At 36.5% G+C, this 121896-nt stretch overlaps 2 protein-coding genes and 1 pseudogene across 4 annotated transcripts; 2 read left to right on the top strand and 1 right to left on the bottom strand.

The window, feature by feature from the left end:
• Positions 1–2927: 2927 nt before the first annotated feature.
• Positions 2928–3882, top strand: LOC148650313 (uncharacterized; annotated as a pseudogene).
• A 34615-nt stretch (positions 3883–38497) lies between these two features.
• kctd16b (potassium channel tetramerization domain containing 16b) lies at positions 38498–99525 on the bottom strand. Of its 2 annotated transcripts, XM_088603991.1 has the most exons (3): positions 97674–99525; positions 95515–95582; positions 38661–38989 (listed from the first exon to the last, which is right to left on the bottom strand). In XM_088603991.1, exons 1-3 carry the CDS (start codon positions 98515–98517, stop codon positions 38822–38824), a joined length of 1080 nt encoding a protein of 359 aa, XP_088460117.1. In that variant the 5' UTR covers positions 98518–99525; the 3' UTR covers positions 38661–38821. The 2 variants fall into 2 exon arrangements, with proteins under 2 accessions (XP_088460116.1, XP_088460117.1); XM_088603990.1 differs by lacking the exon at positions 95515–95582 and having other exon boundaries at positions 38498–38989; positions 97674–99523.
• Positions 99526–114145: 14620 nt separating this feature from the next.
• On the top strand, positions 114146–121430 carry yipf5 (Yip1 domain family, member 5). 2 transcript variants are annotated; one of them, XM_088603992.1, is made up of 7 exons: positions 114146–114274; positions 114901–114988; positions 115367–115489; positions 115900–116072; positions 117537–117682; positions 118868–119049; positions 119546–121430. In XM_088603992.1, the coding sequence occupies exons 3-7, from the start codon at positions 115377–115379 to the stop codon at positions 119706–119708; spliced, it is 777 nt and encodes a 258-aa protein (XP_088460118.1). In that variant the 5' UTR covers positions 114146–114274; positions 114901–114988; positions 115367–115376; the 3' UTR covers positions 119709–121430. The 2 variants fall into 2 exon arrangements, with proteins under 2 accessions (XP_088460118.1, XP_088460119.1); XM_088603993.1 differs by lacking the exon at positions 114146–114274 and having other exon boundaries at positions 114887–114988.
• Positions 121431–121896: the final 466 nt, after the last annotated feature.

Here is a 121896-nt window from a genome sequence, read left to right on the forward strand (position 1 = left end):
CAAATCAGCAGTGCAGAAAAATAAAAAACATCCCAGTTTAGAAGTAAAAGAGTGAAAGAAAGAAATAATGCTTGCCAAAGATGAAAGTCAACATTCATATTTTTCATTCAGCTGTTTCAGTATCGGCTGCTCTCGTTATTATACTGATTCTCCAATGAAAAGCATCACTCGGGTTTGCTGGATTTGATCAAATCATTAAAAAAATGGGTATTTAACAAAATAACAGACCATGTGAACAGAAATATTATTCTAAGGATTATAATATATTTTCAGTGTTTGTAAATGAAACTTTACCAAATTAGTAGTGGGTACAATCTCTGTGAGCATTATGAATGAATTTGCTAGTTTTGACACATAGACTTGATCAGCCTTTGGATGCATTGCTCTGGGCTGTTCCGCCACTGTTTGCCTGCAGTTGCAAACAGCTGGCAGTTTTGGTTGCTCTCAGTTGTCAACTAGTTATTGGTATTGGTGAGTTGGTCCCACAGATGTTTTGCCAGACGCGGATCAGAAGAAATAGCTGGCCACTAGATCTTAACTTTTGTGTAATTGATGCTATTGTAATCAGACACTGTGTGGTATTGCATTGTCCTGCTAGAAAACTGACATTTCCAGACATGAGCATAAGGAAGGTTACAACTGAGAGAAATCCATTTGTCCCTTTTAATTATTTTGGTTGCTAGTAGCTAGTTGATCCAAGGAGCTCATCCAGCCATTTCTTGAAAGAAGCTAGGGTATAAGCTTTGACAACTTGGCTTGGTAGCGTTTTCCAGACTCCCACAGCCATCTGTCTAAAATAGTGCCTCCTGTTCTCAGTTTTAAATTCACGTCCCTGTTGTTACCATTTCTGTCCCTGGTTCATGTTTCACTGTTGATTCTGAAGAAGTCTTTTGGGTTGGCTTTGTCAGTGCATTTGGGGATTTTGAAAGCATGATTCAGGTTCTGTCATAATCTTCTCTGTTGAAAACTATAAAGATTCCCTTTTCCTAGCCTGTCATATTTGCAGCCCTGCAATGTGCATTATATAATTTAACATACAATTATTTGCTTAGAAATAACAGTTTTAACTATATATAGCATAACATTATCTTTGGCTTTCTTATCGCTACTCCACATTGACTAGAAGACAAAATTGACTTGTCAATATAAAGATCTAAGTCTTTTTCATAGATAGTTTTTCTGGTCTCCATGTTACCCATCCTATAACCATAGCTTTCTGCTACCTGCATGTTGCACTATTCACCAGTTTTCAATTCAAATGTATGTATTACTCTGAATACGTACTGCTACACTTTAACCTTGTTGACTGTTTAACTACCCCCTAAAATCTGCAATGCAGATGATTCTTCAGTTCTAAGGACCATTTTCATAACCTACTGTACATGTGACATAAGGAACACACATTGGTCGCTAATAACATGGTTTTGTCTTCCTTTTTACAGATAGATTTACATTACATTAGTACATTTTGTAAATAGGTATTACCCCTCTATAGAGTAACCATTGGAAGAATGTTGTTAATCGTCTATGAACGATGTGACATCATGTCTTGTTTTTTTAAGTATGATTGGTAGAATGCAATCAGGCCTTTGAGATTTGGTTAGCTTCAGCACTTCAAATAACTGGAACACTTCCTCCTCTTCTAAGCTAATGCTACTGTATATAATGTGGAACTTTGTGCTCAGCCTGAGGCTTATTGTCAATTACTTCCTTTGTAAACATCTGAGTGAAATATTCATTTGAAGCATTATCCATTTCCTTTTCATCATCTAGATGTTTCCCATTATCCCAGATACATTTAACTTCATTCTTTCCTGTTTGTTTTTGCTAATGTAAAACTGAAACCAACTCTTGTTATTCATTTTGGTGGTTCTGGGTTGGTGTAGTGATTTTCTGCCTTCCAGGATGTGGTCTCTCCCTCACCGAGCTGGTTTTCTGGACTGGTCTGCTGATTGTTGAAGCAGAACATTTCAATTTCAATCAAGTTCTCTCACAGACATGCTGCCTTCAATGAACGCTGATAGCAGCCAGGATATCTTCATTAGTTAGGTGGTGTACACTATGGTCAGTCTTCTGTTTCTAAAGTTAACATCATTTCATTTTGATTAGCTATTAACAGTATACTGTACACAGTAAGTTTTGACTATCCTAAACAACTACTGTATACCAACCAAGAAATCAACAAATCTATCTGCTACTTATTTAAAATGTGAATAAATCTGTGATTATTTACTGTGGTGGCTTTAATTACTGATTTAAATGTATTTTTAAGTGCCCATATAATATTGTATATATATAATATTATAATATTTCAAAGCTTTTATTAACATTTATACATGCCAAAGACAGTGCTTGAAACTATCACTTTATTAGTATGTTTATACTGCATGTTTTAAAACTGATACTTTGGATACTGAATAAATATTTTTGGCATCATTTTGATTAATTCATCTTCAGGACTGACTGATACACACAAGTGAATTTGTTACAATAACCCTTAGACAGGTGATTGGACACAGGTGATAAGATTGTTTAGCCTGTTGATTGTCAAGCCTTGAGGAAATAAAGAAAAGCACAGAAAAGGACCATTATTAAATACTGTATAATGCTGACGCAGCTACCCACCTGAACTACTTCAGCCTACATCTGCTGTGACCCACTATGCCTTCCTCCAATTTCTTTCTAGAACTCTTCGTCATTCCTTTTCTTCCTCCCTGGGTCACTTGCCCTCCTCTCTTACTAAACCAGCATTCCGTTTCTTCACAGCGATCTGTTCCAAGACCAGGCTTTCTAACCACCTTCTATTCCTTTACCGATGTCATTGACATAATATCATTCCTAAAGGATTTTGCCTGAAATTTAACACTGACTCTGATATCACCCAGAGTAACACTCAGAGCGGTCTACAACAATTTTCTAGGAAACTAATGCTTTCTACTATTTTCACCCTCAAAAAACAGATTTTCCTTTCCAACAACAACATCAAAGAAGCTAAGGAATTTCTATGGCTGACAGCTCCATATCATCTTCTCTTTATAACTAACCTCATTAGATCTCTCAACTCCAAACTCTACCAGTTTCTCACTACAGAGAAGGTAAAAACTCAGTCATCTTCTACAGAAGAAAACCATCAACACCCCTACCACCTCCACCAATCCTAACCTTGTTGTCACTATACCTTCTGACCTTTTACAGGATGAGCGATCCCTCTTCAGCAAAGGCCTCAGTTTTGTACCAGTTCTCAGGAAGCTGGACATCCCACAAACCCATGTCGACCTCAACCGCTTTTACCGCAGGATCCGTCTCAGAGCACATTTTGCTGACAATTCCTCTTCACAGGCAGCTGACAACAATCCTAGTATTGATGTCTTTAACAATATTAATCTTAAACAGAGCTGTGGGACTCCCACTTCTGGCCATTTTCCACCAGTCGATTATTTTATTAACCAACGCACTAATCAAGCTCCCAAGACACTCTCTATACCCAGTAAACACAGGTCTAACCTCACCCAAGGAGAAATTCAGGTGCTCCAGTCTCTCCGAAACAGAGATGATATCGTCATCAAACCAGCGGACTAAGGAGCCTCAGTTGTGGTGTGGCGTAAGAACCTATATATTTTTGAAGCTTCTAGATGACTAACTGACACTTCTGCCCACCTTCCTCTCCAATGGGACCCTACCACTGACTACCAAAAGGAAGTGGTATCCAGCATCTCCCTTCTTATCAGCAGTAAGGAGCTTCCCCAGGAGGCGAACCGGCTCATCATTGAACATTTTACCTCCTCCCCAAAATCCACAAACCGAACACCCCTGGATGCCCCACTGTATCAGCATGCAACTGTCCAATTACTTACATCTCGGCATTTCTCGACAGCCTTATGAGACTGCTGGTGAAGTTCTTCCCTCATTCATCTGGGACACCAACCATGCTCTCCTTTTTAATGATTTCCAATTTCAGGGCCCCGAATACTACATTTTTACCATGGACATCACATCTCTTAACACCATGATTCCCCATAATGACGGTCTTACAGCCCTCAAGCACATGTTGGACAAACGCACAGTGCTTAATCCACCCACCCACACCCTGGTACGCCTTGCAGAATTGGTTCTCCCACTGAATGTATTCTCATTCAATAACCATTTTTATCAACAGGTTAGTGGAGTTGCCATGGGCACCAGAATGGGACCCAGCTATGCCAATATTTATGTTGACTGGGTAGAAGAACGCTTCTTTGCTTCCTACACCGGCTTTGTCCCTGACCTCTGCAAGCAATACATTGATGACTGCATCGGTGCCACCACATGCTCTAATGACCAGCTTGAGTACTTTCTGCATCACTTCACCAACTTCCACCCATCCCTCAAATATACAGTTAACATAAAGTATCTTCCACTACTCTTCTGTTTCTAGACATCAACTTCTCCATTAACTACCCCCGACTCTCTACTTCAGTCTAATACAAACACACCAATTCACACAACTATCTCACAACTATAACAACTATAGCTCATTTCACCCCAAATACACTAAAAACTCTCTCCCTTTTTAATAGTTCTTTCGGCTACGATGACTCTGCAGCGACGACATCAATTTCCAGAACCAAGCCCTCAAAATGCATTATTTTTTCATCAACAGAGGATGCCCTAGCAGTGTTATTGACAGGGCCCGTCCCCAAGCCAAAAACCCCCATTGGAACATCAACTCAGTCAGGAACTCCTGCTATAACAACTGCATTCCTTTGGTGCTTCCCTACCACCCCAACACACTTCCTATCCCCAGGACTATTAATGACAACTTTCCCATCCTACAAGATGGTCCCTCCATTGGGGCCCTATTTTCTTACCACCCCATCATCTCATATCGCCAACCACCTAATCTGCTTAACCTTCTTGTTCACAGCTCCCTTGACCGTCCTCAGCAACCATCCACCCCAGGCACTTTCCCTTGTAACAGAGCTCGCGGTATCACCTGCAAGTACTCTCACACCACACTCATTCGAGGCCCTTCAGGACAATTCCGGATCACTCAGATGACATCTTGTACCTCCAGCAACCTTATTTACTGTATCTCTTGCAGTAAATGCCCAGCCATCTGCATTGGGAAAACAGTAAGGAGACTCAGAGACCGCTTCAGAGAACATGTAAGGGCTGTGAAGATTAAAGATTTCTCCAAGCCTATTGTTTCTCATTTCACCTCTGACGACCATGATCACACTAATCTCTCTGTCTGTCTTCTTCTTGATTTTCCTAATCCTACATCAGAAATACTACTTAAACTAAAATTATCCTGCAGCTAGGATCACACCTTCCCCGTTCTCTCATCAACAGACTAATTTTCTTCTAAATTCTCTCTGTTCATTGTACAGTAGGTTTCGTTTCACACCTCTCTACACCTATCCTGACTTCACACTACCTGATTGGCCACTCTTTCTGTCTCCTGCTCCCGCCACCCGCTCCTCCTCTCTCCCAGCTTTTGTTCTCCTATGCTACATTACCTTTGCTTACTGCCCTATCTTTCTCACACCTGAAGAAGACTCCATGGCCGAAACATTGCGTTTTCTTTCTTCTCTTTTCAGCATGTAATAAACCTACAGTATTGTTCCTTTGCAGCCTACGCATGCTGACACACCTACCCACCATTATTAAATATGACTTATAATAAATATGAGTAACATCAGGTAAATATTACTTATGCACCATGGCATGTTGGAGGGAGACCATCTCTTCCTCTCTGGGTAGTTCACACCCATGAAATTGAACTAGAGTTCAATTAGAGAGTTTAACCTACAGTGATTCGATGCTGTTGTCTTCTACTTCACTGACATTATTCCACTGTCAAGTAAATGTGCCATTGAGTAGATTATTGCCATTTAAAAGATGTTTTGTTCTGTTTTGTCAGCAAGCCATCAACTGCCAAGTAAATGTCCACATTGATGTTTCTTCTTTTATTTCCCTTTCTTCAGAAAACAGACTTTAGGCCTCAGAGGAGGTCCGATAACAAGAGAAGCTAAGTTTCTCCTGCAGAAAATATACAAAAAAGTATGCAAAAAAATCATTTTATTCATGAGACTGCTGACTTCTTGTCAGCCGATAGCTGGTCACTTGGGAAAATGGGGATAAATGACTTGTTCTGACATTTGCTTTGTGATATGTTACAGGCTTGACCTTCTAACAAAGGCTTAGACTGAATGCTCCAGGGACTTTTCGAAAATGTAAACATGCCTTATTTATGTTCCTTTAATATCTGTCCTAAAGTATTACTCCATTAAATGTCAAAATGGAAGAATTTTTGTATTTTTCTGCCTGCTTTATAGCATCACTAGCCAATGAGAAACAGCCATGTTGAGAGGTCATCGCAGCTTAAAACATAAACAGCTATTTCGTGTTGCAGTCAGACCCCATCGATCAAAATAATATCAAAACTCAAAAAATGGAAGAAGAAAAGTTGCTGTTAACAAAGGGAAAAAGCAATTAAGACCTTTTTGAAGATTTTCACGTGAGGGAAAAATTAGGAACCACATTTATGTACAGACAATAAATCATGTCATTACCAGTCATCCTGCTTTGACTAAATATAGCCATGCAGGCCTTCTGCAGTGTTATCAGCAGTAAAGCAGTGAGCTTTATCTTGTTAGGCAGCCTGTATTCACTTTTCATCTGTGACAGGAACATAAAAGGGTGGATATTCCATGTTCTATTTGCATGCTAAACAACACCTGCTTACTTCATTAGGCCTCGCAAGTGATCCTATAACCCAACCACATTAAATGAAGGTGGTAACCTCGAGATTATCTGCAGGCTCTGTGAAATAATCGTGTCATCTCACAATGATTACAAACTGCCCCTTGGCCCATTATTATATTGCATGATTTTAGTAAAACTCATGATGAATGCTTAAATCAGGGTCCTTTAACAGGCAACGAGGACGTCTCATCACTGGGTAAGAATCTGCTTTCAATGTGATCCAGACTGATGAGGACAGACTTGTCTTTCTGTCACTGAACAAACCTCCTCTTAGTAATGTACAGTACTAGGCCTCTGGGAGCTACAAGAACTGTTTGAACAGTACATGTTCAAGGTTTGACATGTTGCTGCCCCTTTTTATTTCATTCTTCTGGCCATTCTTCTCATTTTTGGGATTGTCCTGCACTTTCAGCCCATTTGTAAGCAAGACTGTATTATAATGATTGTCCTGACCAGGGAAGGTGATATCTGTCTGTCTCTCTTGGGCTCCTTAGAACAAACAGACATTATATGACTCTGAGAGAGTCCATTCATTTGATGGTACAAGCAGGCAAATATCCATAAAATAATCCAATATTTGTGAAACTATTGATGGACCCTATTTCATAAGTTTCTATTTCACTCTAGCTCATTATTTGTTCATTTGAATATTTTTCAGCATTCTGCATAAGTAATTAGTGGACCGAGATTAAGTCTAGATATTGCAAACCTGAGATACCCATGATTATCCTCTTGCAGTGAATGTATACAGAACATTCATGAGTTATTTATAGCAAATCATAGTCTTCAATCTGTTTGTTTAAGAGCTAACTTTTCAGTGATGCCTTATTTTTAGTTTCTCTGACTGGTGTTTAGATAACAGTTTAGAGTTAAATGTGGGAAAACAAGACAAAAGTTATATATACACATATAAGATAAAAAAAGATAAAAGAAAAACACAAGTAGTTATCATATACTGTACAAAAGGAAAAAGAAGACCTTTATAAAACTTTTATTCAGTATTGAGAGTTTTTCAAGTGTCTTGATACAATCATACTGTATCTGGCATTCAGTTTGAAGGTAATAAACTCATGTTATCTGAAGAAGGGCAAAACATAAAGTTGGATGTAATTCAGGATAAACTCCTTTTAGCTTCTCCTTTGTGCAAGACACAAAACACCTAATTTCATGTTGTAGTCAGAATTAAGACACCTTGTGTGGTTAATAGATATAACCTGTGGGTCTCCTTAATTGTATCCAATGAGTCTGGTGTCATAGCGATTTCCAACTAACCAGGTGCATATCATATAAGCAGCTGTGGGATGTGCTTCAGTATGCAGGAATTTTAAAGTAATCCTGGAGATTAACATGGCTCTAACCCAGCACCTGCTCACCTTATAATCACAATCCAGGGAAAAAAGAATCATAGCCAACTACTACAAAAGCAAGCAGAATGCAAATGCAAATGAATATGGAAACTCAATCCTTAACATTTAATAACATTTATCCCACAGTAATTTTATTTAACTAAATTAATGCATTTATCATGCATATACTGCACTGTACAAGTATAGATTATTAACTATGTGGAATACAGGTTTAAAATAATCAGTACAAAAATTCTTGAAAAGTGAAAAAAGAACCATTGTTATATATTACCATTGTGGGATTGGATCCATCCCACATCATGGAGACTGTACAGAAACTTGATGCATATACTGTTTTCATCACCAGATTGTGGAGATCCGGAAAAAATCGGTTTTGTCCTGAGCAACCAGTTATTATTTTTCTGATAGATTGCTCACCAGCCTACAATATGTTATCCCCTTCAGTAATACCATTTCTAACTACCCTTTAAATTATACGTTTTACCTCTGTGTTTAGTAGATGCTACTGCACTACAGCCATGTTGATTAGCAGCTCCAAGCTGTGATTTATTGTTTGTGGGCTCCTGTTGAGAATGACTTAATTGGCATTCTATACTTTTAGCTGCAGTCCTTGAGATGGAGTGTGTAATGGGGGGAAAAATGATGAGACACAGGAGGTTTGGTGGTAAATCTTTTGTCCCTTGAACTACAGGATCAGTTAAAATTCTTGATGTCAGAAGAAATACAAGGCTTCACCAAATGAAACAGGGTAAAAGGAGTTTAAAAGCTGCTGGCTACAGAGCTACTGTGTGTGTTGCTTCTACATCTGTTGAGTAATAATCACATTGCTCAATTACTATGCAACAGAACTTATTAACGACATCTTAGAAACTTTAAATCCTCAATGATCCACTACAACTTGGCGTGCTACTGATATCTGCATGGTTATATGTGACACCCAGTCAAGGCAATACAGTAAATATAAATATGCACAGTAGGAATATGTGTGGAATATCTTTATGATTGAAACTAGTTTATCCAGATATCCAAATATCTGTGCTGATGTTAACATTTTAAAAATATTAATGTGATACTGTATGTCCCATAAATTCTAAATGCATGTCAGGCAACATGGATCAGCATGCAAATTCTTGGACAAAATCTTAATTCCAGGTATATTACATAAACAAATCCAGATAGGTTTTCTCTCCTGAGGGCACTCAACATACTGATATGATCCTTCACTGATACTTATATTCAGAAGTGCAAAGATAAGAGCTGCCATTAAAAAGTGATATATATGGTGCTCTATTACTTCAAAAAGACCAGCACACCTGTTTTATATCCTGCAGTCTCAGAGAAAATTATTTGCTTCCTTAACCAAGAAAATATACTGTACCAGAATAGCCTGAATAGCCGAGAAAAAGTTAGAAATTGAAAAAAAGAGCCTCTAACAAGAAAATCGAAGAAAAAAAAACAGTACATTATCTTCCAAAGCTTTGTTTACAGTATGTTTAGCTCAAAACAGTGTCTTGTATGCCTCTGAAATGTTAGGGAAAACTATTAGTCTAAAATAGTGTACTTACAGAAATTAATTTGCTTGCATCTGGTTTCAGTATCATGAATTCAGTATTATGTTAATTGGAAAAAAACTAGTTTACACTGTATTATGTTAAGAAAACGTGTACTGTATTTAAGATTTTCTGGAAGTACATATTTTTGAATAAAACAAATCATAACAAGGCCACATTAGTGCTCACATGGGTGGAAACACTCTATAATTGAGTCTGCTCTAGTTACCCAAGCCAGTCTTGTGGAATCTTTCTTCTTTTAATCCTGTACCTCAGAATAAAGGCTCTGAGATTTTCCTACATACTGTAGCTCAGGTGATTGCAGTACCTTTAATCCCTCATACATGGAACAATTTGGAAAGTTAAGACAGCTAAATTCCACTTGTATACACTTAAAATAATTAAAAATAACTTATTGATAACAAAAAATATAATCTCTAGTGCCTTGTTTTTTCTTGGCTCAGTGTTTAACTTCATTGGGTTTTGGCACATTGCTTAGCTTTTCACTGATTGCGTTATCTTGCTTCTCAGGTCCTCAATAATTGTATGCTGCTGCTAGCATAACATTTTAGGAAGCTGATAGCGATGATGATGATGAGTCGGGTGTGTAGAGTATGTTGCATGCTGGCAAATTAAATGCTTCCTTAACAAACTACAATTTTTATCAGAACTACAAAAAACATTGCTAACACTGTACTACTGTACATTTCTGTAAGAACAGCAAGATACATTTACCTGAACAGTGGTAGTGTGGGTTGTAATATGCTATTTTCTTCCACTAGAATAAAAAAAACATATTGTTTTGTGATTTATGGTGAATACATTATGGTGGCTAAGCATGAAAAGAATTCCATGTTTCAGGACCAGATTGAAAGACAGATTGAAAGGAGAAGCACTGCTCTCTGTTCCCATGCACAAAATACATCTCTGACCTTTTTAACTTAACGTAACTCATAGTGTCAGAAATGAGCTTGCTCATTTGGTGAGGCGTAACACTTGCTTATTGACCCCAGGATTTAGATCATCTGGCTGTGGCTACATGCGGAAGACCAATGCAAGAACAGTCAATTTACTTACTGCTTGGGAACACAATAGCCTGCCAATACGCCCAGGATATGTCTCCACACATGAAAAAATGAGCTTCAAATAATCGAAATGCAAAATGACATCTCAAACACTGAAGGAAAGAAAACTGCAGTGTTTCACAACAATGAAATCATTTTTACTATTTTTTTGCTTAATTCTTCTGCCTGTAGTGGATGCTGAGCCTTCCATTATGCACTAAAGTGAATGCTGCTGTGCTTTCCATTATACTTTAGGAAATAATTACTAAAAGAACATATCGTATCCCTGGCAAAATAAAAGCCCTTTTACCCAAGATGTCAACAAAGGGGGTGGTACGTTTAATTCACTGCAGGGCTAAGAGGGATAATTGCCATGAATAAGCAGGGGTATAATGAGGAAACAAGCCAATTTTTCCCTTTTCTGTGTGAGCTCAAGGCGTTTTTCTTATTAAAAATTGCATACATGGAGATTCGCAGCTATTTTCAACTACACTGGCAATCTTCTTAATGATCTCAGAGAGGCAAAGCTGGGATTCTCAAAGATAGCAAGCTATTTGCAAACAATTTAGGGCATACAATGTAAAAGGCCATAGGCTGGGTTACTTAGCCAGTAGAAATTGGGTTGTTACAGCAGCGCAATCCTCTAACGAAAACAAAGGGCTTTGCTGAATAATTGTCTTTCAGTACCTTCTTGCAAGTGTCACACACTGAATGCTTTGGTGATAGAGGTTTTTGAAAAATGAACCATTTCTGGACAGAGAGTTTATTCTGCAAAGTACTTCATGAGGGACAGGAGCAGGTAATTTTTTTCACTGTTGTGGTTATTTTGTAATTTTATTTTTTTATTGTGTTTAGCTGTCTGCCTGCTGTCTTTAGGTTAAAATGCATGCAACCCCACGAAAAAGCCATTTCCATTTCAGATATGGAACAAAAATGGGTGTCACATCTAATATTTCTACTCTTCTTCAGAATGCCAATAAAGAGCATTTGAGATACAATGTTTACTTCCATAGCTCCCTTCACCATCATTAAAAATAACCCATTGCCCTAGGCTTTACATCTCAAATCAAACAAACAAAAAAAAACATTACAGCATGACTCAGTAAAATGAGAGATATTATCTTTAAACTAATAAATTCTTGATAGAAGTAAAACTGATCTCTACTGAGGCTGGTCAATCAAGGTAAAGTAGGTGTGGCTTTTTTCTCTTAAAATATTACAATTATCAAGATCTTAGCATTTTTTTTCACTCCTTTCAAAGGTTTGTGAACAGCCTTCCATCTGACGTTTTATGTGCTTGTTGAAGCGTTTATTTAGTAAGGAGTGATGTAAGTTAAATGTCATTCACCATTTTATAAAAGAAATAGTAACAAAAATATTCTGCACTGCTTAGCGAGGCACGCTGGAGGGCCTGACCTTTTTCATTCAAATTCATGTCATGTTTTGTGGATGGAATTAATATTCTTATGCAATATGCTTTTTTAATTCATTTGTGGCACTTAGCTTGCAGCATAGATGTCCCTCACTAAAAAGGTCTATGGTAAATAGTATACTGTAATGGAGCAGATGGATCTGGAGTGTAGCTATGGGAGGAGAATGCTTGAAAGTGGCGCGGGACTACTCGAGAGACCAAGAGAGAGGAATGGGTCACCATTCCCAATCCTCATGAGAGTAGAAGAGTTTTTAATGATTTGTCCTATAGAATCAGGAGTCATTGAACATGAAGCTGGATTAACGAAAACCAGCCAGTGCTTTATCTTACTCTTAGTCACATACAACCGCATAATGACACAATAGTGCTGCCAATCCCTTAATACTAACTCCACTCTACGGTATGCCAATGAACCCAAAACACAACAAAGACTATAATATTACTTAGTTCAAAGAGAAGTGGGTCTAATCTGACAGTCATGCTAGATCAGTAAAGTTGCTTAGTGGTAACTTGAGTGGTATTTTGTACTAAGGTAAAAATGTCTGTGAAAGACAAAAATGAAACAGTCTATAGATTCTGAAGCTATTAAAGAACATATTTTTGCTTCTGACTGCAGCTGTGTCAGGGGCACAAGTATTGCATGTATAATACCTGTCCCTGGCCAAACAGGACCAGCCAATTAAATCAGGGTTATAGGGAAAAAGCGAGGGTTGAGGACCAAACCAAGAAGGGAAGGTCTGACAATCTGGGTTGGTGTGACATCAGCTGATGATCTACTTTCTCAAGTTCAGGGAAAAGTCGGTTTTCTGTACATTTGTCCTCCTGTCCACACTGTTCTAGTAGGAAGATCTGCTACATGTAATGAAGTTCAGACCTTTTCTGTAAAAAAAATCCTTCTCCTTTTTGTGAGTTGAAGGTGCTCCAGGAGACTGCCTGTTTCTGTTCCTTCTGTGACTGTTGCTCTTATCTAACAAATGGTCTTTATGCCTGCTAGAGGGGATGTGATTTTGTCCTTTGTCGGTCAGTCTCAATGTTCTCTTTATATTGAGGTTGTGATGCTGGCAAGGTTCCTTGAAAACAGTTCTTGGTACCCTAAAGCAAGTTGAAAATTGCAGTTGCTAATTGGATAATAATAACCTCTGTTAGGTTTACACATTATTTTATCATGAGCCCATAAAAGATTCAAATTACATTGGAAGTCTTTACTGGAGAGTGAAGTTAGTTACCATTGGTTTACTGGAGGCGACACATTAGATAAAAAGTGCAGCAAATCTTAACAGTACTTTGGAAGCATCTTAACAAAAGTGACATGAAATCACAGGACATTCAGTAAATTCAGTAATGCTGGGTTTTGCAGGCAGTGCATACACTTTACACCTTTAGAATATCCCTTTGTTCTTTCGGTTGTTCTTCCTACTTGGGACTTTATCGACTGAGCTCTTTAAGGATGAACATCCTTTAGTACAGAATCATAGCAAATGCCATGTCTTACAGCCTACTAAAAGTTATATTTTCTAAAATCCGTTCTGGATATTTTAACTAAAGTACAATTGGAAGCTTTGGTTTAAAAAATGTACTGTATCTGGCAAAGTATTTGCTAATGTTATACTCAATCTAGGTGATCTAATGCATGTTTCTTCTTTACATTAAGCTTCTTGATGCCCATCAGTTGCTCGGAGTCATTACTGCACTTAAAATTGAATGGACCCTGGTCAGCTAAGTCCTGCCATGGCAACACTCAGCCAATTGTAATTCACTGCTTGGGGAATTCTGGTCTCCGGCAGCTAATGGTGTGGGCAGGCAACACCAGGACCTTTAGGATCAGCCTGTATTCTGACTGAAAACGTTTACTGTGAAAGCTACTCAGAAGATCCCATTACAAGTTTTTAATCATACTAGTTACCATACTGTATGTTACAATTAGTCTCTATGCATATTAAATCACTAACATTTTAAAATACTGTGGACGATCAGCTGATATTTCTGTCTGAAAAAACAACTAATGTTAATAATGAATCTGACAGGGGTTGTTAAGAACAAAACAGGTGTTAAAAATGTTTGAGTGGGTAGCTTCATCTGGGTGCATTGGCTGCAAAGGAACAAGTAAAGGTTATGTCCACAGGTTTTAATGTTTTGGGTGTTTTAAGGATTTTAAGATTTTGAAAATGCCTACTCTGAACATCACAATTAAGACAAATGTGCTGTGTAGACTGTGTTTCATCTAACCAGTATAAAATAACTTCTGATCTCTGAAACCAGATCTCTGTCATTTTCGTGTGACCCTCACCCAAGTTAATGTGTACTTAAACATGCATAAATATTATCAGTAGCTCTAAAAACAGTCATTTATGATTCAGTCACAGGGGTACAGTGGGTCAACTATGCCAAACTGTCATTCCATAAATAAGTACAGCATTTGTTTTCCAGCTGACTATGTGTAAGGAACTTAAGCTGTTGCCTTTGGCATAGCTTCTGAAAATTTGTGTCCTTTTTCCTTTTATTTATTTATTGTTGATGACTTCAGAAATGGATTCATTTATATGTTTTTTAAATACAGTAAGTCATCACTGTTCTGCTATTCTGCTGTGCAATATGAAACAAATGTGTGGCCTGTATAAAGGACAATGATGACTCAATCTAGCCGATAGCCTTCAGTCAGAAATGCCCCTATCAAAGAGGTTTTAAGGTGTCTTTAAACAGTGTCTAAAGAACAGGATAATCTTCTTAAATAGTTGAGACAGTAATTAGTTAAATTACATTATTGAGTCTGATTGCAGTGAAACCTAGAAAACCCAGCAGCTCAGGAGACTGTGTCTGAAAGGCAGCACTAAAGCTAGGGAAGAGGGATACTGTGGAATGTTTATAGTGAAGCCCTATGGGAACAGTGTGCTGACCTGAAGCCCAACTATTGATTCTGTTTATGAATCAATGTAAGAGTGAGAGTGGTATAGTCCTTACCCCCAGTCTGCACAGACTAGATTCAACAAAGCTGGTTCAATATCTTGTCCATACTGTACAAACCTAAATGATAGCAACCTATCATTTTCTTTCAAAACGTCTTGTCCTAAATTCAGCATTGCTTCTCCTATGCACCCATGTTGAGCAAAACAGCTTTTCCAAGTACAAAGAAATCAAATTAACTGCACCAAACTAATTTTACCTCTTTTAATGAGAAAGAAAATAAGCAAACCACAAAAAAAAAACAGGAGCATAATGTTTGTACAAGTAACATCTTCACACTGGATGTTTCTCTTATAGGATTTGCTGTAAAATTAGGATGCTTATAATTAGAATGCAAATAAAATGTAAAATAGTATAATATATGTACTGTACAACAAAGTTATATGTTGTTGAATTTAAAGCATATTATAATGTATTCTATGATAGATCTAGATGATAGCTTATTTGCAGCTAACAATTCCTTATCCAAAGGTCTTAGCCTTCTGCACTGAGAATGTGACTGTTTTCACAAACAGTTGCTTGTAAAGGGAGCCGTTTATACATGTAAGGCACAACACCCAAACTTCAGAATCCACTTGAGAAGAATCTTGATGTGAATACCTTGAACTGAACCTGAACTCTAGAAATCCCACAAGCTGTAAACTCTTATTTAGTTATTGCCTCTGGCCTTGAGCAACATGAATCTGGTTCTGGAAACAGAACAAAGCAAGTGCAAACACAAAGTTTTTTTGTGATCTTGGTGGGTTCTTCATAAAGAAGACAATTGATTGAAACAAGAAAATAGAACCTATTACGATTGAATAAAATGAGCGTCTGTTGTCAATTCTGACTTAATTGTCATGAAACAACACATCCTTAACCAAGAATAAGCCTTTTTAATGTATGCAAAAATTTGAAGATGTTATTACAATCAAAAAACTCACAGGATTTGCCGAGAGGTAGAAGAAAAGTCTTTAAAATCATTAGTTTGCTAATTCTGCCTGGAAATGTTTTATCACTTTAAAAGATTAAATTCCTGATTTTACAGCAGCTTGTAGATCAAGTGTTACAGTTTGATTATGCAGTGTTAGCCAAATGGTGATAATGTTTAGCATTTTGTTTTGTTGACAAAATGTTAACATTGTTTCATTTGGCAGAGACTGTAAATAAAAATATGCAATTTCCTTGTCTCCTTTTAGCACATTAGCGAACTGAATGGGATTACTTTTAGAACAAGTAAATCAGCTATTTCCAGATGTCTCATGCAAGCAACAGCTGCATTATTCAAGATAACAAAAAAATACATGTGATTCCCATGATTAACCAACAGGAACATTAAGTGAACAGCATTTTTTATGCAACAGCCCTGCTGGGTCTTTCTAAGATGCTCCAAGCTATTGATTATACTAATGCGGTAAGCCTACTCCCTTCATGAATGAATTATCCCGAACAAAGTAAGAAACTTTATCTGTGCTTCTAAAACAATTGCAAAGACAAATTGCACATCACATGAGCACATAAGAATTTGCCCGTAAGTACTAGATCGATCAACCCTGAGTACGATGAAGAGAGAGAAATACTGTAGGTTTATCTAGGTTGAGGATCAATTTTCATAACACAAGCTTTGTCCAACTAATTTCTGGTTACATACAGAAATACTGCAGAGACTCATCATGTGAAATATGGAAAGCAGTGCAAACAATTCCAGTTAAAACCTAATTATTAGAAAATACCATGCATTTCTTAATGCTGACATTTCAGTTACAGGCTAATTAATTACAGGAACTGTACTTTGTTTTTAGGAGAGCACAAAGGAATTGAATATAGATATTCTGTATGCAGTATGTTTGTTTCCGTGTACAGTAACCACTTAATAACTGTCATCACACTCTTATTAAAAGCACAGGATTTAAAATATTGGCGATGGTAGTTGTCCAATTCCTCTTAAATAAAGCTATCTTGTTCCGTTCACATAATGTAGATTGTCATGGACAGTGCATTCTTCTTTATTGGAAGGGTTAACAAGAAAAAGATTGTGAGAGGCAAGCTGTGTGACCTCATTAGGGGAGGACATCAAGGCACTGCTTGTCAGGAGAGAGTGATTAGCAACAGACAGCCCCTTGGTGCTCAGGACACTTTTGTCTATTCTGTATTTATCACAAAACGCTGTGGGAAAAATGTGTCACCAGCACAGCACAAGGTTTACGAAAGGAAGATAAAAGTCATAGCTCAGCTTCTTTAGAAGCTTTTTGAGTCTAAACATCTTTCTCTGATTTTTGTCTCTCTGAGTGCAAATTTATAGCCAAAGCTTATCAAATGTTGGTTGTGAACAAAGTCTTCACTGGTGATCGAAGCAGTGTTTAAAATAATAATGTTGGTGAGTACACAACCCTATGAAACCTGTTCAGTGAGGCAGTGGAGGCTGGTATGAAAAACTATTTGATGTATGATTGCACTACATGAATGGCACCAGGGGCACAGGTTCAGTCATCTAAAGAACGAAAGATTGATGCAGAGCTTTCAAATGGCCTGCCTACTGGAAAAATAGAATTTTTTTTGATAGACAGAATCATAAATGAATTCTTATAAAAAAGTTAAACAATCCATTTGGGTGAAAAAATGTAATCCTCTCAATACAGAGTATGTGAAATGGGATTTTGTAATACTTTGCTTTAAATGAAAGCTTTACTCCTAGATGATTCTTAAATGCATAATTATGTGCTTTATTTGCACTTTGTATAAAGAGATATTGCAATTCAATGGTAGCATTGGCACTGGTATACTGTAGCACACTATCATTATTCCATAAAGCATTGTGCTTAAATAAATAAATGTTAAAACTTGTAATCCTAAATAGAGATGCTGGCTAATAATAAAAAGTAGGCATCACCACCTTGTAAGCTGTTCTAATCAGAGCTTTGAAACTAGCTGAGAATGGGCCTGGTTTGTACAAGAGGACCTCTAAAGGAAAATTAGATTGCTACTATACTGTAAGTGCTACTATTAGTGGCCCAGTAGGTGGTACTCTTCCCTTTGAATCAGAATGTCCAAATTAGTGACACAATTTGGAAACGTAATATATCATGTGTGCTTAGGAGATGACATTCTTAATATGTGGCAATAGCCTGTGGTCCTGATTACTTGGTCACGTTTTGATGCCTCAATTACCACGGTACTCATCAGAAGAGTTAGTGAGAGTAAGTGAAAGACTAAGAGAAGGTAAAGAATAGTAATATACTGTACATGTAACAGTTCTGTATTATGTAGTACAATAAACATAACTATATTACATAACTGTAAGTCCAATGAATATTATTGTTAGATGTGATAGATCTACTGCAACAACATAAGAATTCATATTACTAATATTATTATATTATTTACTGTTCATTATACAGTATGCATTAAGATGCTGCGATCAAGTTTTTAAAAATTCTGATCAATCTAAGTTTGTTTGGTTTCATCTGTAAGGTGACTTAATTCCAGCTAAATTGTTTTAAAAATAGGCTTTTCAAAACACGGTATTAAGAATAAGAATAATTCATTTAAACTCTATTGAACTTTATACATACAGTATATAGATGGGGAGACACTTTGTCTACCTACAGTATGAATTGCAGCACCCACCTAGGTGATATAAAGTCATCATACTGTATATAGTCACCCCTTTACAAAGTCGATCTATTGTAGGAAGTACCAATAGAAAGCCATTTCAGAACTCTATGTAGTCCATAGTGAAGTGTAGCCAGGACACTGAGGTGTTAAAAAATGTCCAAAATCTCAGCAGAAAATCATAAATGATGTACAGTGAATGAGAAGAGCAGAAAACTGAAGCCTAAGCCTGCTGCACAGCAGTGTATATCCTTATAGTCGTGTGCATTTGCATAAATCTCTTGAGGAACAAATGCTAATATGCCACAAGATTCACATTGCTGTCATTTGGATTTTCTTACCATTAAAACAGCAACCTAAGGAAGCATAACAAAAAATGAAAAGGAAATTAAATCTGTTATATTAATACCCCTAGAATGGTAATACTTCTTATCTGTTGAACTCTTATTCAGGGCTATTTTCTTAATATTGTAGAAGACATGTCTGGGGACTGTACTTTTACCAATTTAATCAACCTGCAGACAGGAACGCCCTGTAATTTCGTTGAAGCACTTCACTAAGAACTGTAATGCTCTGCCACTGATTGGCACCGCGATTCTAAGTTTATGACAGAAAGTAAGACCTTGCTACAGTTTCCATCAACAAAGATCACAGTCACAGTGTACATTACAGTGCAGACCATAATATCAGTGTCCATCAATCAATTTTTAATCAATCTTTTCAAGGTGACATCACCAAAAAACATTTAGATGTATGTTATTTAGCTAAAATTTTTGTAAACGGTGATTTACAGCAATAAACGGCAAATTCTGAATTCAATAGCATGTACCTATAAGGAAGTTACATAATCCATACATATTCAATCGTAGGACAATTTTCACAATATACTGTACATGTACCATCTGGATTCTTCATTGCTTCCTTAAGTATACATAATGTTGTATTTGTGATTAGATAATTATTCTGTTGAATGTGAGGTTGTAGGACTATCAATAGTAGCTGTGCGTTTTTTCTCAGCATGATATCCTATAAGATCTTGTCATCATCTGTCTTAAATTTGCATTTCTGTACTATTGGAAGCCCACATCTAATTTTAAATTCTAGCTGACAGTTCTGGAAATATGGGTTAACAGTAGGTGCATCTTAAGAACTGGTACTCACAAATGACAGTCTTGCCTGGAAGCACAGAGAATGCTAGTGTCTACTTCTTAAAAACGAAAAATTGCATTTTCGTCAATTTACTAGAAAATCAGTAATCAAATTTTGTTTATTTTATTGCATGGTCTAGTTATGGTTATGGTGTCCAGTTTCCTTATCTTGGTAATCTGTTGTACATAATTTGTGTAACTTAAACTAAATGACGTAATGTTGTTACCCTTTTTTTGGAACTTAATGTAAAACACAAAATAATCTTTCAGCAGGATGAGTGAATCTTCATGCAGTGACACATCAAAGCTACTGTATGATGAGGTTGAGAGAGTACATCAGACAGTTCTACTTGCTGTCCAGCAAAAAATCTTCTTGTAATCATCTGCATCTTTAACAAATGTGGTAGTTACTGTACCTTTAGATCTATATATACTGTATAAAGGCCTTTTTCTCTTCTTTCTCACAGTTTGACAGTTACCTCGGTTGTAACAAAGTTGATTTGAATAAGCAGGATAAAACCAGTTATATTTCAACCAGGATACAGGGTGTCTTTCTCCAAATGCCTGTTCTCAAGTGAATGCATTTTTCATTTGCGTTTCGATGTATAATAGATTTGAAGAAAGACTGCACATCCTCACCCTCATGGCCCTGCCCTATTAAATCCTTATAAATCAATAGATCTGTGAAGGTATTCCTTTAAAAACTGTGATTTAAATGCAATATTCTCTGCTGGGCAAAGCAGAAGAATCATAGTCCATTTAAATCCACTCATACCACAACCACACTTTTAACAACCACACTTTGTTGTTTACCCAGCTCAAAAGCATTGTGGATGAAATGTTGCATTTTGGTGATGAACAACTGTCAAATGAGCTATTGGGCCAATGGTGAAATTCCTGAAAAGGTCATCCTCATTATGCAAGCTTGCCAGGAGTATGGAATCAAATAAAAAAAAAATGTGTGGGAGCCACACCATCACTTTTTCACTGGATTTAAATAGGAATGTGAACAAAATGTTAATAAAACAGAACAGTTTATATGATTGCTCAGTGTTACATTGAACTGTTTGCTCTAGAAGTAGAAAAACAAATGGCAGACTGTGAAGCAAAAGGCATGTATTGTTATTTTTTTGTTTTTAATAGCGAGATACAGAAAAATGATTATAGTTTTCTGTTCAGAAATACATTGATCATGCATTTATTCCTTTCTGAAATGCATTTCTTGTAAGAATGTTTTTATTTAGTTTTTATTTTAATAGTTTTAAAACTTCAAGGGTGTTTTATTTTATTTCAGCTCTGCCCTATAAGAATTATGAAATTGTTTGTATTTCTGCATTTCAGTCAGATTTCATTGGCTGTATCCCTAGAGGGAAATATAAAGGGTGATTTAGTGATGTCAGTGGTACAGGGTTGGATTTAGTGTTTAATGGTTTTAGGGTTGGCAGTGAAAACATAAATTAGTTTTCGGATTACACAGCATGCTAATTAGCAACAGAGACCATATGGTGCAAAAATGGTATCTGGGATACAATGGGGTTTACCAGTAATACTACAGAATCGTATTTCTTAAAACAATACAAAAAATTAAAATTTTGCGTATAAGCCCATGGAGTTCTGCCAACACATTACAGTATGTCTGCCCCCAAAGAGCTACAGTATTTAAAGAGCAATTCCAAGAAACCTTCTTTCCAAGTTCCAAAACATCTTCTTTACTTTACCGTACTAGACAGAGCTTTTGTGAACTGATTTAGCCTGAACTACTCTTTTCACCCCACTAGACATATAAGGTTAACTGCTTCTTGGCAGAACGTTTGTCTTGTCTTAGCTGGTCTTGATTGTAGAATTGCTCTCAAAGAAATTAGACACCTGGGCTGTACACTTCAGATCTCTGTTTCTTTTTCATATGTCTCCATCGCCGAGGTGGAATGTCTATTTGAAAATCCCACAACCCTTAAAAGCAGTTGCTCCCTGTAGTCATACTATTTTAGAGATGAAGTTTTAATTTGTTAAATAAATGCATTTTTTTGTCATCTGAGGCAGACATCCCCCTGTTAAAAAACACAGATGCAGTGGGCTTTCCTCTATTTTAAGACTATCTCTGCATACATGGTTGATCCCTTAAAATGTTTTATTGTCTCTTATTCAATAGAGTCCAGACATATTAGGCAATTATGTTCAAAGAACGCTATCATTTGCTAAGTGATGCGCTATGATGGCTATGAAGGTGTCAGAAAAAAAAATGGGTAAAAAATCTGATGCCCTTAAAGCCTATTAAATTATTATGAGAAAATGGTTCAGAAAAACGTCCAAGCATACAATATGTAAGAGGAGCTTAAGATATTGTAAATTTATCAAATGTATTAAAGGCATGTAAATTACTTAAAGGTCAAGGATGTGCCAAGCACTTAATATATCTATAAAATACAAAAAAATGTCAGGTGCATTCATTCAGATTAAAAGAAAGGTAGAGCCTCTTGAGCCTAGTTAGCAACCTTGCACTTGAAGGTTGTAGATTTAATTTTCGGTAATTCAACAGCCTGTGTACTGTAAATCTTTTAGAATGAAAAAATTGAGTCACTAGAATTAAGATATCAGAGTTTAAAAATAAAGCCACAGTAAAAAATAAAAAATGCCTGGCAAATTAACAAAGGTAAACTTTTTTAATGGGTGTTTTGGATAGGTTCCTGGTGGCATTAATAATTTAACTTTTTTCAGCTTGGCATCTGACCATGTTTTACTGAACATGTGCCTTCCACCTGCCGCTAAAAGGAAATTATTAAGAAACTCTTGACTCGGCTGGCTGTTTTCAAACTGCACCTGTCTGCCACCTTCTTCCTCTCCCTTTTGTGGAGCTATACAGCTAGGCAATGTCAGGGTGCTAACCCTGATCAATTTGTGAGCTGCTTTAACATCTTTTCTTCTGAACCCACAACACTAGTGTCAGAGTAAGGAAAACACATTGACTCAGCCTCATCTCAATATCATCAAAAGGTTAAAAATATCTTGCGACATCTGTGGAGTCCCTTTTGGCTCTGCTGTGACTGATGGCAGCCGGGTGGTAACAAAAAGCTTTATCTAAATACTCACCTGGGTGAGAAAGTGTGGATGCCAATTTTACTGAATTGGCTGCCTGAAATGTGGTGCCTGAGGGAGGCTAAGGAAAAGCAATGTGGTTGATCAATAATGTTCTTATGGGACCTTGGTAATGAAGCACAAAGTGATGCACAAATTTATTAAAGGTACATCTAATACAACCTACAGTGATGCTAGAAGTTATTTTGAAAATGTTCACAAAGGAGTTGGTATAATTCCAAAATTCCAAAACTGCTATTGCTACTGCTGCTGCTACGGAAAATAATTAGGAACGATACATACCTGTAATACAGAAGAAAGGAAACACAACGTCACAGCCGAAGAAGGCTCCACAGCCAAAACGTGTTTCCTTTCCTCTCTTTTCAGGATTGAACAAACCTTTACTTAATTAATTGCAGCCTACGCATGCTGACGGAGCTACCTACTTGAACTCCTTCATACCTGTGACCATATTGGGACCATGTTCAGGTGGGTAGCTGCGTCAGCATGCGTAGGCTGCAAAAGAACAAGTAATAGGTTTATTCCATGCTGACAAGAGAAGAAAGGAAACACAACATTTCGGCGGCGAAGCCTTCTTCAGGTGTGACATTGTGTTTCCTTTCTTCTCTTTTCAGCATGGAATAAACCTATTACTTATTCATACTGTGACCATGTCTGTCTGTCTGAAGATGTAAATTAAAGTAAATGTAAAAACACATAGTAAAGTTCTGTAATCTGCAGTCTTTGTTCTTTTTTGTGGTCTCATTGATACATTTTATATTTTGTACATCACACAAACATTTTGGAGTTTTTTACTTTAAATATCTCTGCACCAGAGGTTTTGTGTCAGCTGCACCACTCCAATTCTCCACCAGCCCCCGTCCCTGGCTCCATGGTTCTGAATAGTAGGATGATGTGTGTCTATAATGACAAGACAGGAGAGGATCCAGAGAAGCCAGGTGAAAGAACAGGGATGCTCCCAACACAGCACCAATATCTCTTTAGCTTTAATTAAACCAGCCGAGCAGATCTGTTTCTGCTGCTGGAAGAAACCCAGATCAGATTCATGTGTGAGGCAGACTCTTTATTATCACATTCACCCACTGTGCCTGTGCAAGGATCTTCTGCAAAATCGTCTCGCAAACATATAATGCATAACAGGCATTTTCTTCTAAGAAAATGCAAGGACAAAAAGATATCCAGGCTGGCAAAACATAGGCACAGAACAGGACCTTACTTTGTGGTTGAAAATGTATTGTCTCTTGTGATGTTGTGAATTGGTCAAGACAGTGCTCTCTATTGATCCTCTGCAAAGAGTCAAAGAAGGTTCACAGGCCAGGTCTGGTGCACTTCAGATATATTTTATATTGATCTTCATGGAAATTTGAACTCAAAATGTAAAGTATCACTGATATGTCGGGGTTTGTGTGTAGTGTGGGATAGGGCTACTTTAATGTCAGTAGTGCATCAAAAACAAATGCCAAGGACACTTTCCTTGAGGTGCATAAACATTCATTAATATGCCGAATCAGTTTTACAGCTTTGGTGTCTTGAACACTAGTGCTCTGACTCCTTTTTATTTTTATTGCATTTTAGTGGGCATCTTGAAGAAGAAAACGCTTATGGTTCTTTGTGTGCAGTAGATTTTTGTAAAGAAAGATGCATGTTCTGACTTGCAGTAGAGTTTACGTGCTGTATCTCTTCTAGAAATCTATAAGCTGTCACATTTATTTTTTGTCTAACTTTCACTACTTTCAGTTTAGAATCCCTGCTTAGACATGACTGTTACAAACATAAGAAAGGTAAAAAAATGAGTGAAGGCCATTAAGCCCACCTATCCTCTATGGTAATTAGAAACTAATTGAACCAAGGATCTCATCCAGATTTTATATTAATAAAAGTCCAGGCTATCAGCTTAAACAACATGGCTGGGTAGCATCTTCTACACTCCTGAATTTCCAGTTGGTTATTTTTTTTAATGTAACATTCAGAGTTCGAGCGCTGGGGTTTAATTTAACAACTGTACAATATGTCATGCATTTAAACTGCCAACAGGCATTAGCATATTAAGAATTTGTGCTGCAGAATAATTGTTCTTGAACAAATATATATTTTTGCAAACAAATAGAGCAAAAGACAATAAGTTGAAGTTTTTGTGGGGGATTAATGGAATGCAATTAAATTGAACTGACCTTGTGCTGTGAGTCCCACACTACAGGGATCCCCAAGAACCACTGTTTGGATCCAACAGCTGGTCTATAATCATGCACTGGTACTTCCCCTCCCAGTTCAGGTACAACTGAAAGCCTTATTCACTTCTGCAATTACACTTTGGACGGCCATATCTATTTTCTTTTCAGATACTGTCAGAGGTATTAGAGGAACAATTCCTGTATCGGTAATGATGGCCCAAAATCACTGGGTTGCCAGGTCTTTCACTAAAGAAAAAGGGGTAGTGACCTTTCTTTTTAGGTGCCCATTTGCAGTCCTGTATTCATTCCTGCTGTTCCAATCTTTAGAAAGACCTTATATTGCCAACTCAGCTCTTACATTTCCACAGCATATGAAGAGCGCATGTCATAATGCAACATGCAGCTCTTCCAGATCATCAAAGATTAGAGGTTTAATCTGAGCAGATTCCTGTGGTTATGAATTGATGATAAAAGCTGGAAGGAAAGAATGCATTTCACTCACTGGTGATGCATTCTTCTCCATCAGCGGGGGAGTGAAATAAGTGTGGAAGAATAGGTCCTTTGGGGACTCATATAATAAACGCTGAGGCACCATTGTTTATAGTGGAAGTCTAGTTGTCTGGGACTTTGGTCTCTTGACAAGAACCATTGGTATGTCAGGTCCATTATGAGCAGCCTGCAGTAAATATTACTGATGCCAATATAAATAATATATCAAGGTAGAAGCAGACTGTCTACCAGAGAAAGCTGGATTGGAGAAATGCAGATTGAAATCTTCGGGGACAACTGACTTCATCGGGCTAAGTAATACAGTAAGACGTGACACTGTTTCGAAACACCTACCAGTGAAAAGCAGAAATTCTCAAAGAAGCATGATAAGATTACTGAATTGTTTCTAAAGGATCAACAAAAATTTGTATGTGATTTAATCAGATTTTTGAATGCAGCACAGACACAACATATTAATTATTATTGTACATATAGATACAACATCCAATACCCACAGCAATTATTGTACCCACAACTGAGATGATTATGATGATGATAATAATAATAATAACAACAACGACAATGGTGTTTTTAGAGAGGCACTCATATTCATGAACAATATGGGACATCTGAGCTATACTGTAGAGTTATTACTTTTCTAACAGAAAATGGCAGGGTATTCCATATCTTTGGACCTAAATGTGACAGAAAAGAACTTTTCTAGCTTAGTGTTATTTTTCTTCACAGGGGTCTGCCAGGCAGAAATACAAAACTGGTCCTAATGGTCATTGTTAAAGAACCCACAAAGTTAAACTGATGCACGCTTACCAATCACATTTCATAGCTTGCTATGTTTTTGAACTTTTATTATTATTGGAATTGTATTATTTTGTTGGAATTATTCTTAAGACTTTTAACAACATTGTATTCTGAATGAAAGAGAGAAGGGGGACCTACAGGGAATAGGAGTGAGAGAAATGGAAAGGATATCCAAAAGCAAATTTAATAAATCAGTCTTATTAGAGCCAGCTGCATGAGGAACACACACACTTTATATGAGGCAGATTTGAAAACATTTTGTTGACCCACCAGTCATACTGTATTTAAGAATCATAACTGAAATCTCAGCATACAAAATGCCTCTGGGGTGTTCACACTGCAGATAAAAGCATGACTTCTCAAAGTTATTTTGCAAACAGAAGACAATAGACAAGAGAAGCATTTTTATTGAATTTTACTACAACTATTGGAAGCTTCCATAAAGCACTTTTGCATGGCATACTGTGGCCTAAGCTTAAATAAAAAAAAACTCCAATCAACTCAGAAACCACAAATTACAAATTCAGTATGACATAATTCACACATAACATTCTCACCCTTTCAAATATCTCTGTCTTTATCAATGACTGGAGATGCCAGTTTAAGTGGAAGACAAAATATCAAGGTTATGCTGCACAGATGAGCCTCAGAGTAGAAACTCAGTTTAAGTTTGAGTTGAATGTTATGACTTCTTTTTATTTTTGGTATGCTGAAAAACATGATGGGACCACCTCACTGGGATTTTAATTTTCTTTAATTTAACGCTCTACACCAGCAGAAACTCCATGATTGCCTTTGTAACTCATAATTGATTGATAGCATCTCCTGGTTCTATTTATAGGCAACTGTGATAAAGTACAAAGTGCAGAAGAATCTTTTGTGAATGTGCCCTTTATTATTGCTTGATGCAGTTTTGAAGCCCTTGGCATATCTTCTGATAGATGTATCCATGTATACTGATGCTGTTATGACATAGCTTGCTGTAACTGACAGGCGTGTCTCACCATCAGGCTGGAAATCCAATAGCAGGAGCTCTGTGTTTTCCGCAGGCTGGTGGAGATTAGCCGAAGAGGAACAGAGAACACTCTGTTTAATGGCGGATGGGAGTAAGTCTGAAGGGAAAAAAAGATAATGCAGGCAGGCAGGCAGATGCAGGGAAGATGCCACTGGATCTCTGCTGGTTGTCCAGGGATGCAGTCGGATTTTGGGTCTCGAATCTCAGGTTTCAGGGGTTCTAGGGGTTTCAGGTTTGTTCTGTTCTCCCAGCTCTACCTCAAGCAGCTCAATAACAGAGCACCTTCCCTGTGGCGTTTCAGTGATTACATAGGGGAAAACCAGGATGATCATTTGGAAGATTGGGTTCCTGATTGAAAGGGGGATGGAAGCACATACAGACACAGTGAGCATGGCCCTGGGACAAATGTGATCACTTATGACTGTTGAGGTCTCCTGGGTCAATCATGTACTGTAAGCCACCACTGGCCTGTGTGTAATAGTAGCACAACAAAAAATGTGAAGTTTAACTTTTAGATCAATAGCTTATTAGGTGCATACAAAATATTACTTACATTTTAAATAATGGACATTTATGTTTGTTGATGCTTTGAGTAGTATACTTTGGAGTTTCCAGCTGTAGCCATGTCTGGGAAGCATGTTCCATATCCTCACAACCTTGTGGGAGGATCTGGTGAAGGATTAGTTTGCCACTGCCATTGACAGGAGGCAACCTCGGTTTACCAGTCTTTTCCAGCTGCCTGTGCCTGCACAAGAAGAGTGGCGGAACATCCTGCAGTAGGTTATTTAATGCTGATGAGGTCTATTGGTTAATACTGACCAGGACTGTGTCAATGCTCAGGATGGTCACACTTAAACACTAGCTTTGTAATGCTTTAATTTTGACAGTCCCCCCCTGTTTTCTACTGAAAACAGAACATAAATCAAACATGAGCTAATTTTGGTGGCATTTTCAGATTTTTTTTTTCATTTTCAAAGTATTTCATTATGTCCCTTACATGTGAGACCTTGTTTCCTCAATATGCATAATGACTGGATGAGACTGAACCTCTTCAGTTTTTCCATATTCGGTGAGAGCATTTTCCAGTATGTTTATGCTTTAAAATATTAGGAATAAATACCTTATGATGTAAATATTTTCAAGCAATTGAGAATATTTTCTGTGGATGTTTTATTTATGAATGCCACCTTTGGGTACCATGGTGTCAAACTGACTCAGTGTGTTACCATTATGTCCATACTTACAAACTGTCACAGCAGCACCAAGATGCTGATTTATTCCAAGCTGTTCTAAACTTTCAGCTCCAGTGGATACCTTGGTGCTTTGCTATTCTACAAAGAGGCTGTTAAGCTGTTTACTCTTTAATCTGTGTCGACTGCAGCTTTGGCTTTTCTCTCGTTGTGAAGCAGAGGTAAAATGGCTTTTTTCCCAGCCCTGTTCTGTCCTGACAGGCAGCAGTTTAGAAAACCTTACTCGTCTCTTTTCTCCTCCTCAAGCTCTTTAAGCCCTTGTCATCAGCTTTTGCATTTTCTAGCCCATTAATGATGTTTGAAGAAATAGGGCCTGAAGACTCACAATCTCTGCTTGCATGTAAGGTGTGTTGTGCTCTTTTCTTTTTTATGTTTCCCATATTAAGTTTCTGAGCCTTAAGGACAAATCTTTTTCCAGTCTTAAAAGGAAGACTACTTGAGTAGTAGTTTAACCAGTATTCTAGATGTCATTATGATTGTTTAAAACAACTTACAGTACTTTATTCATTATGTTATTTGGAAATGACACCTATTGATAAATACAGTATATCTTTAGATGAATTATTCAATAACTGGGCATTTAGATAAGACTACTCTTACTTTAAAACTCTAGATTCTCAAAAACTGACCAAGTGTCTTCTTTCTCATTTGTTTTGGCAGAAATGTAGGTAAACTTCTGAATTATCTAAGAAGAAACTGTCCAAGAAAGGTCCTGGAATACAAAGTCTTGTAATGTTTGAAATAAACTTAATGTGCAATGTTCAAACTCCAACTAGGATGTTCATAAAATGATTGTCGCAAAAACGTATTTTTTAGTAAACTTACAGAATAGATAAAAACAACTGATGAACTTTAATAATTTCTTAAAAGTGGTGTATTTTGCAGTGTCAAGATTCCTACATGTTTGAGTTAAGTTGTCTAACAAAGTGCAAAAAATAATTAATTGAGCTTGATAGTTTTACTTTTTACTTTTTAAAATAGTTCATCAGTACAGCATTGCTCAGTTGGCTCAATTACAATGATCACTTTGTTTTCACAAGTGAATTACATTAGACTGCATTAAAATGTTGTTGTTCTGTAAGGTCCGTCCTCTAGAGAACAGAGGTTTGCAGAACGTCTCATGATAGAATTCTTGGAGGAAATACAAGGTCTTTCATGAGGCTCAATATGCAGGAAATATACAATATAAAAATAATTTGACACTAATTTAAATCAGATAAAATATGCCCGCGCAACAATCTGTATCTGCAATTTACTATAACTCCAGTGCAACTTGTGAAACCTTTATGTGGTGAACAGCAATGGTATTACAGCATTCTATCAATATGTAAAATCATTACCCTAAAAGGAGTTCTGTAAACATTATTCTGATCAATTGGTGAATCAACCATCCTTCCAAATAGCATCAGGTCATTACACAGAGCTGTAAAGGCAAAAGCTTTGTCATCTACATTGGCATTCAGACCAAAGCTGCATCCTTGTGGGGATGTGAGGCATGTGTGGATATGGGATTCAGAAAGCTGTTAATAAGGATAGACCTTAATCAGATTTGGCCCTGACTAGCTCTGTTGGTAGAGCATGAGACTCATAATCTCAGGGTAGTGGGTTTGTGTCCCACGTCGGGTGCCATGTCCTCCACGTTGGAGGTTGGGCACAAGGCTAACAACCTGATCCTGTAAAAAACAAAATGTTACGGTAACAGCAACAGGATGTTGCTGCCCCTAGATACCGGAAGGCATAATGAGCAACATCAACCCATTAGTCAGATTAATGAAGATAATACTAATAAGTCCATCCACTTACAGTATATAGCTCTTTTCTGGACACTCCACTCAAAGCGCTTTACAGGTAATGGGGACTCCCCTCCATCACCACCAATGTGCAGCATCCCCCTGGATGATGCGACTGCAGCCATAGTGCACCAGAACACTCACCACACATCAGCTATCAGTGGGGAGGTGAACAGAGTGATGAAGCCAATTCATAGATGGGGATTATTAGGAGGTCATGATTGGTAAATGCCATTGGGAAATTTGATCAGTACGCCAGGTAATTCTAGATTTTTAATGACTACAGGACCTTGGTTTTATGTTTCATCTGAAGTCCAGTGCCTTTGTACAGTATAGTGTCCCCATTTTTATACTGAGGCATTAGAACCTACACAGACCGAAGAGTGAGCATCCCCTACTGTCCCCACGAACACCTCTTCCAGCAGCAAACTTAGTTTTTCACAGGAGATCTCCCATCCAGGTATTGACCGAGCTCACACCTGCTTAGCTTCAGTGGGCTGCCAATTGTGACTTTCAGGATTATATGGCTGCCGTTTTTAACAGTGCAGGGTCTATTTGTATGACCCTTGCTGTCATACTATGCAATATGTGCTAAACTTCCACTGACAAATTTCATTATCTAACCCCGACTTCAAACCTAACTCTAATTCTAGTACCATAAAGAAATCACATACAAATTATTAATTAAATATTTTTTATGGAAAGAAAGAGCTATCCTTCACAAGAGTTACCTACTATAGGATAGCTCTGTTTTCTCTCAAAAATAATACAAAAACTATGTCTTTCCACAAAGCAAATCAAACTGTAACATTCTAGCATTTAACTGTCTAACCACTGGGTTGTCCCTGTGGTGTGCAGTATCTATTAAAGGGGAATAGAGTCTCATTAGTTCTGGTCATTCTTCAAAATCCATCTGCTGCTCAACAAGTCTTTTTCAGCTTGGAATGAGAGACCCATGTAGTCCACAATGAGTGAATGTATGAGCATTGCAAGCTGCCTCATCTAATTAATCAGTTGTCATTGTTTTGAAGTTCTGGTAAATTCATCCATTTTTTTAAGGCTGAAATGTCATTTCCACATTTCTTTCACCACATTTAGTTTTTCAATGTGAATGTATCTTATTAGCTTGTTCACATACTGGCACAAGGAAATAACAATTCCCAGAGTAGTGTGTGTTGCAGCAAAGAAAAATAGAAAGAACTGGAACGATATTTCCCCTCGAGGACATATACTTATTACCACGTGCAAATGCATGCATTGTTTTGAACTTGGTAAACTGTAAGAAATGTTAGCTTTGATGTATGTTTGAAAACTCATTCACACTTCTCAACAAGATGTGTATTTTACTAGGCATTCTGAGACATGCAGGATGGCAGGGATTAATTTTGGCTGTTTAAACATAATAATATTTTTTCTGCACTGAACCTGTTTTAAACAATCTGTCTGTTCCAGTAAAAGACTTTTATCTCTGCTGGCAAAAAAGTTGCAATATGCTAGCATTTCTAATTATAATATTGCACAAAATCTTCAGGGATTCTCAAAGATAGCCTATTACCAGATGTGAAGGTCATTTTATTCCATGTTATTGCTGCTTTGAGCCTAGTGCTGTATATTACCCAAAAAGCCCAATTGATTGTATTTCTAATTTAATTCCAAATTCAGAGCTTTAAAGATAAATTCTTTAGTGAACGGAAAATCCATAACCAAATTAAGGATTTTCTTCAATGCAAGTTACTGGTTGCATATTAATTTATGCAAATCTTCAGCTTTGTGTTCTGGTTTGCTGCTCTATTCAAAATCATATGCTTTCATTTTATTTATTTTTGAAGAAAGATAAAGCACTAGGAAAAAAAGGGTTAATTGTGTTTCTAATGTGCAGAAAAGTAATGTGAAGTAGATGTCTGAAGATATTCAGGGGAGTAGCAGTCGTCTGCTTCCCATTTTCAGAACAAATTTGCTGTCATATTCTCTCGCATTTAACTGTATGGTAGTATTCTACTGGCTCAGACTTCATCTTCATTAACTGATGTATTCCAGGCTTTCAATAAGAAAAGGGGAATGGAAGTGTCAAGAATATCTGATACTTAGATTAATTTCATTTCAACATAGTGAAGAAGCTCATCCTGCTCTCCCACTGTTGTTTGCACCAGTTGTTTTGGCCAAAATGCATTATATCAATCTAGCTATTTGTCTGTCAGTCTGGGTGAGGTTAATTCCATGCTATTCATTTTCAGGGTGAAATTAACCTGTTTATTTTTTCCCGCTGAAGCTCAAATGCTAATAAGACCCTTGCTCTAACCTCTCCTCTATCTATTCATCCATCTTTCTGTCTGTTGTATATAAAATTTGATAGCACACTAGATAAAATACAAAATGAAAATTTTCATCCTTTTTGCGATAACCAGTTAATTTAGATACCACACTGGAATAACAGATATATGATCTTGCAAAAAAAAAAAGTAATCTTGTGAGAAATGCTTTTACACTCAGAACAGAAGAGAAAGCTTCTTTCTTTCCAGTATTAATGTTCGGGGAGCCTCATTCGCATGGGTGCATAAATATGGTACTGCAGCATCAACTGCATTTTTGCATTTCCCCAGACATTTCAGCACTATCATCAGCACGTTATTGTGTCACCTAACTGTGGTCTCTACCAATGCAAAAAACAGACAGGCTACATTGTCTAAAAATAGCCACATCTGAAAGTAATGTTTGTTTTATTATGTATGTATTTTCTAGTCAGTCTTTTCTCCTTCATGTTCATAAAGAATTAATATGCGCAACAAAGAGAAATGTGGTCCGAAGAATCACTCCCTCCTATGCCTGTCTGTCTTTAAAATCAACCTGTTATTTCCTGTGGTGCAGCTTAAAAGGAAATAACTCTTTTGAAATGGAGGCTGTGTTCTCAGCTCCTTTGGACTAATGCACTGCTTTTGAAAACGTTAGTGGTAAAATAAAATTACCCCTCCCCTCCTACATTGCTGCTTCCAACATTTTTTATTATATATTTTGATCCTCAAACCTTTTAAGGGTAGCAATTGACCGGAGTACAGTATAAGCAAAAATAGATTTCTTTCCTCTAATCAGTAACCCATATGGCAGCATTTCCCAATTAAAGGACTAATCACATTGCAATCATCGCTTCTAATGATTTTCCAAATGCAGCCAGCGTCTGCTATTTCGGCTTCCACTTTCTGTTTTGAGACTCAGCACAAACGCTCTTTCAGATGAAAATATGATTTTGGTGAAGAGGTGGAGAAAAACTTCTAGATCAAATGGAAAATAAATCCCAAGATCTGTGTGATTCCATTATGTGTGAATACTGTGTAACTATGATAATTGAGCAGCACTGAACATAAATGATTGATCTTAGGCATACATTGCAATTTCTTTGATAATTATTTCTGTTACCATAAACATTTTTTTTTGCATTTTTTAAAAATCTTTATCCATAAGTCAACTGTATCCATGAATTACCTACAGGCAGATGAATTTAGTTGATTGGAAGTCCTGTCATTGAAATATCACTCAAAAACTTTTTTTATTACGATAAAAACTTTATTTTTTAATATTGTCAGGACATTTTCAAAATTTCTATGATTGTATCTAAAGACATTTCTACTGAGTAGTACTGTCTTTACCCAAAACAGTTTACACCTGTACAGAAACTTTAGCAGACACAATCCACATTTTGTGCTTTTCATTTTTTAAGTTTTTTTTTTTACATTGTCACAGAAACAGACTAAGAATCTGTAGCATTTCTGATACCAACACTAGACATGCGCACAACAATGTTTTGGGCCTTGTTAAATTAATAAAATGGAACAATTTTATTTCCGTTTCAGTGAGTGCTGGTCAAAGTTTAATACAATTTGTTGTTTTTTTTCTTATTCTACTGCAGTTACCCTTGTGGTTTCCAGTTCTATCAGAGAAAGAAGGCAAATGAAAGCACAATACAAACAGCCACTTATAAATAGTGTCCCAGTCTGGCGGAAGAACCTGTTGTTAAGAACTAGAATAATCATTTAAACAGGCATTTAATAATTTGTCCAGCTAAATTTATAAAAATATAAAAAACACACACAAATGTTGAATATATGAGATTAAATAATTGTACCTTCCCCTATATTAAGCAGATGATTAAATTAAAGTGTCTTTCAAGAAACAGTGATCACATAACAGTTTCTAAAGCTGTAACTATTAAATGCACAGTGAGCCAAATACAGATTTACAGATGCAACAGAGGCTTTTTTCACCTTTGCCAATACTGTTGTGAGAGCACTCTTGTGTTTAGCTGAATTTCTGAATAAAGAATACATTTAAATTACAAAAGTACAATTATTTTTTACTTTCTCCATACAGTGTATACAGTATATACAGGGTGATTAGAATGAAAGTTTATCACATCTATGTCACATATGAATTAAAAGTAACTTCATATTCAATTTTCTAATCACCCTTTATATATGTATTCAGATACTTATACTATATGCATTTACTGCTGTTCTAGTTATCTGTGAGGAAATGAAATGAGCTATTAATTATTCAGCTCTGATGTAGACCTGGTATTTTCTATGTGTGTAACTTTGGTAAGCAAAAAAATGTTTTTGGATCACACACACACAGACACATATTCAACAATCTATAACATAAACTTATCTGTCAACTTTTTAACTTGTTATTTAAGTTAAATTTAAGTCTACATTTCTGAATGTGCTTTAAAGTCAAAATTAAATAGATATTATAAACTTTAAAAATAATGTCTTTAATTAACTGTATTATTAAAATAATATACTTGAAAATTTAATTATTTCAGTCAAATTTACAAAGAAGATTCGTATATAAATAATATATATGCTCTGTATTACAGGGGGCACATGTGTATTTTCTTATGCTTCTGTCCATGTAAAATTCCTCAAACTAAGTGAGGTTCCAGATTTACTTGGGCTGCTCTTTGAAGTCAGAATAAATCAGAAAGATGATCTGATATCAGACGCTTACTGGGGCGTAACAGCACAGACTGTTTCATTAGGGCCTTCACCTACGCACCTAATCCAAGAGCAAAACAAACATTACATCAAGGCTAATGAAAGGATGAACAATTATCCATTAGACTTTTTGGAAAGGTTGCATTATTTCAGCTTGCACTTTCAAATCGTAAACTACATGGTGACCACAGCACAGAAATTAACATAAACCTGACTTTGCAGAGTAAATTGGGTATACTTTAATGGCACACATCGTCGATAATTGCTGTAATGAAAACATTAAGACCTTAACAGCTTTCATCTGCTTCTTCCCTGCATTGACTGCAGCCAGTAACTTAAAACAGGCAGATGCAAAGACATTTAAATGGAACTGAGGTTGTATGACTATTCTGGATATAATTATTCTATAATTATGCCCTATTATTGTGCTTGTAAATGTTTCACTACAACATGAAGAATAGCAAGATATAGCAAGATATAGCAAGGCTAGCCATCAAATATGAGTGAATGAGCAAAATCTACCACTACCACTGCACCACCAGTGTTACCCTGTATTTTAACTTGGCTCTTCAAAACCGGGTTTTCTGATATACAGTAAAAGAATCATAAGCTGGAATACCTGTATATTCTATGGAGTATACTCTCTGGCAAACAAAAATCTATAATTTCTTTGTCCCTTGGTGGCTTCAATATCTGGAAGCCATATTGGTTCAAGTGAAAAAACAACCTGGAAAAAGCAGGCCTACAAAAACTGAAGGCAGATCCGTTTTTTAATGAAAAAACAGTGATGAAAGCTAAGGCTGCAGACAAAACATGGTACTGTGTAGGGGACAGAAAAAAACATATTTCTGCGTTTGTTGATCATGACTGTGGTTAATTGTCTGGCATAACCAAATCTTGTTTGCATTGGTATATGCTTGTAGCACTTGATGTAAACTTATAGATTTTTGTGCCTGTTAATTTAACAGGAATTATGTTACTTTGCATTCACATTACAACATGTTGCTATACCCCCCTGCCTGTGCAATTCTTGAACAGCACTTAAAGAGCTGCTATAATAAAACAGAGCAGCAAGTACACCCTATTCTGTGTACTGATAATAAATATCTCTTGAAATTTTTAATAACAACCACTAGCTTTTTGCTCTTGTGGTTTATAAAGTTATAGAAAACTCCATTGAATATATCATATTAATGCACTTCAACCCATGTTCATTTTTATGACAGCCATCTAGATTCATTTAAATATCCTTAAGTCTTTGGAAAGTGTATAACAAGATCAACATCACTCAATCAATAAATGCTTAGATCTTCTTTGTGGTCTTCTCCTAGCTTTCTTCTTACCGATTAGATTAACTCTAAAACATCTTTGATTTTCCATGCGAACAATGTCTAATTCTTTCAGCTTTAACAAAAACTTTAGTCTACTGTTCCAGACACAAGCAGTTTTTCAACATTATTCCCACCTTCTGCACTTCCTTTCTATTCGAACTGGATGAGCCAGAAAAAAATTGACATTATAACGTGGAATGACAAGGATTTAAAAAACCCATTTTATGATATCGCTTTCTGGGAGATTTTTAGATAATACACTATATAGTATGTATGTGTGTCTTGTATACTGTATATTTCAATGAGTTTCAGACTCATAAGATCCAGTTAGCTGATCAGCTATTGTAGTAACTTGTAGTGATGCCACTTAATTCTGCACACCTTGAGGGAATTTGAATTCCAACCTAATAAGAAACACTAAGCAATAATCACATTAACAATAATCACACTGACAGGGTTCCTGTAATGTACGTACTCTTGGTACATTTAAGGTACGTAATGCAGCTGAGCTGTCCATAGAAATTCGACTCTAACTCTTACGATCTCACTCTGTTTGCACCATCACCTTTAGACAATTGCTGAAATGTAATTTATTGTACAACGTTTAAAATACGGTAAAAGCAGCACAATAGGCTTTAGCAGTGTCTGAAAATTACCTTTGTGGGTTTGGATATTTCCATTTCTTTTTTCCAGTCTTGCCTGAGTCCCAGCCAGTTCCCTGAAAGTCTACATTTGTAAATAAGCTTTGTCCGTCCTGCACCTTTTATACACGAGAGACAGAAATAATCCTAGTCATCTAATCTGTAGCATGACACATGTTCAATCTCTGCCCTTCGCTCACTGCAGCCCCACTACCCACTCAAACCAAATCCTTTGGGATATTTTCATTTGATTCAGTTACATGATCAAGACGACACTTGTACGTTAACATGCTCTTCTGGGTTGTGCAGGACATTGAGCACATCAGTGCCTGTCTTTGATACCTTTGCTAGTGTGACTGAGTGTAAGTGCTATACTGTAAATGTCACAGTAAGATTTTAAGGGAAAATGTTTGCCTTGCAGGCTTTTGAACGACTTGAAATGAGGGCTTGTCCCAGCTCTCATGGAAATACACAAATTGCACACACCAGGCTGTGATAACGAACATTTTTCATTTTTTACAATTCACTCTTCATCATTCTACAAAAATAGTGAGCATGAAGCAGCCATCAATTTCACATAAGCAGCTTATATTTTTAGAAAGTGCATGGTCGGGACAAGATGAATTATTTATAGAGGATGTACATTTATCATAGACCATGGTGGTATTGAAATAGTCACATATTTCTTGTTGCCACTGACATGCAATTAAAGGATAGGTTGACCAACAGAATAGGAATAAATGAACCCACAATTGGTTAGAAGTTAGCAGTAGAAGGGGATATGGAGAAGCCTCATGTAAACTTGCACACATACATTGTGCCCTTTAGTGCTACACATACTGTAGATTGTATTAAAGAAAGCTGATAAATGAAAGCCATAAATTGTGCTTTCATGTGGAACAATATACCCTGTGAGTGTAATTTCAAGGTGAGAAAAAATGCAGTTGCTATTCAGGCATTCTGTATCCACAGAGAAGTATTACTAAGAATGTAAGCTTGACACGGTGTCTGAGGCAGTAGCATACATATATACATTTAAATGTATATGTGTATATGCTTTTTTTTGTTTTGTTTTGTTTCTTTGCTGTATTTAGAGGTGGTACTTTCTTAGGAGTTCAGACTGCCACATGTATTTCCTCTCGGGGAACCTGTCAGGAATTTTGATTTTGCGGAAATCCTCGATGCACTTCTCCAGCTCTTCCTCAATGGTCAGTTTTTCCTTTGCAGGTTTCTTTTTGCAGGCGTTGGACTCCCGGGAGCCGCTGGTCAGCGTCCTCAGCAGGTCGCTCTTCCGGCGCAGCTCGGACTGCTGGAGAAGCTGCACTGGGCCCTTTTTCAGCGGCCGGTCGAGAGTCTGGATGTTGGGCTGCCGAGTCACGGGTCCGCAGATGACCGTCTCCTGGGGCGAACTGGCCTCTGACTGGCTCTCGGAGCTGGACGTTGAGAGGTCATTGAAGGAGGTGCCACTCTCCCCTTCCCGGTCTCCTTTGTTATTTTTACAACAACAGTCGCAGTGAGGTGATGCCCATCGAGATGGACCACCTGGAATTAGAACATAGGTCATATAATTACAAAGGAGGCCCATCTTTCAGTTCACTGACAGTGGTTTTTTACAGCATTGAGGGTCTAAAAGAACCTGCACACAAACTAGAGGTAAGAGAGATGAAAATAAACTGTGCTTGAGTTTTGTGGGCTGCAGTATTTCAAAAATCACCAAGAGAAGTTGGCCTAATTTTCCACTGGTATGTGTCAGTCTCATGTTAAGCGGGCAAGCTTTTTTACTTTGGTGTGGCTAGGGAGGTGGGCTGATATGAAACTCAGATATTAAATCTAGATTATTTGCTTTGTGGTACTGCTGCTAACATTGTATATTTAAGGATTTCAATTTGTGTTCTTTGGTTAAAATGTCAGGAAAATCTGTTCCTCAGAAAATAACTCATGCAAGGAAATAATTTATTCTGTATAGCAAGGTCAACAATAGAAAAAGTAAGAGAATTGGAAGATAAATTGATTATAAAAAAGGTCCACTTTGTCACATCTCTTCTGATACCCACTGTTAAAAATAATTGAATTAATTCTATGAAGAGGCTATAAACAAGCTTCAGAGGAGTTGTTGATTGTCTGTTAGATCACTCATAAAGACTCAGCTCCACTCCTTCACTTATGAAGCTAGTCACTTATCCCGGTGAAGGTCTCAGCAAGTTAAAGCTCATCTCAAAAGTACAAGGAGCTGTAAAGGACTCAGGGCAAAAGCTGTTTTCTCCCTTAAGAAGGTGCTTGTCCATCACAGGACCAAGACACAACAATTTAGAATAGCTAATCAAACGTAGCCAGCACATCTTTTATGAAGTTGGTACCAACCTTTTCCAGAGAATGTGGAGAAAAGTCCACATGAACTAAAGGAAAACATGCAAACTCCACACAGACATACATCACTAGTTAGAATCCAACCTGGGACTCTGAAGTATTGAGGATGCAGCATTAACTCTCATATGACTGTTCTTCCCCCTATTCCAGTCATGAAAAATTCATTTGTAAGCATTAGACAATGCTTTTTAATGCTTACATGGGATGGATCCATAACAGCATTTATGGTAGCTGTTCACCTCAATGTATTTTCATCTCATATAAAAAAAAACAGAGCATACTCAAGTAATCCATATTTAAGAACTCTGGCTTTAATTAGTATAAAACGGAACATTTTCTGTTAAAAAATTTGGATTGTTTCCAAAGACTAAGGTGGCATTTGTAACAAAATAAGATGTCCTAGACTATTCATAAACCTGCCATTTCAATAGCCTAAGGAGTACGATTCTGGATTTTAAAATAGAATGAAGGTTGCTTTGTGCAGAACCCCATTTGCTAATCTGACATAAAAGTTGAGTGGCTTATTAAATTAAACCTGTGCACAAAAGAACTAAAAATGAATTACACATTTGTTCAGTGTTTCTAAGACATTCCAGCAAACAAGACAAACTACAAAATTCAAAGTACTATTACTCTTATTTTGCCATTATATAGCAAGAGCAGCAGTGCTGTAAAATGTTATAATAAATCTTTAACATTCCAATAACCTTTTGAACTAAAATATGAAAAGAAGCTAGAGTATGCAAATACCACAGAGGCTGTATTATATTTAGAATAATGAAACAGGAAATAATCTCAGGTATAAGTCAAACCGTAGTCTTTGATCTAGAAACCAGAACATTCAAGTTGTCTTAGGCCTGATTTTGAGTTAAATCATTTGACGTGTTTGGGTCATGTGGGAAAACATGCGGTCTCTCTTGGTTTAAAGATGTAATTAATCTTCTATTTTTACCAACTTATTTTACAACATGCTTTAGAAGCCCAGAGCAGGGGGAAGTGAGATATTGTTTAGGCAAGTGATTCTTCAAGTGTAATTCTCATGCCTAAGAGACTACCATGTTACCAACAGAAAAAGACCTGCGCATATTCCCAGACAGATGAATAAAAACACTGCTAAGTTGAATTCATCGTGTTATTTGGAAGATTTAAGTGATAGGTAAAAAGTGATTTGGCGACTCTTAAGCTTATGAGTAAAAAAATCATGAATGCAGAAATGTCTGTCAAAATCACTTTTTGTTTCTGTACTTGTCTATCATGTACTGTACACTACTGTATATAGCATAAGTAGCACAGTAGCAGTGTGTTTGGCTGTGTTTCCTCAAAGCTCCTGGGTCCTGAGTCCAGACTGGGATGCCTTCTGTGTGGAGTTTATATGTCCTGTCTGTGTTTTTAAAGGTTTTAAAGGTTGGTGGTTTCTGGTTTACTCTCACCTTCCAAAGACATGCTGGCCAGGATAAAAGGAAGCTGTAAGTTGCCCTGTGTGCCTGTGTGTTTATCCTGCTGACTGGCTTCCTTTCCAAGCTGTGCCGTAGTTCACTGCTGAGGTGTTTTTTTTTTTAAGTCACCTTCTTATTAATTGTAAAAAATGAGGGGTGGCTTAGTAAGAAGTAGTATCAAATGAAGATGATAAAATTATTTCTGGGGGGAAAAAACTTTTTCGGAAAAAAATCAAATGGTATTTTAATGTGTCGTTTAAATTATTGACTAAAAGGAAGATTTGACTCAAAGAGATTTAGGTCTATTTTTAGCATGATGTTTAAAATCTGTTCTAAAACATTTCCACTTCTAAGCACATGAATAGTTTTACATGCATGTTCTCTTCCTGTCAGAGTTAATGCACTTTTTTTCACTGACCCGATAAATGAGGAAATTTGTTTATTGAACATTTCTGTTTCATGTTGTCTTACTTTTTGCTCTAGCTGTGGTATTAATTCTCATTATAGCATTTATCCTTTCTCTCTCTGATCATTTCTACCATCCCAAGGCTACACATTTTTTTCACTGAAGCTGTCCCTGTAGTTATAGTTTTCATTTTTAAGTGGCATTTAGTTTTTCCTTGTTTTAATTACCACCCCTACATATATAATCAACATCAAATCCTTTTTTCTCCAAACATCAGTTTCATCCTGTCACAAGGAACATCCCTTTTTTTAATCTCCAAACACATTTTTTATCCTTGCAGTTTTCCTCAAAATATACTTACTGTAGCAAACACATGACTTTGAAATTACTTTGAAATTACTTTGAACATATACTTGTAACATGCGATCTATATTAAAAGAATCTACCACATGATTATTTTGTTATTTGGTGTTTGTGTTTACAATTCATGATACAATATGTATAACAAGTTACCTTTTAATTATGTTTTCACACTAAATTACAGAAGATATGTAGGTACTGTATAGCTTAGCACACATGCCAATGAATTTCCAACACTGTAGCTGTTTACTTTGAATTTTCTTACTAAGTCTTGTGCCAGGAGAATTTAATTTTAAAATATTAAAATCCCTTACTTTTTTCAGTGATGTTCACAGGCTACTTTTATTGTGCGACACCTTTCAAATACACCAATCATTTTTTTCCATATAATTCAACAATATTAGTAATTATGAATTACTATTAGCAAAAACATGTAAATGGTATCTGAATAGTCAAATAGATTCATGTGCAGGATCACTATTAAAGATTAAATGCTTTACTCTGTACCAGGCTTACAGTTTTTTTTCCTTAAATGTTAACTTCAACAAATGATCAAGTTTTCACCCTTAATGGAGGTTTAATCAAAAGCTCAGGAGGAGAACGATCCTTAGAGTACTTCCACTCTCCTGACCAAAATAGTATCAGTTTTCAGAAATGCCTGCAAATGAATGGTTGTGGTTTTAGTTTCCTTTTCCTCTTAGTCCAACTGGAAAATGAGACAGATTTTACATACATGCTCCCTCCTACCTGAATGAAAAGGAATGGTCTTGTCTTTGAAAGCTAAAAAATTGTACTGCAAAACATACTCTACACATACTGTATCTCCAAAGAAGAATATCCACAAAATGTGTTTAAATTTGTGAAGGTTGAAAGAAACTGTTTAAGCTAACCACAAGACTTAACTTACTTAACTGTAACTGGCACTCTAAATTTTGTTTAAACAGCTTGTCAACTGATTGTGGAGTGACATTATTTGTGTCACTCTGTGCCAGAGGCTTCTAACATAGGCTGCTCCTTTAATTTTGCCGTTAACCCAGAAAGTCTGGCTCCCAAACACTCATGGCATCAGTGCCCTAAAGTGGTTTTACTTTTAAAAATTAAATTTGTCCTTACAAAGCTTTTATTTTGTACAATTCGTCTTCAAATCAGTATCTATGAAGTGCAGAAATAACTGACCTCGCTAACTGTGCATAATAAAATATTAATGGCATTAACAACTTTTTTGCCCAGTAGAGGGCAAATATGTTATCCAGAGAGAGCAGTGTGATCTAAAGCTTTTGCTTACTCTTGTTCACTAGCTTCTGCATTCATTTGTGTCACTCAGTATATAAAAGGTCTCTTGATCGATGAGCAAGTTCTTCCTAATTGGTATTTTGAAAAATAGGCTCTGACTCTGTAATATGGCTAAATCTGTCTGCAGCCAATTTCCTTGTCTAAATAAAATTACCCACATATACCTAAGCGGCAATGACAAATGCCTTGAACGAAATTGCCTGTTGTAGAATCACGTTTGCCAACACAAACTGGAAAAGACTTTAATACAATTCCTCCAGTGTTTTTTTCCAGTGCAGTGCACAATAATGACATCATTCTCTGTGTTTATCTCTTCCCTGTTTATGGAATTCAGAAAGACAGATGGATCAAAAGAAACCAACTGGGAACAAATTCCTTATGATTGTTTTTTTTAACAAGCACACCATATAGGCTGAAGATGTCAGTTCTAGCATTAAATTTTAACAGCATCTGCTTGTAAAGCAGTGTGGGCAGCCTGAAGGGCATTCACTTTGAATATAGTGACAGAAGTTTATAAGAGGCATGGATAGTAATCTGCCCATAAATACTTAGAAGTATTCAATGAATTAACTCCTTGCTTATAAAGACAACAAATCCCTAAAGATTCCTAAAGAATCACTTACTTTAGTTGAATAAAATTATATTATAGATACTTGTACAAACCAAGTCTATTCTCTCAGTAGACAACTGTTTAAGAAATGAACATATATTAAATTTAATAAGAATTCCCAGTTTCGCATCAGGAAAGAACACTGCCTGGTATAAAATAATGCAAATTTTAAAGTTGCTGTTGGGCCCGTAAACAAGGCACTTCACTCAATTGCTTCAGTAAACACCCTAATGCAGAAATTGGTCTTCATGTCATTATTGTAAAATGAAAGTTTGCTCTCCACTGGCTTATCTGAATAAAGAAATTACATTTGAGACATGCTCAATATTTATGTTGACACATTTTCAGTGAAATTCATATGGAGGGCAAAAAAACAAAGTTTGGAAGAACGACACAATTCCTAAAACTTATTCATGACCTGTTCAATGGATTACTCAGAATGCCTTCAAATGTCTCATTTTAGTTACAGGAAACATGCCTCTATGTTTGAAGAGGAAATAAACAGAAAGGTATTAAATTACTCATTGCTTGCTTATATGACCTTATGAATAAAAATGGGGATTATGAGTGCCATCACAGGGAATCATAATGAAATATTGATTGATGTGAAAGTAATTGGTAGCGTTTTAAAGAAAATAAACTATTGCTCTCTGGCTTTTTTCATGACAAAACCCAGGTAAAGCAGATTTTGTCAGATTATCTTGACTTGCTAATATTAATAAAGCCCCTGTGACGGAGGTACATTTGTTTTTTAAAATGTTAGTCCTCTATGAATCCTCAAGAACAGTCCCAATCTGCTGACACTGACATTTCTTCAATATTGTGTTTTCTTCCTGTATTCCTTTGCGTGAAATACTTTTATTTTCCTTGTTTTATCTCAAATATTATACTTTAACTGTGTAAATTCTTCTGTAGCACATTATCAACCTTCATTTCTGCAGAATAATGAATATTTACTGACCTTGCTGCTGCTGCATGAAACAATTGTTCTAGCTACCAGCTGTTTTTTTTATTTTACATTAATACGCATTTAGATTAAAATATGCCTTTCCTTTCAGATCTTAGTCAGGTCTGTTTGGTCACACAGTAATTGAAATTCTCCTGTTTTCTCACACCACCACTCTAAACCAATACGAAAACCCAGTGTCTGATATATCATTACCATTTTGTCTTTTTCCAGTTGCCCCAGGATAATTTCCATTTTACAGATGGTATCTTTAGTATTACATGTTTAATGCAAAGCCCTGGGACAGAAAATAGGCAGCCTAACAAAATCATTGCTGATATTCTATCAAAAGTAAAACCAATGAACATCACAATTCTGTTCAGAACTCTGAACGGCTCATCCTTGAAACACAGATTGTGCTAAAATCTGATTAGTTATACAAAAAAGTAGAAACTAAAAGTTCAATACAAATGTTTATTTTTAATACACCTATTAATTATTAATTTGCATATTATACCACATATCAAACTAAAATATCTTTCAAACTGTATTGTAGTCTCTAAATGTATCAATCTATCATAATTTCTCTGAATTGTGTTACTTGCAGCCAGGGCTGTCTCAAGGGGAGGGCAGGGCCCAGGGTATGATTGGTGTCACAGGGCCCAGGGTGGGGGGGTTCTTGTGTAGTGATGACGGCAGGGAGCAGTGTTGAAATAGCCTCCTGACTGGCCTACGCAAACAGACATACAGAAATGAACAGAGCTCCTAATCGCCATTGTTGATAATTCTATCGGTACCTTCAGGTGTCTCAATGCTAACATCCTCATCGTCGTCGAGATCACCACCTGTGTCCGTTTCTTCTTCGCTCCTGGTTTTTACCACAAACCTTTCCAAAGACCCTTTAAGTGCCATGTTTCCATCCTCCCTCTTCTGCTCCCTTTTTCTTTTCTCGCACCCTGCATAGTATTTTCTAAATTTGTCCCTGTCTCTGCTTGTGCTCGCCATTTTTCCACCAGCTAATTTTTTTTCCAAGCTAGCTTAGTTACGCCGCAATAACTTTTAGCTGGCAACTGCTGGCCTATGATGTATTTAGTGCAGGACAGGCCTCCGGTTCTGAATAAAGCATCTGCTCTCCCACTAACTTTATATTCCTTGAGTTAAAATAAGAGTTTTGTTTGTCACTTTGTTAAAATATCTATACATGTATGTATTTATATTTTTATGCGTGTGTGAAGTGTGATGGGGGGGAGAGGGCTAGGGGGCGTGGGGCCCTGGGCGGCCTTCCCCTTCATCCCTAGATTTGAGACGGCCCTATTTGCAGCTTCCTTTACTGTCTTTAATGTTGTTTTGTCTGTGGTGTAAGATAACATTAACAAAATGTCTGATACATTTATATCAACCCTTCTCAGACGACACTGAGATATCTTTTTCCTCAAAATCAATAGAGCATCCCTCTCACTCCATAATGTCCTTATGCTAGAAATCTCAGCTTTTTACTGTAGGATAAATCTCTCTGCCTAAACCTAGCATGCTAGGAAGTGGAAGGACTGAGAATGGAGCAGATGTCAGATAGGAGGAATAGGTTACTGGATGGGTTAAGTTATTTCTTCGTGTCTGACTTTACAACAGATTTGCAGTCAGTCTGTCTTGTCATGTTAGGTGCTAGCTTTTCCCCTGCCAAGCCAACAGAGAGAAGAGATAATGTCATGTTCAGGCTCCCACAAGGATCACAGTTTTTTTTTTTTTTCCATAATTCACCCACTAGGGACCATTTCTGTGGCTGTCTTTGTTGCATGCTGCTCAGAGAGCTAATATTGTTTGCTCCAGTGTGTTGAACATGGAGATCACCAAAGGTCTGTGGTGTCAAGGCTAACAAAGGGTTCCCCTTGGCCAAAGCATCTCGAGTGAAATCAGCTCCTCTTTCTGGCCTGCATGGTGCAGTCTAATCAATCCAGTACTCTAATCTCTTCTTATCAGTTTGAGCACATACATCTGTCTCTCTATCGACTTATCAATCTATCTCTCTCTGAGACGATCAATAGATAGTTGGGTCAATGGAGAGATGCAGGTGATTGCTGGAAGGATTTAGTCTGCTGATAGGGGGATGTTGTAATGCGTTAAGATTGAACTGAATTATTAAAAAGCCACATTTTGTACTGTTGGTTGGGTCACTCTACCTATACATTACAAGGGTGATTGTACTAGTCTTTTAATGAAAGGCAAAAATGAAAAAAAAACACACATTGCTGGCTCTCAGCAGCACCGTTTACTAAAGCCAAGTTTCTCTGCTGCATGGTTTTCATACACATGAATGCTTATCCATTCTTGTGTTACTATAGTAACATGCCAAGCAATGTACTTGGCTTCATATGGTGGAGTCAGACCTTCTGGTAACCTTTTTCCATTACAACGGTTTTTAAAAGGAAAACGTATCTCACAGTGTTACGACTTGATGCTCCATGGTTGTTTTCCTCAAATTGACACAGCGGAACATTATTTTCAAAACAATCCATCAGAAAAAAAAAATCAATGCTATGCATTTCAAGAATGTGTTAACCCTTTGCCTTCTTCCTGTATTCCATGCATGCTAGAGTAGAAGGCAGCTAAAGGGTTAAAAGATGTCTTATATAACAAAGGTAGCACACACGGTTTAATTCTACAATTTATGCAAATCTTTACATAATATTATACTACAAATGTACAGGCAGTACAGTACATTGCTATTATTAAATAAAATATAATTATAACCTTCACATTATTATTACTACCCTCATTTTATGAAGAAACAATATTTTAGCCCAGCTTTTAGGACGCTAACACACTTTAATTACATGCACAGCTACATCACAAGATTCTGCTTCCTGGAACAAGCAAGGGCTTGAATTCTCCGAGCGACAGCAGCAGCAGTCCAAAGGGACCAACCTGGCTAAAATAAAGCTGGAACTTGTCAAGGCTCCTAAGCATCGTTTGGGGACTCATGAGCTATGGTTACACAAGGCAGCTGGCTTACAGTGCAGGGACCCACAAGTGCATTTTAAAAAGCTTTCAAATTTTAATGTAATTCTGTGATAAATGTGCACAATAGCTCACCACTGTGTGCCAAGTGAGCGAAACTGTCTCATTAGATTAAATTGTGAAAGTGCCAGCGACCCATAAACTGATGGTAAGGCAGAAGCCTGAGGAGCTTCCAGGGTGTCTCAATGGAAACATTGACTCGACAGTCTCTGACATTTTCTACCATAAACAGACCCCTGTGACCCTGTCACTTGGGAGCCCTGTTTCCTCTCACAAGAATAAGAACGTTTACAAAAGAAAGCAGGCTTTTTGACCCATCTAGTTTTCAATGGGTATTTGGCTAATTGATCCGAGGGTCTAATCCAGTCGTTTCTTGCAAGGTGTTGGGGTGTCAGCTTCCACAACGTGGCTGGGCATCTTGTTCCAGACTTTGACGAGGCCGGAGGTAAAACAGTGCCTCCCATTATCCATTTTAAATTGTACACCCCCATAACTTCCACTTCATGCTTCACTGTTGAATCTGAAGAAGTCCATAAGTTGGACTTCGTCAATGCCTTTGAGGACTGTGAATAATTGAATCAGGACTTCCCGTTGATTGTTCTTTTCAAAACTAATACGATTCTGGTCTTCTATTCTGATAGCACAGGCTTAAAGCCGAGAAATGTAGGCGGTTACTTTTCTCTGGACAGATTCCAAGGCAGCAATTTCTTTTTTCTTTCGTGCTGATCCAAATTGTATTAGCAAATTGTCTCATTTTTGTTCCACCTGTGATTCTGATCAGTTTGCTGACTACAAGCTTATCAAAATCATTGATATACAGGAAGAGCTGTGGTCCCACTACAGATCCTTCAGGTACTCCATTGAATTACATCACTCTAAATAACCCCTTATCTTTACACAAAATATATCACCTTGATACAGTATATCTCTTGTAACTGTAAGTGAGTGACATATGCTGTTTGTTGTATTTTGTTGTTGCACATTTAGGGTTTAAGGGGTTTTAAATGGGATTATTATTGTTATCATTATTGTTGTTGTTAGAAAAAAGATTCTACTGCAAGGATTTACAGTACATTTTCTTAAGATCCAATGCAGACAGGCTTTCAACCCTAATTTTCTTTGAACCATCTAGCAAGGCAAATGTACCTTTGTTCTCACATTTGTGACCTACTATGTAAAGAAGCAAAACAAGGCAATTTTAATTTGACAAGTAGAAAGGATTTCCAACTTGTAGTGGTTTTGTTTAAGTAGTAATAAAACTGTTTTAAAGCTATCCCACTCAATGCACAGACACGGTTCATATCAGATTTAATGAGAAAAGCCTTATTTGAACAAATTAAATCTTGTATCTTTTTGGGCAGAAGTAGTTGTCATTATGAAACATTCTATGGCACTTTGTCTACTTAAGCATGTAAAATTAATGAAAACAAAACTGCGGCTGACCAATAAAAATGATCACATGGGATTAGGAAGTAAAAAGGCTTTATTTTCTATTCCCCTAGGATTACAGGACTAATCTAATAATTATCCATACTGTATGACCATAAACTTTTCTTGCTAAATCTTACGAAGGTTAGTGGTCTTAAGGTTAAGACTTTCGTATATTACTGTACCTGAGACTTCTATATACAGTATATATACCTATATACAGTTAATTAGCATTATCATTAATGCCAGTGAAAATATGGAAGGTTACCTTGCCTGTACTCAAACTGAGAAAAAAAAGAAACAAGGAAAAAGAGGAAAATTACATGATAGCAGATTCTTTTGCAACATATCTGAGGATGTGACCTGAGGAGCTTAAAGATATATTCTGAGCTGGAGATTGCTTTTCCTCTTCTTCATTTCTTGTTGAATTGCAGATGAGGTCATGGTAAATGAACAGAGCAGTGGAGCTGTGACTACATTCTACCGCCGTTAGCAGGGATAAGAGATTTACAATAATTTTCCTAACAACACAGAAAAGCAAGTCTCTGCTCCTGTCCTCCGGTGGGTATTTTATTTTGAGGTAGCCTGGCCTTAAGTGCGGAGGTATGGTGGGACATACAGATCATTTATGTTGAACAGGATTAATGTAAACAGATGCAATGCAACATTACTGCAATTATTTAAAATAAAATGTATATATATATATTGTATACACAGAGGTGGAAAAAATATTGTTAAAGGATTTTAACCCCCTAAGGCATGAAGAGCAAGGGTAGAGGAAAGTTCGGTGTTGTATGTCTTATTTGAAATATGGAGAATATTTGTGTTTAAGCTTTACTTGTTTTACCATTTAAGTTAATCACTTTGAAACATTTTCCACTTAGCAACCACTGTGTTCTGGAGTTGTGATTACAGACAACAGCATTCTCACACATTGTCTTTAGCAATGTGATTGAGTCAAAAGGCCCTATTTACTTTGTTGTTAAAGCTTCATTATCCTAATAATGAAATGTAAACACAGTTACAGTGGCACATACTGCAGTAACTTTAAACAACAATGCCAATTATGTGCTTGAAGAGGTAAATATGGAGAGCATTCTGTTGTACTAAAATATCTAGAAAATGGCAGTTAGGAATGGGTGATTTGCAAAAAAAAAATGTACAATGCAAAAAGATTATGACTTCTAATAATACACTCCAGAACATGTAAAAAATGGAGAATCTTTTTTGGAAGCAGGACAATGTTCTTTTATAAAAACATTTTCTTAAACTTACTTGCCAATCATGTTTAATAAGATGCAGCCATTTCCATCATTATTCATATACAGTATAGGCATCAGAGTGTGTACGTGGAAGGCACAACTAAAAATGTTGTACAAAGTGGAACATAGTTAAGTAGCTAATCACCTCAACTAAACTAACTAAACCACTTTAATGAGAAAGGATTCAGTATTTTATTTTAGCGTGTCAGACTTAAATTTGTTACATTTTGAACAGAAATATACAGGATACAGTGTGTAATCTCATTTATACTAATTGCCAGTTGGTTTTCTTAACTTTAACATAGAAGTCTAACATAACATCACTTTATTAGCCCTATACAATTTCTTGCATAAGGAATTCATCTTTTCGCATACCCCAGTTTGCTCTCCATGAGACACACAGACAGGGAGAGAGAAGCTTGGGGTCAGAGCACAGGGTCAGCCATTGTACAGCGCCCCTGGAGCAGTGGGGGTTAATGGCCTTGCTCAGGGGCCCAATGGAGTAGGATTCCTTTACCAGTTGCAGGATTTGAACCGGCAACCTTCCAGCCATAGGCACAGATCCTTAGCCACGGTGCCCCTGCTCCGCCTCCGCTACTGAATATGATATTGTGGGATCTGAAAGCTATTTATACATTAAATATAACACTAGAATGTTTGGTGACTGGTACGTATGTACTGTATGTGGTGTGGAAGGTGATGTTCAGGATTTTTGTTCTTATTACAAACAAAATCTGAGTAATAAATTGTGAATTTAAATTCTGTTTTGACCTGTTTCATAGATCTCAAACGTAACTGCCTCAAGTTAATTCCTGAAGAAACTTTACAGGCTTCAGCACAGAAGCCAAATAATCCTGAGGAAACTGCTGACATGCAAAAAAGAACGTTAAATTGAACATTTTTAATTCTACCTGCTTCGCAGTGGTGGGGCCCTGGGTTCAATTCTGGACATGGGGTGATATGTGCGTGGACTTCTCCCAGTGGTCGTGTGGGTTTCCTCTGGGTGCTCCAGTTTCTTCCCACAGTTCAAAGGCATTCTGGTACTGTATGTAAATTGGCTTCTGGGAAAACTGGCCCTGGTGTGAGTGTGTGTCTGTCTGCCCCGTGATACACTGGTATCCCTGAGCATACCTAGTTTCATAAACCCTGCTTGCCAGGGTAGGATAGGCTTCAGCTCACCCATGACCCTGAATTGGACAAAGTGGTTAGAAAATGGATGGATGGGAAAGCATGAAATGGAAGCCATTTTGGGCCATTATTCTGCACTGTGAAAGTGGGAATCACAAAAATGAAAGGATCATTGGATCATTCTAATAAAGTGGGTTCCTGACTGTAATCAGAGTAATCTTGTCAAACATGTGAAAAGGTTTTTCTGTGATTTCAGTCACGATTTTCTATATTAAAATAACAGCTCGATGTTCAATTCAAGGTAATATACATAGTTTCATTGGCTTTATTTCTTAAATTCTTAATTAATAAAAAAGTAATTAATTGCAACTGGAAATTAATAACCATTGCAGTTGGAACATTATTTTATTTGTTTTCAATAAATTTCTAATAGCTACAGTATGATGTGTGCTATTCGAACAGTTGTTTTGGTACACCCAATTAGACATACAGGATGCACTTACTATTTCACACAAAATTATTGAATGCTGGCTGATGATTTTTAAAATAAATAATGAAAATTGAAGTAGACATTTTGTGTGCTATTTGTCATATGAGGTTAGTCTTATCTACTATTAAGGCTTGGTGAGGACTATGTGAAGGTCTAAATATGTTAAACCATAAAATCTGAAGGAGGTGTACTTACTTTATCACCATACTGTGTGATGCAGAAAAAGAAATCCATTTAGAATTTAGCCCATCACTAAACGTGTCAGTAACCTTCTTATTACTTTTTATATATTGTGGCCTTGCAGCTCCATGGGGCACTTGTATTCCATGAAATATGGTGAATATTTCAACTGGGCTATATTGAGGAAGTGTACTAGATCTATAAATTGGAATAGCTTGTGCTTGCTGATTTGCTCTGTGTCAGCAAATGAGACAGAAACTTCAAAACTGTTAACCCTAGACTTTGTCTGATCACGGTAGTCCATTGCTCCTGCTCTATGTAAAAGAGGAGAGTGACCTTTGCAGCACATTATTATGATTATTTTGAGTCATTGTGAAACTGAATCACAAAACGCTTTGCCAAGTACAGACAGAATCCATTGGGTCACAAAACTGGCATTTAGACTTATTAGACTGGAAAAATATGATTGTTGATCTCAGTTTCTATTTGTGATTCACAGAGATAAGGTGAAACATTGCCTTGACTAAATTACTCAATTATAATTTGTTATTGTTCCCTACAGCAAACTACTGAATTATTTCCTTTCAGAAGCCTGCATTTGCTGAAAGCAAGACTGCATTTTTAGTTTTTTTCTAAATAGATCAAGACATCTTTAAAGATATGATAATGGAAAACAGGGGTGATTTCTACTGGTGAAGTGCATTACAGAAGTGCATTCAGCATCTTTCCAGAAATAAGTTTTTATGTGGCTTATACCATTTTGAATTAAGAAGTAACATACATCACTAAGAGATTCATCACTGGTCAAACCATATCCTGTACATAAACACAAAGCATTTCTTTATACTAGTAGGAAATCATGGATGTTTTATACTGACAACAGATCTTTCTCACATTAGTACTGTATCACTAAACAGCTAGGCTCTTCTTCACAGTCCACAGTTCCTGCTATACTAAAATTCATCAATTTATGTCATGTATCAGAGATCAGCCAGAGATGCTTATAAAGCTACACATATTGGCATTGGCAGTGGCAGTTTTATTTCTTTATCTGTATTGCCATGGGCAAAAAGTCCTGACACTGCAATTGCTGCAGTTCTGTGATAGATTGCAAACTGAGATAAAGAATGTGACAGTAGCTGAGCTCAGGAAACAAACAACAACGACAACAAAAAAGAACTTCTAAAACTTCTCAAGTGTAGTTACACAAACAAAGGAGCAAAGGGCTGCACTGTTTTCAATTACCAAAATAGGACATTTGACACTTTCCTGTTGTAACGATGTTAGAGCAATTTCTTTTCCTCCTTTATTTCTGTCCCCAGATCCTTGTCTCAAAGGGCATGTGAAGGTGGTAACTGTGGCAATCCTATCTGCTGAAATCAATCACACCAATGAGGTGAATCATTTTTGTCATATAATGGATCTGTCCCCAAAGCAGGTACTGAAAATCTAGTGAAGTCATGCCACCCTGCGGACTCCATCTTTAATCTAGCCAATTAGTCCTCCTGACAGGTAAAGTGCAGCTGCCTTCACTGTTTTTGCTCTTATATCAAAAGAAACATACTGTACAGGATGCTTTTTGCAATGAAGGATAAGCTAACAGCAGGAGAAGGTGCACTGCCAAATTATCCAAATGACCTGACAATGAAAGTTCAATTCCTGGTTTCACAGTACAAGACCCCTGTTGTAGTATCACAGTGCTGGACAATACCAGAAAAGATCCTGACTTGTTTTTGCTTATATGGCACACTGAACGTTTTGGAGTGTTGAGGAAGGTTGCTTCTGCTTCATGTGTTTCAGGCTAATAATAATAGTAACCTCTAAAAACAAGGGGTTTATTTCTATTATTGCCAGTGAAAGTTTCTTGTCACTTTAGTCACTGTGGTCAAAAAATCCTGACTGAGACAAACATAAATACATGCGTGGAAAAGACTAGAACAAGACTTGACAAAATGAATAAAATATCATAAACCTTTGCAGGTAGCTAGACTGAATCCAGCATTAACATTAATTTAGCTGGCAGTATAAAGTGGTACAGGTGTTTATTTTGAATGGCGCTATCTACTTTGAAGAGTGTTTCCATTAAGGGAATATATGAACCATAGCTTTTGCATCTGGACATGTCGAATTCACAATGGAAAACGTGTCAAGTCATTTCATTCTGAATAGCATTGGGATACTATCTAAAATACTCCCTTTTAGCAAGTCATCATGAGGAAACCAAGCTTAAAACAACAAGGCTTCTTATTCTCAAAGTGCTTGTACAGCTTCAGATTCAAAGTATGCTCAGAGACATCTATGAATCAATTGAACAATTCCTCAGAGGCTCATTAGAAACAGTGTAAGATGTGTAAATTAGGAAGAGACTTTGAGGATTTTTAACAACTTTGCACTATATAGTAGTGGTGCATACCTCAGAATCTGAAAACATTATGCTAATTCTCTGATCATTAAGTCAAGTGTTTATGTATACCAGTGGAGCTATAAATGACATATTTTTATTTATGTGCTCCATAATGATCCATTCATTCATTTATTCATTCATTCTTTATGAGTGTAACATAGTTAGCTGGCCCACATCAGATAAATTCAAGCGAAACACGATAATTGTCTGAGTAATTTTATCCAAAGTCGTAATATTATATAGGATTCTTGGTTGAGCACACATACTGTTCAGCCGAAGCTATTGCTATAAATGGAGCACCTGAGATGGCTTTAAGTGCTTTTCTGAATACAGGCATTACTAAAAAACATTAATGCCAGCCTCCCAGTGTTTTGTAATTGCGTACATATAAACCACCAAAGTTCACCTGTTATTTATCAAGTTTATAGTCCACTGGGGGCTGACACTTCATTTGCTGTCAACACCACTGAAGATATATTCCACATATTCCATGACATAAATGTTGTCTTTTGAAATGATAACAAAATTATGGTCTTTAGTCTGAATACAGTAAATTAAGAAGGTTTTAATATTTGTGCGCAATCTAGCATAATCCGTTCCTTTGAAACAGCACTGTTTAAATTAAAACAAAAAAAAACTGTCTTCCTCCAACTTCTATAGATCTCCTCAATGCTGCATTCTATTATTATAGAAGTTTCAGGTGTCAGCCTCTTCACACTGCTCTCACTTTGAACTGACAAACAACATCAGATCCAGCCCCTAAGGTTTGCAGTGTTGGAGCAATGAGATTTCATCAAAGTGGTTGTAATTCCGGTGTGCTTACACTGTAAAATTACACTGACAATGCCGAGAAACTTTGGAGCTTTAACACTGGATGTTTTGAACCTCTTCAAAGATTCTACTTTCCCTTAATTCCTGATTGTTTTGGGCTCTGCAGAAACCACACTGACACTCAAGCTGGCTGCGAGAATGAGCCAGTATTCTGTTTCTGCAACACTGGCCTCACTAGGCAGCCTGAGAGGAAGTGAGCTTGAAGTCAAACCTGATGGCCCTAAAGGGCAAAATAAAACAAGGTTGTAATGTACCTAATAGACAATGCATTTTCAGTAGCTTTGTGTAAAACAAATATGCAATCTTATGGTCTTTATGTTGGCACCTTTTTTCTCTCTTTGTGTGTCAAATGTATACAAAGCTAAGTAAACAGTTAAGTAAGTGTTTCTATCATATTTATAGCTTTCCACTGCTGATGCACAACAGAGCGCTGCTAACTCAAGGTGAGCTGATGGATTTTGTTCAATGTGAAGTTTAGATATAAAACCTACAGACAAATACAGAACAGACAGAAGTCTTTTCTGTGACATTTTCAGTTAAATAAAGCAGAGACCATTTTCATAGATTGTAAATATACAGCACATGTATTTAACTAGTATTTAAATAGTATTACTCCATAGTTCAACAGGACAGAACCAATCACACAGTCTGAGGACAGAGGCAGCTGTGTCTAAGCTCTAAATCTCAGAGTTCAGTGGTCAGGAAACTTGCTTTTAGGAGGTGAATCACTGCTTTTCATTCCTACACTACTTACTATTGGCAAAAACCCGTAAAAAACATGCATGCTGAGCTTTTCCAGGCATAACTCCAAAGACTGGCATCTCAGAAATCAACCATTTTGAGGGAGAAATTTGTTTTTCACAATCCCTGACACTTAAACTCATACAGTAAAATCCTTTCAGATCATTGCCTGCAGTCCTGTGTACTTTATTGCGCCCTGCTTTGATTTCTCTCTGCGGTATTTTACCCATTGGGTGGGTTTTTGAAGGGATTGTACATTTAGTCCTCAGCAGGTCATTGCAATTCACAGAATGATGGGATGTACAATAAATGAGGGAATGTAAATTAATGGTGAGTTTAACAGTTTTTTATTTCTATGTAGTGCTTCACATAACAAGGCTATCTGCATTAATAACCAATTTTATGAGAGACTGCCTGTTCAGATTTAATGGGACCAGTTAATTGCGTTCAGTGTTCCCATTTGGCTACGACACCGCCAATGTCTGCAATACAGCTATGATGATGGAGTGTGATACTGTACATGGAAAACCAAACCTGAGTACTCCTGCTGCACAATCTATGTGACCATCAAACCTGAAACACTGCAAGAGCAGTCCCATGGTGTAAATCTGTCTACATACTGTAATCTAGACCTTGGTGGTTTATACGTCTAGATCGTTGTGTCTTGTAGACAGTTGTACAATTAGTCTTAGACATTTTGCATTGCTCTATACTCATTAATTATAATCTTTCTTTCTTTATGCAAAAACAGAATTTAGTGATGATTGATCACTGAAATTGTAGCTAATTTTCTAAAGTCGCAGTTAATCCTGATTGATCTGTATTTCTCAGTACAAAATGTTGCTTTTTAGTTTATAGATGTGTAGACGTAGAAATTGTTAATGACAAGGTACAACCTGAAAAAGAGCCAATTCCATTTGATTGATAAATGTGATGAAATAGCTAGCACAACACTTCATATTGGCTGATCAGGCATAGTTTACCTTGCTCACATTTGTGAAGACTCTGATCAATGGGAGTTAAAGATTACGAAATGAGAAGCTTGGTTTCTTCTCACCTAGTCTAAAATGGAATAATAATGGTCAACTACTGCAAGCTTAGATTAAGTTGTTGATGGTCATAATATACAGTACACATCTTGCTATTCTAGATTGTCTATGACTTTGACTTTTGCAGAGCACTGTACACACATGCAGCTCAATATGTTCCTACAGATAGAACGGCAAACCTTTAAATTTAAGCATTTCCTGATTTGACCTTCAGTACTAAAATGTAAGGCTTTCACCCTCTGTTCTTTTCAGGGAACAGGTTACTCTCAGGAAAATGGCATGTTGCCTGTGAACATCAAATGGCTTCGAAATGGGCTCAAACAAGGAAAAAGCCTCTCGTTTGGCAACAACATATTTTAATAAGAGCCGGTGCAAAATGGAAGATAGCAATGTGAAAGTGAAACTGAATGCCAGTATGGTCAATTAGCTTTTCTAGCTTCACATCTGCACAGCATGGTGAGGCTGCCAATCATCGTCTCTAGGGGAACCTTATCAGCGACTCTCAACAGTGAGCAAAGCCATATTTATATAAGTTGAAAGCCAGCATGAAAGAAATTAATCGGTGACAGAAAACTCTGGTTATTGGGCCCAGGCTCTGTGAAACATCCCGGCTTCGCTCTAAGCCAAGAAGAGGATTTAGACCAGCACTGAGGTAGATTGGAACGATATGTTATTTCCTTAAAACCCATTAATGTATAATTCATCTCTTTTTGTTCCATGTTCTTAAAAGTTTTATCAACTTTTCCCTGATGCTGGAGTTGTTGTTCTCACATCAACCTGGTTGAAGTTTAAGTCTACATATAGACACAAATCCGCTTATTTATTTGTTTATTACACACTCAATTAAAAAGTTAATCTTAGTCGGTCATGACCAGCCTCTCAATCACGTTCAGGTCCAACATCGACATTTGAGCAGATTGAAAAGCTACACAGATAACATAAATCTGATATCTAAATTAAACATCTTAATAGAGTGCATGTATCATATCTCATGTTATTAAAAACTCAGACTTCAAACATCAACATGAGATTACACACCCATTGGGATAATGCTGATATAGATGTTTGTTTGACACAAAGAAGCACTACAAAAGTTTATTTTTAGAAACTTAAGGCTAACACACAATAAACATTGATAACTCCCGTTGAGTCACAAATAACCTCACTATTACCTAAAGAACTACATATATTTCACAAGCTTGCATAAATTAGCATACATTCTTTTGTAAAACATTGTTTTTGAAACACCCATATGTCATCCCATTAGTGTAACATACTGCAACAGAAATTTTGAATATCATTGCCACATAACTTAACTAACAATTAACTTATTTTACATTTTTCAACAGTGTATCAGACCATATTTCTGTTTTGGCTTTGAAGCAAACAAAGTGTGAAGTAGGATGGGACACATTCTAATACTTTCAAATTTAATAGTGCAAGAATCATGGTATCTGTGAAAATTAATATGGATTAGGAAATAAAATCAGAATTTATTCCTTTTTAGCATCCTTTATTTTATCACTTTAACTGTGCATCCTTGTATAGTGAGATAATTGCACTGTACTTGCAATAATGAATATCGTAGAACAGGGCACTTAATCAAATAGCTATTATAAATGTTATTTTCATCTTAATGCATAATTTACAAGATAATTATGTAATTTGAGTATATGCATATTTTGTTTTTATTCCTTTATTTAACCAAGTAAGTCAACTGAGAAGAAATTCTCATTTATATAGCAAGATTTGTATGGGACCAATCTGAGTAAAACACCATGCCTAGAAGTGAAAACAACGCAACACATCTGAGTCTAGAGAACTGTATTACTGGTCCATTGACAATGATCTGAATTACACCAAAAACGAAGTACCTCCCAATCATCTTTTACAATGGTGCATGATAGTGAGTTTGGTAGTGATTAATATTAAGGATCTACCTATAGTATACTGTAGATTTTTTATCCATGTTTAATTTATACTTCATAAAGCAGTTGTAGGCTATGAGTGATACATACATTACAGATACAGTAGGTTATTCCAACAACAACACTTCTCAATACCAAAAAATACAGCTTGCTGAATTAGTAATACATATATATTGACATTATCAATATATGATAATGTAGTAGGTCAATATCTGTAAAAAAAACCTTGAAAAAAACACTATCTGACACTCTCACCGAAAGCATTTACTTGTAAATGAATTTAAAAAAAGATATAACTTACACCTATGCTACCACCAGTTTGACTGAATGTCTGAATGATAGCAGCATGTTGGTATTTTAGGGACTAAAATATAAATTGTTTTCTGCTTACATATTGAGATGCAATTTTTTTTCAGTTAGACTGAATGCTAACACAACCTGCTTACTTTCCTAATAACTGGTCATTGCCATTTTTATAGTATTTTATATGGAAGTGCTTAATGAAGTCTTTACAAGCAGAACTGATTTCTCTTATCTTAGGGCACTGCACTCTGTACAGTGCACTGCAGATATGAAAGGCATGTTTTATGTCTTTTCAAGAGGCACAATTACCATCACTTGCTGGAGATCTGCCTAAAAGTTCAGACTATCTGGAGTCTAACATGGGAATTATGTGCATTGATTCTATGCCATTAAGGCCTAAAATCTTTCTTCCTAGCATAAATCAATCTGTAATAAAAATGAAATAAAAAAATGGGAGAACCTACACTTAACATTCTGCTTACATTTAAACTTAAAATTAAAAATAATTAAACTCATAACATTCTTTAGAGGAAGCTTAATTTTTTTCCATGTGAGGCAAAAACATAAGCTTCTCATATGGAAGCCCAAATAACTAAAAGCCTAAACCACCATTAAAGGAATTCCCAATAACCACTTCACTATTGGATCTAATTGAAGAGTAAATGAAAATATATCAGCATATTTATTATGGTTATTATTTTTTAATTAGCAAACTTAAACATTAATCGGCATAGCACTGAATGGAATAAACAGAGCATAAAACAGCTATTGCCCTCATTTACATAATGATTAAAAAATACACTGAAGTAACATTTCTAATTAATCAATGCCTCAGAAAATCCTAGTGTTTCTTTATTGAATAAAAAAGTCTGAGCTGTTTGGGAAAGGTACATCACTGAGAATCATTAGAAGATACAAAAGATTGTAAAGTCATTATACATCACTGAGAATCATTAGAAGATACAAAAGATTGTAAAGTCATTAGTAGATAATAAACTATTTCTACCCTTTCTTACTGTATGTTCTTATGCTCAAAGGAAGAGACAAGCATATCAAATTTCCGCCCAAGTAACGATGTGTAGAGCAGAGCCAACTGTCCATAAAATCATTAAAATACATCCAATATGTCCACCTTACAGCTGAGGCTCTCAGTTCCTTTGCCAGGTGAGTTAATGCGAAACATGAAAATATTAAGTACTCTGTCCCTTTAAATGTTGTTGTCTTGTCACATTGATTAGAATATGACCAAATAACTGAATGGAGGTTGGAGAGGAATGCGGTTCATTTTTTTCCCAGGGTTTTCACCATTGTCTTATTTAAATATGATTGGTAGAATATGATTATCTGAGGCTCCCAATTCACTGCCTCTGACAATTGTCCACTGAAGATCACATATGCCTGAACTAAAACACAAAAGGATGATGTCAGCAGCCACAAAGAAGGATGGAATGATTTGCTGTCTTTGGCATTTCACTCTAATCCAAGGTATCTGGTAAACCGCAGGTACTCATAAGTAGTCATTAGAAAGAATGCATGAACAAAGTGTTGTACTCCAATATGTTGAAGTATTTCACTATGGCTGTTCTGCATGTTCATGACAACAGCACTGAAGTAAATTTGTGACATACAGTATATACTGTACATACAGTAATGGTAACTCTTTATCTAAACGTTGGTACATAATAGCTTAGTAATCCCTTCATAACTGCTACACAAGACATTATATGCTTCACAGGGACATGCACAAATGCTATACTATAAGGTGTGCATAAGAAGTTATAAGATTTGTTTTAGCATCTCAAAGTACCAAACCCTATAAATGATGCTGAAACAAATGTCATGACCTCTCATGCACATGTTTACACAGCAACATTCAAATAAAGAATAGGAATGGCTTTCATTTGCTGCTTGTACCTCTGTACTCAAGTAGATAATAAGCTAAATCATCAAATTCCTTCTCCTGCACATGTGATTTTAGTTCCCTCTCCCACATCCACCTTTTTTATTGTCTTTTTCTGATGGAGGTGATGGAGGTGGACTGTCCCCCCTGCTGCCCAGGGCTTGTGGGTGGCCTGGCAAGCTCAGCATTGACCAGCGACTTGTAGAGGGTACTTCAAAGGAGAAGGCCTCAGGCTAATAATGCAAAGTAACATGTAAAGCCTAATAAATAACTAACTGCACAAGTTCTCTAGACTGAGATCTGGGCATAAGTCAGAAGGAGGAATGCGGTAACTGTTGTGCTCTTGTGTCTGCTCTGTAGGCTCGAAAAAAAACTTTATTAAGCCTACTGTATGGCTCTAAAGCTAAATGCCAGAAATCTCTTTCTTTTAACTGAATTTCATGACTTGCAACAGAATATATTAGCATGTAAACGATGAAATGCAGTTCAGTATTATCCTTGCTTTAGAAAGTGGGGTTTACCTAGTAATCACGCCTTGCTGTGCAAAATCGACCTTTTAATCCCAGTTCCAAATGTAAATACCATTGATCTGTATGGTACTTAAAAACTGCTACATATTGCAAATAATAAATAAATTGTGCCTGTGGGTTCTTGCATTGAAACCCTTATGAAAGTGGAGAACAATTTCCTTTTCATTGACAGAAATGGCTTAGCTGGGCATTGGTTTTCTTTTCTTGAATGATCGTTTCCAAATCAGTCAGATTTGATTTCCCCTATTTGAATGACCTGCTTCAGGTTTTGCACACCTTATACAAAACGCAATACATCCACCTTATTTGCCTTGGGAAATAATAACCATAACAGAAACATCCCACTATTTTTAGAAAAATATATTTAGAAATGTGCTGAAAAGCATTAACATCTTTTCAACACAAATGTGTCCAAATCCTAGTCTTAATGAATGAATACCATTGCTGCTAGATATCATAAAAATATTTTTTTAAACATTCTAAAGATTCTTATATTATGACACAATTAATTGAGGAAATGTATTTCTAACCTTGAAAGTCTAGAGCTTTGCTTTTTGAATTTTGGTGGCAATGGCTTTTTTCTTTGTTTCTCTCAGGGCTTTTAAAAAAGATATTCAGTGTTCCTACAGTACTGTATGTTAGTTATGTGGGTTTTTTTGGAGACACAAGGTTTAAAGACTGCATAAAGGTCTTGGCACTGACCTACACTAATGTAATACAGTAGAGAATGCCTACTGTATACTCTACCCAAAAAAGCTAACATCTCTGTACAAATTTTGCCATCACTTTACTGGTTTGTTATCCAGTTGAATCTTTCTTCCTGGAATCTAGAATCTAACTTTCCAATCCTTCCCAATCTGTTCCAGAATAAGGTGGATCTTGGCTTCTTGAGTAATTATGATAACTTTTAGAAACCTCTCACATATCTCTTCAGCTTTATCATTTTTATTCTTTATTTAAAGGTTTACTTAGGTTTCATCCATTTTACCTGGATCAATGAGTTTAACAAATGCTGATTTGTTTCAAAGCACTACTTTGTTTCCTTTGTTACTCATTTAATGTGCTTTCCTTCAGTGGTGAATGCCTGCACTTTGAAATCATACCAAATCATTTGTATTGAAGGTCAGGCTAAATTCAATTTTAAATTAAACTAGATGTTTTTCTTTTTTTCTTGCAAACTATTCACAGGCAGATGTTTTTTAAATGTGTAATTTATTAGAAACCGAGAGCAGTTCTATTATTCTCTAAATAAATGGGTGAAACAATAGCTGTACAATTTCTTTACATTGGCATCATTTGTCCGGGGTTTTCTAAAGGTTTTTATGAAAGGTGAAAAATAAATGTTTCCATTTGCTCATCCTTTTTTTACTTCATTTCATAAGCAGAATTAGAAACATTTAAAATATGATAATTACAGTTAATGATATGCTCTTCGTGATGCCTTTTTGAATTTCCTTTTGTTCAATTTCATCATTACTTTTGTACATGTAACAAATAACATACAGTATTTCTTTTTGAGCCTCAAGAGGGTTCGAGAGCAAGGTATTTCATTGTCATTTATTGCCTTTTGTATTATAAGGAGCTGTCTACAGCTTTGTTCCTGTGTAGCTAACCCCAATCTGTGAAGAGCAGAGCCTGGAGGCACCAACTCTGTTTGTGCTCTATCAACATCTCCTATAACATGAAATAACATAAAATGCTTTGTATTGAAATTAAAGATTTCCTTTATGGAATTTATTTCCTCTGGGAATATGTATTTTTTTAAAGAAACTTTGAATGTAATGGAGTAGATTCAATAAAAAAGCTTAAATAGAATAAAATGAGGTATACAGTATATACTGTACAGTTCTTTTCATGACTTCTAGCTGAGTAAAACGAGCCACTCCATTATTTCGAAAGGGAACCTGGAAAAAAGACTTCAACTTTACAGACATGAAATATAACCTTTAGGGGAAATAATATTATTTCTTGTTATATGTGTATTGTTATCAATAGTTTCTTATTTTATTTTGCATGCTACAAGAAAACATGTTTTCTAATGAGAAGCTGATGTGATTCCATTATTGCAAATGGTAATGGTACCATTCCATTAGTATGATACACATACAGTAGAGTCAAATAGAGTCAGACAAAGATTAGTTTTCCCTTCTTGTCTGGGAAATGGAAATCACAAGTTACTAAACATATCACATTTTTGTACAGATTTTAATAATTTTAGAAAGTTGTAAGCCATTAGAATCTTCAACTATCCTGTTCTAAATGGTGGTTCAAAACATTTTAAAACTTTAGGATTCAAGCCAAGTAAATAAAAAGATGACGTACATCAGAGCATAAGACAAAATTTGTAATCTGTCACAGATATTACGGATTGCTAGAAAAATCCTTTAGTTTATATTAGTATTTCTGGATGCTCTTTCATATGGTGTTTGAATAATGGATGAAATCAACCCTCCTGTAAAAGCTGCTGCTGAAGAATGCTCTCTGAAATGTGAAGCAGCTCTTCTCTGATATTAACAGAATGCATCTGAGGCTGCTGTGAATATGTTACTACTGTATGTGGTAATGCAGTAGCCTGGCCAATTGGGAAGCACCATTGTAAAAAACAATTTAGCAAAGAACCCGCCTCCGAGCCTGAGGCCTCCCAGCTTTGCCGCAGAGAATTTGCCTTTTTTATTCAAAATCTGGAGGAAAACAGGCTTTCAGAGACGTTTCCTCAGCATGGCTCCACTGAACTAGGCCATATTGCTTCCTGTTCATTTCATGTATATAATCAGCAGCCTCAATCAGATTTCTTTGAACATGAAGGACACTTGATAATCATGCATTGCAGGTAAAAGAAAGGACAGAAAAACCGTTGTCATCCTTATCCTTCATTTCCATCCCTTTCCACGGAGATGATTAAGACATCTCATAGGAAGCAGAAGAAAATTACAATCAATAAGGAAAAGTCTAGCTGCACAATTGCTTGGAAATGAACCACAATCTTAATCATTATAATAAATAATATTAAATAATCTGAAAGGCTTTCTTTTCCTTTTTAAAGGGTGTCAGGAGTATATTTATCAATATTGTTCCCTCTTTAGAACTTTTAATTTTTGTTGGTGCCACTTTTGTTTAAACAGAAGGTCAAAATCTGCCTTATGAAGATGACAAAATTGTTGTTGTTTTTTAAGCTGAAGCAAAGAGGGTTAGGTCCTGTTGATAATTTTCCCTTCACATCATTGGAGGAACATCTTTTGGCCTGCAAAGCCCCATCTCTTAACTTAGCAAATATTTAATAATTTAATAGACTGCATTGCATTTCATGGCTGCTAACACTGCTGCTTCAATTAATAATTCATTCAGTACTAGTTAAAAGTGGATGGCTCATTCCTGTACACTAGCTGCCTAACTATTGTCAAGGTCATTGGGAAGAAATACACTGCTTTTTAAGTTTTATTAATACTATGGATGTTGTATAAAACATGTTTACTTTGGAATTTTGTTCAGTGTCACAATTTTTTCAAATTCTTTTTTCTTTCTAGGACAGCTCTATTTCATTTCAACTCCCAAAACCGTGACACGTACATTAGCAGAATTAAGTGTGAATACTCACAGGATCATACCAAACACATTCTTTGTAGTTTTTGCCACTGAGTGAGAGAAAAAGCTTTACAAGTGCTAGCAATCAAGGAGAGGAAGTTAGATCGCAGGTTATCTCTGCAGGATGTGTCTGACAGATCTATAAGATTATATATGTGCAGGGATAAAAATGCCAGAGTTGATGTCACACAGGGTAATTGATAGACAGATAGAGGAAAGGAAAGATAGATACAGTAGCTGTTTGAGCAGGGAGCTTCAAAATAAAAACAAGTAGAGGTTAATTCCATGCAGAAAAGTAAGAAAAGAAGAAAAGCAGACATTACATATGCAAACAGACTTAAGGATAAGTACAGGCCCCTGTGAGATGTTAGCTCTGGTTTGGAGAGAGGATGTTACACTAAACACCAGCTGATCCTAAATGACTGCCTTCATCGTTCAAGAAATATGACATTCAGAATAAAAGAATATGATGTCTCAGGTTAGACTTAAAGCCCCTCTGGAAATGTATAGTTTAAACAATTTGCATAATTAGCATACCATGCAGCCATTCAATTTCTATTTACAAAACTGATCAAAAGCTCCTTTGATGTCAAGGTTGCCTTGCCCCGTTTGTTAGATGACATTTTCCTGCTACCAGCTTTCTGAATAAAAAACTAGAGAGGGGAGATGAAGACCACAGCTCCAGACAAATTAGTCATATGTACAACAGGAGCACAGAGTAATTATAGTAGAGTGTTGAATACTCTGCTTGTTGCACATGTAGCAGGCACGACTTTCTTTTTCTTTCAACTATTTTGCATGATTTAAAAGTTGTAGCCCACAGTATCCATCAGGGAATATAAGCAACAGTCCAGCTTGAGCTGTTATTTTTGTTTCATGCACTGATTCATAACTAATGTACTGTAATTCTATTTATGTTTCTGATTCCCATGTGATGTAGAGGGTTCACCTTCTTGCTTGGCTGAGTTTTTTTATGATGTCTGTGGTACCAAGAAAAAGAAACTCTCAGGAATAAAAGTAATTAATACATGAGCCTGAGGGAGCCCATATCATAAAACATACTGCTAAACTAGGACTATGATCTGTTTCTTAATACAGTTGCTCAGAAATATGGCAATAATCACTGTCATTTTAGTCTTATAAAAGACTGTTATTCATATACTCTAAGTGGACAGTTTATTAAGTACAGTATATCTGCCCTTCTCATGTAATTGACTGCTGAATCATTCACAGCATCATATGTGTGCAGACAATGCTATTTAAACCAGGTAGGCAGGTACCTATGGATTGTGTTTGTGAGTGCAATTCTGAGGAAGAATGGGCGAGGCAAAAGATTTAAGTGACTTTGAACACAGCAGGGTAGTGGGCGCCTGACATATCTGAGTGAGTGTATCAGGAACAGCAGCCCTGTTGGGGTTTTCATGCATGACGTGTAATGAGTGTATCAAGAATGGGCCACCACCCAAATAACATCCACCCAACCGCGGTCCAGTGGACAGAAAGAGACCGTTGATTGAAGGGGTCGACAAAGGCTCATGCAACTTATGCAGAGAAACAGACGGACGACAGTCAATTAACTACCACCTTAGTACATTGGTGCTGAAAGAAGCATATCAAAAAGCACAACTGGTCAAACCTGTCATGGATGAGGTATGTCAGCCGACAGCCCAACCAAGTTACATTCCTATCAGCGACAAACAAGAAGGTCTGGTACAGTGGGCTAAGGAACACAAACACTGGGTACTGGAGGTTTGGAAAAACATCACCTGGTCTGATGAATCCCTGGTTCACTGATGGGAGGACTAGGATATGGTGAAAACAGTGGATCTGTGGATCCATCCTGCCTGGTGACAACAATGCAGGCTGGTACTGGCAGTGTGATGGTGTGGGCTGTATTTACATTGCACACATTGTGTCCCTTGATACAAGCAGAGAAACATTTGAATGTCACAGGCACATCCCTTCATGGCAGAAGTGTACCCATCTGCGAATGGGCTTTTTCAACAGGATAATACTCCATTCCACATGGCTAGAACAATTCTGGAATGGTTCCAGGAACTTCACAGTGAATTTAGCTTAATGCACAGGCCTCTATATTCACCAGATCTCAATCCAATAGAGCATCTGTGGGATGAGATGGAACAAACCATTCGAAGTAGAGATCCACCACCAGTTAATTTGCAACAGCTATGGGACACATTGGAGGTGACATAGGCCAGCATTGATGTGCCACACTTTCAACACCTTGTGGAGGCCATGCCCCATTAAATTCAGGCTGTTGGGGACCAACCTTCTATTAGATAGATGTACTGTACCTAATAAAGTGGCCACTCAATGTATAATCTTTAATTTAGAATAAGCCACTAATAAAAAATTGTGAAAAATCAATTGTATTTTCCAAAAAGTGACATCATGGATTTCCTGACCTTAATTCCCTTAATTCTGTTTAAAAGCAGTACTCCTCTAACTTTGATATTTGATACAACACAGAGCAGTACCTCTGCTTCTTTCCTCTAGGACACTACATTTTGGGGTAGCCACCACAAAATTAATCTTAAAATTGTGCTGCTGAGAATATGATACATCGTATTTGCTGGTATCAACATTATTAGGCGATCAACAAAAATATTAGGTTTCCCCTAAACATTAATAAGGAAGCTCTGTTGTTATAAATCATGACATACTCACCATTTCTAAAAATATAATCTTGTCAATCAAGTCAACTTTAATTCTGAAAGAATTCATATGACCTTATGGTTCTAGCAGACTTTTAGAAACACATAGGGTGATTTGTATCTATTATCCCAACAATGAATAGCCAGACAGGAATGTGATAAGGTGCCACCACACCTCCTCATCATCTTTCACCCTCCTTTGAGCAAGACAGAGCAGAGATGAGAGCTCAGAGAACTTATTATCCCCTTCAGTGGAACATCCAGCTGCAATCACTTACATGTGATAGAAAGCCTCAAACAGTGCATTGTTATTGATGCAATTTGCTCCATTAAAGTCATTAGTACTTGCTAATGCAATCTCTTTAGCAGTGGAGCTGCATGTATACTGCATACATCTCTAATTATGGTTCATCATGTAGATTTATATATTTAAAGAGTTCTAAAACAACCAAACCCCTGTTTCCACTTTTTGTCAATGTTTTGTCAATGTTGTCAGTTTAATGACAAATCTTGGAATCTTTATTAAAGCACAGTTATTTAATGTATTTTATCTCTCTATTAAATAATGAAAGAGTTTTTTTGAGGGGGAAATACTATTTCCTATTGCATTTACTACAATAGGAACTACTGCGCCCTTTAGATGGCTTTTTCTGCATTTACATTTCTGCCAGATTTGCAATTGTGTCTTGCCTGTTCTTTTCATCCCTTAACTCTGCGTTTTGAAGGATGAAATGGGAGGCCACAACATGTGGACAAGGAGCCTCATTTTATATAGGTACTGATTCTGAGCCTATAATTGCCAAGAGAAAAAAAATGCCAAGTAGAGAATTACGCTGCATATCAAAGTTAAGGGAACAACACAATTGACCTTTATATGTTCAATGTGTGTTAACACTGTGACCACTGTAACACTGTGTTTGACCCTCCAAAGGCTCAGTTAATAATCAGCCTGCATTTGCTCTCCCTTTTGCATAGTGTGGTTATCTTTTTAAAATCATTTTGTCATTGAATTCAGTATATCATTGTATTTTATGCAAAGATATAATTGCATTATTGTGGTGTTTGAATTATTGCTTCTTCCCGAACTTGTATGTGATCAAGGGGATTTTGGTTTAACAATTAGACGTTAACCAGTGTATTTTTCATTTTAACAGATGTGCACAGAATGAAAGGAAGACAAAGTTAGTTATGTTGTGGCTTTGAATCACTTAAAATCCAGAAATTAATGCGTATGAGCACATTAGATGGCAGTAATATCCTGTAGTCTTTTCATCCTTTCATCCTTTTTTTGGTATTTGCAGTAGTGTTAGTGAGGTAAGTGGCACATCAGAAACATTTCCAAACACTATTAAAGGAAACATTTCCAGTGATTTTCTAAATAAGTGCCATTTTCACATGGAACTACCATTGAAATTTTCCCATCGCACTGCTCAAGCAGAAGAACAAGAATTCTGTATAAAGAAATCACAGGGAAAAGAGATTTTCCATCATGGCTAAATGCTCTTGTATTACTGAGCACCACTAGCAAAGAAAGAGGTCAAAACTGATTTTTTTTATCACTCAGCCTCTAGAACACCAGCAGATTCTTAGGAATGCCCTTGGTTTGTTGATGCAGCAAATATACATAATTTGTTCGTTTGTTAGTTTAACTGGACAAAAGAAACAAAACAATAAAATAGCACTATGCAGCTGGCAGGTTAAAAGTGCTTTATGCTGCTCTGTTGGATTAGAAATGTATAATTATGATGGTTGAGTTACTCCTCACTTGAATGCCAGAGAGGTCAAAGAGTAGGTATTGTTTTTGGCAGTAGGATTTTCATTAGGTTCCATGTGTACTTGTCATTAAAGCCTTAGAGAATAGTCTGTCCATTTGGATGCAGTTTAACAGTGCACTGAGGTAGAGACAGATGGACTGACAACCAATGTGGTAAGTAGATAGGTAAAATATGTATTTTCAATATAATGTACAGTACATCTGATTTCTAAAAGAAGTAGTGTAAATTTACTCATTATTAACTCACAAAAGCCATTTGCAAGCGGTTGGAAGCTTATTTGCAACCATGTTCCCAGAAATACATGGGTGGTACAGTACATCTTTGACCACACTACATGCAGTAAGATATTTCAATAAAATCTGAAATGCATCTGAAATCAATGCACCACAATGGTGTTTATCTGATATCTGCTCGAAGCCTCCAAATTTAAATACTACGTAGAATCCAAAGGATAAACTGAGATAAAGAAAGCAGAGGCTGACAATTTTATTTCTTCATGTGACTGGGCCCCGAGGCAAGATGTACATTGTTTTTCACTCTGTTGTCTGGCTTTGAAATTGACTGTTCAAAACAAAACAGAGCGAAAGTCAGCTGTGTGATGCAGTCGTCAAGCTTTTGACTGCTGTGCAACCTGAACTTGTCAGTGCAAAAGAACTACAGTAGTTGCCACCAACACCGTGATTTGTTGATCCTGAAGGGAATCTGCCAGACACCAAGAAAACTGTGATTCCACAGATGCAGAACAGAGCTGGCATTTCCCACAAAGCACAGTAAAGGCTATATGGTATTTACAAGAAACATTCTAGCCTACTGAACCCTTCATCCTATTTTTCTGGCTGAGTTCAAATCCTGGATTCTCTCTGTTCACACAAGCTGGAGGATCACCTGTGAACCCACTTTGGAAATCTTACCAAACAGCAAAACCCCACTGGACTTCAGGTACAATGTTTTGCAAGTGAATGAATGTTACAATCAGGACTGAAGGTGAACTGGAAAACAGTAAATTGAAATTAGTTCAATTTTGCCAATTTTATGTATTACCAATGATCACCAATTACATTGGAATGCTAGGACTCCTTGAGTTGCGTGATCTAGACTTACTAGACTCAGTAATCAAATGAATCAAGCAGTGCTGATATCAAAGACAATATGAAAGAAAGAATAGAAGGTTCCAGAACACATTGTGATGTTAATAGAATATTGTATGTGTAACTACACCCGCTCAATGTAATTACACCTGTTTTGGTATTGTACTGAACATAACATGGGCTAAATCAGCTGAAGAATGGTAAAAAAATGGTGATCAATTATCATTTTTGCTGAGACCAAGGATCTGTGATGAATATAAATCCAGGAATTTCACCCTCCTTTCCATCATAAAATGCTCTCCAGGCTCCTGAGTAGCTTCAACAAATACGGTTTTTGCTTTAAGTACACTTTGAGCTCTGTGCTCCAGAGACTGCAGTCTCAAGCTTGGGTGATAGCCAGTACAAAAATGTATCTCTACAAGTGCTGTTTCTTCTTGAACATTTGTTTTTCTTTTTCAATACTGGATAGCCAATAAAATTTGTGTGATAAAAAAAGCTGACAAAGGCTGCGTAATGGGAATTCTAAAAGCACTGACACACAACTGGATCCTCCACCAGTAGGGTGACAACTCCTGTCGTCCAGCAAAGCAACAACTCCTGTGTCTTGCCACTAGCCACAGCCTGGATGTGTACTGTATCCAAGTGCTGTGACTGATGGTTGTCATCTTGTAAAGCTCCCACAGCTGTGTGTGGATATCTTTGATTTTTATCTTAATTATTCTTTTTTAAAAAAGCTTTTGCTGACAAAGTGTTATGGACCTATGCCTTTTCTTTTTTTTTTCAGAAAAGTGTCATTTACAGTAACTTGCAGTCAAAGAGTACCAACAGCCAGTTGCCAGAGCAATGAAATGTCGCTGGAGCTAATCATTTGTGGAGAAAAGTGTCACCACAGTGAACTGTCTTGGCACAAAACATCGCACGACAAGCTGTCTCGCTGCAAAATATCCCTGCCTCCAAGCAGGAGATGTGTCACTCCTCTTGGAGGGTGCTTTGGAGCCTGCAGCATGTCCAAAGATGAATGGCTTCATAGGTTGGGTGTGGGACAGAATGTGGGACAGGTCTATAGAGAGCGTATATTATGGACCTAGAGGTCTGAGAAGTCACTGCCTGCTACAACCCTGTGTGCTGAATTTTGTAGTTTCCTCTGCCTGGTTCAGAAAAAAAGAGGAGCACTGATTAGCTGTGTAATGAGACTCAGCTGTCAGAGGAGGGGTTAGACTTTGTGGTTTTGAAAGTGATTTGGAAGATTAACCTTGTGCTGTGAAGACTAGACACATATTTGTGGGGCTTGTTCTCCTGTAGTAGATAACATTATACAATTGAAAGACGCCAGACAGTACTAACGTGGCATCCCCAGACCGTCACAGGTAGTTCAGAGGAACGAGCTCCATGTATTGAGACCGATAGCGTTTGCTGTGGAATTGTACGACTTAAGCATTTTGACAGGTCTTAACAAAGCACTCTAATGCTCTCTCTTCACCCTCTTGTAAATGTTTTTTTTTTGAGGGATTCATGATTATAATGTAAAATCATACACCAGGGACACCTCCTGTGAAGTCACATGAACAATTATACACCAGAAGGGATTCTGTTCAGCTGCATCTCCTGCATTTTCTTCTTTGGCTGTCTAATATTACAAAAAGCCAGAGGTTACAAATTTTCCCACCACTGGTCAAACAAGTGAGTGAGGTGGGGGGAGGGTGGTACCAACCTAGAACAGCTGTCAGTCCAGCCTAATTTCCCTTGTACAACACACAAGTCACTGTCATGAGCCAAAGACGTCAAAGAAACAATTGGCAAATTGGGAAGGTATAAAACAAAAAATGCAAATAAGATGAAAAAAACAGCACGTTTTGTTAAACCCCTCAGTATAGCACACTGTCCTGATGTGCTTGCAACAGAAAGAGGAATGGAAGCCTCTGATAATTTGAACCAGCTAACCTGTTATTTCTGATAAAAAAGTTTGAAAGTCTGCTGTTATGTTCATCTGCCAAGAAAGTACTGTATATCATGCTTTAATGTGCTAAATCCATGAATGGCGGAAAGCAGACTCAGGAACACACTTTGTCTCCTCGGAAATTAAATTTCCAATTTCTTGTCCCTTTACAGTAAAAGGAGAAGTGTCTTCCAAGCACAGGAGAGCTCAGACTCTAAGAATCACTTTCAAATGGATTCTGGGGTCTTCTGGGGACTGCTCATGCACACCAGGCCATTTCCAATAATAGGATCATGAACATTTTAAGTTTTTTCATGTAAATGAGCACTACCAAATGAGAGCTTTTAGTTTTCAGTTTCAGTGTAATGTGTCAGCTGACATTTTCAGATTGACAGGGGAAAGCTTTTAAAGACTGCAGGGAAATTCAGTCTCTCCTAATGATAATATTTGTGGTATTTGTTCAAGCTATTTTGTAATGCAATACATATATTAAATCTAGCACTAACAATATTTTAATTTTAGCAATATGCAAGCTTTTTTTAATCCATATTTATGTGTTTAGAACTATTTTATTCTCACTTCTTGATGTGCATTAATATCCAACCTCAATAAATTAAATAAAACACTTGCACGCATACAAAATTAAAATAATAATGTCACAATAAAACATCTAACTCTTTACCTAGATATTAGTACAAGAAAAGGCCTTCATTCTCAGAAGTAATTGTTCTGCAACTCTGCAACAATCTCTGTGTGGATTTCTTGAAGTAGGGTGCAACAACTATAGATTGTTGCAGCATGAAAAAAAACTGTATTTAAAAAAGCTTTATTAAAGCTTTCAGAATCATTTGCTTACAGTGAAGAACTTACACCACCTTTTTCTCTACAATAAGTAAAATGCCACTTACTTTCCAAACAAATCCCAAACAAAAACAAATCAGGTCTCAATTCTTTACGTGCATTAACAAATGTTTTTTCATAAATATTTGCTTTCACATTATGAAAACGGGGTGAAATTTTGGAGTACATTTCTGGAGGAAATCATTTTGCCAATCCCTGTTTATTGTGGACTTCTGGATATTTGCCTGCTGTACATCCTACCTATTTGTGCATCTATTCATGTGGCATGTTGCAGAGCTTAGCAATACTGTTGTGTGCAAACAAGACAATTTTGATCAGGCATGGGCTGTCAGTATGGGTATTGATTGTTGTGTTTGTTGTATGTCTCTTGGGAGATTTGCACAAAACTCCCTTCTGTGAGTGAAAACTGTGAAAAGAGTTCTTTAATGCTCAGAAAGCCATGAAGTCAGGCAGTTCATCTTTCATTATCTCCACCATTAACTTAGGGTCTGACTGGAAAAGTAACCAGGTTATTTGAGATTCCATTTAATTACATTCTTCACGGTGTGCCCATGTCCTCTCAGTCTACCCAGAACAGGTTTTTGGTTTAGCAACTTAATATAGAAAACCATTTTCTTCTGGAAATGCATAAATTACTTTTTTAGTTGTAATTTTATGCATGCATGCATCAAAAGTGATGAGCCCAGCAGCTGTTTAAAGGGCAAATACAAACTATCGTAATGATGTGTAGGAGGAGAAAAAAAGTAGGAAAATGGCATGCTGCCTTATTAAAGATAGGTTCTGACATTCTGATGTCAGTCTAACATGGCTTTTTTATTTCTTTTGCAATTTGTAGTTTTCGATTCATTGTTGAATAAGAAAGAAAGCTTTTAACAGGGCTGGATACTGTATATCCCCTTTATATTTTGCAGTGTCGGAGAACTTAGAACTGTGGCTCTTTGTACCTTGACTGATCCCCTGTGTCCACACATAAGCTTCCAAGTAGCAGAAGAGTCATTAATGCAGAGCACATTTCGTATTACTATTCATAATTCAGATGCAGTCAATAATATTGATTTGAAGATACCACCTGAAAACATATACCGAACCTCCTTGCTCACATGAGTGTTAGGGTTGACCCACATACAGTATCTAACTAACAAGGGGGAAATGCGCAGATTAGGGCATGTGTACATGTTGGTTTGCACAAAGGGCTCTAGCTTCACTGATGTACTTAGATTTGCACACAGCTATGTATGTCCCCATCCAACCCCCTCATACTTGACATAAGAAACTGACATCATAAATTAACTTTAGCACTGAACCATTTTAGGCACCAAGATGACTTGATGTGAACATTTGCAGAAATTTGATTGTGCAACGCAAACCATCGCCCTGAGCCAGCCATCTTTACTGCGCAGAACAGAACACACTGCAAAAATATATTTTGCTTGCCTGGTGGTGTGCGACAACTCTAGCATTTTGGTAGATACTGTACGTAGTTAGGCCTTACAATTGCCAAAACACCATAGTAAAGAAGGTTATTTTTAATCTTGGTCAAAAGCGACAGACAGAATAAATGTAATGAGGCAAATTTAGCCACATTCCATGCTGGCTATAGAAAAACACTCCAGAGAGGTTTATCTCAAAGTACAGAATAAAAAATATGCTATTTTTTCCAAAGTATTAAACCCTATTCTGTTTTAGAAAATCTACTCTCTGCTCTCTGTTGTACTCAAGGAACATTGATGCATGAATGAATACTTATCTCAGCAGTAACACATTCATCTTTGAGAAACAGGCAGTAGTTTTTGTGTGACAAAAGAAATCAGAACATTTTAACAGAATGTACAGATTCTGCAGAATCAGTGACATTTTTTTACCAATTTATTTTTAGCTTCATAATGCAAAAAACCCTCCTGTTATAACATATTAATTATTGCTCTTTTTTGAAAGACATAACAATGAATAAAATGCTGATTCCGCACATTTCAGGATTCGTGGAAGGATATGGCTGTTCAGTGCTCACAAATTCTGACACTGAGCTGTGAAGTGGAACTGTGATTAGCGGGCAGTATGTAAATAAGAAAATCGTATTAATTAATGTTTTGGGTAGGTTCTGCAGTGAAATTTGTGAGAATTTTAGTAAAGCAACTTTTCAGTCTTTTTTATGTACATTTATATTGCTCTTGAACAATTTTGTGTCCTGTTTGCAGACATACAGTACAGTACAAAGGTAAGGTTATGAAATTGTTGGCACGCAGAAAAATACAGCAAAAAAATGAGGAAAAGGTAGTTGTCAAACTTACAAAGACATAAGTTTCATTATTAAGATATATTAGGTACATTTTTGTGATATATGGATCTGAAAAGCTGATTTAAGTTTGTCAGGCAGTTGGGTATAAGCTGGACTGACAGGCTTAGCGCAATACGAAAATTGAATGTCAATCATCTCCCCACAATGCAAATAGACACGAACAAGAAATCTAAGAGCAGGCATCCTTTTGAAACTACTGATTAATATTACTTCTCAGGCTCCTTTGGTATAAGCTCATTTCTTCATGGTGTACAAAATCAATTGGTGCAATGTGGTCTCTTAGGAAACCATCTTTGCCGATAAGTTTAAATGAGCACCGCAGTGTTCTACAGGGTATCAGAAGATTAATTAAATTGCCAAAATGAATTAAACCCAGGACGTGTTTAACTCAGGAGTTCTTAATGGTAGTTTATTAAATTACTGTTGCATTCCTATGGTGTTCTTAAATGTCTGTGACATCCTGTTTGACACTGAGTTATGAAATATAAAGAGCAATTTGAAAAAAAAAACATCTCATCGCAAACTCCATTAAAACTACAGGAATAAAAAGAATTATCAACAGCCTGGTTCTAGTGAACAAAAACATCTGAATGTATTCACACATATAAATAGTTTGATTATTGCGTGGTTAATTAATGTACGTGTTTTGTATGTTCTACAAGGAGCTCATGATTTTTTTTACACAGGACTAAATCCTTTCCTGTAAAGAACTTCTGTATTTGTCAAAGTGTGTTGGATGTGCTGAACAAAATATATTTTTTAAGAAGATGCTTAGATACATATACAGTAGTCTTCAAATAATATAGCCCTGAACCCTTTTTCACTCTCGATTAATATATTAGTGTTGATCTTGAGTATGAAGCCTTTGACTTTTTGACCTTTCACTGGCAGGGCTCAGTAAAATACAGGTGAAATTGTCACTAATTAGAAATCTGGTATGTGTGTTGCCCACACCGGGATAAAATTGTTCTTTTGAATACAAATCTGATTGTGATTGGTGATGATTCATGGACACACACATTTGATTATGGGGTCAGTAATTTTCAGCCTCACCCTTTCTAATGTGGATGTCCTGTTTGCTTATAAAAAGCACAAAAGACAGTTTTCACCTTGGATTTTTACCGGGGCACATATTCGAAAAATTAAATATTAGAAATTTAAATGGAAGTTTTGGCTGGTGACCGCTTTTAAACAATGCACTCAATTTTAAAGAAAAACATTGCCTTTCTCAAGCTGAGCAAGACAGCTGATTAATTGTGAACTACTATAAATCACTGAATTATTTACTTCTTAAAAATAATTTAAATAAACGTAGTTCTTATACTGTATATTTACAGTATTCTAACATCAAATAATGTATTGTAATGTGTTCCTGTTTGTAAGAAGCTAAATGGTAAAATATGTAAGGGTAACAAACCTGAGGGTTATGCCTAAAGAAGGCCTTGGTTTTTCCCTGGTGGTTTGTACTGTTTACTGTAGTTACTAAATGTCTTACAAATGGGCTTTTCTTGCAAAAGGAAGCCTAGCAGTGCCGGACAAAGTTGAGCCAATATTTTTTCCACCTGTCACGGATTGCTGGTGTAAAGTTGCATGAGTTACAGTACAGGTTTGAGGGTCAAAGGAAGTATTGAGCTAAATAAACAAAGTCATCAATAATTTAAAAGGCCTCCATGTAATTAGTTAACATCACAATGTGTGAAGGCCTTTGCAGGGGTGGAGGGCAATTTATACTAGATAGTAATTACCATGGCAGAACTTTCAATGACCACTGCTGTGCAGAAAAATCATCTTGCAATTTGCAGATAGGTAATACTGGTTTGTTCTTTTTTTTTTCAATTATGTCACTTTGTAGTTCGATAAGACATCCAAAATCATTCCCTTCCAAACAAATATTGAGGTGGTGGCTAACTCAATATCTCAGCCTTTGCTGAGAACAGAGCAAATACTCCACCTATCTCTTTTTTATTTGTGTATTTGTGACTTTCTCTACAGTAAACCTATACAGAAGAGTGTCATGTATCAGGATCAAACTGTTTAAACTCTAAATTGTAAAGAAAAGACTAACTGCAGCAGGAAGCATTGTAATAACTGTAGAAAGCATATGAAGGCAAAACGTCATAATGTATCATGCATATCACTCCAAATACAGATACAAAAAATATAATAGCAGATTATTATCAAAGGAGGATCCAACAGCTCATACTTTAAGTTTAATTTCCATAATTATACTTAAATTATGTTTATTAATTATATTATGCAATGAGGGATGCATAGTGACGCATTGGTTGGGATTGCTGCCTCGTAGTACTGGGGCCCTGGGTGCAGTTCCTGGGGTGCTATCTACTGTACATGGCATTTGGATGTTTTCCCTTTATCTGCATCTATTCTATTGCACCTACTGTATAATACTAAATGCCTACAATACTTTCTCAAGTACCATGAATTGCTCATTCTTGAAGATATACATGAAACTTAAAATGTAAAAATCTGAGTGTCCCCCTGTTCTCGTGGTTTTCCTCCAGGTGCAAGTGGTTTCCTACCACAGTTCAAAGACATACTGGTAGATTTAATGGCTTGTGAGAAAGTTTGCCCTAGTGTGAGTGTGTGTCTGTGTCCGTGTGCCCTCTAATGGACTGGCATCCCATCCAGGGTGTACCCTGCCTTGTGCTTGTTGCTTGCCAGGATAGGCTCTGGCTCCCCTGCAACTCTGAATTGAATGAAGCTGTTTGAAAATGGATGGATGGATCATGCAATAATAAAATATTTACTGCAAGCTAGAAAGCAGGGTACAAGCCTGCTGTTTCTTTACTTGAAGAAAACCTGATAGATTATTTGCACATAAAATGCAAGCATCAGACAGACCTACATTAAATTTTCACCTTTTTGCCACGCTTTCCAAAACATTGATTTTTCCTGTCCAAAGCTTTAATGTTTCCAGAAACATTATTTGCATTGTTAGACCTATGATACAAAATGCTTTGAGTACATTCTCAAGAATCATGAATTGCTAATTCTTGGAGCTGAACAGGAAACTGTAAAAATGCAAAAATATGAGTTTGTCACTGAAGAATTAAGAGACATTAATTCAGAATAAAAGCTACTATCTGTATTAAACCATAACATAATTTAAATTAATGGGAACAGGAAACTCATTCATACTTCACACCCTTCAACACTGGTTAATAATAAAGACATTCAAAGATGTATTCAGACATTCTGCATTGATGTGCAAAACAAAAATGACCTATAAAAAATGGAACATAAATGTATTTTTTCTTGCTATTAAAACTGCACAATAATGACTCTTTTTGTCACTTCTGAGTTCTTGTTTGCTACAGGGACAGTAAAGCATTGCTACAAGATATTTTCACCATACTATGCTGTGCTAAAGTAACAGTTTACAGGCCCACAAAAGACCCTTATCACTTTGCATCTCAATTAATAATGTCCTCTTTTACTGTGAAATATTCAATTCCATTAAAAGGCTTATAAATCAAAGTTCACACCATGGAATCTTTCATCATTTACCATGTATGTATTGCAAATCTACTTCTAAGCGGGGCTGTGCACTTTTCTAAACAGACGTAATGAAAACACTTGATCAGACAGGTAACATTTAAAGGTCTGAACTAATGAGGGCTCATGCTAAGGTGTCTTTGAAGTTTCCCTTTGCCTTTGCCATCAAATCACGATGAAGTGATATGAAAGCTATTGCAACATCATAAGCATTTTCTTTCTGACTCTGCAGAAACCACAGCCTTTGCAAACAACATGCAGTATTTAACATTTTCTGAAGAGGCTGAGGAAAGAAGTCAAATCCACTGCAGCCTACTACTATCTGCCCTGCAAAGGTCTTCCTGGTTTCTGTAAAATTATCTTAATCATCTGCCTAAACCCCTTTGGTATTCCTTATCCTTTCTGAGCATTGATAAATTGTTTCATAACCTTTACTTACTGAAAACATAATGGAGAGCTTTCAATTCCCAGCCTTCAGAGATTTGCTTATCAACTGGAAATTTATGCTGCTAGGTTTTATTTGGTTATCTACAGTTCCAGGTTTTATGGATATGCACAGGTGTTTCTTATGCAAGGATAGGTCAATGGACAAAGTGAATTTGTGCATTATCTACCAAAAATGTTTCACAGGAGGAAATAAGTGTTTTGCTAGTATAGTCCCTTTCCACACCCACACACTTCTGCTATCACTCCATAAGGAGATGGCTGTCCTGGTAATAAAACAGTATTGGTTAGCCTTGGAGCTATTCCTGCACTGCCCACTTGGGCAGGTTTCTGCAAAAGTGTGTGCTAGGAGGATGCCAAAAACATGCTCACTGATGAGCAGAAACAGATACTGTCTGTGAACACGCTGAAAGCAGAAGGCGATGCATTTTTGTCACCTATTATCACCACAGACAAAACGTGTTGGCTCAAACTGGAGAGTGAACGGGCAGTCATGAAAAATCAGAAGCCTGCACTCAGATTGAATCCAGGTGTCAAGAAAGGGATGAAGACAATATTCCAGCACCACTACAAGAAGTCCTATCACCCATTTTAAGGTGGACTGTGAAACAGTCACAAGTGCCACACATCCTTTAAATGAAAGTGAACCATGCAAGTGGTCCCACGAGAGTGTTGAAAGGTCTTCCTCAACTGTGAAACATATTCAGTGGGTAATTCACAAATTCACTTTACTTCTCTAGGAATAATAACACCTGAAATTTAGGTGTATTTAAATGTTTATTGGCTGTTTTAATCACAGAAAATTTGGATCAACCTGCTTGTCTGAGGGCCCACCCCCTGTCCACAGGACGAGGAGGCTTGAACCCCCTGCAGAGTAAAGAGTGACCCAGGGAGATCTGCAGATGGGTTGGAGGAGGGATAAATGTGACATATACATACGTGAAGGAGACTTGGTTTATACTGTATATAGTATTCATATTTTTAATATGAGGAAATAAAGTCAGGAATAATTACAATTTAGGACAAATAAGACCGATTGAACTTAACTGCTGTTATCCCTCCTGAACCTTCATAGTAAACTCTATTTATTGACTCAGTTTTTTCAGTTTTTCATGATGGCGCAGATACAGTAGATATGTTTTTTCTAAAGGAGAGATCATTCAGATTAGAATTGTGTCCCAATTTCTCAGTTATTAAATCTCAGTTGAAAAAAAAAGGAATGGATGGTATAGAGACAAATTACAAATTTCAACTTAAGCAGAAAATACTGTAAGTTACCATGTCGTCACAAACCCCTGATCTCACCACGAGGAAAAGGGAGAGTTCCCACAAACTGTCACGTGATGCGTCCCTTCCCACTCGCTACTCCATGTAATAACTATCGTAATGCAATGTACAAGCAAATTAAGTAGAGGTTGTGCAGCAGATATTTTGCCACAGAAAGTTTCCAACATGTCCTGCATGCAGAGTTAACAAATAAGTCCCATTTATTGGCAAAACTGTCTCAAAGAGCAATATTTCTATTGGATTGAAAGAGATAGTGTTCACAAGCCTTCTTGTTTACAATGTAATAGGGACACTTCACATTGTCTTGCCTTGAATTGCAGAATATGGCGCTACACATACCTGGAAATGTTGTCTGTTTTGTGATGTAAATTGGAGGTTTTGCAAGTTACTGTGTACATTTTACTTGTGGTTTGTGGTTTGAATTGCACTCATCAATGCTGAGTCTTTCTAACCCTGAAATATAACAATAGCATCATATTTTCCATTTAAATACATTGTACATATACATCTATCAGCAATCTGGATCCTTGTTGACTCTGGATTTGCATTGGCTAACCTATTTTGCCTGAGACCGATTTTCTTGTTACAGCAAGTCCTTGTTCTTAAAGCAAGGTGGCTTTATCTGCACCTGTGGCTTGAAGGCTGTCGGTTCGTATCCCCATATACTGTAAATGAATGACCTTTGCTCTGACCCCAAGCTTCTTTTCCTGTCTGTGGAGAGCAAGTTGGGGTATGTGAAAAGACAAATTCCTAATACAAAAAATTATATATGGCAAATAAAGTGATCTAAAAAAAAATTACAGGAAGTGTTCTAAAAAAAACAATCCGTTCAGCAGTTTCTGGTAAAATATATTCATGAGCCGCTGGTTTCAAATTAAAAGTGATATTTGCTGGAAAGTGCAGCAGTATCATAATCTAAAATAGGTCTCCTTGAAAACAACAAAATACTGTACAAAATAAGGGAAAGGTGTGTATTTTATTGTGAGGCGTGGTGTATGGGATGGAGTTACAGCACAGGGCTTCAGCTGAATCAAATATTTTATATGTTAATTACTTTCTTATTGAAAGTACAGCTTCGGCTTCTCAGTAACAAAAAAAAAGTATAAGAAAAATGAAAAGAGAAATGAAAGAACTTTTTCCACTTTGACATTTCTCAAATTTGGCAATTTTGAAGCTGAAAGAAAATCATCAGACCCATAGCATGGAATAATGGTAATACCAACATCCACAATATAATTCGGAACATACGGAATTAAAAATAAACCACAGTTATAGATACCATTCTGCCAAGGCTGTGTCAGACAAGAAATACACCAGTTGTTGATGAAGGAAAAATGACCAGAGTTGTCAAGAAAAAGCCAGACACCACTTTCAGTAAAATTTCCTACAGCCTCCAGAGTGCAGGAGTGAAGGTTCAAAATTCTCATTTTGAGACAACAGAATTATAGAGGCTGTACTGTAAGATGTAAACCTCTGATCAACACCAAGAACAGAAAAGCCGGATTAGAATTTGTTTGGGCGTGAAAGATAAGCAAGGGAAGTTGTGCAACAATTTCATGAAAGGATGAGACCAAGATAAACCTCTACCAGGTTTGTGTGTGAATAAGCTAAAGTGTGGAGAATGAAAGGACCTGCAGATTCTCCAAATAGCACCACCACATCTGTATATTGTGTTGGATGTAACATCATGGCCTGGGATTGCATGGCCACCGCTGGAGCTGGTTCACTTGTCTTAACTAATGATTTAACTAATGATGGGGCAGCAACAGAATTACATTTTTACAGAAACAGTTTTGTTAGCTTTTGTAGATTAAAGTGTTACATATTATATCCAAATAAGTATGCACTTTTAAGTGCTGAAGGAAAAAACGTAAAGTCAGAACAACCAAAGAAAAGGTTAGATTTGGGTGGCATCAGCAAAGAATCTCAAATGATTACAGTAAGTTTGAAATTTTAACTTCATTGAGTTCTTGTCTCAAATATTGGCTTGAATACGCAACAAAATAATGACTTTTCCACACTGAAATGGAAATGTCTACTTAATGTCACTTGGAAAAACTGATTGGAATATTGGATATTTTTGTTGTCCTATGATCAAATATATGCATGGTCGGACACTAACATCAAGCAGGTGTTGTCAAAATTGCTTGACGTTAAGGCAAAAACATTTTGTTTGTTATTATTTTTACAGGGCTTTGTATCATTTTTTGCTTCAGATATTTGCTTTCCTGGGAAAGAATGTGATTTAGCCTTAAGCTGTATCCTAATGTTAGCCAGGACTCACACTTAAATATAATAAAAAATCTAAATATTTAAAAAGCTTATCCAGTAAAAATGTCAACTCCCACTCATGTATTACATTATGACTTTATAGAACACAAAAGAAAAGGTAAAATCTGTCTGATATCTTATGAATAAAAGTAGGCTTATCTTTAGTGGAAAGCTCTTGGAATACAACAGTACTCAAATGGCAAATGACATGTATACTGTATATTATGCTTTAAATATATTAATTACATGCAGAAGGAGGTACTGTATATACACTTGATGCATATTAGTTTTTTAAAGAGTTTATGTAAAATGGAAATTTCTTTTGCCATTGCTAATGCTGAAAAAAGTACTTTATATGCTTACCTATGGAATGGAGCAGTGCTCATTAGTGCCAAAGGAAACATTAAACTCTTTACTTTTCACTTATAAAGATTTCAGCACCAGAGAGGCAGTTTAAACTTAGAAAGAAAAGGTATGTAACTCAATTAGAATGCACAGAGAATTTAAATCCCTACAATGTAACAAGTAATCTCTTCCAGGTATAGGAAACATACAGTAAAATAAATTGAGGTATTCAAGTCTTCAGCTGTTTAACAAATACAGCTTTTAATGAGTCAAACTGATAAATAGATTGACATTGTGCTTTCCATTAGAAGTATTTTTTTTTGTCCTGTAGCTAATTGTTTTCGTTTCATTTAAAATAATTAGCACAATTAGGTCATTTTTTCTACGTTTTTGAAAACACAATATGAATCTACTTCAAATGTACTATTGTCTAATAGGAGGACACCCTCAATGGGATGTCAATCTGTTGCACAAACACACAATGACAAAGTAAAAACACCAATAATTCTAGCCAGCATAAGTGGTAGGTGAAAGGAAACTGGAACCCCATAGAAACCCCATGTGAACACAGGGAGAACATGTCCCAGATTCAAATCCAGAATCTAACCCAGGACACTAGTGCTATTAACCAGGACAACTCTGATGTTACAAACCATCAATGAAATTATCACAAAAATTCACAATATTAAATTTTGGACCTTTTTTACTCAGCAGTAAAGACCTTAAATCGCCCTTGATATAAATCTGATGTTTTAAATTATGTTTATGCCAAAAGTACAGTGTCTGTACAGCATGTTGGTTTCATCTGATATACCAAAATTCAGTCTAACTTTATATCAGATATTAGTCAGACATTAACATGTTTTCAGGGACTGCAGCCTGACAATGTTCCTTTAATGCTAAATTTATGGAAGATACTAAAGCTAGCATACATCAAACACGTTTCTTCTAGCAAAGACCATAATAATACCTGTTAGCTCATGAGGATGTTATGCAGACCAATATGAGATTTCAGTATGTTTAAAGATTGCAAAAACAACATTTTGATGGGAGTTAATAAAGGACTATTTAATGTAATTCAAATGCTGACTTTGAAGTATCTTATTCTAGTTTAATGTTTATGTAAAATAAGGGCAGATTTTCCCATTTTGTATCATATGCTCAAAAAGGAAAGAAAAAATTCTGAGGTTGTACTGTAGGTCAGTCCAGTCCAGTACAAGCCACATAGATGCTCAAGTACAATATTTCATGACTAGACTAGGTTTCTAACAGTATCTATGTCTGTTGTTTATCTCCTCACTGATAAGTGGATATTTTATTTTAACAAACGGGAATGTATAAGTTCTTGTAGTCTTTATAAGTCTAATGTAATGTTTTTACCACTGAAGCATATAAAGTAATGCAATTCATGTATTTTATTGCCCAAGGGAGCTGCAAAAGCCTACAGAAACCATTGCATTGCTTGATGTGAACATTTTAGGAAACCTATTTGCCTGTTGAGCACTGGCACATTTTCATCAATATTTTATAAAATAACCGCTAAAACTAAGTACAGTGTAACCTGGATCTTTGTACTGTAGATATTTAATACATTTTATGTGAAGGAATACATATAGAATTAACTTACAGTATAACATAAGATGAAAATCAAAGGGAAATACCTTTGAAACAACTGTATGTATTGCAAATTACAGGTGTCAATTTGTCCCAACATTAAACCTCCTTTTTTAAGTATTTATCAGTCACATCGAAAATACTGATAAAACAATACTAATGAAATAAGAACAAATTCCATTCAAATATTAATAATAATGTATACAAGTGAAAGGTTGCATTATAACACTCCCCTTTTACATTCTTAACCAATGTTTAAATGTTCAGAAAAGAAACATGAATTCCATTTAGTCAGACTACATCCAATCTAGAAATGAGATCCAGCAGAGAAAAAAGACAATAAAAACTGCATACGTGAACACCAGAAATCAGCTTGGACCGGATTAGTTGGGAAATCAGCTCACTGTTGTATGCTGTCAGTCAGAATGCTACAATGAGTCTGAAAGAGCAGTATGGGAGGAGGGAAGTCATGTACAGTTTATTTACCTAGCAGGAGATGGAACATTGCCCTGTTGGAAACATACGGGGCTGTCACAATCTGAAAGTCAGAGCAGAAGGCAGACCATCATAATACACTTGGCTTTTGAAATGTTCCCTGCAATAGTCATTTCTGCAATCTTAGTCTTGGGGATATGAAGTGGATGCATCTGAAAGTGGAATTTCTATTATATATTTCAGATAACTATGGCCATGGTAGGTTTTTTTGTTCTCCAAATTAGAAATGGCGACTCCTGACTGATGGCATGTGTGGAATCACAGAGAAGATCACAACTCAGTGACCTAACCTCCAGTCTCATTTATTTTGTTTCACCTTTGAACTTTTAGAGATCTTTGTCCTACTTTTCAAATGCAAACTTTATTAGTCTCAGTAAATGGTTTTGTTAAGCAAAAGATCGGGAGGAAGTCAGATTGTAACACCACACACCTGCTCTCTTACATATAAACAATTGCCTCCTTCCACCCCATCTTCACCCTTGCAACAGGCTCCCTGTTTCATTCCTCACAAGTGAGGTGGGTTTTTTAGTCCTAACCTTACAGTCTTGAATGTCATTTGCTCAGCCAGGCAAGATAAAACCAGATTCTTAAATATTAAGTACGTTATCGGTTTATATTCATCATCACATCGTAATTAGAATTTGACCAAATCACTGAAACAGCATTTGTTGCACTTACAGCCTGCTATCAAATGTTGTGTGACACTCCTACCTTCTGATTGATTATGACAGGCAGCATTCTAACTTCTAAATGTCACAAGGGAGACAGGAAATCAGTACGGACTATTGAAAAATTGACCAAAGCTAGACAGTTCTGAGATTCCCAGCTATTCTGATGGCAAGATTTGGCTCTGAATCTTCTTAAGCTTTGACAGGCTACTTGCAATGAAACAGTGTAGAAACCTACCTTAAAGAGTTTAAACTATTCACAGCATACCTTAACTATGAAGCTTTGAAATGTCAATGCAGTGGACTTCTTCAGAATAAACAGTGAAACCTGAAGCAGGGGGCACAAGTGGAACCTTGAGAACAAGAGGCACTTATTTGGACAAAAGGTTGTGGGAGTTTGAAACAAGCTATCCTGCCATGCTGTTGAAGCTGATACCCTGGCTTCCTTCAGAAAACAGCTGGATTCCTGGTTCAATAAGCTACTAACTACCAAATGGACTTGATAAGGCAAATGGACTCTTCTGCTTTGCAACCATTTTTATGTTCTTATAGATTTATTGTTAATAACTAATAAGTGAAAAAACTGCAGTTTATTACTTTTAAGAAAACATTTTTTCTCTGAGTTTGATATTCGTCCTTCTCTTTAACTTGTCTTTCACATGGTGCTGAAAAAGTCCCACACTGAGGTTATCATAGGCTCTATTCCTCAGGACTGCCACTCAAAAGCATGTACTTCTAAAGAAATCCCCATAAAATTTGAAAAACTGAATTCCACTGATGCTTCTTGTCCTTTTATTTCTACCTCACACAACTGTTTTGATCAAGTGTCCGTCTTAATGGTACTAGAAACGAAACCCCTGTAGAGCCACTCAAAGAATCAAACAAGCAGACACTTTTTATTTCAAAGAAAGCTTAGCCACAGTTGCTCATGTGCTTAAACCTGACCTGAGAAACCTTTGAAGGAACCTGAACTATTAAAATCGACAAGACGCTTTCAGAAATACCGCAGAATGTGTTCAATGTGGAAGATCATAAAAAAGAAAACCTTTGAGTCAATAAGAAAGCTAAAGACACAGTTGTTGTCATACTGTGTGCTATATTTTTCATTATTATGCTGCCTTTAGTCTATAAATTTGATTTCCTGCTTTCCTTAAATTGTGATTATCAAAGAATTTCAATGGCTAACTGGGGAGAAAAAGGGTTATGTGGAATTCTGCCAAGCTTTTTCTCATAGCTCTTGGGCTAGAGAGAGAAATGCACTTCTTTAAGCTGAATTTGTTAGGCTGGTTTAATTCAAAATTTCTTAATGATTCACAATGTGGCAACAATAGACAACATTTGGTACAGTGGGCTTCAAGGCTTAGTAGCTTGGCAAGCTGCTCCTTACACTATAGCTGGGTTAAAAGACAGTGAATTATCTTCACTATCTTTGTGCATTAGCATAAAGATGCTAAGCAGATTAAACATTCACCTATTGTACAGTATGTTTGTATATATTGAAACAGGCAAAATCTAGACATTTCTTACACAGATGCTTTTCACACGATTATGTTGAAACATTTGAAAAGTTTAAGATAGGCATAGTGCCAGCATAGAAATGCACTTCCAAACGACAGCCTTTATTTCTACGCTGCCATTGTGAACATGAGCTCATCTTTCCATCTTTCCTGTGACAATTCATAACAGGAAAACCAGACCCCTATACCAATTCCCTCCAGCCAAGTCCGATACAGGTTGTTTAGTACTGCTGCAGTGCAACACTGAAATATAAATCTACATTTATGACAGCTTTGATGTTCACTCATACATGCATTCATATGTGTCCTGGGTCACTAAGTCTGTTGAAGTACTCTTTTCATTATACGCACAGACTCACTGTTAGCTGTGAGCCATTTTCATGCTTCAGTTGACACCAGGAATGAAACATTTCCAATCTAGAATACTGGCAATCCTAAAATGTCTTAAAATATGCTTAATTCTTCCCTTTCCGCTTCTTGGGCTTCAAACAAGAAGCACTGAGTGCAGCTAATGGCTACATGTTATGCATTGCAGTGGAGGAATGGCTCCAAGTGTTGTTACTGCTATTTTGACCTACTGTAGAACCTTATCAAATGTGCTCTCCATTTTATGATGTGAAAGAGGTGCTCCAAACCTTATCTAATGTTCTCTAGATCAGCTTTAATATTCTCATACAGTACATTTTTGTATGTATTTTAATACTCAGTGTGTAAGGTATACAAGGTACAGTGGATACTGTATATATAATTCTGGTTCCTTCAACATTATTATGACCATAACACTACAACATGATACCAATCCGCATAGAGTACTGGAAAATAATACCTAAAAGTTAAAACATTTAAGTTAAATAACTGATGCAAGTTGATAGATATTGTCATTTATCTACTTTCAATTGCTTCACAGGCAGACACAGAGACTCAGCTTATGTCCAGATATTGCACTGCTGTTGCACATGCAATCATTCTGTTCCAGAATACCGTCTTTGGCACAGACAGGAGAGATATTTGTGTCAGAAGTGACAGTTTTAAACCCATTTGAGATGAGACTGTAAAGGTAAAAGTCACCCCCCAAGACTGCTAGTATGTTTTCAGCATGTTCATCTGATGAAAGGTTCATCCTCATTTGACTTCATTAAATTAGCATTTTAATTTTTCATTAGCTCTAAATGACCTACCTACAAATCTTAAGAAAGAAGGCACTAGGAAAGTATTGTTACCTCTTAGTTATCTGAAATATGCAAAAACAAGTATAGGTACAAATACAATGGCAGCTTCTTGTTTGAAGCTCCCACGTTTTTCATTTTTATTTTTTTTAAATCAATGAAATGGATTCTTTAAAACATTCAATATGAAACATAAATATAATGCATGCCTGAACTGTGCCCTTTCTCTGCTACTACATCTGCAATGAACCAATGCTGACCCTTACAGAAGTGAATTTATGAGCGTCTCCAAACAGGGGCAGCTAAGGTCGCAGATCCCATGTGGAAGAATTTCAGGCCTCTATGAATCGCAATGTGTATCTTCTTAACATATTTCTAAATGTAATCACCTAGACATACAGTAAGAGGACAGCTATGCTATCCGTCCACCTTGTAGATTTAAATCGAAAGTTTTAAAAACCTGCTTCTGTTTTACAGATTATTTCAGGAAGTTTGTTTTGTTCTGTACCCCCATTCTAGCTGTTATAATTCATCTGTGTGAGGCAGACGCACATTAACAGGAGCCTTCAGGCAGTCTTATCGCAACCTCCATTATGTTGACAAGAGAGTTTGCCTAACACAGCTCTGGCCACAAATATACAGTGCCTTTTTTTTCTTACTGATTTCGCTGGCATTGTTCAAACTCCATTAGGAGCACAAATCATTCAATTCAGAAGCATAATGAAAATTGCACATTTAAATAAACTTCTGAAACTGTGCAGGGAATATAATCTCTTTCTGGGCACATTTCATTTTGCCTAGGTCCATTGCACAGGTTCCTATAAACAATAATGTGGAAAGCTCGCTCCTTTCTCATGCAGAATTCAATATTGTGTTCTCTCTTGCAGTGAAGGAGAAACAAAAACAATGCAAGTTTTGGCATAATGTAACTTAACAAAATGGCATACATCATCAATAGACAATATACAGCATGAGCAACCTTGCTAGGCCAGTTCATTCGTTGTAAAATAGTTTCTTATTCTCATTTTATCCAACAGAAAAGGCGAATAAGTGTTTTCTTTACAGAGCATAAAAACATTTTTTTTATCACAGGGCATAAAAAAGTTTTAATGTAATAACACAGTATGCACAAAATGAATTCTACTTTTTTGGATTCATACAAATGTTCAGTTTTTGCACATTTTGTTCACGTTATTTCAGGCATCCCGATAGCTGGCAGCATCTCGCTTTTTTAACCTTGGTCTGAAGCTCTTACCAACAAATGTGTGGGTGGGCTGATATATCCATGCATTTGAGACTGTGAAAAGATCTATTAAGACACAAAGATCGAGTATATAATGAATGCAACGGGTCCTCTAATTATTTCAGGGCATTAGATGTGTTCTAATAATCTGATATTGATTGTCATTTTGATTTCCTGGTTGGATTTCAGAGTGGATGATATTTAGAAATATTGGCCGCCTTTTTTTATAATTATGAGGCACTGTGGCATGCACATTAGCTAGTGTTCAATATAACATTGATCTTCCCTTTGCAAAAATAAAATTGCTGCTTTCCAGTTGTTGAACTTAAGTTAAAAACATTTCCCGTCTTTCACTAGTACCATTTCCCAGTGCTTTTTACATTATAATATACTATACTTGTATGATTTCACACTTCTGGAAATTTCTTTATTTTTTTTCTGGCATTTTTTTGGGAGTGTTTTATCTGTTCTCCTTCACTGCAAGAGGACTCAAGTGCCTCGGGGGAGCTGTACTTTTCAAAACAAAAGGCCAGTTCTGATGAATTACTAAAATTATGGCCTGCAATCAGATTTATTGATTGAGAAAGGCCACTCTTGTCTTCCCTGTCAGATTATCAAGTGTCATAAAAATGCAGCCTTAATAGTGCCCTGGGTAATACACTGGGTGGTAGGTGGAAGCACTAATCCTCCTTATGAAACTATTTACTGTAGGTTTACATCATATTGACTTTTCTATCTTGTTTCAGATTTTTTTCAGAAGTGAGGCTATTTGCAGATTTCTGCTCTGTGAACCAGATGGATTATATGAGCTGCAGCCTGGAGTACAGCTGGGATTCGTCACTGCTCAATTGCTTTAATGTATTTTTAAGTTAAAAATAGTAGATATATTCATATAGAAAAGTAGTGAATACTATTTATTTATTAAATTACTTCTAGTGTGTTTTTTCTTTCATTTCCCAGTAGACTAATGTCAGTTTCTACCACATTTTCATGCAATACACAATTGTGCCCTGTTGATTCTTTTCAGTTTTAGTCAGTGCCCTATCTGACAATACCTACAGCTGTGAGTTCCACACGTTCTGCAATGAGTCAGCCTGACATTTCTTGTCTTTGCAGTTAATATAAACACAGTATGGTGACACCTTTAATTAAGATTTGGAAAATGACCTTGTATAAATGATACAATTCTCGTCCCATTAGCACTATTTAATACATTAGCAGCACCTTTTATGAATGTAAACACTCAGAAATGTGTTAAGTTAGACTGGTTACACAAGTCGGGTTCATGCACATTGCAATTAAATCACTAATACCCACTGAAGATCAATCCTCTAACAGTGTTAATCTATAATGCTTAAGCTACAGAGTCATCTTTAGTTTGTTCTGACTAGCAAAGCTAAGAGCATGGTATACAGTAGGTGAGCTTCTTGCTAAGAAAAAAGGAGATGTTTTGGCACAAGATGATGACATGATTTACAGTGTCTTAGCTGTACACTGGAGTGAGTCCTCTGACTGTCACACTGAATGATTAATTATCAATCATTATAGCTATGAAACAAATTGGTAAATAACTGTGCCTTCCGGGAGATGTAGCCCATGCACCAGCAGTGAGGACTCACTGAAGCCTGTAAAAAGCAACTGGTACTCTGCACCAGAGGTAAAGATCGCCTGGCAGTAGGCAAAGCAGCTGAATAGAGAGGGAAAAAGAATCTGTCACTCTGTTCACCAACTTAATTGTATGTCTAAAAGCTCAGAAAGCCTGATCTTTTTTAAGTACAATGTTAACCACAATTTTATATGGATCACATACATAAATATTTTAAAATGATGCCAATATAAGCTCATTTTTTTGCTTATTTTTGTCATGAAGGTAGTTTTATAGTTTAATCATAGGTTCAAATGCTTTGTTGCAAAATTTGGAGTCAGTTCCATATCATTAAAACTCATGTTAGAGTTAATTACCAATATATCTCTAAGAGGATTCTTTTTTGAAGGTTTGGAATCTGGTTGTAACTTAGATTCATTTTATTTTGAAATGATGGGAAAAATAAAGATTTTGGTTTGATTTGGAGTTTTGCATTAAAAATCATTAAAAGCCATTAAATTGAATTACAGTCCGACAGAACACCATAATAGGTGGCCTTCAGTGTTTTCAAGAGAGCAGTCTGAGTCAAAATGTATCCATTAGGCTTTTATAGTACAGCTTCCTGCCTAAAGCTGAGGACTGGAAGATCTTATCAGAGCAGATGGAACTATGAATGGTGATTCCTGCAAAGCAAACTAAATTATGCAATTCTAACTGGATGGATGACAATGTGGCTAAATGTTATTTCATAAACTGAAAAAGAACAGCAAAATACTTACTATTCTGCATATGCAGGAAGGAATAGGGAAATGTGTTTGAAATTGATGTCCCATCTCAAATATCATGGTGCATTTATGCAGTGTCTTCCCTTTACTTTGACATGGTTTCAAAGTGTTTGCAACATGACAATACTCTGTGATTTACTAGGAATTAATTGTGCTGTCTACACTTTGCACTGATTTTACCATATTTCAACCATTTATGCTGGGGTGTGCAATCTTGGTCCTAGGGGGCAAGTGTGTCTGCAAGTTTTCATTACTATTCAGCTCAGAAATAGCAAAACCAGCTGGTAACTGCTTTAACTGGACACAATCAAAAGCTTCTCCCAGCTCTTCAGGTGCTTCTACTTTAAGGAAACCAAGAATCAAAAGAACCAAGATTGAACGCCCCTAATTTATACACTGCTTTTTGATTAATTTTTCAAATATATTTCCATATATAAGAAAAGAAAGAAAATGAGCTAAATTACTAGACAAAATCATTGGAAGAACTTTAAACCCTGCTATGGAGTATAAAGATAATTATCCATAATGAATATGTCATTTGTGTGCATTAGCTGACATTCAGCATGCAGTATCTATAGCTGTGTGAATGCTTTCCTGTAGTTAAAAAAACTAAGTATATCAATGAAAATTCAGTGTTTGTCATGTTTATTAATAATAAAGCATTGCAGATTTTCATCCAAATTCTGCTAACTGATTTCTGGCATAATTTGGAACCAAGGTCCAATGAAGCAATGTAAGATTTGATGTTTTTTCCACCTTCTTAATAGAATTCTGGAGCAACAATCACCAAGTGGTTTAAAATCTCTGAACATGATATAAAACCTTACAAACTGGTGAGTTTTATATTATGTTAAAGGGGATCATTAAAAATGGGTTGCTTAGCATCAAAATCATCAGTTGCTAAGCATTTGACATGCACTTTATTCAACAATTGATTTTAAACAATACAGCAACTGTAGTTTTTTTAACAGATCATTCATTTTGTGTACAGTTATTTCATCCTAAGAGGGCAATGTTACTCTCACTCCATATTCCAAATTTGTGTTGCTCAGGTCTCACTCAGAATTCCTTCACTATCCACTGGGACTCACAGCCAAAGCCACAGGTTCAAAACTTTTATTTTTCAGTGTGAAGCATGCATCCTAGGAAGGAAACTTTGCATTCACAGAATAGCACATATCTTTTTTGTTTGTGCCTGTTTTTTTTTTATCTGTTGTCCATCATTCGCACAACTATTCACCCTTAAATTGGTGTCAGTAAGGTCACAAAGAGTGCATAATTAAAAAAATAACATGCGAACCAAGTCATTAACAAACCATATGCCTGCTCCATCTCTAGTCCTCAAAAAAGCCTTGACCCACCAACTGTATTTTCTTTAGGTTTTCCAAGGGGAGGTATTTTGAATCACCAACAAAGTGCTTTTTAATTGGCCATATGGCGCTATATCTCTCTCATGTGAGACACCAAAAAGGAAATGAAGAACTAATGATGAGGGGCACTCATGGCCAGACTTTGTCATCAGTCTCAGCAAAACACTAACTGGAACACCAAAATATGCAGGAGAGAGTTTTAAACTGAAGTTGTTCAAGTGTCTCGCATCCTAGTTTTCAATCAATCTTATATATGTTATCAAGTTACTATAACAATTTCATAATAATATTCTTTAATTTCTGTGTAAGAGAATATGTAGTGTTGTGCAAGATTATGATAATGGAAAGGAAAATGGAAGGAAGTGCAATAACAAGTTAAAAATGAAGAAACCAAACATTTATCTTTCTCAGACTCATAACATTTGCTTATATTCCCAAACTTAAAGAAGTCTTAGAGAGATGCATGAAGTAAGACATCGTGTAGACAGAAGTTAAGGAAAAAAAATTGTGGTCTGGCTTTTTAAAGATATGACTTTTATTGATTTTTTATTTGAACATGTCTGTATGTTTAAATGTTTGAAATGGGGCTTGAAAAGAAACAATGTAAATTTGGAAATGTATATACATCTTTTTTACATCTTTGTATATATTTATACTTGCATGTTTATACAGTTGCTTGGAAATTTACATATTGTGAAAGCACTTATGTTCCCAACAAAAGGAATTACAATTTTACGCAGAAACAGTGAGTCATTTTTCAAATCTAACGTTTTTCATGGTACCTTTTCAGAAGTAATTGAAAATGAATTTTTATTAAGCTCTTTTTTGTAGTTAGGAGATCAAATTGTTAAGGAGATCAAGTTGTATTAGGCACAAATAAAACCAAATTATATTTGCATCCTTACAAAAGTAGTCTCATATCGAAATTACATATACTGTACCTGTAGACTGCTGATTCTGCAAAGTTCAGACTCTGCAACTAAAGAAACCTTCCGAATTATCTCCAATACTGCAATAGAAATATAATGTGCTATTACATATTGATGTACATGTTATTATTATGCATTACAAAGCTTTGTAAAAGTTGATTATGAGGATATTAAATAAAGCAGATAAAGCAAAATATATATTAAGTACTTTGTTGTGTCCAAAGATAAAACATATTTTAAGAAGAGAAGAAACTGATGGAAAACCTATAAAGAAAATTACATTGTTGTTATAAATGGTGTTGGTGGACAAGCAGATGGTACCCTGTGGACTAGATCATGTAAAAAAAAAAATTCCAGTATGACAGAAGGTCACTGGTGCTATAGGAGGCCCCATCATTCAGAAGAGGGCCCTGCCTAACACAGAAAATGTTAAAGGTCCCCTGACACTTTTATTATGAACAGAGATGTTAACCTCAGGATCATGGCCAAAGCCAGTACAGGTTAATAAAATATGGCCTGTTCAGGTTCTTTCAGCCTCAAATCAAATTAAATTCTGTTTTCTGACCATTTATGCCCTACAACAATGGCCCAGATGTTACACTGCTGACCAAAACCAGGAGGATGTGCCCCAGAACAGTATAGGTGTGTTATTTTAGAAGTGCCTTTATTCTGACATCTTTATCTTCTTAGTTATGATAAAAAGCAACACAACCACTGTGTATATTGTATTGAGCATCTGACACTGCACAATGTACTCTACAATACTTCAGACAATGTGTCCCATTTGATCTTCATAAGGTTCCATACGGTTATAGTGCAGGACTTTCTCAAGAGAGAATATACTGTAATCCTTGTGAGAAGTTTGTATAGACCTTGGCAGAAAACTGCATTTTTTAATTTGAAATCATAAATGTGACCTTTTCTAATTAAATGTCTTCTGTAATTGATATTACTGCCATGTAGTCTTAACCAAGGCCGCATACAATTACATTTTACCATACTGTGCCTAGATAGCCTTTTTTTTCCTGATTGAGTTTTTAAAAAAATGTTTCCACACAATTATCTGTGTTTCATTTCCATTGCTTTTAGACAGGAGAGTTCAAGCAACCAACAAATGATCTAGACTCACAATAGTTAGTGTCAGTACTTTGTTGAACCATAAAAAATTATGAGAGCTATTAAAAATCTCATAATGCTGCCTAGTAGTCCTGAAATAAGATGAGAAAAAGGCTGAAGCAACCAATCTAAATGGCAGCTGTGACAGCACTATTTAGAGAGGGGTGCTTCATAATGACTGTCGGTACGCAAAATTAGAAAAAAATGAAAATTGACACTTTGAAACAAATGTAAAGAGAAATTAGGATGACAAAAAAGGAAATTCATTTTTATTGTTTTTCAAGACGACCATTAAACACTGCTTAAAACTCAGAATCTCTTCACGATGAACCATGGCAAACACACAAAATGTGTATATTTCATCTACAATACAGTTGTGTTGTGGCTCAAGAAACACTACTGTAGTTCTTCCAGACAATCACTAAATTATAATACGGAATTAGTTTTTAAATGATATCCTTTAACTGTTCTGTGAACATATTTCCATGAACAAAGCCAGCTTCAGTAATCTGAAATATAGATTCTCTTGTTCCTTCATACAGTTTAATAATCTTTCTAAACGATGTATGAATATATCAGATATTCAGTACTAGATTAACTGTAATCTGTATTAAAGCACTCATGAATTAAAGTTAGAAACATATTATTCTCTCAGATGTAATCCCCAATTCATAACCATAGGAGAAAGACATTCGTTTCCAGCTAACTTGCTAACATACTAAATAAGGGTTCTGAGCTTGTCCATTTCTTACATACAATATTTTCATATAAGCTACTGGAACGATTTTCAAGTTGTAGAACTCAGTATCAAGTACAATGACTAAAACAAGTGTGACTCCTAGCGGTGGCTCTTTAAAAAATCGAGTTTCATTTTAAACTATTATAAAGAATGCAAACATTTGAGCAGGAAATTTTCAAATGAAGAAAATTCGTAGAAAGAGTTCGTGGATTTTGCCCGGCTTGAGACGCAAGGAGTTTCATAGAATTCAAGACACAATTAAACCAATCGGCACACAAGCAAATCTGCACATGAAAGTCAGAATAACTGGACTTACGGTAGAAGACATATTCTGTGTAGCTGGACCAGATCTTGTCATCTGTGTATTGATTGACAAAGGATGCTGTCACCGACGAATTGCAGGCCACCATCTGGAATCCATACTCTGACAGCATGTCAAAAGCTCTCTCCAGGTGTTTGAACTTGAGATAAAACCGGGACGTGTATCTCTCTGGGGGTCTGTCTGGGTCCCTGCTCTCATTCAAAGTGTCCCCAAACACTTCTTTAGCTAAGGAAATCCTCCCGCATATCAAGATTCTCGGCACCCTTCTGAACTTGGCATCAGTCTGACTCTCCCTGCCCATTGTACATGACCCTCTGTACCCCACAGTGATGAACCCATATTTCCTGTCGGATGGTACTAATGATGATGGCGGACATATCCTTTGATCGCTCCCTTGGGATGCTTCTTCGAAATCACTATGAAAAAGGTCGTCCGGACTTTGCTTCAGGTCATCGGGGGTTAAAATTTTGACCAACTCGGGCAGCTGAAAGTATTCCGCCTCCCTCTTTAGTCTGCCTTTTTCTGGGAAGTGGTCAGGCAGGACGACTTGTTTGTCTCTAAGATAGTCTAACACGTACCGAAATAAAAACCCATCTCTGTCGATGAAGTACCGTCCCTTCGTGTCCCGTGCCAAGTCGTTTGAAGGATCCTTTTTAGGCGAGAAAATTTTGCCCAGTAGAGAATTAGGTATGCTAGTTAGGGTGGAATGACGAGTGAAATAAACTTGGCCACCCACATTTAGCTCTACAACATCGGGAAAAGAATTCTGAACAGATCCTTGCTCTTTGGTTTGCGGGTAAGTCCTACAGTTCCCACTCAAAGCCATTGTTTCAGTCATGCACACGAAAATCTTCGAGCCGTTGTCTGTACAGTAATACTTGACTGGAGGAGAGCTTTCCAAAAATATCGGTATTAGTGATTATCAAGCCAGAACATCACTAATAAGGAAAGAAACTACTTCACAAGCTGTTACAGCACTGGGCGAAAAAAAAATCTTAGAGCCGTAAAATAAAAATAGCAACACATTCACTTCCCAAAGTGTTTCTGGGTAGTTGATGCAAGCATTGGTACAGCTAGATAAATCTCGTTTGATTCATTAAAAAAGAATGAAGGAGTAGAATTTCCAACAGATAACGTATGTTTTATTGGATATGTATAAATGCTTATAACGAATAGAATATTATGCATTTAAAATGCAAGGTATCCGTTTCTAGAATCTCCCCTAGGAGCATTCAAACTAGTTAAAAACGGGGATGGAGGAGGGGAATAACTCGGTAAGATTCCACAGTCCAATATTAAATTGTAAACAGGCTATAGGTCGATAACTTCAAAAGCGCAGTATTTTTAGATTACTATGTTTCAGAGGCGACGACAGCTGAAGATATATCTTAAGATAAAGTAAATCCTCACCTCGGTCAGTGAAATAATATGTGGTTTCACATATTTCCTTATTTCTAAACACGTTATGTTATAAGTTCAAAGCAACTTCATAGTCCTTGGGGCTGGGTAGAACACAACACTGGCGGTAATTTCCAACTTATTTGGCGTGATGAGTGATTTGGTTAATCTTTCTGTGGTCCTTAGTAACTTCAGAAAAATTCCACTAATATGACGCAGTTCCACATGGAATTCCACCTTGATCGCCGAAATTTTGCCTCAAGTCGATCTATCCGCAGTCAGAAGCTCAATCGGATCTAAAGCTGCTGTTGTGCGCTGGTGGCTGCACTGATGAAATTGGCTACTGTGTGCGCCTCTGTCTGAACTGCCCGAGCCGAGTGTGGAGATGCGATGATGCTCTGGGTGCCTTCAGAGCAGGGTGGTACCGAGTAAAAACGGTTGAGCTGATGTTGCTTCAGCAGTGCAGGGAGAAACCATCCTGGGGAATAAACTCTTACATCATCTTAAAGGAAAATGCTGTCTAAAATCGCCTTACCTCATCGTGTTTTTATTTAGGAAAACGTTCATTTCCATATTTCACCACATCCTACATGAATTAATTAAAAACTAATCTGAATGAATTATCACGAATGCTGTAAATTAATGACAAATTAATTAATACTTCTGTGAATTTAATTATGTGTTCTCATTGCGTATCTTTACAATAATACATGATGAATCTATCCTTTTGACTTAATGCTATAGTATCTTAAAAATAGCCTATGACCAGGGGAGATTAAAGTTACACTCGTTAACTACCGCTCTCTAACATTTTAATCTAATTATTTAAACAATATAATTATTTCGCATTCGTAACAGTTATTTTTTTATTCTTTAGCTAAATTAATAAGTGCTTTGGTGATGGTCCTGAAAGTCCTAGAGGACAGGGGTAAGTTGTAGACTTAAAAATGTGTACATTTTCAATATTTAATTAGCTACTAAGTACCTTTTGCCTGAGTGTTGTCTGCGTTCTCGAATCGGGCTTCGCGTTATTTCAGCACCAAGGTCAGCAACTTAACTATTGGGGTTTTTACTCTTAAGTTACTGGGCTTCACCGTCTGAAGCTAAGGATATTTTATTTTAAATTGGAAAAGCTTGAACTTTTAAAGAAAGAGTTTTTAATTTGTCAAAAAAAACATGAAGATGATCCTTCACATTTTATTTTTCTCCAAGGCATTGGGGGTTAACATTCAGAAGTCAATTAAATACAACTATCGCTGATTTGTACTACATTATGCTTCGTGTTTATGCTAGTTCAGGGGTGTCTGTTTTTGTCCCTGCTTGAGTTGTCAATTAAACACGTTAATTATTGTCACAGAAAGGTGTAAGAATTGTCTTAATGTTGTCTGCTATTATTTACTCAAAATATTCGCTTCTCTAATAGAACGGGTGTATGAATCACCTTGGCTCATAGTTAGAAGTAATGTATTACAATTATTTAGATAATTTAATGATTAGAACAGCTAAGTAGCTGAGACATTCAGTGGAACAAAAACACAAAGTCATAAACACAAAGGCCCTCCAGGAAATATGTTTGACCCTGCATTAGTTCCTCTCTGGTCTCACTTTTCTATTGGCTCTGATTGGCAGGACTTCAGTATAATTAGCCTCTTAATTGCTGGCTGTAGCAATATTATGTAATGGAGCAGATCAGCATAGACCACATCTTGATTGTTACGTCTTGCATTACTTTTGCCTCGATACCCCAGCAAAAAGTCCATATGGATACAGACTTGTGTGGTTACCCACAAAATAAGATGCTTCTGTTTGTATATGCTTCTGTTTCTCTTGAATGAACAACCAAATGGCTCCTGTTTGAAGCTTGCAGACTGCTACAGTGAAATAATGCAAAGCATAAGATATTAAAAAGATATGATGTGTTTATCACCTTGGGCACTTTGGGTAAGGAAAAAACATAATAATCCAGATGTTGAATTTCCTCTGCTGCTAGTACTCTTATTGATTAAACAATTAACTTAAACAAGATTTCAATGAATTCCAAACTCTAATTGCTTGGTTCACATAGTTTAACATTTTCCACATGCATGCAAAATAGAATTGTTAAATGTTTAACTGAGGGAAAAAGAAACAATTTATTCTCTTCAAACACCCTCAAGTCTGCACTCTAGAAAAAAAGATCTGTGAGCCATTAATTTCTCTGCCTTCATCCTAATTTTTCTGGCGTTTTCAGGTTTTATACAAAAAGGATGACTGAAAGTCTTATCAGGAAAGTGTAGTGAAGCGTGTAAAGCCAGCTGATGTACAAGCACAGTTATGCTACTTTGAGCTATTCATTCAGTTTTTTTTCAATGCATAATACTGTATGGGCTGAAGTCATGAAAAAGATGATTTTTGCTTTTTTGATAGCAGGGTGAGCTTAGAGTTGCACAAAGCATGTTAATATCGATTGTATATTTATAAACAACAGGCACATATTTAAAATAATCCACGATTTGTCTCTCAGAATTAAGTCATAGTTGACAGTCTAAAGTTTGCTAATTACTATTGTCACGTTTTCACTCAATTAATCAATTAGCTGATGTTAAAACAGCTGGATCTCAGGATAGCTCCCTGCTTTACAAATTGAAAAAGGTTATACACAAACTACCCCATGCACCAGATTGACACAGGATTTCTAATTCCACTTCCATGCCTGAGAGCGAATTCTCTCCTTTTGTATAGTAGACCTAACCATCTAAGATAAACCACACTTGTTATGTGTATAGACTAGGGGATTTTTTCTATGATTAAAATTCAAATATTCTGTCTCTTTAAATAAAGAGAACATGTGTTATCAAAAGGAATAGCTGTTTGTTCAGCTCACAGTTATTTTCAGACTGCTATACTGGTAGAGGATAATCTATAATGCCACTCTGTGAAGGTATTATAAATTAAAGTTATTAAAGCCCAAAAGTTATTAAAAGTCATTTTACCTTTGCCAAAGTGTCATAACCAATCTGACATTCTCAATAAGAGCAGATCTAATGCATCTTTGTATCATTTTTTTTTTCCAATTTCAGATTTAGGCTTGTCTGTATATATTATATATTTGCTACAATATCAAATGGATTTTAAAATCCACAATTTTAATGTCATTATTTTTATCTTTCTCCACCTGAAAGATGGTGAAGTCCAGATTTTCCTTTCAGGGCTGCAGTCTCAGTTAAGTACATCCATCACCTTTATTAATGTTTTCCTTCTTGGGTTTCCTTTTGTTTGCATTTGATGAAGTAATATTCTACCATCTTCATTTATTGCAGTGTTAGAGCCTACTCGAGTGTGTCCTAGATTGAGGGACCATAAGTGTATCACGAACAAGAAGCAACCATTTCACACAAGTAGCAACTTAATTTGCATCACAACTACAAATATATATCATACAATTTCTAACAGTAATTTGCTGTGCAATTCTGTGCTGTCCCAGCACTGAAATCATCATCTTTCCTTCTGTTTTTGTAGCCATTAATTGTAATTGTGCAATGTATTGGGACAAGAAGAGGAATAGCTATTGTACAGCTATGAATCTGTATCCTTGTCAGAGAGTCAGCAACTCCTACTGTATATACACAGTATTTTACGTTATTATTATTTTTTGTCTTTCAATCTGAGAAGGTTGAAACTGTAGAATATCAAAGAAGTTGGAAAGAAATACTCAGAACCCCACCTAGTGGTAAATAATACAAGCCTCTAATGATATTATGATGAAAATCTTTGCACTATTACTATTACTATTACTATTATTCTATAAGTGAAGTCAATTGTCTGCCTCTTTTAAAGTCACATTTGGACAAGTCACATGAAGAATCTTTTCAAAATGAGCAAGCTACCCATACTCCATCATTCAAAAAACTCAGATTTCACAGATTTGGATTATATAAGAGTCTGGTGTTACTTCTCTGACGCCAAGGAGTTTTGTGTAACAAGTTATAGCAGAGTGCCACTACCTGAGTTTCAAACTGTAAAATCTGTTTACATTCCCAGCCCTCAGTAGGTTATTTGATTAGTTGATACGCTAGCAAAATGTCATGTTTCATACATTTATGTGTTGGGCTGGCACCAAGAAAAAAATCTTTGGCAATAAGAGTATTTCTGCAAATTATATCCTTATAGTCTAAGAGCTTAGTAACTGAGTACCTGTTTGTGTCTTGAAATCCAACTCTTCATCCTTCGTAAAGAACACCTGTGACAACTCAGCAAAAATATTTCATTCACTAGGTTAAATAGTTACAAAATGCAGCTAATAAAAGGGGTTGCTTTCTTAAATATTTATTAATTGAGGAAACAAAAGGTGTGCGAGCCTATATATAAACAGAAGTGAAATTTAGTGAAATAAGTGACATCTTATACATCAGAAACATTAACATAAAGCACTTTGTAGTGTATAATACACAAGTAGTAGGAGTCAAATAAAGAATTACTGTATTTTGTCACATGACTGCCTAGCAGTAAGGATACCTTAATGCTCTAATGGAATATTGAGTAACTATTAAGACCACAAATGAGAGATTTATTGACTCCACCCCTTTTGTCTGCTCTGCTGGAAGAGGACATTAAGGTTTTCATCAATCAGGGAAAAAATACATTTCGTTTTATGGTTAATCAATCCTCTCTTTTGTCGTGCAAAAAAAGCTCTCAATATTCTTCTTTTTGATAACTCAGAAATATTTTCCTACTTAATTGCAAGAAGGAAAAGCTTTTATTTTTCCCAAACTCCAAATTGTTGTATTTCATTTTTCTGCTTACTTCATATTGAGATGAGAACAGAATGTGCAGGAATCTCGGTGCAGTCATTTGTAACTAGGCCACTGCTGTAATCATAAATAAATGCATGCCATGTTTGCACATGTTATGGTTTTTTTAAAGCTACTTGGCAAGGCAGCTTTGTTCTTACATCAACAGACCCAGCATGAGAATATATATTGATAAAGTTAAAGGTAAATTAGAAAAGAGATTTAGATCAACTGTGATGAAGCAGATTATCTTGCATTTTTGCAGAGTTGTTGTAATTTGCCAGTGTACCTGACCAGATATCTTTTAGCTTGCTCTATAGAGTTCAACTGACATCTACTAGAAACAGCCTATCCAAATGAGGGAAACATCAAAGTAGATAGAGTAGCTCTGAATTTCCATCATGGCCATTGCTGGACAATATGTAACATTTTGTTTCTCATTTAATACGGTCACATGTCAAAGGCATAGTTCTTTATTGTTTTTCTGTACCTTGTCAATAATAAGCTTGTTGAGGAGAAACAAGCAACTTTATAATTTTGAAACATCTCAGAAACCTGTGCAGGAAGCAGTGTCCTAAAAAATTGGGAGCTCTGATAACTAATCGAGAGCTGAAAAGTGTTTCTACAACCCTAAATCACCATCAGTAAAGACAGACTCTGTTGAATATGTATTAATCCTATTGATGGCTTTTCAGTGTCTCTAGATTAATAAAGTGTGATCTTTTCAGAATTTTCTGCAATGGAAGGCAGAAAATGTATACCATATGAGGCCAAATGTTTAGAATTTACCCTTAGGGAATAACTTGTGGTTCATTTACAGTACTTTAAAACAGCCTTCAAGCAAGTTAAAGCTTCTGAAAATATTATATTACTACACATTCATTAGTAAATGCTGTTCTGTATTAACAACATCCCCTAGCTCTTTTTTTCTAACTTTCTGCAGAGCCAAGACTTGTTGTTTGTGTTTTACAGAACTATACAGGGAACAGGGTGGAGAAAAGGTTATTTTCTGTTAACCTGTAAAAACATGAAGGAAGTCTGGCACCTACTCTGATTTGTCTTCTTTAATTCACAATGTATTGTTCTTCATCCATTTGCAGTGGACTGACTGCCATAATCCAGAGCTTCGGCAATAACTACCAGCCTCTGGTTGGAATCCAGTACAGCAAAACTATGCTGGGACTAATGAAAGCTCAGGTAAAATTGCAGTATGACCACATGATATTACATTTTGTTAATCTCACCTCCACTGAACCTCAGTGCTGTTTTTGACCCTGTGAACCATAACATTCTTTGTAAATTTTTCTGGCAGTTGAACGATGAAGGGTGAAAATCAAAATGCTTCATTGTGGCTATTTAATGTATAGTGTTCAAACCAACTTCAGTGCTGAAACAAAAACTCTGAAGGTATGGGCTCTCGTCAAACTCTTGAGGCACATGTCCAGCATGTCACCAAGACATGTTATCCCGATCTCAAAAACATTACCCCATTCTCTTTTGTCAAAGCTTCATGCAATATAGTACATGCTATTTTATCCAGACCTAACTACTACAATACCCTATTTGCTGTGTTATCCAGGAACATTTAGTTACTCAGTAATTTAAGTTCTGAGCAGGTTTCATTCTGACAAACATATTAACCTTGTCTTGAAATACAATACTTGCGCTGGCTTCCTGTTGAATTTTGTATTGGCTCTAAGATATTTTTCCCGATCTTCCGGTCGTGACAAAAAAGTCTCCCTTTCTAAATTAGGATAGGTTAAGATATGTCTTTTAATTACTCCTGTGAGCTTTTGTGGTGTGAGGTCACTTCTATAGATTGGCATTCTGTCCAGAGTGTAACCCCACTTTGTCCCTTCTGCCTCTGGGATATGTCCTGGGCTCCCATGAACATTACCAATAAAGTAGCTTTATGATGATGGGGGGATGGATGCTTTTGTTCATCAAGCACCCAGTATTACTTTGGAAAATCTCACATGTTTTGCAAGTATTGTTCGACATTATGCAATAGCAAGTTATTATTTCTGATAGGAAACATAAAATCATAGCTATTTCAGACACTCACATTAATATGGGCTCATGTATTTATCTCAAGAAAACAATATAATTGTGTTTTTTCCTCTGTAATATTCATAGGGTACTCACCGTAGTAATGTTTAGTGTATGCATCCAAATTAAAGGCACAAACAAAATATCATCTATTTCCTCTGATAATGCTGATTATTTGGAAATTGCTGCCAGATTTGCCCATCAGTGCCCTTATCTCTGCATTGAAGATATAATTTAGAGACTTAATTTAGATCTACTGGCCTTATGGCAGACACTCTGTCTCTGTAACAACAGATCTGGAAGACAGGAATATAGTTTTCAACTAGATCATTACGAATTCATGTCTTCTATATGTTGCTATTATTTTGATTAATATTTGATCATCCAATGCAGTATTACTACTGACCCCCTAAAAACAATCTCAGACTGGAGGTAAAAGGAATGCAGAATGCCATTTTCTTCTCAATATCACCATTCTTAATAAAAGTGTTATTTTTAAGATTGTGCTGTTGAAGAGCAGTCAATTTCCCCATGTGTTTTATGGCCACTCAAGAAAGGTACTGCACTGAAAAGTTGAGAATGTCCCACTAAATTATATAAAAGGACCTTATTTAAGAAGCATTAGAGCTGTCTCTGCAGATGCAGTGGAAAGCATTAGAATAAGTACAGAAATCATTTAAATGCTCAGTGAAGAGGATGTTTTCCAAGCAGAACACCAGTGACCTTGCAAAGATCAAATGACATGCAATGTAACATGCGCTGTGCACAGTAAGAGTATTGAAATTGAACTAGTCTATAAGAAAATACTTTATGCACTTGAGATGCAGTTCAGAAGAGCTTTAAAGTATGTGTGTCTGATAAAAGGATGAAGAGAGTGTTTCAAAATCTCTTCAGAAGTGCAATGGGCTACCAGCTTCTGGATCCCTTCATAAATCTCAGTAATAGGTGGCTCAGGATAATCATGCATTAGTGCCACTGTTCTCCCATGATAATCCATCATAAGAAAATTGTTTCAATGATTCTAAAATACTCCTGCAAGCATTTGCCTGATAAATATAAGGTATTAAATCAAAGGAAAATGAAATAACATCACTGTCTTCAATCCACACATTATTTACAGGCTTTGAAAACATCTAAACCAGTGTTTACAACCATTACCTTTTTTTCTTTTGAATTTATTTAATCCCAAAGTACAGATGCAATAGCAGTATAATGCAGAGCTGTAGTTTTCATTCTACAGGCTTTCTAACTAGATATGGTGTTCTGATGTTTTACCTTACCGTTATTTTTATAGCCTCAAATTCTGCAAGAAAGCGTACTCAAAAAAGTAAAATAACAGGTATCACAAAACACATTGATGTTGCAGTGAAATTAGAGGACAAATATTGAAACTTCATTGAAACAGAAGGGCAAAAATGAATGAGCTGCTTGCCTAAAGTAAAATTATTTTTATAGAAAGTAATCCAAACTTCAATTAAATTCTTTGTGCAAATGCATTTTCATCCTAAGCCGTTAAGCTTTATAGCAATATACAATGAAGTGAAATTAAACCTCATTTAATAAACTAGATAGTTAATATTTCTTCATGCTGCTCCTGTGCTGTCATACAGATGTACGGAAGTCTCATTTTTTCAATTCCATCATCCTAAAGTAGGCTTGCTACTTTCCCCGGAGATGCTGCACTGTAACATGAAACACAGCAGACATTAACAAATTGGCAGGCTCTCTTGAATTTAAACTGTGTGGCACTGCCAGGCTGGTTAAGACATCTGAGTATTTGTCCAGATGCCAGCAGCTCTCCGAAATTAAGTGCCGCCAGTTTCAGAAATTGTGTTCAAATGCCTCATGCAGGTGTTATTTTAAAGCTCTGTTAAAATTTTGACTGCTTACAATGGCAATAGCAACAGTTACTGGTATAGGAAAGAGACAACTTCATTTTGTACATGTGAGAGTAAGATTGTGAAGTTAAAACAGGAAAAAATAAATTTAAGCTGCATTGAAAAACACACTGTTGCTAATGAAGGTGCAATTTGCTTTCCATAGCAGTGCAGCGTAATGTGTAACTTTGTCTGATTTTGGCATTGTAGAGGGATAATCATTCTGGGCTGAAGCACCTTCAGTATGGAGTTTGCATGTTGATTTTATGTACCCCTGTACCCCTTTCACCCCTATCATATGGGATAAGCTTCAAGTATAGACAAAACTATACTTTTATGAGGTTCATGTAAAGCAGTTTTATTTGCCACATACAGTATTTGCTTTTAATTATCTACAAAGGTTGTGCAAACATTTGTTTGGGAGCATTAAACATTTCCTTTTCTGAAACAATTCGATGTAACACAACATGAAGACAATCAAGAAAGACTAATTTCACACACACATCTCAGCAGATCAGTTTAGAGAACTGACTTGTGACAACTGCAATGACATCACCTTGATTCAGATTATTCTTGTTTTTCAGATTACTGTGCCAACAAGGTTTACTTGATCAGGGCAGTGCCTTTGCTTCTATTAAAATGCATTTCATTAAATGCGGTATACAGTATGTGTGTTCACAATTGCTAAACAAGATTATTATGCATTTTAATGATTTTCACATGGCACAGTGACACAGTGGTTAGCATTGCTGCCTCACAGTGCAGGGGGACTGGGTTCAATTCCAGACCTGGAGTCTGTATGTTTTCCTCATATTTGCATGGGTTTCCTCCAGGTGATCTGATTTTCCAAAATCATAATGGTAGGTTAATTGGCTGTAGGTGTGAGTGAGTTGTGCCAGTGTTTGTGACTGTGTGTCTGCCCTGCAATGGACTGGCATCCCATCCGGGGTGTACCCTGCCTCGCACCCTTGACTTGCTGTGTTAGGCTCTGGCTCTCCCACTACCCTGAATGGGAAGAAAATAGATGTATGGGTGATGTTCACATAAATTCATCTTCTATTCCATAATGTACTTGTTTTTAGATTAAATATAGATTACCAATCCATTTATTATAGTCTCCCTCTCAATAAAGAACAAAGGTAACTATAGAGGTCATGTACTTGGCATCCCTTTTTATTGACTTAAAGTCTTGATTGCACTGATACTGCCATTGTCACACAGGACTTTCATTATCACAGAGTGCCTTTTAACCAACATATGTGCAATCTTTAGCACTGGGGATATTAAGCACAGTGGATACATGCTGCAGTTTGATTCAAATTGACTTTACCTGCCTGGGAGGAATTCAAAGAATATATTTAATTCTACGCTATCATAACCTGCTCAGTTGTAGCCTGAAAGAGAATCACACAGCTTTAGTTTGAAAGAATAATAATAGGAAAGCTTACTATTGAAATCTCTGCTTATCCCTAAGTCAAAAATGTAAAGAAAAGAAAGAGATCCTTTCTCTTTGTTAGGTTTATAGAAGTGTTTGGAATACTGATTTCTATATGGCAACAGCTATGGTTGCCCTATTAATTTAGCTTATTGTGCTGAAAAGGTGTTGCTAAGCACCGGTATCACTCCTGACAGGGGAGACTGGTTGTAGAATTGTAACACTAGGGACTCATAGCTATCAGCTTTAAAAAAAATTTTCCGTTAGATTCATTATAGAATATCACACATCTTTTCAGTGCGGGTTAAAGATTTTTGTCTATATTTTCTAGCAGCCGAGTGAAGTATGGTGTGTACAGTGTACCCTAGCAATTAGAACATTTTCATTTTTTTTCTTCAGTGTGAAGGTTTGGTATTTATCACCAGTTCTGCATGGGGGATTGAAATACATTCATTCCCAGAATGACTTGATATGATACAATTCCCATTTAAAACCAGGGAACTAAAGTAAACATATCAATAAAACCGGTCTCTGATGTCTTTGAAGCCTTTAGAAATGTGCATATATGATGAGTATACTATAGCTCAACTCCACACAGGCCTCTTACAAACTTATCTGGCCGTTCCTCCCCACAAAAAATGGCACCAGCATGTTTTATACTTAGACTACTAAAAATGTGAAAATTAGTAGTTAAAGCATGAACTTTTTGCAGGCACCTACATTGAAGTTTCTTTATTACAGTATGTCCGTTTGATGGGTTTTCTGATGACGTCATCAACACACAGCTTTTATATTACAGTGATAATCGTAGCCGCCAGGAAATTTTGTGGCTGCTGGCAATGGTCCTACCGTACTGAAGCAAGCCTGCGGCAAGAATGTCCTCATAACGTTTTAATTGCTTCCCCCTCGAAAGCCCAGGTCACCTTGTGTTAAATCAGTCTGTAAATGCTTGACTAAATTAGAGCTTTCTGACAGGTACCAGAGGGTGGCCTTGCAGCAGCCACAACTCTGCGAGCATAGCTAGAGGCAGGGAGTGTGGGGGGGGGGGGGAGTGTTTAGCTCTGGAGCACATTCAGAGGTAGTAGGTCGCTTCACAAAGCTGGCCTAGCTGGCCTTGAGCGTAACCATAGAGAAAAACAGAAACATAACATGATTTATTTATTGCCACCCTGTACACTCCCGACAGTGTAAGAAAACAAATCTGATTTATAGGTCCTTCTGGGAAGAATTTCAGTGTACTGAGATTCGGCTTATTAAATTTTGATTGTCAAAAACATTTTTTCTTAGAATTTGCCAATAAAATCTCTTTATGGTATGAATTATGCTTGTACTTCCAGTTTTGAGGGACAACAACCCTGACCATATTTATTTGAAGCACACTTCAATAAATGATGCTCACGACGTCCGACACTGTCCTTGCTCTATCACACTATATACAGAGGTCTCTGATGAAGGAGTCTTCAGCCCTGCTACTGGATGTGCCTTATCCAACAGGTTCCGTTTCTCACCAATAACTCATCATTTTCTAGAGACCTGACACAATGTCACTATGATCAGTTAAACAGGTGAATTTTAAAATGAAGTAATTCAGAAATTATTTGGAACAAAAATGAATAAGTCCTTCAGTCTTTGAGAACTAGTGTTTCCTTAATCGAACCAATGGATTAGCAGCTTACAAGTGATTCTGGGTGGCACTGACAGGATTGGGGCTCTCCAGAACCAGAGCTGGAGGCTTCTCCATCATGCAGCGGGGGAGTCCAGTAGCAAAAGATTGGAAGATTTTTATTTGTGAAGGTATTATTACAGTACCTCTTCAAGGTCAATGTTGGCCGTGGTCCAACCATTTACCCAAGTAAGGATAAATAAATCAGGGATAAAGCACCACTCTAATAATTAAAATATACTCTTTAATGATCCAAAAGGTAAAAATTTTATACATTTTTGTACTATAAAAATTAGGGGGAAAAAATGTGCATAATGCACTCATCTCATACTGCAGTAATGCGGGATTAAATGAAACACTTGAGGAGAGAGCAATTATCTCTGCATAACAATTCAATGACCTAGATTTGCTGTATTCTCTGACAGATTTCAGTGTTCTTTGGTAATACAGGGAAAAGAACCTCGTCTATTAGAAGCTTAAATATTCTCAGAAGAGATATAATTTTGTGGTAAAATGACTCAAGGAAGCATATAACGTGATTCCACTTAGCTATACCTAATTGATTTACAATTTATCCAGAGGAAAAAATAGCTCTAGTGTGAACTTAATTATGGCTCGAGTGTTTTTAAAAGCTTTGAATGAACGAAAATGATGTTTTTAAGTATTTCCCTCTGGAAATGTAAGGTATGGGTTTATTGAAACAATTAAATTTAAAATCTGATTAACACAATTGTTATGTGCTTTATGATGTGTCACTGAATTCAAATGTAAGAGGCACATATGTTTTTACATTTTTGTGATTAAATTGACATCTCACTTGATACTGTATATATAAAGTTGCTCTTTTTATGCTTATAATAACATTTTAAAATAAACCCATTAGAGTTACAAGTTACTTATGTAATCAATTACTTCATTAAATGAATAAATCAGTGGGATAAATATTTTTATAGGTAATGTAACTTTAAATATTAACTATAAAAACACTATAGAGATCACTGTAATGGACTTTTAACAATTATTTTCCACATACTTGTTAAAAAAAGTAATCTCTTAAACAAGCAACTTGTAAAGGACGACTTTTTGAAAGGAATTTTCACCAATACAGTTCACATAAAATTGTGCTAAACTAAAAGGTATCCAGAACAAAAAAACATAGTTTCAAAAGTTGAAAATGAGGCTATTGAAGAATGACATGTCAGACCAATTAAACAAACTAGTAAATCTGTATTTTAGTTTCAAAGAAAAATCAACACAATCCCTTCCTAGCTGAAGAAAGATATCCATTTTAGTTAGTCTGCAAAGATTGATTGATCTCTTGTGTGTGATAAAGGAAAGAAGGAATTGTTCTTCACCTTGGCTTCCTGAGAGTTTTGTCTTTGTAGGCTCCGCTTTCAAAAGAACAACAGACTTCTTGAAAACAGATAGCCTTCGTGGGTGTGTTTCGTTTTTCCCAACTAATGAGATCTGAATCCCACTGGAGTATATTTTTAGCAAGGCTCAGCTGACGTACCAACATCTAAGGATCCCGTTTGAGAAATTGATTGCACCAATGTGGATGTTTGCAGAGAAAACAAGTGAAGATTAGCATCTCAAGATTTTAATTAGATCAAAAGTATTCAGCCCCTGGCCTGCATGCAGAAAAGTAGTAAACTAATCCCACCTTTCCTGGAAATAAATAGCGGAGGTTAGTAGATAATGGACGATGCGAAATCGATCAACATTGATTGACACTTATCTCTTTTTCTCCTGAAGGGATCAAATGGTGACATTTTTAGGTAAATGAACACATGTCAAATTTGGAGATAAAATGGAAATTTCACTTTCACTCTTCTAAAGTTTTCTTTAAAAAAATAATCCATCCACCCACCTATTTTCTAACTGCTTCTTCCAATTCAGGATTGTGGGGGAGCTGGAGCTTATCTTGGCATGACATTATAGTGGGCACACGACAGGATACAACCTGGATGGGATGCCAGACCAGTCCAGGGCACACACAGACACGAATACTCACACTCACACCAGGGCCAATTTTCCCTGAAGCCAATTGTAACAGAACAGTTCTTTCCGGACCCTATGCGGACGACACAATCCGGGGAAAAGTGAGGAAACACTGGGGAAAAAGTCATGCAGGAGACAGGAATGAAGACAGGGGCGTGTCCTTGGTGCGCTGGTGTACGGGGAAGGTGTGGCCAAGGCAAACAATCCAAATAATAAGTCCATAGGCAAATTCCAAAAACACAAACAAAAGTCCATGGCCAAGTGATCCATCCAAAACTAAGGATTTAAATCAGGAACCGGGTTGGAACAGGCAAGGGGAACAGGAACAGGCATAGAAACTTAAAAACCATAACAGAGCCAGGCGCAACCAGGTCCCAGGCTCACATGATATGAAAATCAGATGCAGATCCCGGATTAACATCGGCGCCTGGCTTTTAAAGGAAGATGGAAGGAGGCTAGAACAAGGAACAGGTGCGGGGAATGAGGCAAACAAGGAAGAGCCGGAGCGGCCTTAAGGGGGAGGGACTACAATCGTGACACCAATTAACTTACCAGTCTGTCTTTGGACTGTGGGAAGAAACCGGAGCACCCAGAGGGAACCCATGTGAGCACAGGAAGAACATGGGAATTTAAACTTTACCACTGTTCCACCACAAACAACAAATATCGACATTGCATAAAATCATCACAGCTCACAACAATCCAGATTACAGTATGTTCGGTCATTGCACATTGAAAACTTAAACTCTCTCTGAAAGAGGTAAAATGTCACATCTGAAAGTAAAGAGTCATTTTAGTCGTTTAGTAGGCCTAGGCTAGATGATGTAAAAATCCTGTATTGTCCAAAATCTGAAAATAAAAAATAAAAACTGTTACAAGACCTGTACGATGTTTTGGTTTGAGCACTGATTTTCTTTCTGCAGATGCTGTATTTAATTTACACGGAACAAATGGCCTCCTTGCAGTTCTCAAACATGTAGTAATGCTTTAAAATAATACAGGGATTAAACAGTCTGTATGACTCGTTTGCATAATAAGTTAAACTAAATAATATTACATTCTAATACATTTGTATGTATTTTATATGTCATTGTGATTTATCTCTCTTAGTTTGATACTATGTAATTAACATGTTTTTGATAAAGGAAAACAGAGCATTAAATTGAATTATTTTTGTAGGCGTTGTGCGCACAGAAGGTCGTCATGCTTCGAGTGATTTAGCTCTTCTGTATCTTTAGAGGGCGCTATCGAAATAAACGGAGGTACCGACAACTGAAAAATCCGCCCATGCTTAAGAAAAAATGCATGTGACCCGGAAAAGGTATTTTTATTTTCCTCTTGACACGTAGCAGCAAAATTGGAAGTGTACATGGGAGAAAAGAAAGTGTTAGAGGGTTGAAACTGTAAGTTCTGAAGTTGTTTGTTCAGAAAATGTGTTTAAATGTTCTTTTTACTGTATTTCTAATGGTAAATCTAAACCTCGGGCCTGTCGTTGATGTCCATAACTGTGTAGTGTGATCATTGGGGTAGTGGTAGCAATAAACTAGTTACATGTATATCTCTACTGGAATGAAATGAGGAAAAATGCGTAATGAATAAAATATGATAAGATGCCTGAGTAATTCAATTGCTTTTGTAGTGTTATTTAGATTATTTTTGAAGACTGTATAGACACATTTAAAAAATACTTTGTACTTAAAAAGCCTGATTTACGGAAGCGCCGCAGTTGATAACTACCTATTGTAGGTGTATTGAGACGTTCTTGTGTTTTTTAAAAATATTACCGTTGCAAGGCCTTTGATTAATAGAACGGTAAAAAGTTAGCTCTAGGTATTTTTATTCTATGTTATGTCAATGATGGTAGCTTTACAATTTCACACATTTCTGGAGTGTGCAAATCTCTAACGGCAAGAGACACTGACAGGTTTGAGAAACGACTGTAGGACCGTAATAGTTGTCCAACACTGGGTTGTTGCATTTTTTTTTTTAGTTTTTTGTTTGTTTGTTTTACCGTATTGCTTTATTATAGGTGGTTATCATTCTGAAAGCTACGGTTTGGTGTGGGAGGACCTACGACAAGGCCTTTTATTTGCACAGTACCTTGATATAAATAAAGGGTAAGGCTGACACTGCATTGTATATACAATACTGTTATGTTTGTCAAATAGGGAAGTGTTTTCAGAAATTATAATGATGGTAATTATAATTTCACTGAATTATCTCTTACTTGTAGTGGAAATATACTGTTATGTTAAGATATACACGTTGTGCTATTTAGTGTTGCTGATGGAACAGTAAAGCACTGAAATTAGAGTATTCTTGAACTTCAACCCTCCCATTGTGGAATAGCCACTACAGCCCTCTAAGCACTGTGTCCTTATTTTTATGTTTTCTGGTTGGATCCAAGCAGAAGTTTTATCTTTAAGACCTGAAAATGCATTTTTTCTACATGTTCTCACTTCCCTTTTCTAAACTTGTTTGCCTTTGCTTCGCAGGCTATTGAAAATGTCAGGCTTTGACAACTTCAACACGGATTTCTACCAGACCAGCTACAGCATTGATGACCAAACTCAAAACGCATATGATTACAATAATGCAGCCGACCCCTACAATAACAGGTGCATTGATTTCAGTGCAATCATAACTATGAAGCTGCTAAATAGATTATGTGTATTTGATTTGTTCTGAACACGGCAAATAAATTTAACTGTCGGGATCTGTGAGTGGTGTGTTGCAAACTGAAATAGTTAAGTTAAGCTTTAAATAGCTTCGTCCTTCTACATCCATAATCCTTTCCTACTTTTGCTTTTTTGTATTAGAGCCAAAGGAGGCATTAAAGTGAAAGCATTTCATTTGAATGTCACTGGCACAGATTTATAGACTTTAAGTTCCTAGCATCAGAAAGGTTTTCAGGATTAACTATGAAGTTGTGAAGTTAAGAACATGGGTGGTCAGCATGATGCTGACTGAGTTCCCTACGTGTAAGTAGCACATTAGAAAAGTGAACTTGGCCTTTCTGTCTCTCCAGGCCATATGGAAACTATGACTATTCCCAGCAGGCAGGCTGTGGCAGTCCTGGAATGATGCAGCCTCAGCAGCCCTACACTGGCCAGATCTACCAACCAACACAGACCTTCACTCCAGCCTCTGCACAATCAGTGTATGGCAGCAGTTTTGAGGATGAGCCTCCATTACTAGAGGGTGAGTTGCATAAATGCCTCTTGGGTGAGGAGTGTAATCAGATACCTTTGTTCTTTGTGTGGTGCTTTGATTTTGCAGACTACTTCCTAATCTGTGCACAACTGCAGTTTCTGCAAGTGGTCATCCAGACGTTTCAAAACTAGTCTGTGTGTGTACCTTATGCAGTTTGGTGCATCTTCGCTTAAAAATGTTGTTTATTCTTTTTGTTTACAGACCGTTATAATAAAACAGAGTATAGAAGTTTGCATTAAAGTGTCACTTTTGCAACAGACTAGTTGATCTCTTTCATTTTGACATTCTAAGAGTTGAGAGAGTCATTCTATGGCTGCTTTTAATTGTTTATAATTACTCTTTTTCCGGATGTTATCAGGCACTCCCTTCATGTGTGAGCTGAGTACAGTGTTGCAAACTGTCACTCATCAAAGCGTTTTCAGATTGTGAAGCTGGCCAGCTGGATTGGTAACAATATCTATCTGTTGCTATCCAGTTTGTGCTTCCATTTTAATTTGGGGATTATTATTTTTTTTAGTAATGCACTCCCACCCCCACAGTTGGCAGTTTCTGTAAGAGTTTGCTAATGACTCCCACACCCACTCAATCGCCTCCAACACACCCACCGGTGAAGCCTTTGATCTTTTGACACGCTTCAGGCTCCTCGGTGCCTCATGGGAGTGTTATCCGCATTTTGAGAAGCAAGTCGGCTGGCTCCTTGCAATTTGATGAGTACAGAAAGAAACAGGAGAGTCTTGGCTGACTAATCTGGCCCGGTCCTGACGTCTCCCTGCCAGCTGTGCATTAATGAGCTGAGCCTGCACTCCGATTGAGCACCTGTACTGGCTCAGCATCTTGGGGGCTCCTTCAGCTGTGCAGAAATCTCATGTATGCTGATTAGCGTGAGTCCTTTAAGAAACAGCAGGATGATCCCTTTGTCAGGTGCCAGTAAACACCACAAAAAAGTGCATCTTTTTTTCCCACTTAACATTGTTAGCAATGTTTTTTAAACTGTCTTAAGAAAGCATTGTGATGATTGTCATGTGCACCTTTCTGTAGGTGAGTGATCAAACTGTAAACAAGATAGAGATTTCATAAAAAATCAGATATCTCTAATTCACTTCACAGTTATCCAAATCTGCATAATGTCTGCTATACATTTGTTTTTACTGTTGAGGTTTTTATACACTTGTGTATAAATCAAAATATTTTAATGTAGTAAATCAGTTTTCCCTACTGTTGCTTGTTGGGATAGGCTCTGGTTCCCCTGTGACACTGTATTGGATAATCTGGTTAGAAGATGGATAGATTAATGTTTTTTTGTTTGTTTATTCTTTGTAGCTCTCAAGATGTTAACACATGTTTTTTTATTCCTAGAAGGTAGAGCAGTCCCTATATTGAGTATAAACTATCTGCTGGCAGCGAAATCACGTGTTAATATTTATTAGTATTTATCTGCATGTTTTCTAACAGAATTGGGAATCAACTTTGACCACATCTGGCAAAAGACCCTGACAGTGCTACACCCTCTCAAAGCAGCAGATGGCAGCATCATGAATGAAACAGACCTGGCTGGGCCAATGGTCTTCTGCCTGGCATTTGGAGCCACTTTGCTGCTGGTATGATATATCTTTCCAAGACTTTGGAAAATTCTTTTTTTCTCTATCTGGAACTTATTAGAATTATTATTCATTTTTAAATTCTCTTATTCCACTATTTTAAAATGTCTTAAGACAATGATGTCTTATATGTTTGTATTTTGTGCCCTGTAAATTCTAAGGGCAGTATATTTTAAATCTTAGGCTTCTGTGCAAACATTTAAACAGCCTAACTCAGCTTACTGTATTAACTCTGGTATACCACACCAAGAAACGTAGATCCAGTTTAAATAAAATCAGTTGTAATGCCAGTAAATATGGCAGGTTTCTCTTAAGTAATAAGAAGCTTCTTTAAGATAAAAAAGTCCATCAAATACTGGGTTTGTATGACTGAATGGGTTGACATTTTTATTTAATGCTGGTCTTAGCCAGAAAATAGATCACACAAAGGTCCAAGCAGATCAAGGTGTTAATGGAGAAGTAGAAATGGCAGCATTCCTTTCATTAAAAGATTCTTCAAAGATTTTTCTGTTCCCAGGGATTTACACAGTGCTCTTTATATTGATTTTAATTCTTCACGGTGTAGTGACAATGTTGTCTGTTCCACTTAAAGTAACAGAATTGAATTCAAACTTCCATTAGCGATATGATCAACGTGATTTATGTCCAAGGCCTTTTCAAGCTCAAAGTGCAAAGCTATTAGCAGTGAACCCTGCCTGTGTAACTCCCAGCTGTTTCAGACATAATATTTTATTGTGGTTCACTGCTGCCTGTTGCAGTGAAACCTAAAGAGCTGTATTTCATAACTTTGTTAAACCTTGTCTGAAGCAAAGTCCAGCATTTTAATGTCTTTCCTGGCCTTGCATGCACACTACATTAGGAATGGTTACAGCTGTTTTAACTTTAACTTAATTAGATCTGTTTTCTGCTTTATGTTACACTTTTAGGGATCTATCTATATTTGCATTAAATGTCCAATTGCTGACAATATTTTCCTTTATTACCTACCATCTATTAACTGAAATATTTTGTGCAACACGGTTATAAAGAGGAAGTTGACCCATGTGAAGAAAACCTCATTGCACAGGCACTTGACTGGACTTCAGATTAGTATATTTCTTTACATTTTTTCTGTTCTGTGGTTTCTTTTGAAAGTTCCTGAGCTCCCTTGCTACAAACTTTCCATTTTTTTTCTCATGTTTGTAGGCTGGAAAAATACAGTTTGGTTATGTATATGGAATTAGTGCGATTGGCTGCTTGGGAATGTACTGCTTGCTGAACCTCATGAGTATGACAGGAGTTTCATTCGGCTGTGTGGCCAGTGTTCTGGGCTACTGTCTGTTGCCAATGATTATTTTGTCCAGCTTCGGTGTGCTGTTCTCGCTACAGTAAGTATCTGTTTTTCTTGATTGCAGAAAATATAAAAGGTTGATTGTTTCTGAATGTTACTTCTGCCACATGTCTTTTTTTGGGTAGTCATTAATGTTAATTAGAAATGGAGTGCACATAACAGTCCATCTCATCAAAGTACAAATGTGCAGGTTGTCAAGTTGAGTTCCATTTATACATTTAGAGTAGAAATTAATTGTAAGAGCCTTCTTAATTCAATTATATTAATGCAGGCCATTAAACGTGAAGTTTAGACAGTTGGTCATGTGTTATATTAAAACTATTTACAGGCTCTTTTTATATATTATTTTTAGACTTCCAAGAAAAGGAAAGGAAAATCCATCAAAGGAAGCAAATAGTGAATTTCAGATTTAGTTGGACAAATGTATTTCTTCTCTTTCTAATGTTTAGGGAAACTAGAAGCCGGTATAATGTCTGTGTGGTTTCTGAGCAATCATTGCTAAGTATTATAACAAAGTGATTCTTGTGTTCCAGGGGGATGATGGGTATCGTTATCACAGCTGTGATTATCGGATGGTGTTGTTTTTCTGCCTCAAAAATCTTCATCTCTGCTTTAGCCATGGAAGGACAGCAGCTTTTGGTGGCATATCCCTGTGCCCTTTTATATGGAGTTTTTGCTTTGATTTCTGTCTTCTGAACTCAGGACAGTAGTTTGACAGACAAAAGAAAAAACTAGGACAAGTAACAAAATGTGCACCCATCCTGAAGCCTGGCATAATGTTTGGCACATTCCACTTCAGACTACCTGAGGGATCAACAGAAATCCAAAAATGTGCATATCCAGCTACTTTTCTAAAGGTCCTCTGGAGTCCAATACAGTAACAGTAGGTTTAATTTGCTGATACAATGCTGTACTTATGTGGGTGTACAGTTTTTGTATTCTTCTATATATTCTACATAAAGTTTGTGGCCATTTTAGAAATGATCATAGGTAAGGGACTGTTAATGTGTGAAGAATTTCATTCCAAAAAAGTTTTTTTTCTTCAGTCTGTATACATTAATGTATTTGGCATCTGATGTATAGTCCCATGGCTTTTGTAAGATTTCAGATTTATTTACATATGTGAGGGTAATTGTTTTTTCACCATAATATACAGTTAAAAGACCTTGTTTTAGAATTGCTGCATTTTAATTGCTAAGATTTAACTCTTGAACGGGTACTTTACTGGTTTGTGACGGAGCCAGAAAACAAATAAAAACATCACCATAATGCAGTAATGAAATGTATTCCTTTTAAATATTTTTTCCCCCATTGCATTAAAAACACGTTCTACAGGCAGTATGTGTTCTGTGTTTCACATGTGTGTACGTGTATTACTGGGAAACACCCTGTAACAGGTACTGCGATAGTAGTACATACTGGTATATTTATCTCTGATCTTGATCAGATTATCTTAAAACCCACATTAAAAAAAGGTAAAGAATTCTGTTTTTGATGGTGTTTGTCATGCTTTGCCAATTCTCACACACATATGAACTTTTTCGCACTGGAACAGTTGTTGATAACGGTAATGCATTTCCCCAGAGCACTTTGCAATGTTGTGGTCCATATTCCCTAATCTTCAGTTTGTCTTTTTGTCGTCTTCCTGCACAAACCAGAATTGGCTAACCGGGATTGTTAACTAAACAGGTCGGCCACACGTCAAATCGTTTCATCTGCGGAAAGGTTCGCTTGTGGGGTTCCACTGCTCAATGGACGTTTTGAGAACTGCTCTTTGGAAGCTGCAAGATGCCATGAGAATGAGCCACCCCATTCTTAGATTGCTCTAGGTTCTCACGAAAGAGAGAGGAAGGAGCACTAAAAAAAAGACCATTAAGAAAGGCAAGGGAATTGCTGATGTTCTTTAAACAGAGCAGAGGTTTGTAACCTCATTATGTGCTATTTGAAGGTTTGCAGGGAATCTTCAGGGACAACCCACCTCCATATACAGTTAATGGGAGGCCCACGTTTGGATATATCTTTCAGTACGTCCTGTAAAACCTTCTAATACATTTTGCCAGTTCGATCATCCATGTATTTATTATATTCCTAAAATCTCATTAAGTGTAAGGAATCCAATTTTATCTATCTTACATTTTCCCATAGTGTTCAAGGAGTGCATATTTTTGTACATGTTCAATATAACCAAGACGGTTCATATTCTTTATGTTTTGGGGAAAAATGACTGGACAGAGCTTCAGCCATGACAATTTGTTTTATATCTGTAGATCAAATTGCATTTCAACTGGTGGCAAACAAATGTCTCCAATGTTCCAGCAAAGAAAGTATTTACTGTATAATTTGTTTTGTACATCTGAAGTCCTTAAATTTCGTTATCTATTGTCATATGGAACTTAAAAATAAAAGCGTGCAATTTAACATTTGTTGTGAATTTAGTTTTTCATTCTGGAAACAAGTGCTGGGGATGTGAAAACATGATTGCAGTTATGTGAACTAGAATAATACAATAATATGTGTATGTTGTTCAATAATCTAATAATGTCAGTAGCTTTAAAGTAAGATAACATCTTTTTAAAATAAGGATTGACTTAATCTCAGAAAAGGTACATTAAAAAAAAGTCAGTTAAGACTTCATTTCTGAATTATTTCTGATCTCTTCTACTCATTGTGCATGATTCTGATTTAACTCTTAACATGAGGTGTTGCTTCATCAAATCTAAATCTTCTAATTAGGCTTCTAAAACTAAGATGCTAGATCAAGTGCAGGAGCTGCTTTTGCGGGTATAATTGGCAAACCACTCTAGTATTTAGCATTTATTTCATAAGAAACACAAGGATATTAGAAATTTGTATTTGCTGAAATATTGCTCTTGCGTTGAATTTT

This window comes from Lepisosteus platostomus, chromosome 13, assembly GCF_059453375.1.
Source record: "Lepisosteus platostomus isolate fLepPlt1 chromosome 13, fLepPlt1.hap1, whole genome shotgun sequence".
NCBI classification, from domain to species: Eukaryota; Metazoa; Chordata; class Actinopteri; order Semionotiformes; family Lepisosteidae; genus Lepisosteus; species Lepisosteus platostomus.

Coding starts and splice junctions, on each gene's coding strand:
- kctd16b (XM_088603990.1), bottom strand. CDS start 98,517: ATGACTGAAACAATGGCTTTGAGTGGGAACTGTAGGACTTACCCGCAA. Junction 38,990..97,673: donor CACAGAATATGTCTTCTACC/GTAAGTCCAGTT, acceptor TTCTAATTCCAG/GTGGTCCATCTCGATGGGCA.
- yipf5 (XM_088603992.1), top strand. CDS start 115,377: ATGTCAGGCTTTGACAACTTCAACACGGATTTCTACCAGACCAGCTAC. Junction 117,683..118,867: donor TTGGAGCCACTTTGCTGCTG/GTATGATATATC, acceptor TCATGTTTGTAG/GCTGGAAAAATACAGTTTGG. Junction 119,050..119,545: donor GGTGTGCTGTTCTCGCTACA/GTAAGTATCTGT, acceptor CTTGTGTTCCAG/GGGGATGATGGGTATCGTTA.